Raw genomic sequence first — 144,179 nt, forward strand, 5'->3', positions numbered from 1 at the left:
AAAAAAATACTGAAAAAAAGGATTAAAAAACCAAAGAAAAGAGGAAAAAAATATAAATATAATTAGTTAGACCAGAGTTACAAAGTAATTTTAGTTCTTCCTTTAAGTTAAGGCCAATTGCCAACCCACTAGTGGTCTTTCTTTAAATTTCTCCTTCACTAACACTGGAAAGGTACACGTTCGTCATTTACACTTTCGTTCGCCATTGTTTTTCCTGTGCAAATTGCACAGACACTGCCGCTGAAGGGGTGAACGTTGTCACACCGAAGCAGCGTTTAAACGGAGGGCAAACGCCCAGACAATAGGGGATCTGGTCTGGTCTGGTCCCGGCACTTCGATCTGAAGACGCTCGTTGCAACACGGGCGAAACTGTTGTCAGAAAAACAACCTCCGCGGTGACATCCCGAGAATGGAGTCTTTCATCTGAACGCCACGAAAATCTACGATCCCATATAGAACTATAATTGATTGGAACCAGCTGCCTGGAGGTTTGTTTGAGCCCTTTCCATCCAATTTTAGAAGTTTTAAGTATAAATGTAAAGCAGCCACTGGTTGATAAACTTCATTGTAGTTAAGAATAAATTGAGTAGCTTCAGGCGTGATGTGGTGGAAGTCGAACATAATGAATAACTGATTGAAGCACTTTTCCGCTTGATATTTTTTTTTTATTTTACGACCTGGTTTCGATGCATTAAATCATCATCAGGTCAAGACCTGAGACCTGATGATGATGTAATACATCGAAACCCGGTCGTAAAATAAAAACAAATTTTATCAATTGGAAAAGTACTTCAATCAGTTGTTCTTCATTGTAGTTATTAAAATATTGTTTGTATGTGATTTGGACGGCATTTTGTATGTGATGTGGAAGTGTCATTGCATGTAAGAATATTTTGTCTCTTATCTGTTTTTCTAGTGCGTGTATGTATGTCATTTTCGTTGTAAGAGTTATCTTTGACCAAACTTGACCGTTGCCACCAGGGAAATCGCCTAATTGCAACGTAATTCTAAAATAAATAAAAAAAATAATAATTGTCATTGAATGGAAGATGCAATGATGGAGCCAGGAATGGCAGCCGCGGCCCATATCTGACCCACGGCGCGAGATTGTCGGTTTACCCTTGATTTAATCATCGCAGTCACACAACCCAGCAGTGCCAGTTCTCAGTCGAGACACTTTTAACTCGTAAATATAGAATCGGATGAAAAATAACTGGGTTGCATCGAGGGTGGGAGTGCAATGGGAATGATGATAATCGGAAAATTAATGTCCGTGTGCATGGGAAAATCATATCAAGGCGTAATCGCTGTTACGCAGGGTGCGACTCGGGATCTGTCGGGGCGGAGAAATAATCCGAGGCGTGGAATGAGGAAAAGGCATGTCGATTAAATTACGTGAAAAGTGCTCAAGGGGGAGAATAGAAAAAAGGGGAAGAGAGGGGAAGATGGAAAGAAATCGGCAAATTGCTGAATAGTAACGGCGAAGAAAAACAAGAAAATGACGGACTAGAGAACAAGTTTCACTGAAAACAAACGGGAATGTTGAAAATACAGTCTTCAATAAAATAAGACGAATGGAATGATTTCAATAATTGCAAATTCTTTAGACGAATTTTTTTCTTAATTTTCAAAATAAATTGTTGCATTCGCGTGTTCTGCCGTGTGATTCACCGGCCAAGTAATGGCGTGGCCGAGTCACCGCTGGTGACTCGATGTGGACAGTGATAACTGGTGACTCGCCATGGACTACGGACCAGTGGGTGATGCCGACCCCCCCCCCCTTTCTGCCTGGAGAGGGATGTTGATAACGACGACGGGTGGTTGATGTCATCCCGAAGAAGCCAGTCTGGGACTCGAGATCAGAGAGGAAGGTTGGGCTGGGCCCCTTCTCCTGGTTGGAAGCGCCAAGCCGTGTCACGGGATATTTGTTGTAAACTCTGTCTGCCTAGAATACATTTAATTTGGGTTAAATCGGGACCGCCGTTGTGCGCTTTTTTTTAGTTTTTTCTTCTTCCCCATTTCCATCAACGAACTCCTCTCCCCGCCATAACCCACCAAACCAAAAGCCCCCGTTTACCCTCGAGGCAGCGACTCGACTCGCGGGGTACTTATCTCGTGTCACCAATATCTCCTCGAAGGCGCGGGGATACGACAAAATGTAACAACCTCGTAATAATTCTAGAGCGTCCGAAATAAGTTTCCAAGGAGGACGAATAAGGTATTCGCGACTGCTTCAGATCCTTTTATTCTCTACTGGAGGAAATACGGATCCGTCCCTCTCTCTCACCAAAATGGAGAACAACAATCAACACTAGATGCCAACCAGAAATCAAATTTCCATCTATTTTGAGAGAAAAATCACTTTCAGCCAATTTAATGAATCTCTCATTGCAAGCTATTCGAGCAAATGTCAGCGGAAATCGGGGCACGAAAGGAGAATTCACTCCTCATTCCTTTTCTTGTTTCGCGCCCTAAAAAATTTCGTTTCTAAAATCAAATCAAATTTTTCAACCAAAATTAAATAAAAAACATATAACAATGAGATTTATAAACTCTGGGGCGTTCAGAGAGGCTTTGACGACAGCCTTTACACTGCAAAAAATCTCACGGCCAAATGTATATATAACTGCAGCAAGAAGAAATGCGTCCTAACATGCTGGTTGCCGAAGTGTGGTGGCGCCACGGACGCAGAAAAATAAGTCAATCGTTTATTTAATTGCAAAAGACACGCAAAAGGCAGCATCTCGGATAAATTTAAGAAGATGCTTAAAACATCGTTGTCATTATCATGTGCCCCATTTCCACGGTGACCGGCACGCAATGCACATCACCCATAACTTAGATATGGCCACGTTCATACGTATCTTTTTCCGTTCCCTTGAGTTTGGAAAAAGAAAGACTCCAATATTGCAAGATTGTGAATGAAACGGTATTTCTTCAACGTGAACATTTCTTTGCGAATTATAGACCGAAATCCATTCGACCACCCAATTTCGGAACGACAGACTTCGTACATAAAGTCATTCGAAAATCACTTCAAGTTTAAGGCAACGTTTTAAAACTACGAGGATAGCTTTAAGGTTCTCGAAATCACCAACAGATGCCAGCGCTAGCGCAACGAGTTTCCCACGCAGTAATAGGTATGAGCAAACACGTTACGCGTCAGTGCTCTGAGAAGAAAACTGTGTTGGTACGGACGCCTCTCTCTGTTGTTGCTCCAGGGCAGTGATTCGTGAAGATGGAAAAACTATGAGATTCAAGCAATGATTAAATACTTCGTAAAGAAAGGTATGAGAGCAAAGGAAATTAATGCCGACTTTCGTGACACTCTTGGGGACTCTGCTCCTTCATATTCAATTGTTACTAAGTGGTCAAACGAGTCCAAGTTTCGTGGGCACAGCTTAGATGATGATCCTTATAGTGGTCGGCCAAAAATGTACCCCTACCCCAGGAATTATTGCAAAACTGCAATAAATGGTCATTGAAGATGGCCGAATGAAAGTGCGAGAAATCGCTTAAGTTGCAGGGGTGTCATCTGAACGGACATAATTGCAACACATTTTAACAGCGGAATTGGACATGAGTAAATTATCTGCTGGATAGGTGCCGCGACTCTTGACGCAGGATCACAAATGCATTAGAATGTAAATATCCGAACAATGTTTGACCTGTTTGACCAACAAGATTTTCTGCACCGTTTTGTGACCACAGATGAAACTTTGGTCCACTTCTATACCCCAGAGACAAAACAGCAGTCAAAGCAGTGGAAACATGTTGATTATTAGACCACCAAAGAAAGCAAAGGCAATACGGTCGGCCGGAAAAGTCATGGCTTCAGTTTTCTGGGATGCGAAAGGAACTCAGCTGATGGATTATCTTCCAACTGGTCAAATAATTACTGGACAATACTACGCTAACCTCCTGGACCAACTACTGCAAAATATACATGAAAAAAGGCAAGGTTTGTCAAGGCAAAAAGTCATCTTTCATCAAGACAATGCACGTCCACAAACAAGTGTTGTTGCCATGACAGAATTACGTGAACTAAGATACGAATGATTGCTACCCCCGCCTTATTCCCCTGAATTGGCTCCATTTAGATCTCCATCTCTTCCCCAAGCTCAAACCTGTCCTCGGTAGACTAAAATTCTCTCCAAACGAAGAATTAACAGCCATAGTAGGCGGGTATTTTGCAGGTCTGAAGGAATCTAATTTTCGAGATGGAATCAAGACGTAGGAACATCGCTGGACCAAGTGCATTAGTGTAGAGGGAGACTATATTGAAAAATAAAAAAAAGATTCACTGAGGCAATTCTTTTATTTCTCTTCTATTCCGAGAACTTTTCGAATTACCCTGCCCATAATACATAATGTATAAACGTTTTCACGCGTAGGTTTCCAAGGAATGACATATTTACATGACATAATAGAAAATCAAACTTTATCCATTTTTCTTCTCGTTCCAATAACTCGTGCTCGTAGGTTTCAAGCCGTTGCGATTCCAGACTCATTACGCGCCATAAGCTAATGAAAAGGAGCCTTTGACTGAGGGCGAGTGATGCCGTGCCACAAAAAATCAGATTTCGTGATTCTTCCGTCCTCACCTTTCCGGGGATATCGACCAATTCCTCTTGCCGATTATTCCTTCGAGATCTAACGACGATAATGCATTTCATAAGCCGAGCCCAACTTTAAAAATGGCTTTAAGGGTGTTAATGATTAGCAAGTCGGCGTGCACATTGGAGTGGAAGTACCTTGGACTTTGGCCAACAGAGAAGCTTACCGCATTTCTCAAACCATTCGGAGCACTGGGAGGTAGAAGAAGAGCCGAAGGGAGCAGCATCGACTATCGAGGTTCTTGTAAATGCCAACCGCTACACTGCCGAGTGAGGACTGCCCGCACTTGAATTCTCACGCAAATTGAATGGAAATTGAATCCAAGCCGACTTTTTCGATGATCTGAAACTCGACCTTGCCTCAAAGGGCCTTTGGGAGGGCTTGGATACTCCTATAAAACAAAACCTAGACGAAGAATTGAATGTGAGATGCAAGCAGTGATTTTTCATCGTCGAATTTCCATCACTGCGGCCCCCCCAGAGCGGCGATGACCGTGGGGAGGCGGGGAAGGAGATCAGTAGGAAACGCGAGGGTTGGTTTTATGCGAGGTGAGGAGCGTCATCCGCCTCGGCGTAAATTGCGTGGGTATCATAGTTTAGAAGAGCTGTTTTAGAAATCATTAGTTCAGTTATAATTGTAAGTATTTCTCAATCGATAAATACGATTAACGCGCCGCGATTGACAATGGACATGACCCTTCACGGACAACAACCTGCGCAATAATGCACAATTTACTTTTTGTCGCCGAATATTTAATTTTTTGCGGTAGCTCAGAACGAAGTAAATGCTTCAAAATGCTGAATTTGAACCACTCAGTTTGGCAGCCGAACTCTCCACCCACTAATCTATCACGCCAACTGCAAAGTAAGCAAACTACATACTCGTAATGCGCATATTTTCGGAGTTAATTGCCATTTATAACTTGTTCTTTCGACCAGTGTGATTTCTTAAAATGAAGCATAAAAACGAGCAATTAATCTTAATGAGTAATCATTTGCCGATTTTCTAGTATTGCGAAGGCGGGTTTGCAAATTTATTTTTAATACCAAGTTATCATTTCGCACCCTTCCTCGGAGCCTAGTTAACGTATTCTTCGGAGATGAGACCGTATAAGAGCGTTGGTGCTCGGCAATGGCAGATAACGTATTCCTGGGGGCTGGGGACGTGCGACATAATTTAAACTTGACCATCTGCTAAAAATGGAACATTTTGTTTAAGATAAACCGTTTCGAGGCCAAAATGTGATGACCTCCCCACGTCAGAGACGTCGCTACATTTCTGGCTCCTTCATAAATGTCTAATGAGACCCAAAAGGCCAATCACTGAAGAAAGGGAGTCCCTCGAACGTAGTACATCTCAATCTGAACCTGTAGGTTGACACCCCGTGGATTTGGATAACACCTACATACACACAATGAACACATTAAGTGTCCACTGGAAGCAGAACGGTGACGAATTCCGCGTTTGCGAACCATATTCCGTGAATGTCACGGCAGATCAACGACAGACACGATTCGTGGGATTTGATCATAAAATACAAATCTTCGGTTTTCAAAATCCAAATGAGACAAGAAAAATATAATCTCTTCGCCTGATGTACATATAGAAGTAAATTCGGCATGCATTCGGAAATTTAAATAAGTCAGCCACGCATTCCCAAGTAGTCACGTTTTATTTATTCTACCATAGCAACGAAAACTGTTGCTCAAGTCGAGATGAAGGAAATAAAATTGCAAATAAGCGAGATCACGAAAAAGGAAAAACTGGCGAAAAGAAAATGGCTTAAAAAAATACCAAATCATGACCAAACGAATGTTTGATGAGCCTCGGAAAATTTCTTTAATTTTACCTGTGTCCTAGTGTCACAGCTGAAAAACATGAGCTAATTTGTACTACAAATTACTTTAAGATGCTCGGGTTTCCAACAAAGAATAACTGTTTAAAACGATACAATAAGTAATAATAAATGCCAAACACATCGAGTGCTAAAGAAACCATCCCATTGAAACTATCGCATTAATCACTCTTTCCACGGACGCCATACGTCGTAAGCGAATATAATAAAAGTATTTGGGGCATAAAAGAAGGGTAAGCAAATATAACCAGAAATTTTAGGCCGTATTTTTTTATAGAATAGACTGAACTTGCACTTTCGTATAGAGTTATCGAATTGTCTGAGGCATTTGGAATTAGAACTCGGTTTAGCCGCGAGATTAACAAACAGGGATCTGCCTGATCGAATGTTTGTTCACTCGGCTCGACATCCAAGAGAAAGTGAAGACGAAGAACATTGAACAGCATAGGAATAAGTACAGATTCTTGGGATTGTTTGACTCAAATCTCATGCAAGAACTCGTATCTATGTTAGATTTAAATTAAATTTTACCTTTCTTGGAGAGAGGGAAGACCTTCTGATGCTTAGGGAAGTGCTTTTCCAAGAAGGATAGTAACATCATGATGAAGATACCGCAGAACTTTTGTAACGGAACACCTGTCGCCCGCCGCCCCTCCCCCCCTTCTCTCTGTTCTTCTTATTCTCCCCCCCCCCCCCCGTCGTCAATTGCAATCGGAAAAACTGGGGCACAATCCTGAAGCAGGTGTGATAATCGGAGTACGCGAGACTTTGAAAAGCAGGGTAATGCCCAAAACTACACCCTCCCCATCCATCATTCCTTTTACAAATACTGAGAAAGGTTTAATTCCGCTGGAAGGCGAACGAACAGCTATCGCCAATTGTGAGGTAACAATGTTCTTCGCGGATGTGCTGAGGCCATCATGGCAAACGACGCGAGATGGAACTGAGAGGGGCTTTCAAATAAACCACATAGAAGCAACAGCTGCTGCAAACTGAATAGCGGGCACGATCTCACGGCTGAGGGTTCATTGATTACAACCCGCCGTACCCTTTTAAACGGGCGAGCCTTTACCTGGATACATCCGCACGGTGCTGCCCCCTGGCGGACAACGCGCTCACCGCTTAGGTTGAGAAATCAGAAAGCATTTTAAAAAAGTACATGACAACGAGCGGACCTGATTCAAATGATGACAACGGTTTGATCCGACTACGGAAAAGAAATCCGCGGAGTGACACGGAATACGCCACACGTCTTATTTTGCGCAAACATAGGAGAAAGATTGGCAACCTAATGGTTTACGGCCAAAGGTGCAACCATTCAGCGGTCGTTTCAAGGCGCAAAAAACGGTTTCAAACATTTCCACGGCACATGCATTGAATTGCAAGAGTTGCCTATGATTTTAAGGATGACCATAATGTTTCATGTCAAAAGGTATTCGATAAGTTCAGTAAGGAGACGTCTTGAATTATTAATGTTATTAAGTGAGTTTGATCCAACCCTATGATTATGAACGGGTAAAAAAGGAATGTGCATTGTAATAAGAATGGATCAATTCAAACGAAATGAAAGAAGAACCTCAACGATTTGGGAGAGACGACGACGCATATCAAGGCACGAAACTAAGGCGCGAGAGCCTTAAATTTTTAATCGAAAGTCAGTCATTTATAATGCATGTTATATCGATTAGAAGAAATTGAAAATGATACCTTACGAAAAGTAAACAAATGAAACTAATGATAAATGGAGAAATCAGGAATATGGATGATAAAATAGCCTATGATATAGACAAATATATCGTACTTGTGTAACTTAAGCCGTCATAAGGGACAACTAAAGACATCTCAGGCGCCTGTGCACATTATCAATACCAGAGGCGCCACGAGATGGCGCCTTTTCAAAACTCATACCTCCAGATACCGCGGAATGGTATGACATACCTCGTACACACTACAGCTGTCGAAAATCTGATTTATTAAAAGTTTTTCTCGCAGTATAAAATATTGTTTATAACAGAAAATGCATTTTCTTTTATTTGGCACAAAACATATTACTGTATATTTAATATTATATCGTAACAGTGGGTCAAAATTAGGAATTGTCCAATGACTTAAGAGCGGAAAGTTAAAGCGGGAATTCCAATTAACCGGTACTGTGGGGGAGAAATCATGTTGGCAGCGCATAATATTTCTTTCGGGCATCAAAAAGCCTATCATTTCCTCAATACGCTACAATAAAATCCACCAGGTGTAAGTTTAGGCTACTGTAATAATTGTAAAAATAATATTAATATACTTTCAGTGTCCCACTAGAATGAATGCGAAAGAAAATGTAACAGAACAAAAAACACATGCGTTAATACGTGCCTGGTGTAAGTTCATAATTACAGTTTGAGCAGCGTAAGTTCAAAAATGAGGATATTAGTAATTTTAAAAGAAAGAAATCCGCCGAAGCGGTCTCAACTTGGGGCGTACAAAATTTTTTAATTAATTTCACTACGTACCTACACCTACTCACTGAATGTTTGATTTCACAACTCAAAAAGGCACATTTACATCCAGTAAGTTCTCATCAAGAAAGTACAGCTTTTCCATGTCAAAAGCGGTCTTCATATTTCACTGTAGCCATTAAGAAATAAGCCCCGTTTCGAACTTCAGTCTTCTGCACATGACCTAGAGCGTGGCTGTCACAAGTATTTCATAACATTAACCAAAACAGTAATAGTAAAAGCTAGCAAGCAGTAGTAACAATAAGCTTCAAGGATCCCCAAACCTTTGTTTTCACGATCACGACCAACAAGATTCACAACGCCTCACGTCCGGCCCTCAAGAATGGTGGGAAAAGGAAGTTAGCTCTTCAATGGTAATGAGCCTCTTAAAATTTATGGAAATATATTCCCCCATGCGCGATCAATCTTGACAAATTAATAATGCAACGAAAACCCCGAAACATGATCGCAGCCGTCACTGCACCGTGAACTAATTCTACCTTAGAAAACCTCAGACATTCTAGCTATGAGTGTCCAAAACTCTTTGGAAAACATAAATTTGAATTGAGTTTAGCGTGGGTATCGAACCACTCTTTCCTTTAACCCAGACTGAATGCTCTCTTTGCCGGCAGATTATATGAATCACGCTTACTCCATCGATCGATAATGCCGTAAGGCGTCAAGCCCTACAAGACCAATGCGTGTCGGCGTGAGTGGCAATCAAATTTAAATATTATCAACATTTTAAGAAACAACAGCCATTTCAAAGTTCATAACCATTCATTTATTACAACTACTCTAATCCTTCACTCAATATACAATCATTCATATATTTTTAATGGAATCCAGAGCAATAGTAAAACGCTTGGTCAACAGAAAGACGTTGCACTTGAAAAACAAGAACGTTCGATTTTACCTTCTGACAAATAGGCATTCGGAATAAGGATCTAAACATTTTAATAGAGAAGAAAATAAAGTTTATACTCTCTAAAACACACGAAGGGGAAGATTCCCAATAGTTTACAACATTTGAAAATGGTGGCGATTTCTGCGCAAACTTTTATTCGATAAATGCCTTTAGCTGTAGCATGAACTGTACTAACCTTCACAGTCAATGAGTCACTTATATATCTCTGTTGTCACCTTTTCTGCAGCCATTTGAATATCTCTGAAAGCATAACAATTCAAATGCCACTGTTTACGTTTGCAGGTCACACACACACACCACGGTAGTATTGCACTCTGCTGCCGGGCAGGGAAAATATCGACCACTGACAAAGAAAACGCTTACCGTTAGTCATTTTGATGTAGCAGAAGACTATGTCTATTTTTGCAGGACATTGTCTTTTGGCATCATTGTAGGAATGTTGTAGCATTTATTTAAACCATTTAGAGTAATTTCACATTTAAAAGTTCTCAAATGAAACGTTTCGATGAAAAATGAAGGTCCTAAGTTTTTCTATTGTGGTTTCGTTGGCAAAGCTATAATAGTTGTGTCGTCTTTTAGATGAAATTCAATTCTTTCATCTCTTGTCAATGATAAGAGTACGTGGAAATCAAACGTGTAAGTTTCCGTACACGAACTTCCGTGGCTTCTATCCTTTGTGATTATTCGCGATGACCACCAAGCTTAGTGATGACTCGAACAATCATTATATTCAGCTTTCCAACGTCAAAAATGGTGATATATTTACGCATTCAGTATGCCTGTTAAAAGGACAGATCAATGCCGAAGATCGTCGCTGTACTGGTGGGAAAATTTTATTGCACCAGGCAAAAGATAATCTCAAAGAAGTATTGGTGGCTTCGGAATGGGAGGTGACAGATTGGGGAGAATTTAGGTGTCTCTTCTCATTTAAGAGTGGACCAAACCAAATTAGACTTCTATGGAAATGTCCAACCTGTGGATATGATGCTCAGCTTACAATTCAACTGTACTACGAGGAAAGAAACACTAGTTACAAGGTGTTGCCTCTGTGGATTGTCTGCCAGGATTCTGAAGAAGAGAGCAAGGAAAATATCTTGGTAAAGTAACTGCATATCATATTCTGGTGTTCTCTATCTCATATTATAGTTCAAAGTAAGTAGTACCTGTTATTCTTTCATTTTATCTTTTCAGTTTTATCAAAAGTGTATGATCTACATGACCAATGGATTTCATTAAAACCTAGATAGTTACGAGGAGATGTAATAAGGCTTGTTGTCTAGCTGATTTTTGTGTTTTATACTAATATTTTATACTCTGCATTAGTTTTAACAACCTACATATCGATAAATATAAACATGTATAAAAGATTAATAACTTTCCATACTTCTTATTGATGACAAGAACTCAAATATTCGCAAGATACCAGTAGTTGTGATACTCAACCATAATATGGATCCTTAATTCAATACCAAATTGTCAATGATATTATTTGCAACTTTTGCGTTGTCAAAAACAATCACTATTAATGGATTTCTTACCTTAGGAGGAGAACTTGGAGCGAGTTTATTTAATGGCCCTCCTGGCGCAATGTGTGACTTCAGAATGCCTTTGGGACAAGGGGTTTGGCCGCTCTTCCATTTTCTGTTTGGAGCCAAAAGTTGCTGTATTCAAAAGTCAATTGACCTCCTGTAATGCTCTTAGTATGAACCATGAAGCATTGTGGCAGTACTTGGCACGAGAGTTGATGAGTTCACACTTGGCCAGCCAACAGACCAAATATTTAGCCTTCCTTTCTTGCACTCGGTAAGAGGACGATCATATTATGAATTAACCAAATGATTTGACAGAAATGGATTGGAAGATTAAGGAGAATGTTAGTGTGGAAATCTGTGACACCCACTCCTCTCAAATGTATGCCCTTCATACAGTTTACTCAAAGAAATATTAAGTTCTGCTCATTATACAAAATGAGGCCCTTATAAGTCTCGAAATTCATATCATATGCAAGTCTTATAACCACAAGTTTATTAGCCATATCTGCCTCAAGTGTCAAAAACTAATTTTAAAAATCTGATTGTAATACACTGGTAAATATTTAACAATCCTTATTCCATCTATGACTTCATGGCAAGAATTCAGCCATTTACACATCTAAGTAACCATATATCAAAGGCTGTTACAAGAAGTTTATCATTATAAAGTACATGGAGTCAGTAATACCCAGAATTACATCAACTTGATCTATTGACTTATCATATTACTCGAGACCTGTAGGCAGTGGGTTGAAAGTTTCAATTCTCTTTTGAAATAGGGATTTGATATTTGAATCTTATGAAATGACAGTTTAGGCACTTTTTTCTCAGCCTTTACTTTAGTAGACCATAACTGGCCCACATTTACCTTTGACTATTATCATTTTTCTTATTACAAGTCATTCAACATTTTGTGAACACAATGAGGACTTTTTTTGTGTAAATGAGTAAGTTCACTAATTCCTCCTCATATTATCGAATGTTGTCATCAGGTATTGCACACAGGGAAAAGAATTCCTTCTGAATCTAAGAACAATCATTTTCCTTCATCTTCTGAATTGCCATTCATCAAGTCATTAGGGTGAGAGGTGTGGTAAGCATAAAAATGAAATTTTGTGAAACAGATTTAAAAGAAATTGAACTTCCTTTAGCTATGAGATGCCAGTAGATGATGCTGCCAGTAAGAAGCGAGCGGGTCGAATAAAGGGCCATGTTGCTCTTGGTGCCGGTGGCCTGGCTCTCCTGGGAACGGCATCAATCCACACTTGGCCCCGCTCTCTCCCCGATGTCCTTCCTCATTTCCTTGATTCCACTCCGGTGGATACAAAAAAGTACTTTGATGACAGCTGTCGCAGGTAAGAAACTTTGCCATCAACATTATTATTATTATAATGATCATCATCATTATTATTGCTCATCTGCTAGTTGAGGTAGATTTTGGGTGGGCACAGCCTAAACAATTGTACAGAAATACATTTACTTGTCTCTCCTTGCAAAAAGCACAACCTGATATCGGGTTCTGCAACAAGCCCTTCTCATGTCTCCTTAGAATTACCCCCTGCATTCCACTCTCCCCCCCTCTCACCATACCCAGCACTTCCTCCTTTGTTTGCTTCTCGGTGCATTTCACCTTCTCCATCCTTCTCCACACCCACATTTCAAAAGCCTCCAATCTAAGCACATCATCCGGCTTCAGTAATCATGTTTCTGCACCGTACATAACTACAACACCGTATGTACAAATCAAATTTTAACAAGCCTTTTCTTACCATCCTCACTGAACATCCCTGTCATCAATTCCTTCCTCCTTGTGAAAGTATATTTGTCTAATGCAATTCTTCTCCTTATGTCCCTATTACTTTTACCATTTTGTCCAAAACACTTCTGAATTAGGTAAACTATTCAACCTGCTCTAATTTTTGCCCTCCTATTTTAACGTTTACCTTAACCTTCCTCTTTCTGAGAAACCATATAACCTTTGTTTTATTTATATTGACTATCATTCCATACCTATCGCACTGATCTTCCTATACACTCATCAATTCTTTACCCCTTGGCTGACTTACAAACTAAAGCTTAATCATCAGCAAACGTGACTTTACGAATTCCCCTTGATTTTTATTCCTATCTCCTGTTCTTCCATGCCTCCTTAATCACTTCCTCCGCATACATGTTGAACAGCACCAGTGATAATGAAACACCCTGCGGTATTCCTCTTCCGAACCCTACCCATCCAGACTCACACTGAGGAGTCTGAGACTTGTACAGATTAACCTTCTGCCTCTCCAATCTATTCCTATTTCTTACTATATACTCAATAACCCTCCCCGGACTACAACCTTGACGTGGTGGAAGAGCTTGTGCGTTCCGATGACCCCTAGAGCTGTGCTGGCGGGAGCAATAATAATTGCTCCTGGTAGGGTCACCCATGCCAGATAGGTCGACCGTTAGGAGCCAGACGAAAGGTAGTCCACGCAGCGTCTGTTCCTCAGTGAGGCGGCTGCAATGGCGTCTGACCCCAGAGGGGCGGCCAGTAAGTGATGGTGTCACGTTAAAAACACTATTGAGGAAGGCAACGGGAAACCATCTCAATTATCATTCCCAAGATTTACATGATGGACTATATAGAGATTTTGAGCCCTGGCAACTACGGGGCCCAGCCCAATCAACCGTGTGTCGTGCCCGGCAGCGGGGGAGGCAAGGCTTCCACGGTCGTCATCCCTCGCAACCGTTGCAAGGGAAAACCAGTAGCAGCAGGACAGAAGACACAGGAGAAGAAGACCAAATTAGTTAGAATAGGAACGTGGAATGTTAGGACAATGATGAGGACAGGGAAATTGGAGAATGTTAAGTGAGAGATGGAAAGAATAAACATAGATATTTTAGGTCTATGCGAGGTGAAATGGAAGGATAGCGGGGATTACTGGAGTGATAAGTATAGAATAATATACAGCGGCGGGGACGAGAGCCAACGAGGGGTTGCCATTATATTAAATGAAGAGGTAGGAAGAAGCGTACCCAACATAGAGCAAGTAACGGATAGATTATTACTAGTAGGGATAAAAGCAGAACTGACGAACTTGGTTATTATTCAGGTATACATGCCACCGAGCAATCATAAGGAAGAAGAGGTCGATAGGATATACGATCAGTTAGAGGACATGATCGCGTGTGTTCCCGCAGGGAAACATTTGATAGTGATGGGGGATTGTAATGCGACGGTAGGCGGAGGAAGAGATGGTGATGAGGTGAGGGACTACGGTTTAGGCACGAGGAATGACCGCGGGGAGAAAGCAGTTGAGTTCTGCAGGAGACAGGGGTTAGTCATCACCAACACTTGGTTTAGACACCACAAAAGACGCAGGTATACATGGAAAATGCCAGGTGACTCAGGAAGATATCAGCTAGATTATATCCTTGTTAGACACAGGTTTAGGAACAGTGTGATAAATTCCCACAGCTTCCCGGGAGCGTATGCGGACTCAGACCACAATTTAGTTGTAATGAAATGTAGCGTATGTTTCAAAAAGATGAGGCAGGGGCGGCGAGTTAGAAAATGGAATGTAGAAGCATTAAATGGGTTGAAAAAGAAGGAATACAAACAGGCGGTAGATAAAATCATGGAGGATGGTATAGGGCTTAGTACTATCAAAGAAAAATGGGAAATGATCAAGAAAGGGTTGTCTAAAGCCGCAAAAGACACTATTGGAACTGTTAACGCTAAAAGGATTAGGAAACCATGGATCACAGGTGAGATGATTACGGAGATGGATGAGCGGAGAAAATGGAAGAATGTAAATACAGAATTAGGCAAAATGAAGTACAAAGAATTAAGCAATAAATTGAGGCGGGCAACAAATAAAGCAAAAGAAGCATGGTGGAAGACGGAGTGCGAGGATATGGAAAGTCTGCAGAGGAAGGGTGAAATCGGTGCGCTGTACAGCAGAGTTAAATCTTTATCGGGAAGTAAGAAAGGAAGGTCGATGATAGTAGTTAGAGATGAGGCAGGTAAGAAAATAGTCGATGCAGGAAAGATCCAAGAGAGATGGAAGGAATATATAGAAAAACTGTATAGTAAGGAACTTAGACCAATAAAGTTAGACATAGAAAAGGAACAAGACGTAGAGGAAGATAGCTTAGGTCTAGGCATACTCGACGATGAGATAAGAAGGGCATTAAGGGAAATGAAGCTGAATAAGGCCGTGGGGGTGGTTAATATTTCCGCTGAACTATTAGATTGTTTAGAAAAATTTGGCAGGAAGAGGCTATATGGGCTGATTCGTAGTATCTATGAGGAAGGAATCTGGCTGGAAGACTTTGTGAGATCAGTTTTAGTTCCATTCTGAAAAAGGTAAAGGCTGCATCATATGAGGACTACGGGACAATAAGTTTGATATCCCACGCTGCTAAAGTTGTTCTCAGGACAATAAACAAAAGGATAGAGAGTTGGGCAAATGATCACTTAGGGGATGATCAGTTTGGGTTTAGGAAGGGCAGAGGTACGCCTTATGCCATTGCAGTAATGAGATTTTTAATCTAGAGGAATATAGAACACAGCCAGGATGTATTTGCCTGTTTCGTTGATTTCGAAAAAGCGTTTGATAGAGTGAATTGGGAAAACTAATGAGTATATTGCAAAAAATAGGAATAGATTGGAGGGAATGGAGGCTAATCCGCAACCTGTACATGTCTTAGACTGCTCAGGTGCGGGTGGGAAACAGGGAGTCCGGATGGGCTGTGTTAGGAAGAGGTGTAAGGCAGGGTTGCCCATTATCACCGTTGCTGTTCAACCTGTGTGTAGAGGAAATGATTAAAGAGGCATGGAAAGAACTGGAGGTAGGAATGAAAGTCGGCAGGGAATTTGTAAAATCAGTTAGGTTCGTTGATGACCAAGCTTCTGTTTGTCAGTCATCCAAGGGGTTGCAAGCATTGCTGAGTGAATTGGAAATTCAGTGCGACAGGTTTGGGATGAAAATCAATATTAATAAACAAAGGTTATGGGATATTCTAGAAAGAAAAAGGCTAAGCTAAACATTAAAATAGGATGGCAAAAACTAGAGCTGGTAGAACAGTTTACGTATCTGGGAAGTGTTTTGGAACTATACGGTCAATGTAGTATGCACGTTAGGAGAAGAATTGCGCTAGGCAAGGAGGCTTTCACAAGGAGGAGGGAGTTGATGAGAAGGGACGCTGAGTAAGGATATTAAGAAAAGACTCGTAAAAACTTTGATATGGAACGTAGCTATGTACGGTGCGGAATCGTGGTCATTGAAGCAGGAGGATAGACGTAGATTGGAGGCTTTTGAAACGTGGGTGTGGAGAATAATGGAGAAGGTGAAATGGACAGAGAAGAAAACAAATGAGGAAGTACTTGGTATGGTGGGCAAAGAGAGGGGTTTGCTGGGAGAAGTCCTTTGGAGGCAGGAAAAGTGGATGAAGGGGGTGTTGACCGGCAGCGGGATGTTGAAGACTGTAATTGAGGGGAGAATGTTAGGCAAACGAGGAAAGGGAAGGAACAGGATAGGGTTGCTGGATGGGATGAAGGGAGGAAGAAAGTACTCAGAGATGAAGAGGGACCTGATATAGAGTAGGATGCTGGATTTTGTGCTTTGTTTGGAGTCACAAAATGTTTTATTTAGTAGCTTTGTCCATCCAAAAACCTACCTTAATTGGTAGATTACCTAATAATAATACTCAATAATTCTACCCGATTACCTCTATCAAAGGCCTTTTCAAAATCTATGAAACAGGCAAATATATTGTAAATTTTTTTTATGTTCCTCTCAATTAGTGATCTCATAACTGCAATGGCATCACACGTGCCTCTCCCCTTCCTGAACCCAAACTGAGCATCCCCTAAGTAATCATTTGCCCTACTCTCTATCCTTCTGTTGATAATCCTGAGAACAACTTAGGCTGCATTTATTGTTCTGTAGTCCTCAAATGATGTAGTCTTCACCTTTATTGAAATAGGAACTAACACTGACCTCATGAAGTCTTCTGGCCAGACTTCATTCTCCTAGGTGCTACGAATTAGTCTTTATAGATTCTTCCTCCCACATTTTCCTAAACCTTTTAATGGTTCCCCAGGAATGTTGTCCACCCCCATGGCCTTATTTAATTTCACTTCTCTAAATGCCCCTTTTCTCTCATCATCGATAATGCCTAGACCTAAGCTATCTTCATCTATGTCATGCTCTCTTTCTATGTCTAAACTTGCTGGCCTAATGTTTTTACTTCACATTTCTTCTATATATTACTTTCATACTCGGATATTTTCTGCTGCAACAAGTATTTCACAAGATTTATCTCTAACTGTTAACACAGATATTCCTTTCTTACTTTCTGATAGTTGTTTAACCTTGTTGTATAGTGCATCACTTTCACCCTTCCTCTGCAAACTTCCCATATGCTTGCACTTCCCATACACTGCATCTTTCACCATGCTTGTTTTGCTTTATTTATTGCCTGCCTCAGTTTATTATATAACCCTTTGTACTTCCTTCTGCCTAATTCAGTGTACATTCTTCCATTTCCTTCCTTCATTTATTTGTCTTATCATCTCAACCATGATCCATGGTTTCATCATCCTTTTCCTATTAACAGTTCCTATAGTCTCTTTTTTGGCTTTCGATATCCCTTTATCGATGATTTCCCATTTTACCCTGATAGTAATCAGTCCCTTTCTGACTCATAATTTTCTGTTTCTCCTCCAAGGACAATTTTTATTCTGGCCACAAGCCTTCACTTTATGTGGATTTGTTCATTGTGTAATTCTACCTAATTCCCTCTATCAAATACCTTATCAAAATCCTATTACCTCCTCAATCCAGTTCATTCTTCTACTTTCTAGTTCCTAAACCACCGCTGTGCATTATATTTTTGATGCAGAAGCTACACTTCATAATTAGTTAATTAGTATACATACGACGTCTGTCCAATAAATACGCGAACCGAGGCCATAAAAACTTTATTTTGCAAAATTTAGTCTAGGTCAATTTTGTCCCCTTCATAATGCTCTCCTTATGTTGCTATGCACTTGTTACATCTTCTTTTCCACTGTTTATGGCACCCTTGGAAGTCCTCGGCAGTTAGGATATTTAGTTTCCTCGTTGTTTCTTGTATTGTGTCTTCCACATCTTCCCAGTGGTGTCCCCTCATCACATTTTTGCATTTTGGGAATAGGAGAAAGTCGCAGGGGGCAAGATTTGGCAAATAAGGAGGATGATCAAGGATCAAGGCGATTGAATTTTTTGCCCGAAACTGGCGAACAATCGATGCTGAATGTGCAGGTCCATTGTCATGGCGTGAAGGATCCATCCTTCATGTTTGGTTAAAATAGCGTGCAATGTTGATTTTCCTAAATTCAGGTCATCAGCTATCATTCAGATGGTTTTTTGACGATCGTTAAGGACAAGGAACCGCACACAATCAATGTTGTCATCAACACAAGTGGTTGAAGGTCACCCCGGCCTTGCATCATCGGTGGCATGTTGTCGGCTAACTTTAAAATGCTTGATCCACTTGAAAACGGATGTTTTCTTCTTCGGAGCGTTATCGCTGCGTATAGCTGCCAACATCTGTCATTTTTTGATAACTTTCACCACTGCAGTTCACCAAAAAACTTGATGTTGATTCGTGGCTCCGTGATTTCGCCATTTTCCATTTTGGACCAGCAGTAAAAACAAGGGCAACAGGAACTATAACATGACTGGCTCCATAAGAACGGCTCGATGATCCGCCAAGCACAGACACGGCTCCTCCCCATTGGGTCTCAGCCAACTGGCGTTGCTGGAGGGCGGGGCTATAGTCCGCGCCATGGCCGCCAGATTGCGCCAGTTCGCACATTTATTGTGAAGACTATGTATACAACATACAATACAAATATCTATATATTCCATCCCCTGTTGCACTTAGTACGTGAGAACTCCAATATTCTAGTAAAACAAATACGCATACATTTTTTGCATAAAAGTTCCACATCTATCTATATCGTATCCCCTTTGGCGGCCTCTCTAGCAGTGGGGTAACATCCTCGTCTGCCCACCCAAAGATTCAGGGTTTGACTCCTGTCTGCATGGATTTTCCTCCACCTTGGGCTTTGTGATTGTGTCCTTGTTATATCAATAATTGTCAATAGTCCGATGTAAAGGCCAAGATTTGCTCTCTTTGGACTAATGCTAAATAAAATAAATAAATATTTAGTACGTAATTTATTTTGGGGCTTTTCCATCAATGCAAGTTTGCTCTATTTCTTCTGCAGAGGGACATATGGAGGTTGCTTTGCCACAGCAGTTGGTTCTGTATGCCATGAATTGGGGCACACATTTGATTTGGGTCATACCCAAAATGGAATCATGGGGAGAGGTTTCCACCATATTCAAAAAATATTCATCCTTCCGCAGCACAATGAGGACACCGCTGTCAAAAGGTATCCAAAGATTCCCCTGTAAATTATCCTAACATAGAGGGCCTTGCCATGAAAAGAATTAGCACACTAAGAAAAATTGAGTTGCATTTTAGTAGAGTCTTGTAACAATAAGGAAATTATGACCAATTGACAATTTAAAATCTATTTTCCGCCAAGAAATTCAAGTTAACTCTTGTTTTTTTATTCAAATGTATTTATCAGGAGCTGCAGTGAAAAGCTGGTCCTCAATAACATATCTCTGGAATTTAAAAAACAAAATTCTTCCACTTCATCAACTGCACACCTAAACACTGATATTAACATCTCATGGAGTCAACCAAAGAAGGAATTTTCCTCCTCTTCATTTTCACAAATGAAGAAAATAAAGGAGAAGCAACAATTCTTAGCTGGTCCAAGCAGTAAGAAGCCTTCGAAAAATGAAGAGTTTCCTTTTTGGTCCAATGGCTGTGCCGCAATTTTGGCTTATCACAGGTACATGTAGATATCATAGGTTCCCTCCAATCACACTTCCTTAATTCTATATCAGCTGCATAATACAATATTCTGTTCATTCTCTGTTGAGAGTCATTTCAGAGGCTTGGCTAAATCCTCCCAGGCCTTGTTGTTGGGGATCTAATATTTAATTTCCAAAGGGAATAGATGCCTTATTTTTCAACTGTTTTAAATAACATGTATCATTATTGATAGTAAATTAGTTTGTTGGTATTTTATTTGCGATATAAATTAACTTTCAGCAAATCTAATATTAAAAAATAAGAGAATGAATTGCCATATTTTCCCATCGTTAATGCATGCATTATCTATACAAAAATGTTCTGCGTTCTACTGATGCTCTTGGCCGTCCATAGTAATACAGTTCATTCGCAGAATGATGAATACTTGTATTTGCGATTGTCACTGGTGAATGTGAAAAAGCCAACATCGTTCGAATAATTACAATCTGTTAATGGTACAGTGGAGCCAACATTTCGTGCTGCATGTCAAGAGCTCAATTTGCTCGAAAACGATAATCATTGGGACACGACAATGGCTGAAGCAACTATTTCTGCATCTCCAAATCAGATACGCTTATTATTTGCCATCATCCTTTCGACATGCTTCCCATCCAATCCGCCTGACCTGTGGAACCAATACAAGGATAACATGTCAGAAGACATTATACATCGAATTAAAATAACCAGGTTTTGCTGTTGATTGAAGATATGTGTTACTTCATGTGCGGCAGTTAATTAGTGAAGTTAGGAATGGCAACGCCAGATCATGGATTGAAGGACGCGTTTGATAAAGAATTGGAATGTGAATATGATAGACTTGAATTAGACCAATGAGTTCAAACGAATGTACCCCTGCTGAACCCCCCGCAGAAGGAAGAATATGATACGTTTATGATGGAAATGGTGGCTTATTTTTCCTGAATGCCCGTGGTGAAACTGGGAAGATATTCATAAGAGTATCATTGCTTTTGAGCACTTCGTGCGAGATCGGATATTGCGGTCGTAGTTGCTTCTTCTGGCATACCGCTAGGATGCCGTGCGGCTGATTCAGCATTAAAGTTGCCGTTAAACCTTAAAAATTCTGAGCAAGTGCCATGTAACATTTGAAACTGTCTGCAATGGACAAAGTTTATTAGCATCTGCAATTGTCATATGGGACTAATGCACGATGGTGCACAAACGCTCATTGTAAGCACTTGACCGGACATTGAAAGATCTGCACAATTACTCGAGATGCTTTGGTGGCGCAATGATTTTACTATCTGGCGATTTCCGCCAAATAGTAAAATCATTAGTAGCCGTAATTCAATTTCCAATTCGTGCTGCATTTGCGATGGCTAATAACTAATCACAAGGCCAATTGTTGAATGTTGGTTGTCTAAATCTAGAAAACCCATGTTTTTTTCATGGTCAATTATATGTGCATGTTCTTGTGTTGGTAAACCATCGGCCTTATTTGTTCTTGCACCTGATAACAAAACAAAAAATGTTGTATATCAGAAGGTGCTTGACTAAAGAGAATAAATCCAAAAGTACAATCCGCTCGATTCGCCAACGACTTTTCAATACTTAGATTGAATAAAGAAAATGCTTTTCTGACAAGACATTGTAATACTTATTTTTGTAGTTCATTGAATTTTTTTCCCTTCTACTATTATAACAAGTCAAATATGATTAAAATCAGCAGCACGGCTGTCGTCTTCAGAATGGCGTTCTCGGGGAAGAGTGGAGAGGATGTGCGGGGGAGAGGTGGGGGAAGGGACCAATAGGAAATGAACAAGGGGGTGGGGGGGGGATATGTAGGCAGCCAATTGATGCATTCAGTGGGCTTGGTTCAGCCCGGGCGGTTTGAATGATTGGGCCACCCAGATATGCGCCATCTCGCGGGTTCTCACCTCTATTATACTAGCAGATTTGGGAAGGATTTCAATCACTGAAACGGAGAAGCAGTCGTCAAAAGATTGATTGTGGGAAGCGGTGTGAGTAGGGATGGGATAATTAAGAAAGGTGGGAGATTTGGTGGAATATTGGTGGTTATTCATGCGGAGGGAAAGTGCGGTCGTGCATTCGCCCACGTAGAAGGGAGTTGGGCGAAAGTACTCAGAGCTGAAGAGGGACCTGATGTAGAGTAGGATGTAGTGTTTTGCTAGGGGCTACAAATTATGTAATTAGTAATTACGTCCATCCAAAAACCTACCTTAAACGGTAGATTACCTAATAATAATAATAATAATAATAATATATATATATATATATGTATATGTGGGTCGCGGTAGTCCAGTGGGTAGAGCGCTGGACTGCTGACCAGAGGGTCCTGGGTTCAATTCCCGGGCAAGGCACTCTGAGCACCTGCAGCTCCACCCAAGCTAAAGTGATTTTTCGGGGTACCAGGTCTTCCTGGGGAACCGTAACCGGCACAGGGAAAGGAACTGGCCCCCCTACCTTGATGTGTGAATTTTCACACGCCGTATAGGGCTTAGTGGTGATCTCTATTGAAAGGATTGGTTAGTTTTGGAAATAGATTGGTAATAATTGAAACAAAGGATTTCTTAATCTCGCGTATTGCACACACACATTCCAACAAAGTATATGACATATTTTTCTTTTACAGATGGTTCAATGATTTTCCAGTTCAAACTAACAATCCTGAAATGATTACATTCAACAAACAAATGTAAGTAAACACACAGTGTTCTCATCATGGAGTAAGTTCATTCTTACTCTATTGATTGATTCAGCTTCAGGTTCAAGTGACTGTAATCAAAATACATTACTTCAACTTAACATGTAAAAGGGGGGGAGAATAAGGCCAAAAGTAATGACTACCTATGTACGGCTGCTGTATTAATTTAATAGTCTGCAGCAGTCCATTATTTCTAGTTCTATAGAACTTACATTATTTCTTCCTTAGCCACTGAACCAATACAATGAGTTATAATCCATCATAATTAAATAATTTATTTCAACATGTATTTGCAATTCAATACTTAAGTTTTATAACAACATTAATCATAATTTCATACTCATAGGATTGTGTGGTGGACAGAATCTCAACGCCTCGACAGTAATAATTATGCAAACATAAGTTTGAGTCACTGAAGCCAAAAAATTAAGTTTCGAAGGAAATATTGCTTTTACTTTCTCCAAACAAAGAGCCAGAAAATATATTGCCCAACGAAGATAAGTGTAATTTCAATGGAAATGCATATTTATTAAGATGATCTCATCACATGCTGCCCTTATTAAAATTAGCACATGTTTGTGTGGTGACAAATATTTTGAGAGTATGGTAACATGGAAGGTGTTTATCTGAGCAATTAGTTTTACATTCAATATTTCCACCCACAGTATTTATAGTGATATTTATGACAACTGAACATCTGAAAAAGGGACTTAACTGAGAGGTTTTTTTTTTGCTTGGAATGGATTTTATCACACAAAACTCATGTTTTGTTACTACATTACGTTAAAAAATCTGCCTTGAAATGATTTTTTATTATTAACACACAATAATAAAATCTTTTTCTACGACATATGCACTTAACATTCTTTGCCAAAACTAATTCTGAAATATTTGTACTCCTTAGCACTTTAGTCAAAGATCCATCTCCCTACGTATCAAATTGAGAGATGCTTGTGGATATGTTTCATAGAAAATAAAATTCCAATAAGATTTTCTTTTGGACATTATTGTAAAACTTTTAATTCCCAAATTATGTCAATTAATTTGTTAGCCATTTGTAAAAAAATATGCCACCAACCACTCAGCGCAACAACGGGCGATAACAGGGGAAAAATAAAATATGCCACGGTAAGAATTGAAGAAAGTTAATTGGAAATTCTGTTAGCTCTCACACATTGACCAATAAATTTGAATTTTTTGCAACGAGTCCCATGCTTGAAATTTGGTACAACTTATTTGATTTCAGTTCTTATTTTTACAACTGGAGACCAGAAGAGTTTGAAGTACATGTAAATGGTTATTACAGTATATATGTGAAAAACTACAAGTGCATTTGACACTACATTTGACGTTGAAAGTCAAAGTAAATAAGTTATGATTATCAAGAAAATTTAAAAATTGATATTTATATATTTCTGAGAGTTAATTTATAATATCAAAGAGGAATTGTCACGGAGGGAATAATGTTTGTCAGTAGCCATTAGGAAGAAATGATTTATTCAAATTCTTTATATGAATGAAGCATTAGGAAAATGATATTTATTCATATTCATTTGTCATTGCTCAGTTAATACAACATTTCCATGTCATCTGTAATATTTCAACAGTCAATGGAAGTTATTTTTGGAAATATGATGGCCACCAGCAATATGGAGAAAGCAATGTTTGTTGACCACATCAATTTTTTCCCTTTTTCTCACCACGAGAGTAACATCTTTTACACGTGAATTACAGATGAGGCTTCAACGTAAGTGCTTTCTTTACGAGGACTCGATGAGTTTAGGGTTTAGTTCTTCTGCTATCAAATACTTGAACTGCAAATACCCACAGAAAGAGCAAACTTCCCAAGGGACACATTTCCATCTCAAAGTGAAAACGAATCCTCATTCTGAGAATGAATGCCCAGAAACTTCAGAAGCCGAGGACATCAACCCAAATGTTATGCTTACAAGAATCATACACGCTCAAAAGAAAGACCTTGACAAAAATAATCACTCCAAAAAATTATAATTTGTTTTTGTCTTTTTTTTTAACTTCAAAATCTCCACCGACAATTCTTCTCATGCACACACGCAAAAGCACAGATACCGCACGCATACACCAACACACGCACACGGCATGGACAAATCAATAATTAAAAGGCACTTGGCTACATTATAGTATCACAACTCATGACCTCTTCACTGCAATGCCAACATTCCCAGGGCTGGTTTGTTTCCATTAACCATGGCCTGCTGGCATCCTCCCCAAATGTTCCTCAGTTATTTTTGTGCTTGTCCAAGTTTAATCGATAGGTTCAGTGTCAAAGCAGCATCTAAAATCTTGGTATCTCTACTTAATGTGATGATAACATTTCCCGCATGTTTAAGGAGGTGCATCTCATCAGCAGCCGGATTGAGGGTGGTCCAAATTAGGAATGATTCCAACGGAGGGGCTGTGATGTCTTCGTGGCAGTTCCTGGGACCACGCGGTCGAAGCCAGTTCCTGATTCCATCGGCCTTCTCATTTCCCAAACCAAATTCACAGGCCATCTTGTCAGTGGTGGCAGAGGACTCGGTGGGAAATATTTTAAAAGATAAATTCTAAATGGTGTGAACGTCCATCAGCATTGTGATGTCTTTCATAATGCATTTAATTTTTACATTTCAACAAGAGAAACATTTACAACAAATATATGCTGCCAAAAATACAGAGCACAACAAATTGAATTACCATAAACTGTTAAATTTTAACAATGCACATATATACAACTCCCATCATCTCCGTCTGAACAGTAACTTATGGCATTAGCTGCACCAGGACACAATCATTCATTCAAAAATATTAAATTAGATTTACAAAGCTCAAAAAGTAAACAGTATTTGTCATATGCTTATATTAAATCACATAGGAAGGTACTGTCCAACAGAGTGATTTGAAAAATGCTCACTGGTCAAAAGGAAATGTTTTTCATAACAATAAACGGAATACGATTCTCAGTGGTATTCTGAACATTATTTTTGTTTTTACAACTTAAGCCTTATGCCCACTCAATATGTTGCTTCCAATCATGACTGCAATGACATTTAGGGCAACGTTTTCCCAGCTGCGTTAGCAATAAAAATATTATTTGTTCACAGAGTCATACGTCATGCAAGGACAATATTCAGGGAAAGCTTGATCATGATAGATTATTTTCATGCCATACTCCCATGATAAAGAAAGAGGTTGCACGTCCAAAATAACATTTTCGCAAGGCAAAGTTCATGTGTAATGATACTTAAGCACTTTGGAAGATGGAATTCCACGATACATGAGCACAGACTAGTAACAGATTGACTGGCAATCAACAGAATAACAACAAGCTCACCAACGGGGATATCACACACCAGTCTTTGTCCCTTGAGCCTGACGTGCTTGAAGAATGATGAACTGAATTTTGGTCCTAATACAAGCTTCACGCTCTTCAAAAATCTGTTGCGTTAACATGGCTGCCTTTCGCTGGAAAGAGAGATAAGTGATGAGACTTTATTTTAAAATGCATATTGAAATTCTGAAATTAATTAAAAATGCATACTGAAATGCTATCCCTATTATAATTAACAATATCCCTGATATAAGATATTTTGGCTATACTTTTACACAGGCTGCTGACTGCGTTTTCTGAATGGGGAAATGCATAAGTGGAACTTGCAATGAATCTTTCGCAGACTTTATGTGGTCACCTTGGTATCAGAAATATTTTATTTATTTATTTCACATTGATCCAAAGACAACACTTTTTGGCCTATACATCTGGCTTTTAACAATAATGTAACAACAGACAATTTCAAATACCCAAGCCCTAGATGGAGAAAAACCCACCTAGCCAGAAATCAACCCCGTGACCTCTGGGCCGGCAGGCGAGGACGTTACCATGCCACCACACCAAGGCCGGCAAACTTCAGCTTATGAAAATAACTGGCCAATCTGAAGCCGCATTAGGAGTAATTAATATTTGTGAGGCTAGCTAAGGAGGAATCTATCCAATCAACAGGAAGGCACCTTTGTTTGTCTTCCAATGAGCCCAACTTAGGCATTTTCGTGATAATTATTAAGGCTACACAACCATTTTTGAACTTTTACTTGGACAATGAATGCCAATGGTTACTCAAAAATATTATAAAATTACTACTTATAACCTCACCATTTTCTCTCAAATTTTCAGCATTCCACCAACTAGTTTCTATATGATTGTGGTTTAAATCTGGATACGAACACTGAAGAAACAAAGAGTGCATCTCAATATTTCCATCTGCAATCAAATGTGATATTCCCTCCATTCTCATTCCAAGCTAAAAATGGCCTTCACATGGTTTTCCCAATTCCACCATCTCAAACTCATTCATTCTCCAGCTCAGTTGGATCGGCTAGTTTACACAATTAGCAATATAATTAAAATGGAATATGATATCTGACGTTGGTTCTTAAGTTTCTGAAGCATTTATCAGTAAAATTTCACTCCATTTTTCAGGTCTTCATCAAGTGTGTTGTCATTGTTGACAACAGGTTTGCCGATGTTCCAACCAGTGACACTATTATCAACAATGCCAATGTACTAGGCGAATACCTGAAAAATGGCAAGAAATTCTGAAACAGGCATCACGTTGAAAGTGTAACCCCTAGAAAACTTTAGAATTACAGATGTGTGAATCTGCACCCAGGAGTTATAAAGAGTTAATGTTAATTTTCTTAAAAATATTCCCCATATCATGATGTATTAAGTTTCAAAATCTCAAAAAGAGGCCAATAATTCAGTCAATGTCATCCTGACCTGATTAGCTGCCAAGAGTTGTGAGGAAGTTATTGGTTTTCATTAAGGACAATCATAAATCTCAAGATTAGCAATGTATTCAACATTTCCTACTCCAATTCTTGCATACACTTTTGGCAAGTGATAAAATTTTTGCAGAGAATTCAACATACTATTAATATGTTTTTTAACAAAATACCACAGGAAAATTATGACCGAACGATGACAAAATGACTCAACTTTTGAAAATAAGGACTGATTTCATTGTTGCTAACATTTCAAAAAATGGAATTAAAAATCTCGATACAATTTTGATTATTACGGCACAGGGCGGCCGTGGTAAATGCATTGGTAGTAGGTGCAGCGACATTGCCCACAGCCGTCATGATTTCCACTATGGGAGATTTTTTGACAATTCCTACTCTGGTATTATTATGTAAAGAATACTTTTGGCTTGGGATATCATCCTATAGACCGGACATTACATTTTGGAAATCCATGTACTTTTTTTGCCAATGATGCTGTAGCTGAATCACTCTCAAAATTTTCTCCTTTCCACAATTGCTATCTTGCATTAATCAGCTAAATTTTCTGGATAACTACAGTATCTTACCACTTTGAAATCGAGAACTGGAACTAGAAGCGAACCCCAGAGTACAAAAATAAGTTCTTCTGGATAAAAATAAAAATACATTAATATGCATCTATCACAGATTTAACAGCACACTTCCCAAGAAAAAATTTCCCAGAACCGCCTCAAAAATCGTTTATTAGTCATGATTATTACACAATGATCACTCTGTGTTTACATTCCAAGAAAATTTGAATGAAAAACTATTCCATGAATGCTAGCTGAAAATTTAATTTCAAACTATTCAGAACAATATTGAATTCATAAGTGATAAGTACAAATTAAGTATACAGTGATCTTCATAGTGCAGAGAATTTGAGAGATTCAACGTAAGAGCTTCTCTCAAGCTAAATGAGAAAAAGCTCCTTGCTTTTTCTGGCAATATGCCTTACATTTAACTATGCACATACACCTGTGATGCTTCATGAAATCCAAATAATTTTAATTGAATTAAAAATTTCAACTCAGTATCTAAAAAATAACACACACAGGTGTTGAGGCTGATAGATATCTCTACATTTCTTCAGGGTTCGGACCATAAAAGGTTGGGTTTTGCCAAGAAACAGTTTTCACTCAGCTTATTCAGGTCAACGGTAAATTAAGTTTACATTCCCAATGACTCTTTAAGCCAAAGGTTAAATAAATATAAAGGCGGATCGGGTTGGTGTGGATGCTAACGTACTGGCTTCTCACCCAGAGGGTCCAGGTTCTAATCCTGGAGGCAGAAGATATTTTCCAGTGGTATCCTGATCCCTACTTGAGGTGCTTTGCGGAGAGCACTTTGAGTGAGTACAACGTCCGTTAGAGGGGACAATACATTGTGTGTAACACCCCTAGGTACCTTTCGTCATTAAGAGTAGGCTAATGCTGACTCCGTATCTCTCTCCACCCTTCATCCCTTCCCATCCATCCCCAATGGCGCAAATGACCTCAGCTGTCAGTTGCCTCTCGTAAAAACTACTACTATTTAAATAATACCTTTGACCTGAAGACACTAACTGCAATGCCAAGGAAACTGTTACCACTCCACTAAGTTGCAGAAAATGGGGAGAGAATATTAAAGCTAATATTCCCGATTTCCATCACAAATACACTGCAGTTTGATTTCAGGCATCAGCAGCAATAACTGCCAAAAGATGACCATGAAACAATTAAACGCAGTTACTTTTAAATAGATGACAATTAAACCGCTTATAAAAGCGTAAAATGAAAACATTTACATGCAACAACATGACATTTGGCATGTCGAGTGATTAATATGTTTTATAAATACAGTTTTTAAGAGCTTTTTTAGAACCAAAAAATATATTTTTACAGAGACAAGTTATTTTTCAAGGAACAACAAATATTATTAGGATGTTTTTAAAATGGGAAACTGAATTTTTTATTTGATAGGTTAATTTTTCATAGCAAAATATATTCTATTACAGCTTACATTGTAAGGATTAGAGAGTAGAAAGTATTATTATTCCTACTATAGTAAACGACAAGTATTTTCTAATCAAAAATGGTTTATTGTCATAAATCTGCATTATTCCTTTGCATCTAATAGACTTTCATCAGGTTTCTTTTTCAAATTTTTTACCATTCGAAGTTTCCAATTATACCACATGCATCCCTGGTCATTTCAGTGCATAGTTATTCATACTGTGTCCTCCAAAGAGATTCCCAGTCGCATATATCCATTCGAAGAAACCTTGAAAACAGCATTAAAACTGTCCAAATATGCACCTCCGTAGATTGTTTTAAAAAGTTCCCCATTGTGGAGGATTTAGTGAAGTTATGTGCCATTTCCCACTAGATCTGGGGAGACAAACCAAGAGAATGTGTGCCGCCGATAGCATGCCAGAGAATGAGCACCCTTTTGTGAAGTCACTGACAGGGAAATTTAGAATTTTATACATCTCTGGAATTCACAAAAAATTAAACCCAAGAGAAACAGTAAAAGAAAATGATTTCTAAGTAACCTCATGGCAAATTCTGGCATACATATTCAAGAAACACTCTTTAAAGTTTACCGAATTTGCCCTCATTCACAATTCTGATGGCTGGAACGAGACTGTTTGTGATTTCTACTATAAACTTATATATGTACAGCCAATTAGCGAAACTATGGCTGCCCTTAGTTTACAAATTTTAATTCCGTAGCACAAAGAAATGAGATAGCCAAACGAATTTCCCCACAATTCATACATCTAGGAGGAACACCAATTTTCCTCAGTTCCCTTTTCGAATGATCACTTTAATCTTGAGAAGGTAACGGTGAATGGGGCAATGCAAGGGGAGAGTGGCAGGGGGTGCATCGAGTATGCAATCAATGCGCTCGTGCAATGGGTAGCATTCAGGAGAAATACTCAATCCAACAAAACACTTAAATTATTGCTCCTATGACCCATCTAAATTAAGGAAAAAATGCAGGGGTCTTTAAGTTAGCGTGGACTATTTAAGACTCCACATTTCTATTTATACTGACTCTAGCCCAAGGATTTTTTCCATTTCATTCAACAATATATATTCATTTACCTTTTTAACTGAAACACTTCAGAGGCCTTGCAACTAAAATACTTCAAAGATCTGAAGTCAATAATCACATTGACAATTAAATGAATTTATTTTCTCAAGAAAGCACTCGCTGAAACTGGAATTTGTTTTTAGCAAGATGGCATAAAAACTTGGGCCATTGAAGGTCACTAAGAAATCTGACCAAGCAGCCTCTGTAAAGGGTACGGTACACAAAATGGTTTGCCACTCCCTACGAGATACATTCTATAAGGAACTTGACGGTAAGGAAATATATTCAATGCATATGAAACAGCATTGAAAAATTTTTCCAAATTATAAAATTTCCATTTCATTTGTGTGATAGGGTTTCCTGACTGCCAGGAAATATACACATAACCACATATATTTTATTTCAGATTTATTTGATATTTAACCTATTTCAATGTGATGTAATACACAAATATAATCATGAATATTGATGAATACTCTTCCAAGTCTAAATTGTTAGTAAAAACTAATTAAAAACATTTCAAATCATTAAAAAGAGTTGTAACCTGTGTTTTTGTCTAGTAAAAATTTAAATGATTACCAAGTTTTTTATCTTGGGTGAGAATATAGACTAAGAATATTTCATCTACATAATAACTAATAATCCCAATTATCACAGGCAAAGATGAGACTTTCTCGAAGTGCCTAATATTTATTTTTCTAGAAAATATTGATGACAAATGTAATGGTGGAGGTGACCAACATAAAATTCACCATTCCAGTTCCATCAAATGATCAGTCAAGATACTAAAACAACAAATGCGTTAGATATGAGATAGCGCTTATCTCAACTTCTCAACACCATCCCTCATAACTTACTAGCAGTACATACTCTCCACCCAAACTCATGAAAAAGGTATTTACAACAGAAATTTACAATTAAGTGCGCTGCATCAGGCCTTAAGAGATAACAGGAAGCTTTTCTTTTTTACCTTTTCCCTCTTCTTCTCTACGGAAGCCTCTTTTCTACCTTTCAGCTTGGAAGTAATTTTTTTGTGGTTTGGTTCCTAAAAGTATTCCATATCTTCTATGAATGCTGATGTTTGAGGTTCAACAGTTGTCAGTGGCCACGACATTTCACAACATACTCGCAATGATTTGCACACTTCAACATAAATGTCCTACATCAACAAGAAGTACTTGTTCACGTGGGATCAGCATCATGAATAGTAATGGCAGAATGTAAATTGCTAATATATGAGTACATCTACATAATTCCCGTCGGGCGTTAGGTTACCACCCGTAAAAGAGAATAAAACCACATCCAAAGCCAACAAATTCAAGCAAACCTACATCCACAGTGGCATATACATATGTTCATGCAAAAGCCTTTATAACTTGCAAACAAATAAAGGAGCAGGCTCACTGGTTTGGTTACGTCGAGGGGGAATAAGCGGGAGATGGATCACCAAGGAGTATCTGCTTTAATGGCAAGGGAGTTGTTGAATAAATGTGGGCAAGTGGATTCATGCAAACTTGCAGGATGTAAGTTTTTTGCAATCAAAACTGAAATTTACCAAGAGAAGATTTAATTTCAGAACAGTAGCCCAATTATGAGGCTGTACGAAAGACTCTTCATCTGAACGCTGCGAAAATCTACGATCCCACAAGAGGCTATACTTCCACAAGTATGGACAGTGAACTCACTGGGGAATGCGTACATATTCCATTAACACCACCCACAGAGCATACTCATCTACGCTTATGAACTGCAAAAACATAGCGAGCACAATTATCATTACAATTACAAACTATTCCAAATAATTAGTGATTTCAGGCGCGACTTTGTGGAATCAATTACTTTTAATCTGAAAAACAACAACTTAGTGATTCCACAGTATTTTATTGAGAAATCTTGGGGCTTTGGCATTCAATGTCATCATCAGGTCAAACATTCCACGCCTAACTCATACCTTGTCATATCCAAATACTGCGGAATCACAGAGTCATTGACCTTCATCAAAACATTCCAATTTTGAATCCGAGGGCACTACAAACACTTCCCCATGGGATGATCACCCTTTTGACCACATCTTTTTTTTTCAACAATTCATGTCTTCATCTACATTTATAACTCATAGACGTCATTTCAATTGCAAGTACACACAAACTTAATTATGCCCAGCTGATGAGCACACGGGACAAGAAAAACAATTACTTGTGAATAATTGGGAGTAATATGTATATAAAGTAGTAGGCTGTGAATGTTCTTAATAAATTTTATCCTACATAGTATATGTACGTATGAATATGCTAATTAAAAGTGCACATTCAAATTGTTAATTGTTCAAGTTATTTCCAGAGCCCTAAAATGAGTTGGCCTTCGATTTGTGGATTGCCATGCTGAAAATGGAGGGCACCAACATCAAGTGATTGTGTAAATATTATCCAGCACATACAAGCATCGGCTTATTTAAATCACCGTCACGAAGCATTTTCCTAAGGTACAAAAATGCATCCTACCATTCAATCTTCACAAATTTGCCAAAGAAGAAAATGTTTGAAAACCTACCTCCAAAGCTTCATTTTCTTTTTTCACTTGAAGCAGTAAATCCTCCATTTTGGAAGCTTCATCACCTTTGACAGTGCCTTCCTTTGGATCAACAGGCATCTCACTGGAAGTAGTGCAAATGATATACTTAAAGAGCACACGCTCACATCTAATGGTGAAACTATTTGAATGTCTAAACACGAACCACAATCATAAAAAAACAACCACTCAGTATTCATGAATTTTCTTATACACAAATCCCACACAACATAATTGTTCCATAGTAAATATAACATTGCTATGCGTTCCAAGCAATTAGAGGGTGGCATTCATATATCAACAAAAACAAACCAATGAAATTGTGCACCAATCATAATCATGACTGCTCTGGGCAAACTCAACGGTAATTGTTCATGATTCTAATTTCTGCAATTGATACTTAAAATACCTCATCTAAGGATTAAATAAACCATAACACACAGTAATCAACCGGAAGGTTGGTTTGGTAGGCGATGGTAGAGTCCACCCAGTACTAAGCCCTGTACGGCGTGTGAAATTCACACACCAGGGTGGGGGACCAGTTCCTTTCCCTGGGCCGGCTATGGGTTCCCAGGAAGATCTGGTACCCGAAAAATCACATGTCCAGGGTGGATCTGCAGGTGCCCACAGTGCCTTGCCCGGGAATCGAACCTGGGCCCTCTGGTCAGTAGTTCAACGTTGTACCCCTGGACTACCATGTCCCATAGTCAGAAGATATCACGTACATGATATCAGAATTGAGCACAAATGAGATATCATAGGGTAAGGCATGAACTCCAAAGGTGAACACTGCCTGGGATCACCCAACATATAAGACTAAGTGAAAAATGCCTTGTTCTGGCTGCCCAAATATACGAGGGTAAGGCGAAAAGTTCTCGGTCTGACAATGGAAGACTGCGGTTTTCACTTAAAAAAAGATCTTACTTTTCTCCATAATCTCCCGTGACTTCAACACACACTTAGTCCAGTGTTTCTCCAGCATCAGTATTCTATCCCGGAAGTGAGAGTCTGGAAGGCTGTGAAAATATTGCTAAATGAGGAGAATATGAGGGGGGATTACCAAGCAAATCGTACCCCACATCCCGTAGTTTTCCCATCGCCAATGCACCTTTGCCAGCAGGTGCGTTGTCCAGGTGAAAGATGATTTTTTTCTTCTTCAAGCCAGGCCTCTTCTCGTGAATTTCAGCATCCAGCTCGTCAAGAAGATTGGAGTCATATTCTCCTGTAATTGTTCCGCCTTTGTCAAGGAAATCGATTGACAGGATCCCTTCCACATCCCAAAACACAATAGCCAAGACCTTTCCGGCAGATATGAACGACTTCATTTTCTTTGGCATTGAACCACCGCCTGCCACCCACTGTTTCAACTGCTGTAATGTTTCTGGCGTCTAGTGGTGGACCCATGTCTCATCCATGGTGACCGATTGCTGCACACAATTGTTCAGTTCCCTCTTGAATCAGTCCATATATTGCTGCGGAAATCATTTTCATATTTGCTTTTGATCGGCATTCGGCAAATACACAGCACCCACCTTGCGCTGAGCTTTCGCATTCCTTATTCTTTGTGCAAGATGTTTCGCACCCTTTCCTCCGATGTCTCCCCCACACGGCCTCGGCTATTTCACCCGCCTTCACTCCTTCTTGCGTCCAAAACGATATCGTGCACCTATTCGACGGTTTCCCATGCGCTTGTAGTTTTTGGCCGTCCTTCATGTGGGTCATCATCAAGGGATGTGCGTTCGCGCTTAAATTCAGATGCCCTCTTTTTAATGGTAGACATTGAAGGGGCAAAGTCCCCATGCACTTTGGTCAACTTGGGATGAATTTCCCTAAGGGGTTAATCCATCCAAAACGAAGAATTTCATGACTGCATGAAATTCAAGTTCTTCCATTTCAACGAAAAACACGAAAGATGTCTACTGCGACAATACAAGTGAACCAACTACTGGAGAGAAAAAGTTGAACCTTATCTTATGAACTAATGGCACTTATACACGGGCAGAAATCATAAATATTTGCTGATTGGAACGCCATCTCTGCTGTAGGCTGAGAACTTTTCACCTTGCCCTCGTAAAAGGAAAAACTAGTTTTGAAAACATGAAATGCTTCTTTGAGAGAAAGTGAGGATCTTACGGCATCCACAGCTCAATTATTTCTGCATGAAAAGTTTAAAGAAAGCTAATAATTTATTTATTGTATTTTAAATGAAAAACACCCAATTCCATACATATAATCTGAATACTAACTCAATAAATTTAAATTGAAAATGGCAAATTAAAGTAAATACGTTCAATAGAATCACACACTGTAAGAAGTTGCAATCAAGTGTTGCCATGTCATGAAGTACGAGCAGACTGCATGATGTAAAGGATAGAGAAAGTAGTGGGGGGCAAACGTATGGCATCAAATTATAGTCAGTGATTGCATACATCAGAGTGCTTTCTCTGAACGTTAAATGATGAAAGTTACAAATTGACCCCAAGTAGTTGACAAGTTGCAAGAGCAGTGGATTCCTGTCAAGTTCTCGAGTCTCCATGGAGTTTCCAAAAGTTGAGCAAAGGAAGGTGCCACACTCACCAGAGCAGCTGAGGAGGTGGGTGTGGAGGGGGTGCGGACGACTGCAGTTTCACCACCTTCCGGGAGCGCTGCAAATTGCCCTTTGCGGACAACTTCCGGGCTAGAAACCGCTCCGTTTTGATACGACGAAGCAGTTCATCTCGCAATTTCAACAACTCTTCATGTTCCAGCTTTAAGTACATGATTTCTTCGCTCTGAGAAGCAGCTTTTTCTAACTCTTCTTTTGTAAACTTGCTTAATGGATCTACCGTGGCATGTTTGGACTCTTGAGAACTTTTCACGGCGTGGGAGTCGCTATAATTATGTAAATGGACCTGAAAGAAATACAAGTGACAACATTTTAGCAAGCAGACTTGATAATTATATTTAACCATTAATATCTGTCCCACATGCAAGAAATTTCACAGTGGTCACGCATTATAATCATTTGACCTGAGCCAGAAGTTAGACATCAGACAGATATTAGTAATTCAGGTACCCTGCAAGCCACCGCTAAGGTGTGTGGCATGGGATGAAGACACACCAGACTAATTTTGACCCAAATTCGACCCTACTGGGGTCTGACAATGTTATTCTGCTCCTTTTTCATTCGTGAAAAAAATGACATCTAAAATCTCTCCATTCTAACCGATCTGACCCATATTCCTTGATTTCCATTCAAGTGCATTAGGCTACCAAAGTCCTGACTGGCTAAATCACTTGGCTGGAATTGAGGGAGCCAAGGTTTGAATCCCAGGCTAGACAAAAGATTTTTTCAAGGTTGACATTTCTTCCCTGGTGATGACGGTTGATGGTGGTTGATGGACTCTAGCACTACACCGACTACACTCCCATTACTACCCTGTTTCTTTGGATCTGGTATCAATGCATGAAAACAATTCTCTCTGAAAACAATAAATGCATTCAATATTCATGTTTCCTGCTCTTAAATCACTTTTTTTACCCAAAAATGTTATCAGATGTTATATGTATAATAAGCTCATAAACACACACACACCAAATATCGGTAGCTTCCCAGTCATGCATCTGCATTAGTTTGACCAGCGCAGACAATAGTGCACATTGTGTTGGTTCCAACCTCTTTTTGTAAGCGCAGACAGCAGGGCACTTTAAAATACAATCCAAGCATGTTTTATACGCTTATTGCCTTTTGCTCCTTATGTGACATGTTCTGCAATACATTGCACGTGAAAAGCAATAACACTCACAGTTCTCAATGTTCCAGAAGTTGCATTTTGTTTGAAGCAAAGCAATCAGTCAGGTAATACACAAGGTTTGAGTAAAAAGTATCGGTAACAATTATTTGCTGACTTGTGCGTGAAGTGCTGAATTCAGACTGTTGGTTGTTAAGTGTGCCCATGATCGCAGATCGTATATTGGCAAGGAAGCATGCACACCTCCCCCTACGGACCTTCTGCCTTCCAGGGAGCCAGAGAGTCATGGTTAAGCCGCGATAGCTAAAGTGTGTCGATGCTCAAGGGATGTACTTTGAAGAATTTTGAACCATTGCGGCAATATCTGAAATCTATTTTTCCAAAACTTTTCCTGATATTTTTCACACAAACCATGAACAATTAAATACACATTTAATAACAAGAAGAATGATATGAATTATGAACTATCCAGCAAGGATACATAATTTTGTAATTTCTTATCAAATCAAAACTAATAACCAATTTATTACTAATACTTTGAACTCATATCAAGACAATTTTGAACAGTTCATGCAGGTTTACATGCCACCGAGCAACCATAAGGAAGAAGAGGTTGATAGGATATACGACTAGTTAGAGGACATAATCGCGTGTCGCTTCAGGGAAACATTCGATAGCTATGGGGGATTGTAATGCGACGGTAGGCGAAGGAAGAGATGGTTATGAGGTGGGGGACTACGGTTTAGGCACGAGGAATGACCGCGGGGAGAAAGCAGTTGAGTTCTGCAGGAGACAGGGGTTAGTCTTCACTAACACTTGGTTTTAGACACCACAAAAGGCATAAGTACACGAAGTTTATATAACCTCATATAAAAATAAATTGGAGAATGACTTTTGGAAGTTAACAATTTTTTGGTTGAGTTTTGCCGACTTTTTTTTTGCCTTTTGAGCAGAGCCTTGACATATGTTTTTCCTGTGTGTCCCTTACATTTCTTCCTGAAAAGCAATTCTTTTGGCTGGAATGTGAAGAAATATCTCCAATTAACATAATTCATACCTTAACTGTTTCAGCTTTCAGTTCTTCTTTAATCTTTCCCATGTCATTTGGCATACCGTCCGTCTCTCTGCTCCCAGCACCTTCCTTCATTTCATCTGAAATAAAGAAACTTATACCAGCGACAATTCCATGAAGGAGAGAGAATGTATATGTTAGCAAGCCCTTTGAAACATTGACATGGAAGCGTTCCGATTACCCCTAGGGCTGTGCTGGCTGGGGCAATGATAATTGCTCCTGGTAGGGTGACCCAATCCAGAGAGATTGAAGGTTAGGAGCCAGACGAAAGGTAGTCCACGCAGCGTCTGTTCCTCGGTGAGGCAGCTGCAAAGATGTCCAACCCCAGTGGGGCAGCCAGTAAGTGATGGTGTCACGTTAAAAACACTTTTGAGGAAGGCAACAGGAAACCACCTCAATTATCATTCCCAAGATTTAAATGATGGACTATACAGAGATTTTGAGTCCTGGCCACTACGGGGCTCGGTCCAATCGGCCGTGTGTCGTGCCCGGCAGCAGGGGAGGCAAGGCTTCCGCGGTCGTCATCCCATGAAACCATTGCAAGGGAAAACCGGCAGCAGCAGGACAGAAGATGCACGAGAAGAATACCAAATAAGATAGAATAGGAACTTGGAATGTAAGGAAAATGTTGAGGACAGGAAAATTAGAGAGTATAAGGCGAGAGATGGAGTAAAGAAATATACGAGGGCGGTTCAATAAGTACCTGTGTTACAAATGAAGAAAACATTTTTTTTAATTTTTCAACATAGTCCTCTTTTAGAAAGATACACTTCTCCCGACGTTCTGGCCATTTTTTTAACCACTCCAAAAAATAGGATTTGCCGAACTCTCCAAAATACGCCTGTCTCGGCGATAACTTCCTCGTTTGAGCTAAATTTTTTTCTCGTGAGCCATTTCTTCATGTTAGGGAATAAGATAAAGTCGCAGGGAGTTAGATCGGGTGAATACGGGGGGTGCGGCAGCAATTCATAACGTAGTTCATGCAGTTTGGCGGCGACAACTCCGGATGAATGTGCTGGTGCGTTATTGTAGTGAAACAGCACCTTCTTTTTTGCCAAATGTGGCCGTGTCTCCTTCAATTTTTTGTCAAAGCAGGCCAATAACTCACTGTAGTATTTCCCAGTGATGGTTCTTCCTTTTTCTAAAAAATCCATGAGGATGACGTCATTTGCATCCCAAAAAACCATCGCCAAGACCTTTCCAGCCAATCGGACCATCTTCGCCTTCTTTGGAGCGGATTCACCGGTAGAAATCCATTGTTTAGATTGTTGCTTAGTTTCTGGTGTGTAATAATGAATCCAGGTTCCATCAACAGTGATAACTCAACGCGAAAACACCTTAGGATCTCACTTAAATTGCTGCAAACACTGCTTCGAAGTTGACAGCCGGATAAGCTTGTTGTCCACCGTGAGCAATGGCAGCACCTATCGGGCCGACAATTTTTTCATCGCCAACATATTATGTAAAATATTAATTGCCGTTCCGGTCAACACACCCACGGCCTCTGCTACTTCGCACACTTTCATTCGTCGATCAGCGAGAATCATGGCGTGGAGTTTTTGAATGATTTCCTCGGTAACCACATCTGCCAGGCATCCTTGTCACTCCTCATCAAAAACAGATGTTCGCCCACGTTTAAATTCGTTGAACCAATATCTAACTGTGGTCATAGATGGCGAAGTGTCCCCATAAAAAGCATCCAACTTTGCTTTTATCTCCTCGCATTTCTTCCCATTCCCGAACGATACCGCTCTTTTTCCATCTTAGCAAAAATCACGAAACAAATCTTACTCGAATGGCTGCCAAGTCCAAACTACCTTTAAATCAGTCTGAAATTTTTTTACCGTCATTTGATAGATGGCAGCACACAATGATAACATAAACTTCCCTCAGGAATGCCCTTTGTCAAAAAAACACGGGTACATATTGAACCCCCCTTGTAGATATTTTAGGTCTGTGAGAGGTGAGATGGAGGGATAGTGGGGATTGCTGGAGTGATAGTCATTGAGCAATATATGGCAGAAAGGACGAGAGCCAACGAGGGGTTGCCATAGTATTAAATGAAGAGGTAGGAAGAAGCGCAGCCAGCATAGAGCAAGTAACGAATAGATTATTACTAGTAGAGATAAAAGCAGGACCGACAAACTTGGTCTTAATTCAGGTATGCAATCATAAGAAGGAAGAGGTCGATAGGATATACGATCAATTAGAGGATATAATAGGGTTTGTTACTGCAAGGAAACATTTCACAGTGATGGAGGATTTAAAAGAGACGGTAGGCAAAGGAATAGATGGTGACGAGGTCGGGGACTACGGTTTAGGCACGAGGAATGACTGCGGGGAGAAAGCAATTGAGTTTTTCAGGAGACAGGGGTTACTCATCACCAACACTTGGTTTAGACACCAAAAAAGGCATAGGTAAACATGGAAAATGCGAGGTGACTCAGAAAGGTATCAGTTAAGACTACATTATTATTAGGCACAGAGTTAGGAACAGCATGATCAATTCGCACAGCTCCAAAGAAGCAGATGTAGCTCTGATCACAATTTAGTTGTTATGAAGTATACCATCTGTTTCAAAGCAAAACGGCAAGGGTGGAGGGTTACAAAATGGAATGTTGAAGCATTAAATGAACTGACAAGGAAGGAGTATCAGCACGCTCCAGAGAAAATCATGAATGAGGGAAAAGAGCTGAGTACTTTCGAGGAAAAATGGAAATATATGAAAAACCTAGCAAACCATGGACCACGAATGAGATGATTAGAAAGATGGATGAGAGAAGGAAATGGCAGAATGTAAATATAGAGTTGGGCAGAAGGGAGTACAAAGAGATAAATAATAATTTGAGACAGGCAACAAATAAAGCAAAATAAACATGGCGGAATAAGCAGTGCGAAGATAAAGAAAGTTTGCAAAGGAATGGTGAAATTGGTGCGCTGTACAGCAAAGTTAAATCACTCTTGGGATGGAGAAATGAATTGGGTAAGACACTAGTTAAAGCAGAAAAGATCTAAGAGTATGAGAGGAATATATAGAAGAACTGTACGGTGAAGAACTTGGGCTAGTGCAATTCAAGAATCCTAGTCTAAACGCAATACTGTACAACCATCTTCCCTCTTAATAACTCATAGAGGTCATTATCACTTCAAATTTTTGTTCGACACTTGGTTCCTGTTATTATTTGGTTATTATTGACACTTTTACTAACCATTTTCTATGGATTTATGACATTCTCATACTCCTTATGGTTGAGAGTCTGTAGACTGATTGTTTATCTGGAGAGATACAATGCATTAGCAGAGGGATGACTGACTTCCCCCTTAACGCAACACGTATTAAGTATGGGGGCAGCTCCACATGTGACGTGAAACAAAATGCGCTACATTGTATACAGTATTCTGCATTGTCGGGTTTCACCGCTTCGTTGTTTGATTCAGACTACAGTTTCGCCGAAGTTGCATTCGGCGTCTTCAGGTTGAAGATGAGGGACTCGGAATTTTGCCACCCTTATATAGGTGGTCCTGTCCAGTGGCTGCTTGCTGATTGCTGTTGTCAGAATCAAACAACGACGCAGTGAAACCCGACAATGCAGAATACTTCAAACCACCGCCGCGAAAACCTATGCAGCCATATACATTGTATACATTTATTATTTATTTGTTAATTTTTTAGGAAGTACTTTCAATGCGATATTAAAACTCTGTTGCTTACTACTGACTTTAAACAGTGATATTATCAAATTTGTAATGCAGACAACCATTTTCCACGTCTGATGCACAAAAATGTACTCAACAGTAAGTAATTCTGGCAAATGGGCTTGCGCTCATCAATTGAAATTACACCAGCTCTACCCCCCATAGGCCCATTACATGCAGGCTGATTTTAAGACCACACTTTGGAGTGAAGATAGAGCATCTTATGGGCTGGAAAAAACAGTTTATACCAAAGTCAAGGTTTGGTACTAACATTTATTGGTCCTATGTCCAAATATTTAACCAAAGGGTGCCGCAAAGATCAATTCTAGGTCAACTTTTACTTATATGATCTCCATTCTCATCTACCATCAGAGTAAAGTGACCTTATATGCTGATGATACTTCAACATTACCCTTTGTACATTAATCTATGGAGGTTAATTATTCTCCACATCTGACAGTAACAAGCATCAGCGACTGGTATAATCTCACATAGTGGTGAATATGATCAATATTATGGCAATAGGAACCTTCATGATATGTAAACTTTTTCCAACTACCTCTTTAGATGCCCTAACACTATTATATTATGCCAAAGTCCATTCATATTTGTCTTATGGTGTAATATTTGCATGGGAAACACATGGTAAAACACCCCTAGGGTGTAAAAGTTGGCTTAAACCTCATGGATTGCCAACTATGACAGCCTGCAACATTCTATGTACGGTAATGAATAACTGATTGAAGCACTTTTCCACTTGATAAAATTTTCATTTTATGACCGGGTTTCGATGTATTACATCATCATCAGGTCTAAGCTCAGGTCAGGCCTGATGATGACGTAATACATCGAAACCTGGTCGTAAAATAAAAATTTTATCAAGTGGAAAAGTGCTTCAATCAGTTATGCATTATGTTTGACTTCCACCACATCATGGCTGAAGCTACTCAATTTGTATCTACGGTATTTCAGGAAAACAACTTGTTCCTGAAAAAGCTCCCAAAATCTCGGAGTGTGAGAGGGCCCCTTGATAGCTTAACAATAGCTTAAGATCCAGGTTTGAATCCCACTTAAGGCAAATGATTTTCACACTCACGAAATTGTTGCATTGTAATTGAAGTGTTCTTTCGTGTATTTTTCTTGTTCTATTATTATCTGTGAATCTTCTAGGCCATGTTCTTTTTCACTTGCCTGACCAACAGAACACTATAATAAATAAAGAAAAGTACAAACAGTGTAACTGATAAAACTTGTAGACTTGAGAGAACACATGACACAGTCGTGTTGTCTTTCCATGCTGGTGGCACACAATGGCTATCGTCTCTTTTGACCTTCAAAAGGAAAGCCTTGAACAAGGAAAAGCCGCCTACAGGTGTGTTTGCGCATGTTCATCCGAGGGCTGGATGGATTGACAAAAGAGGGATGGAGTTGTGGGCTTTGTGGTAAGGTGACACAGATTATAATGACACAGTTTTGCAGATTTGTGAGCCGGTCAAAACTTGATCAAATGCCATGAACTGTGAAAGCCATAAAGTCATTCAAGATCTGTGGAATTATTTATGCGCTTGATGTCACAGAAGATGACTTGTTGTACAAAGACTCATTTTCTGAAAAAGAGGCTTCAAGCAATTCTTCATTTAGCTCTGAGGGTCGATGGCTAGCTATAATTATGTTCCTTACATACATTTTTAGAGACATAAATAACTATAAAATTAATACCAAAAATCATCATAGAAATTCAGGTAACATGTAATTTTTTTAATACAAACATGCATAAAAACGTGGTTGCATTTAATTTGCCACTCCATCCTACATCCTTTATATGCCTGAAAATAAGATAATTTACTCAATCATGATATTGCCATCGTTAATTACCTATCTCCTTCCTTTTATTTGCTGAACTTTTTGAGTCAAAGCTATTTCATAAAATAAACCAAATAAATGAGCGTGCATACCTTCAACACGACTTATTTGCATTACAAATCTGGTTTGACTGAAATTTATAATCACTAAATATCCGAAAGTTTTCCTTGATAACAGTTCACAAGATCCATCCCTCCTGAACCCTCTCATCCCCAAAGGGGATACTTTCCTTTTTGATGACCAAGTTGCATCCAAGTAGATAGAAATAAGGATGCTTAGATGATTCTATTTTTTACTCATTGAATCTCTTCAACCTAATGGTTCCCTGATTTTTAAACCAAAACCAAATGCCCTCAATTTACAAACTCTCGGACAGCCACACACAGTCATCATTACAATTGCATCCACCAATGAGAAAGGGCATGCACAAGCAGCGTGAATCACTCACCATCATTCCTCTTTGCCTCCTCCACCCCCGACTTGGCGTCGACTTCATTTTCCTCACTCCACCCCTGGACCCTGCCACCATCCAACTCATCCTTCAACCTCGGTGCATGAACAACTACGTCTGACAGGTGCTGTTTGTCCTGATCCACCTTTGACTGACTATTTGCTTTGACTGCCATGCCAATGCTATTGACGCACTTCTCCGCACCATCTTCCACTCTTGCCTCCCCTTCTTCTCGTTCCTCATCTATTGATTGCTTTGTCTTCTGAAGGTTCAAGTTCATCTTGAAGTCTTCCGTCTCATCTCCTCGAGGAACCCTGGGGCCATCTGCAGTCTTCTCGGTGCCGCTGTCTTCCTCCTCTTGGCTCTTTTGTGTATTGCCGTGAGCTCGTTGCAGTAGCCTCAGTTTCCTCTGTCATAACAAAACCAAGCATATTATTTAAATAGTATTTTCACGGAATCTGCTGTCAAAAGCCACCTACCAAACATTTTGGCATACCATACAAAAATGGAAATTGGATTGATATTTATTGCCCTTCAAATGTTTCTTTGTTTAGAAAATTAAATGCCGAACTCATGTTTACAGTGCTATGGAGGGCGGTGTAACGGTGATCAAGGAATTCACTATCAATTTAACTATGCACTATGTTGAGGGCAGATCCAACTCTTCCTTTGCCTCCGAGACATGCCCACATTCTCAAGAGGCAGTGAAATGAATTCATTGACAAACAAAGCAAACTTTTAACAAGCAGGTAATTCCCTCCCTCGCAGCAGTTTCATTACAGCTCTTGAGGTGAACTCAAACTTATTCTGCTCACGCTGAGATTTTGAAAAGACTAGGTATGCTTTTCAACATGTTGCCATAAACTGGTTGAAATGAATTTTGCAATTTTAGAGCTTGATGAGGAAAGCAGTGGAATTCCAAAGTATTTCACGATGCCCTAGGCTCATTAAGCCATGCACTTAAGGTGAAATAGTTAAAAATTCCACCACTTTCTTTAGCAGGCCCTCAGCATGTTAACTGCTTTTTATGAATTTATCATTTTCATTTGAATTACAGTGACATTTGTCAGAGTCTTGTTGTGCTTGAAATGACATCATTTTCCCACTGAAAAACAAGCAAAGGTGCCAATTACAACTCATCCATCTTCACTAAGAACACTGGATACGCTGGCATGGAATTCTTGAAAACACTATCGAGTAAATTAATGGGAAATAGACGTTTTTTGTTATTTTAGTCTAAACCACCCAGGGCTTGGGTGTATGTAATTATCAAATTGTTATATCAATGTTCAAAGTCCGATGTAAAGGTCAAAAGACTGTTTTCGGACTAATGAAAAATAAATAAACAAAATAAATAAACAAACTACATCAATTCCTTTCCGATCATCCATACTATAGAGAGTTGATGAATTCATGTCCCTTTCTCTACGTTAATGATTTTCTCCATGAATGACTCTCTATGAAAATACTCTTGTTATTGCCGCAGACTGCAGTTTTTTTGGGTTTTTACTCCGTACACTTACTTATATTTTCATTTTTTGAGACACATGATGACTCCGTAATATTCACTCTGTGATGTCTGCAAAGAATATGAGCACACAATGTGACGTATTACATGCTTGCTACAAACACGTCTCACAGGAACCAACAAACATCATAATTAACTATTATTATTATTACATTTCTGTGAGAAATCACCAGATATTTCTTGCAAATTAATGAAGCAAGAACTGTCACCTACTGACCTCTCTTTGAGATCAGAGTGAAAGTTATAATTCCTATTTAATAGATTTCATTTCTTTAATGCTTTTGAAGCTTAGATACACATTAAAATATTATTACCAGGCTTCATTCAAAACTTTCTGAAAATGCAAAGCTAATTCACACCTTACTTCTTCCCATTGATTTTTAGTTTACATTATAGGTTCCCTGAAAACATGCTGGTAATTAAATATGAAGTTGTAGCTCTCAAACAAGATCATATTATTGTTTTCAAAGCCGTATTTTACAATTTTACAGGACAGAGAGACCTTAAAAGAAACTGCGGGAGATAAAACAGCAGTTACTTTTAATGGAGTCACTCCCTAAAAGCAAGCTACAATGCAACAATTTCAGAGGGTAGAAATCATTTTGGAGCGTAAGAGGATGCCTCGGAAGCTCAACTAGATACAGCACTCGCCAGAACATGTAGGGATCCAGATTCGAAACCCTGTCAAGGTAAAGATTGTTACACTCTGAAATTATTGCATTGTAAGAACAGAGAGAATGATATTGTTCGATTACTGTGAAGGACTGTTTTCATTTCTAACCTCAGAGAGATGAACGGCTACCTTCCAACGACAGGGGAAATATGTTTTCTCGAGTCAGCTTGGGGACAGAAAATCAACTGAGTGTCGGAAACCATCTCTACAACATTCCTCATCTGATCTTTGATTCCATACTTTTAGATTATAGCAATGCTCTTTGATTTTTAATGTATATTTGTGATTGTGCATACATTTAATGCATGAATTTGGGTTTGAGCTACATTTAATGCAATTGTTAGTACCATGCTTTGTATCTCAACTGAGCCTGTATGCATTTTACTCCTTTTTTTTGACGTGCCTCATATCACACAATCCACCTGGTGTGTTTGTAATATGATCTTTGAGCAAATAAAATGTATAATTATTATTATAAATGCATGGTTTGGGTACCATGGTGGAAGAGAATCCAATCATAAAGCAGTCAGCAGTTAAGAGACGTAGTCTGACGCACTCATTTTAAAATGAAAATCACCTTGAGGTTTGTCACAAATCGCTGCACTTCCCAAAGCTGCTCCTCCCGCTTCTTTGACACCAGCCCTGCATTCATTTCTTTATGTATCTGCCCCAGAAGGGATTCTTGCTTTGCTAACTCCTCCTCTATCCCTTCCACGGAATCGGGGCACGGAGATCCTGCACTGAGGGGAGGTTTGTACCTGCAAGACGACACATTAATCAGCTTTTCTTAACTAAGTGCATAAGCTACTTGCTTATCCTCTGTGCTGCCACCTTCTAGTGTAAGTTGTCTTAAAAAAAATAAAAGTCGGTCATTCTGAAGCAAATTGGATTCTGGACACATTCACTGTGATTAACATATTTCTGGGCAATCACACTTTTCACCATGATACATTAGTCATAATAAATTCTTACATTTGTCACATGGGCATATCAACCTCAATTTCAAGACACTCGCTTCAAATCTCGCCAACACTTAAATCACTTTAAATATATTTCTAAAAGTGCAAAAAATTTATCTTTGATGTTTTGTCACATCTGATGAACCATTATTCAAACAAATGGTGATTAGACGGATAAATTTAGACTGCATGGCTGACACAAACACACAAGAGCAAACTGCCCACTCACTTTGACAAGTTAACTTCCCCAAAGAGTGTGTGCCGATGATGGAAGAGGGCAGCCAAGGCACGCTGACCAACCATTAGCATGGGACCGACAATCAAGGACACATTCTGAAACCCCATACGGTTGTGCTTCTCCTGAAAAGGCAAAGCAAATTCGCAAACAAATGGTCAAAAACCTAATAACAGTCTCTTAGACAATTTGCACTCTAACAACATGCAAATATGGATATATTATATGCACATCCAAATTATACCGCAGTACAATTACATTTAAGTACAAAGCTACAAACTGGTTTATTTATCAACTTCAATGCACTTTTAATCAAATCAAAAACATAATTTTGGAAGGGGCTCCTCTTACCTAGTGAGTAGGGAAAGAAAACTAAAAATCCCAAGAAATTGGCTTGGATTAAAACTTGCAGGTTATTGTTATCATAAAGGTTAATGTTTACCAATGGAAGCGGGTGGAAAACAAAATTCCCATGAATGACAATTTTCCTTTGATGTTCCTTACCTATCAGTTACTGAGCCAGAGTAGTTGGAATACAAAAAGGCAAATATCAACAACTTATCTAAATTCCAAGAAACTGCAGGAGGTGCCGCAACAGTACCTTCTATCGGAGTCATCCACTAAACATACATTATAATTCAACAAGTTCAGAGGGCAAAAATCATTTGCCTTCACCAGGATTCAAACCCAGATCCCTTGATGTTAAGCCACCGAGACATTCCCTTACACTCCGAAATTTTGAGGGCTTTAAGCGAACAAGATTTCGCGACGATATACCATGTGTACAATGCCACAGGCATTCACAGTTGATAGTCCATGAGGTTAAAGCCAACTTTAAACACGCTAGGAGTTTCACCTTTGACAAATTCCAAGAAACTGTGGGAGATGCCATGACAGTAAATATTAATGAAGTAATCCCCTTAATGTGAGCTAAAAACACTAAAAATTCTTATCTATCTAAAAGGAGAATGTCATTGAATGAAGTTTTTCCATTCACTAAATCATTTTTCAAGCTAAAAGTCAATTTACATTTCATTGTGGTTTTCTCGCACTCAAATACTTTTTCTCTCTTCTACATCACTCGGGGTGTATTTTAGCAATTTTTACATAAACAACTGTTTTCCGAGTGCTTGCAAATTGACTCGTAGCATTGGGATATAAGTCTCGGGCTTTTCCAAGTTTCTTTTACATGGACATTAAATGCTCCTCAGTGGGAGAAACAGAAGTGTTCATTAGATCTAAATTTTCCATTGCAATACTTTTTAAGAATAAGAAAACCTTGGTAGGTTTCCCCAGCTGGCAGAAGGGACTCCAGTACAAATCCAAATTAATCCCCCCATAACCAATTTTCTCCATACCAGTGCACTTACTGGTAGCATGCAAAGGAAAAGGAATAACACCGCAAGCCTCAATATGGGTCGATTTCAAGCTAGCTCTTGAGGGAATTCAGCATGAGCCACGGTCTGATTTCAGCCTTGAAACCAAATTTTGGGTCGATCATGTGATGTTAACTACATATGTATTCTAAGGATGTGAATTAGAAAAACCATAAACACAGTAATCGACCTAAAGGGCGGGTAATGATAGAGTACTATCCCAGTACTAAGCCCTATACAGCAAGTAAAACTCAAACATCGATGGGGTAATAAGGGGAGCCAATGCCTTTCCCAGTGCCGGTTGTGGTTTCCCAGGAATATATGGTACCCGAAAAATCACTCAGCTTGGGTGGAGCTGCAGGTGCCCAGATTGGATTGCTCGAGGATCAAACCCGCGCCCTCCTTCCCATCAGTAGTCCAACGCTATACCCCCAGACCCCAAAGCAACCCCAAATATGAATAGTTAACATAATTTTTCCTTCCAAAGTCCAGTAATCTGCTAGCAAACGAATGTTACTAACCTATAATTTAGTCTTTCACCCAAATGATGTTTTTCAAGCATGCTCCTCTTATTCCCCATCATGGTACAAGCTGCATTGATATATCTCCCATTGCTAACTCAAGGGCATTTTGACAAAGAAATAAAAAGGTATGACAAATCACCTGATCAACTATGTGCTCCATGTGAGTTAGAATCCAAGCCAGGATAGTCTTGTTAGGCGATGGCAGTTGCTCAACTAGATTTTTTAAGTCTGTTAGATTTTGACTACTGGCTGACGAACCACCAACAGCCACCGCGGCCTCTTCCACGGCCTTCGAAACCACAGGCTCCGGCAACTCTCTGAGAGGAAAATAATTACCAAGCACCCAAATATGCATATGAATAAGTTTATACATTTCAAGCAAAAACAATTCAATTACATCCTGGTTACAACATAGTCACGTCATCTTCAATCTCATGCCTACTCTTATCCCTTAAAATGGCATTTTCACATCTTATATCAGGGCCACAAGTTTTCAGTGAAAATGGATTGTCATTAGTATTGGTAAGTTGAACAAGAAACAGCCAGATCTGCCAATTTTAAATTTCAATGTGCCGGATAAGTATTGATAGATAGTAAATATACCAAGAATTATAAAAATTGAGTTCTAAGAAGTTATTTTCATGTTACCTGAAAAACTGTTTGAGCAGACTAGTGACGACAGATATTTCATGGCCAGACAGCGACACTTCCTCCCTCTGATTATACAATTTCCTCAACTGCTGGACCTTTGACCTCATTCCCAGGCTGCGATGGATCCCTTCCACTTTAAGCCCTTCAAAAGGAAACATTAAATGGCATTTGCATCAAAATTATCGAACTATGTCCTTCTTCATTTACTCCATTACCACTTTTAGATATTAAAATAACGGAAAGCGGAGGGTGTGTGTCGCCGGAGAGGACATGTTAATGGTATTCATGTTAAGCAGTACTTAAAAATTGTGGAGTGTCCTGGAAAAACTTTTTTTTTATCAGGATCCACGAAAACCTACCTCATAACTGTAGATTAAACATAATTATAATCAAGCATTAAAACAGAGATTTCTATAATATTGTGACACACAACTCTCCGCTAAAAGTTTACAGTCCAACTTTTTACAAAAGGTTTGATTTCTTAGTTAAAGGATTCATTTCTTTTACTAGTTCCTTTGCATTAATATGAGAATCCTCTCACCAATATCCATACTTTGCATGCATGCACCCTCTTCAATTCCGTACGAGTACACGACACCTTAATCAAAGTATAGAATAGCTATTATATATCATACATGTATCAAAGAGGAAAATGAGACTTGAACTTAGTACAAGGTGTGATCAAAAAAAGACAAGACTGATTTTATAACTTGTTTATTCCGACGGATACAGCTTAATCGAACTTTTTGCCCTCAAAGTACATGCCTTGGCTGAAGACACACCTTTGCCAACATTTCTTCCAGCCCTCGAACCCTGCCTGGTAGACCGCCTTAGGGATCTTCTTCAGGTCCGCCGTAAAATTAGTTTTAATGTCCGCAATAGAGTTGAATTGGTGCCCTTTCAAGTTTGATTATAACTTTGGAAACAAAAAAAAGCCTGATGGAGCCACATCTGGAGTCCCGCATCCACAGCAGGGTGGCTGCGGGATCACAGAAGTTCCGCTTCTGGTGAAAAACTCTGTCACGATCAGCGCCCTGTGAGCCGAGACAGTTATCGTGGTGGAAAAGCCATGCATTGTTTCTCCACATCTCCAGCCTCTTTCGGCTCACTGCGACCCTCAGTCTCTTCATAACCATTAAGTAGAACTCTTTGTTGACGGTTTGACCTTGAGGGACGTATTTGTAATGAATCAGCCCTTGCCAATCGAAGTAACACACCAGCATGACCTTCACATTGGACCAGGGCATGCGAGCTTTCTTTGATCGCGGAGAATGAGGAACTTCCCACTGAGAAGACTGGGTCTTGTCTCAACATCATAACCGTAAGCCCAGATTTCATCACGGTTACCATGGTTTTAAGAAACTCTGGGTTGGCATTGGCTCGATCCAGGAGTTCCTGACAAATTTCCACAGGTTTTTGTCTCTGATTATCAGTCAGCCCCCGCGGGACGAATTATGATGTGACGCGCATCATGTCCAAAATGTCCGTCAAAATTGTCTGACGGGATCCAAAACTAATGTTCACTTCCTCGGCTATCTCCCCAACACTTAAACGGCAATTTGCCCACGCCACGTAGTTCACAAAAATTTGACATGGTTGGGGTCTGTCGAAGTTGAAGGCCGCCCCGTTCACAAATCTTCATCTGTCGAGGTTCTGCCTGATTTACAATGACTCTACCACCCAAAACACTTTTCTTCTTTGTTCTCGAAGCTATTGAAGTTGATGAAGTTATGAGTCTTCGACTCATGCCTTCATTAATAAAGGCTGGCTGAATCATTCCAAATGTCTCAGTTGCACTTTTGCCAAGATTGAAACAACATTTCACGCACACACCCTCTAGCTCCTTCATTGCTGCCATTGCACGCAACGACAAACAGGTTAAGACACGTGCCGATGCTGCTGCGTAACGACTCCACGTAAACAAACGCAACGACTCTCGTTTTAGTCGTCAGATGTGTCGCTCTTTGGCGCCATGTGTCTCGTTTCCATCCGTTGAACGATTTGCGCAGAATAAAATCAGTCCGGTCTTTTTTGGATCACACCTCGTACATATTAGTTCATTATTTATAAGTTACAAAAGTTTTCAGCAATATTTCAGGGCTTATACTGGCATATAATCAGCATTCAATGCCTGATTCACCAAACAAAATAATAATAATCTTTATTCATCAAAGAGAGGCACTTGCAACGATAGATGTCATCAAAAGAAAAACGTATAAATACATTAAATTCATTACCATGTTGAAGAGATGCCCATGTATTACAATGTCACTCTTGAGAAGTCCAGTTCAAAATATTCACTTAAAGAGTACAAGGGGTTTGAAATCAACCAATCCTCAATTACAGTTTTTGAACCTATGACAGCTAGTCAGCCTTGCAGTCTGGGGAAGTTTGTTGTGGAATTTTAAGGCGAGGTTACCCAATTGGTTGATGCTTCTGGACAATCTGCATTGGGTAATGTCTAACAAATTTCTTGACCTTGTATTAAGGCTGTGTGTATTGCCTCTTAATGCATAGTTATTTAAATTATCTTTCACATGAATCAAGCACTGTTAAATGTATATGTTTAAGACCGTCATCACTCTCAGCCTGACAAAGAGTGGATGAGAGTGTTCATGAAGGCCAGAGCTGGTTATGATCCCAACTGCTTCCTTTTGCAACATAAGCAGAGCTTTGGTGTGCCTTGCGTGTGTCCCCAAACCCTTCGGCTCTCATAACTTAAGGGACTTTGGAAAAAGGCTAAATAGGCAAGTCTCAAATGTTCCTCAGGAACACAGCTTTTAATTCTCCTGATTAGGAAGAGATTCTTGGAAAGCTTTTTGGAGATTGCTGTAACATGACTTCTCCACGAAAGTTCAGAATCAATAAAAGACCCAAGGAGCTTGACAGAACTTTTTTCCCATTTAAGAAATAGTTTATTAGCAGAGAACCATTCACTAGGCTGTTATTTGCACATCTTTCAGTTCTTAATGTGTCTGTTTAGGATTTTCACATTTACTTATAAAAGTAGTGTCATCAGCATACAAGATGCAATCAGCAGGTACGTTGCTTGGCAAGTAATTGATCATCAGCAGAAATAACAAGAGGACCAAATATAGCCCCCTAGGGCACACCATTTTTCCTTAACTTAAGCTGACCCCAGAGCTGAGCTAAGCCATAGGTAAATTAGATAGATTCCTTTGCAAAGGAGTACCTCATTCAAGCTTCCAGCAACTGCAACCTACCATGTTCCTCGAGATAGTCAATACAATCTCTCACAACAACGGGAAGCTGAACTCCATCATGGCATCCACCTCTTTCAATAGCAACATTAAGATTCACACCAAAAACTGGAGCTAACTCTGAGAAAAGAAATAAAGAGAATATTCAGTGAAGATATTAGTTTACTATTTTCATCTCATTCAATGGAATCACTAAAAAAATTCATGCGTCAAATTTCCTCTGTGTTAATAAAAAGAGCCAATGAGAGCTAGAACTTAATGCTACCAATATATTCATTCTCTCAAGATAATTATCCATAATCCTCAAAACAGAGTAAAATATAAGACACTCAACTGCACAAAAGTTACAAAAATACATAATAAGACATTTAGTAAGCCAAAATGTATTGATGACATTGTATTATGGATTATTTTACTCAAGACTTTGTACGGCATGGTATCAAGGGGCCTACCCTATCACCTTCTCAGTGTATTGAAGATGCAGAAAAAGATGGTGAGAGTGATGTGTAATTGTTATGCCCACTGTCGACCTCTTTTCAAAAAATTAAAATTGTCATCCTTCTCTCTTAAATAGAGTAACAACCATTTAAAGACCTTGGCGTTTTAATTGACCAGAAACTAAATTACTCCGACCACATACAGACTTTAAAAAATAAAGCAATGTCCCTACTAGGCCTTCTTTACCGCTTCACAGAAATTAAAGATTCAATTGCACTCCATTCGTACTTCTCAATAATTGTCCTTCCCATCATATCATACTGCTCCCCCATTTGGTCCACCTCATCCCCAACTAATCTTAAATCCCTCGATTGTATCTCTCATTTCTTTGCCAAAATAGTCAAACACTGAGTCCCACATTACCACAATATGTCCTCAAATGCTGTTCTGTCTTCCCTATCCATTTCTAGTCCCCAAAGCTGCAGACTTAAAGCTGATTTAAAACTCCTCTACAAGACCCTAAACTCGGCTGTTGATTGCCCTGAACTGCTATCTTTCTTCAACTTCAGGATACCAACGGGTCAATCGGGTCAGAGTCAGAATCTGCAGGTGCCTATGCGGTCGTGTCCCACTACCATGGAGTCGTGAGGAAAAAACTGCACACTTCTTGCAGCATTTTCACAGCCGAGCTGTCAGCCATAAGGACGGCCCTAGGAGAAATAAAAGAAAGCAATGGCTCTTTCCTCATCTGCACAGACTCGTTGAGCACCCTAAAATCTTTATCGGTCTTTGCACCTGTGCACCCGATAGTCCAGGAGATCCATTATACCCTGTTGTCCCTTCAGAGAAAGGGGAACAGGGTCTCCTTTATATGGACTCCTGGCCACGTCGGCATAAGAGGTAACGAAAAAGCTGACCAGGCAGCGAAGGATGCCCTTTGAAAACCCGAGACCGACTCCAACTTGGTTCCAATGGAGGACGTAAAGGCTGCCTTGCGGAACTCGGTCCTGCATCAGTGGAAGGAGGCTTGGCAGTCTCTGCAAAATAATAAACTCAGGGCAATAAAACCGGTCGTTTCACCATGGTCCTCTTCCATCCGGAACATTCGGAGGGAAGAGGTCATGATTACGCGCCTGAGAATAGGGCACTCTGCCCTCACTCATTCGTACCCCTTTGCGGAGGTAAAAGAACAGCCCCGCTGCAATGAGTGCCTCCAACCCCTGACGATAAAACATATCCTGACAGAATGTAGAACATACCATCTACATCTACATCTACATAATACCCCGCAAGCCGCCGCAAGGGCGTGTGGCGGGGGGTGTTAGGTCACCAACCGTAAAAACGAAAAATACCACATGCAAAAAACAACACGGAAAATTACACCCCAGCAGCGCACACACTCATGCAAAACTCCCTCCATCCAATACTCATGCAAACACATACACCGCAAAACAACAAAAAACTGCACCCCAGGATACAGCACGAAAGCCATCCTAAAACACGCAAGCCAGGACACAACAAGCAAGAATTTGAAACATCACTACCACATGAAAATGCACCACAAAACACTCAACCCCCCAAAGAGACAGTAAAAGGAAGGGAATTCGACCCAACGTTGCAGGTAGCAGGAATTTCCCCCCGCCGGGAGGGAAGAGGGACTGAAAGGGAAACTCAAAAACAGATGAACAGAACACGAATGATATCATGCGGAAAGAATGGGTTATTATAACAAAACACATAAGGTTAGTGGAGGAGCATGCATTTAAATACAACTAATTATTTTTTAGACACTGAGGGTGGCAAGTGGAATTTTTACTATCTATAATCCTACAGTTGCTATCCCGTATTGTTCGTGGGAAGAAGGAGTCCTTGAGTCGGCTAGTCCTGGCATCTATTTCCCGAATTTTATATGCATGATCCAAGCGACCAATGTACGAGGGTCATCCGGAAAGTAGTACCCGTTCGTGCCGCATGAAGTGCTGACGACGCGAGTAGCCGCTGGACGAGGTCAGATAGCTTCAGTGGCTTGTCTGCCTTCTCTGAGCCAAGTTGCGTGACGCTAGCATTGCCTGTGTTGTTTCTGTGATTGTTTACAATGTTTAAAAAAATTGAGAACGCCGCCAGTTGTGAAGTGAGGGCAGTGATTAAATTCCTCAATGCAAGAAACGTTCGCCCATGTGATATTCATCGCCAATTAAAGGAGGTGTATGGAGACAATGTAATGGACGAGTCGTCTGTTCGGCGGTGGTGTCGCAACTTCAACATGGGGAGGGGGAACACACACGACGATGAGCGTTCGGGGAGACCGTCTGTCATTACAGACCAACTGGTGAGCTCAGTTGACGAATTCGTGAGGAACGATCGGCGCGTCACAATTGATGACATCTGTGAGCATTTTCCCAATGTTTCTCGAACAATTGTTCATGAAATTGTTAAACACCATCTGCATTATGCAAAAATTTGTGCAAGATGGGTCCCTCGCGTATCTCAATGAGCTGGCGGCGAAGGACTATGCAGCAGGAATACAGAAACTTGTCACACGTTATGACAAATGCCTTAATTTGCTTGGAGATTATGTTGAGAAGTAGTTTAAAGTATCCTCTTTCAAATAAAATTTTTTATGTTTGTTAATATTTACTTTTGTCTTTTTATTTCACGAACGGGTACTACTTTCCGGATGACCCTCGTATGTAGGAGTACGAATAATCTGCGAGACCTCGGTGCTGAAACATGCGGATCTGAATTTATTTAATAATTTCAGTCTTGCATTGAATCGTCTCTCTTCTAATGATTCCCACCCCAAATCCATGAGCATTTCGGTAACGCTTTGCGTTTTATCGTAGGAATTTTTTACAAAACGGGCTGCCCGGCGTTGAACCTTCTCAATTTCCCGAATGAGACCTTTTTCACTCGGGTCCCACACGCTGCATGCGTATTCTAAATGAGGCCTTAAAAGAGCGTGGTAACAACGTTCCTTGACCTTTGAGTCACTTTTGCCGACAATGCGTCTAATGAATCCCAATTTTTTATTTGCTTGACCGCAGACTTTACGTATGTGAGTCCCCCAAGTTAAGTCTTTAGTGAATGTGACACCTAGGTATTTTACCGTATCAACTACTGCTAGGTCACCTCCAGCTAATTTGTAAGCAAATCCCGTTGATCTTTTAAAGAAATTTACCACTGAACATTTATTATAATTTAGAGTCAATCCCCAGTTAGAACACCATTTAGTAATGCAATCTAAATCCTGCGCTAGAATAAAACGATCCTCATCCCCAGATATCTCCCGATAAAAAGGACCATAGGACCAGAGACATGTTTAATATAAGGGGAGACTTAAGTTATATTTTAGGGGATGACTCTGGGTTCATAAATCGAGTCTTAAATTTTTTAAGGGCAATTGGTTTAATGAGGCAGATATAGTTTTTGATCTCATAATTTTAATGCCCTTTGATTTTAACAATTATTTATTTATTTATTTATATATTTAATCGTATTTATTTATTCCTAATTAAAAAGGAATATTAGTTTTAATTTTAATGAGTGGTGCAAAATGACCTTAGATGTCGACGCACCCTAAAACTCTCAAAACTACAACTACTTCAGGATACCAACCCGATCCACCCGCACCCACTCCCTACTCCATATCTGCTCCTATTCCTAGAATATCTCTCACCAAGCGCTCACCTTTACTATTTCGCCTCTCCTCCCTTCTAAATTCACTCCCTCACACTTTCGACCCTTATCATGCAACAACTTCACCACCCAAGCTTTATCCCACCTTTCAGTGAATTAAAATTTTCCCCGGTCCATGCTTGGTTCTCATTGTTATTGTCTTTTGTCCTCTTTCATGTTTTTTATATGTTTCACTGTAAAATGGCGCTACTGCTGTATGTGAACAATGTTTTAAAATAAAATAAATAAAAATTAATAAAACAATAGCATCCACCAGTATAATACCACACAACGCAAGAACTTACACGTAAAGTCAACCAATTTACCCTTGGCTTCAAACGGTTCAATGTCTATACGTGTAAAATTATATAGTAACCTTCCAGTAAGTATTAAAAAAGAAGAGTGTACACCAGTCTTTATGAAAAAGGACAGAGAATGCCTAATTGACAAGTGCCGAGGAACACTTGAGGCCAAATTAACAATATTTACTGTTTTTGTAAATTTTGTGCTTGACATGTGCTCTACACTTGCCAGTATTATTACAGAGCACTTTCTTCCTTGGATGAATAAAATATTGTTATTATAAATAACGGTTTTCAGCGTCCTGTTGCAGAGGAGTAATTATCCTCATGGCTTTATTTTTGCGGGATGAAGAAAGATATCTGGAGCCTAACCCCAGATTTCCAGGCCATAACTAAGATGGCTGTTAAAGAAAGCATGAAAGTAAATGGACCTTTCCTTGAGTGGACAACTGTTAAGACTTTGGCCAAAATGTGATGCTTGCATTACCTGGTTCAACTGCAAGGGAGTCAGCCGAGACCATGAGAGAATTATCCATTTTCCACAGATGCAGGTATTTATACCTCTACTAAAATGCCACTCTCTTTTATCATGAAAGGCAGAGAATATGAAATACATTAAACGTGACACAATAAGTAACCGTGGCATCACATGAGCACGTCAATAATAGAAAAAAAGCAGCTCCTTTGCATACACTTAATCAAACACACCACCATCAACTTGAAAAGAGTCGCCACTTTCCCCAGCCACTGCCATCACGAGGGTATCCCAGCAGGAAGTGGGAAGATAGCCCTCTCGAGAGCATCTCCTGCTTTTGCTGATAACAAAATACATGCCCATTCTAATTTTACCCACAACATACAGAATATCATCAATCCATTTCCAAAAATTACGTATATTACGCCCTCCCTAGCTTTACCCACGAACCTCATTCTTTGCTAAGTCTTTTCCTGTTTTACCATTTTCTTCCCACACTGTAATTTACTATGAGTATGCGTGTATGCCAGGTGCATATTGACTTATACAAGCATATGTATGCATATATATGTTTGGATATGCATATCTGTTCGTAATGTATGTCTGTCTGTCTATATGTATTTAAGTGTATGCTTGCGTATAGGTATTGAGTATGCATGTAAATATAAATTTTATGGCCATTTTAATGTGTGCATGATGATGATGGGTTAGATGAGAGAAGGGACCATTCGGTCTCAATATTGCCCAAATGAAGACCTCTATCTGACAAACATATTTAAGACAAATAAAAATATGATATGCCTTAAATTTGATTTATATTACAGCACTTAAATGTGTTTTCATGCATAATCAGCAGAGGAAATAAATCGAGAAAAAATTACAAATGGATGCATAGACAGCAATATTCACTCCATGTAGAAAATTTATTGAGCATAAATGTTCACCCATCAGATAAAATAACATCATTATTCATTTCCTAAACATACAATAGGAGGCAACAATAGAGGCAAAAGGCATTGAATGAAACGGAATTAGGATCGATGGGGAAGAGATAAACATGCTACGCTTCGTCGATGATATTACAATGATAGCAGAAAACCAGGAGGATCTTCAAAGGCCACTAAACATATTGGATCAAGTCCTACAAAGATACAACATGAACATAAACAAGATGAAGACTAAAATCCTTGTATATGGAAGAGATAAGTGAAATACATGAGTCACACTGAAAGGACGAAAATTAGAGCAAGTGAATTCCTTCAGCTATCTCGAAAGTACCGTCACATGGGACGGAAGAAGTACTGCAGACATCAAGCGAAGAATAGCTCAAGCTAAGAGAGCATTCACAATGAAAACACAACTGCTGTGTTTCAAGAAGATAGAACTACAGACGAGGAAACAATCCATGAAAACATTCGTATGGAGTGTGGCACTCTATGGATCAGAAGCATGGACCATCGGAAAAGTAGACCAGAAAAGACTAGAATCCTTCGAAACCTGGTGCTGGAGGAGGATGCTCAAGATCAAATGGACGGATAAAATAAGAAATGAAGAAGTATGTAAACAGAAGAATAGACGAAGAACGGACCTTATGGAGCACCATAGAGAAAAGAAGAAACAGATGGATTGGCACCACACCCTGAGGCACCATGGATTAATGAAGAACATAATAGAGGGAAAAATAGAACATAATAGAGATGAAACAATGGTTTTCAACAGAATCTGCTAAGTTCTTCAATGATGGCCTTGGTCAAGATACGCTGAACCAAGATGCTCAGGGCCACGGAAGCAAATTTGTCCAAAGAATGGTGTTTTAATTTCATTTATTGGAATTCAAAAGTTCCAAATGAGCAAGAGCATGTGATCCCAACAAAGAATCCCCTGAAGGAAGCATTAATCATCCTCGTAGGCCTCTCTCTCTTCCACAAAAGACGTTTGATGGAACATTCTTCAATTTTTCTCACAGTACAAAGTATCAGAAAATGGCAGGTGATGAATATCACTGGTTGGTTGCTGCACACACGAAACATTAATTGATGACAGGGACATTGAGTTACGATGTGAAGAAGAGGCTGGTGAAAAATTATATGGAGTGTAACTATGCACAACATGGAAGCATGGTCATTGAATCAGAATGATAGGCGTAGTTGGAAGCTTTTGAAATGTGAGTGTAGAGAAGGATTGAGAAGGTGAATGTGGACGGAGAGGAAAACAAATGAGGAAGTGCTGGGCATGGTGACAGGGGAGAGGGAATTGTTGAGAGAAATCAAAAAGGTGCAGAGAAAATGGATGAGGGGCATAGAGATCGGCAGTTAGGATGTTGAAAACTTTGATAGAGGGGAGGATATTAGGCAAACGAGGTAGGAGCAGGAATAGGGGAGAGGCATATTGGATGGAATGAAGAGAGGAAGGAAGTATACGGAGATGAAGAGTGACCAGTTGTAGAGTAGAATGTTGGGTTGTATTTTGTTAGGAGAAACAAAATATTTAATTGCTAGTTGTGTCCATCCAAAACCTAATTTAACTGGTGCATTACCTATAGTAATAATGTGTGTGTAACCTTTGGTACCTTTAATCCAGATGATGTTACGGCATAGCAAAATTAGTTGACAGTAAAAATTCTATCCTGTGGAAATGCAAAGTCATTCGATTCTTCCTCATGCATTTCAATGGGATTCCACTTCAAGTATCAGCCTCCGCCATCTCTCAAACTCTCTATGACGTTCTGAATTGGGAATACCAAATAATGAGGGAAACAACTGGATGAACGTGAGAAGAGCTGTCTGCGTTTGATACGATTTCTAATCCAAGGAGGGACCAGCCTGCTCTTTATTCCCAAAAACAGTCTATTTGCACTCAACTTGGTGGAGGAAATAAATGAGTGAATGCGAGAACAACTGCACTCAAATAGAAAACTTTGTCATAGTAATCCAAGAAAGGGCCATTCACTGCCCATTGGGCTAAAAGCAGCCACTGGACTGGTGAAATCCAAGGTAATAGATTGGTGGGAGAAAGCCCAATCCATCCACATTTTCACTCAGGCTACGGCGTGGACCTATTATTTACAATATGTAAGATGGGACATAGGATTGATGGGAGACAAATAATAATAATAATTAGCTGCTGAGGCTTGCAGTCATGATACAAAAAAAAACAAATGTTTCTGAAGTATGGGAACACTACTGGTAATTGGGACATTTAGGAGAAAAATGGGCAAACAGTGATAGAGTGAACATCAAAACATGTGTCCCTGCATGATTTTAGTCATTTGTTTACTCATACCTTCAAGGACAATACCGGCAATGTTACCAGTTTGCAAAATCTTTGTTTCAGAATCACACTGGCAATTTTGACCACTCAATTAACAACTTGATATAATTGAACATACTTTTGGGTATAATTCTTATAACTTTCCTTGCCCTAAACTTATGGCTGCTAAACAAATATCCACCGTCTAAGCACAATTTTACAACAAATAGTCTTCCTCACCAGATATATCCACTGCTTCTTCGACTATGTGCTTAGATTTCTTCTTTTCCTTATTCTTTAGTTTAGCCTTCCCATCCTTCTCCTTGGTTTCCTTTGGCTCCTTTTCTTTATTCTCTTTCTCCTTGTGTTTGTCCCTCTGCTTGTCCTTCTTGCTTGGGAATTTGAAGGACTTGGTCTTCTTTGACTTGGATGGGCTCCTGGAAAATGGAATGGTGGCAAAGAGCTGAAAAATGAGACAAATATTTACAAGTACAACCATGCATTTCCCGAGCAGGGCCCACGCAGAGAATCTGATGGAGGAGATGAAGAGCAAGAATATTATTCAACAATAAAATAATACAGCTGAGATGCACCTAAATGAACCTGGAATTTTCTGGAAAATGTTCATCGCTGTTAGTTCAAGCGTTCATCTGCATGTAAATGTAAACCTTTGCAAAATTTTCTCTCTCCGGCATAACTTGATGGAATTTATACAGCATATTAAAACGAAATTATTGACATTGCAGGTCCCTCATGATGATGCTCAATACCAAACCTGGGTTGTGTTCTAAATAAAGTGTGTGCATTTACAGAGTCAATAATTTCATTTCTATTACACTTTCACGCTTTGAATTACCACTCGAATGATCCCTCTTCAAATAATGATGAATCAACCATTCAATCAATTCTATAAACAACTAGATTGGGTCGAAATTACGTACAGGACAGTATCTTGCTTACCCCTTAGGCGCTCAAGGTGCCGATAAATTGGTTAGAGATTCAGACTAGTTTAAAATTGTTATCTAATGCAAATTAAGTATTTATCTCAAATGAACTGATCCTGATATATTTGTTTGCTTATTCTTTCAAAATGGGAGTGGTTTTTATTGATTGTATTTTACATTAACAAAAGTAAATCTTTCTCCGGCCATGGGACGCAGCTAATCAGCTGTGAAATGCCATCAAAAATTTTTAATAATCTTCACGTCTGTAGGTTTTGCCACATAGATGACGCTAACTCTCTTTCATTTTTCTTCCTTTGTTTTATATGAACTGCCTTCCAAGCTCTTCAAACACCACGCTATAATTCGTAGCTTCATACTTCACGTGTGACCAAATGCTAGCCAGAATTCTCTGGTTTTTTCTTAGTGTTGCCTACCTCCGTCGATGAAATGCTTACGGCTCAACTTCATCAGTGAACTTCTGAGCATTATTGTCTGACTTTGATTTTGTCGGGGATGATAATTTTGCTTTGTCACTTAACCTTTTTTTACCAACTACTTCATCGTCACAAGCATTATTCTTTGCACTCGAGACAATTTTCCCTCAGTAGGCAGCACACACGCCTAAGTACGGCAAATTGCAACCCCATTATTCTAAAAGTACTAGAAGCCAGACAACTAGCCGAAGAATAATCCCCATGGCCAGAGTGGTCACAATATATAATAATAATATGTGTTGATCACAATAATATGTTGGTTATTTCTTTGAGAGAGACTTTACTCGTTGAAAAAATGAAGGCCTTTATTAATACGAGGTCAGAAAAGTCAGAACTTTTAAAAGGCAAAAGAAATTTGGCACCTTCCTCATGAATGTAGTTTAGTTCTTGTAATTAATTTAATTTATCAAGTTATGGGATACAGATATTTGAAATGTAGAGGTAAGGACATATTTCTCTGTTTGGAGCTTTGTTTCATGACTAAGAACATCGCGCTTGCATCCATGCCTCATTTGGGTGCTTATTCAATCATATTTAGGCATATAAACATTATGGAAAATAATCTTCAAATGTAATGTCATGTTCCGACAATGGAAGAAGCATTAAGTGATGTCTATGTAAAAATACAGCTGTCTGCATGAATCCAGCTGGGTAATCATAGTTCGTTTGCCAGATCTTTGCAATGAAGTCACCGTTTCACTACCATAAAAACCATAAACACAGTAATCAACCCGAAGGTCGGTTTAGTAGGTGATGGCAGAGTTCACCCAGTACTAAGCCCTATACGGTGTGTGAAATTCACACATCAGGGTAGGGGGGCCAGTTCCTTTCCCTGTGTCAGTTATGGTTTCCCAGGAAGACCTGGTACCCGAAAAAATCACTTTAGCTTGGGTGGAGCTGCAGGTGCCCAGAGTGCCTTGCCCGGGAATCGAACCCGGAACCCTCCGGTCAGCAGTCCCACCCTCTAACCGCTAGAATACCGCGACCCACCGTTTCACTACATAAGCCCTCAATGTAATAAAACCAACAAAAATGAATAAGTGCCGAAAAGACTTTAAAAGACTTAAGAGGTAATACAAGACTTTCTAGGATAAATATAAAATTGATATTAAGCTAAACTTAAAATATGAAACATTTTGCATTAAATGTCTGTATCTGTATAAATATAAATGAACTACACACGACAAAAAACATATCTTAAAACAATTACTGACAAGGATTAATCGCCGAAGAATTACCCTAGGGTAAAATATATAAATAAGATAAAAAGTTTAGAAATATTGAAATGCAATACTATCCGACCTAATAATGAAAGCAAAATATAAAAAACAGATAATATATTAAGAGTTAAATATAGTCTGATAAGAGAAAAAGGATACAAAACTAATACTAAAAATCTTTACTAATTAAAAGAAAGAAATGAAAATCTTTAACAAAAGACTGTCGCGTGAATTATGAAGGGAATCCGGGATTAAGCAAAAACCATCATGCAGTTTCGCAATAGCACACAAATGATTGCACAAGCTATCTCAAGTATCAAAATATTTACATTTGGACATCATCTGTTCATACCTTATTCTTAACTACATACATAGATGGTAGTGCTAGAGCATAGGGTGTCCAAACTGAACCACCTTAGACTTTATTAGCCGCCTATCATTTAGGAATCCTCCTCAAAGCAACCTCCTCCCTAACGAGTCGGGGCGCAGCTTTTACACATGATGACAACCTCTTCCAGCTGCCGCCTGACGGAAGTTGTCGAAAGCGAGACTCCCTGGGTTCCAGGATAAGGCTTGCTGTTTAGCGCATGCCATGTTGTTTATTATTATTTATTATTAAAAATACACATGTGCTAATAGACATTGTCAGGTGGCACACAAGTCCCAAATAATTGCAAAAGATAGTACATAAAACCAGACTTCAAAACACAAAATCTCTATGACAAAACAAGTGAATCCCCATCCCATTTACAGCCATTAATCAGCAAGAAAAAAAAGATAAATTAAAAATAAAATTAAGCTATTACATATAATACATTACACCACACATCAATCAAATTATTACATATATGCCTTACATCTATTCTTAAAAGTATACACTCTATTAGGAAAGGGCTCGAATATTTTTGCAGGTAAGGTGTTCCACTCAACAATTGTTCTGTTTAGAAAAGAAAATTTTTTTTTATTTGTTCTCTGTGCCCGGCATTTTACCTTAAATTTGTGATCATTTCTGCCTATAAAATTTGGGTTCCCCGCCTCTTTCCTAAGATCTGCCCAAGCTTTCTCCCCCTTCAGAATTCGGAACATTCCACAAAGTCTGCTTACTTTCCTTCTAGTTTCTAGAGGTTCCCAGCCCAGCGTTTCTAGCATTTCAGCCACACTCTCCACCCTCCTATGCTCCTTGTAACTCCACCTGGCAACTGATACGCTCTTTAGCTGAAGTTTCAATTCTTGGGCCAATACAGATTGAAATTGTAAATAAATGCCATTTAGTCAGTTCATCTTTTGCATGCTATCCGCATTTCCAGCATTCCCTGGAACCCACATGAATGACATTTTGGCATTCCAACCTTCTAAGCCAGAGAAAGTTGACTAAATCTCCTGGACCATGAGGGTTAAAGAAGGAACAACTCAAAAAATGGATTGCAATGCAGTACATGAATAAGCAGGGAGGAAAAGCACCTCGATAAGTAGCAGTGGATTTTGAATGAGATGAATTTGATCACAAAATAGCTCAATGGTGAAAATGAAAAAGGCTGATGCAGTTTTACTTTAATAGTGCCATGATAAGAGGAAGTTATGGTGCAAAAAGTTCCACCTGCCAATTGAGAACAATCGGTGTGAAATCCTATAACATTGGTGAAGTTGGTGAGACCTGGATGGAGGAATTATAATGTTGGACACCTGGAGTGCCCTCCAGTTCTAATTTGCAGCAATGTTAAATCCACTTCCACCAGGAAATCATTAATACAAATTCCAATTTCTTTCATAGGAATTAGGCATCATGGAAATAAATCTGAAAACGGAGGTTGAAAAACGGTAGCAAAACATGGGTGAGAAGTCATCGATAAAATTTTGCTGTATATTTTACACGTGAGAACATTCCTTTGAATCCAACGATAGAGCACTGAATTCCGAGAGCTAACTCAAGACGGAGCTGATCCTGACTGCCCCTCATTGGCTGAACACCAACCCAAGGAATGTAATAGACTCAATGACTGGCACAAAATTTCCACCAAAATGTATGAAGGATACTTTCTACATAATCCTATCATGGGCATCAGTTTTGTTTTCTTTTGTTTGAGAACCAAAACCCAGCGTTGTTTGACCATTCCACCAAATCTATGTAGTCATGTGAGCTTGCCTCATTGTAGCACCTAATCTGGAGGTCATCCATAAAAAGGGTGCCCACCACTGGCGCTCAAATACAATGCACTGTGTTATCCATTGCAAAATGCATGACCCCTAATACGTGCCCCGAGGTACTCCATTCTCTTGGATATATCGCTTGGACAGGCTATTACCCCAAATCATCTCTATTTTTATGTACCAGTTTCGCCAAGTTGATGGAGGTGTAAAAAGAGGCCCTGAAATTGTCCTTTGGGATTGCATCCTGACCCTATGCTGTATGATGTGTGATTAATGGAGAGGATTTTACACAATTTTCCAGTTGCCACGGTCAGTTCTGCATTGGTGGCCCACCATGCCCTTTTCTTCTGCGGTGCAGTGCTGATTGGGTCCTTGCTGCAGCCATCCATCACAGCAATGCATTTAATTGCTTTCAGTTCAAGGTAAAAATTAGATTTGGGTATAGGGGTGTTGATAAGTCTGTTTATCATTGAGTGGAAACTGATTAGTTTATAGTGAGCAGGTCGCAAGAATTTGAGGAAATCACCTGATCTGGGAATGAAGGTTTCCTGCATATATCGAACACACATATTCCCTCACGAAAAGCAATGGAGAGGTTGAGATAATTTCTTAAGTCTCCCCTCTGCGATGAAATTCATGGAAATATGGATCGAGTTTAAATATTGAAAGAAATTTTCCAATTTTCTATTGCTATGAAACCAACAGCATAAAACAGCTGTTTAATGGGAAGCCAAGAACAGTTTAAGATATTAAAATTAAACAATAGAGCATAACATTATGCCAAATAAATTAATTGGTGAAATGTTAGAAGGAAGACAAACAAAAGCAAATGAAAATGCCACATAAAGGCAAGAAAACAAGAATGTATTACCTATATTGACGGAATTCAAAGTTGCTTGCATCTTCGCAGTTCCAAACTGTTTATCAAAATGGTGTGATTAATAACAACACCCGAGTTGCTGCAAATGAACCGATTAGTTTCAAATCCAGAATTGATTACAGCATCAAGGGTTTCAAAAAGGAATAATTTCATGATAATTTTGCGAAGGTCCAGGTTTTTTACAGAACATACGTCAGACCATTGCATATGCCATGCTCACCAATTCTCACTCGAAATGAAAACAATTTCTAATCTTTCGCACCATGGACCAAAAACAATGATAAAAACATCATCGGCCGAATGCAATCTTTGCATTAGAGCATCGAAAGAAACAAATCATTTCAATAATTATTTCACATTGCATAGTTAAAATTTCCTCGACATACTTTAAATAGATAAAATGATCCCTCCTAATGTATTAATGGATATTTGATAAACATTAGAATGAAAATGGGTAAATCTGAGCAACATTTGAAGGCATCTCGTGAAAACAGCACCTCTGTGACTAGCGGACTTCTCAAGTTACAAGTGGACTTGGGTCATGGTGCAGAGATATATTGCTTTGGTAACATTAATGGATTTCTTTGTATTATTGCACCATAAAATTTTCATTTACCCCTAAACCCTGAAGAACAACCATGAAATTTTAATTTATGAAACATTTTTCCATCGGAAAATCACTGAGAATTAGATTATTCAATGGCTCAGTCTCTAAGGACCAGAGCAAGTTATAAATAAAATGCCTTGCAAGGAGAAGCAACATGGCAGAACAACATGCCCTGCTAAACTGCCATTGATGATTTCCAGAATGTGGATATAATTTTGAGCCCTGAAGGATGAATGTCTACAGAAATATACTGTGTATTGCAATACTAGCATAGATGTACAAACAACACGTATAATATTTCCTCCAACAAACTCAAAAACCTGAAACAGAAAACTAAGAGACTCACTTTAAACATAAGCTAGTTTAATGCAGTAGTTAGAAGCAATGGACATGAGACTCACTTGAGTTCTGCATCTGTTATCTCCTCCTCTGGAGAGCTTTCACCTTCCAACGCTGCATATCCACGATCTTTCTTGGACTCCTTCTTTTCCTTGCTACGCTTCCCAATGAGGATTTCTTTTTTGGAGGGTTTATCCTTGCCTTCCACGTCACTAACTGTAATGAAAGAAAAGAATTAATAAGTGGAGTCCTTCATTAAAAAAATAACATTCTTCTGGGTAATCACCTAGCTTAGAAGGTGGATATGTGTTTCAAATGTAATTAACTTATTATAAGTAATCTATCGGTGAAGGTAGGTTTCGGATGGGCACAAAATATTGAATAAAACTCTTTGTGTCTCCTAAAATTACACAACTCAACATTCTACTCTATATCAGGTCCCTCTTCATCTCTAAGCACTTCCTTCCTCCCTTCATCCCGTCCAACATCCCTATCCTGTTCCTGCCCTTTCCTCGTTCGCCTAACATTCTCCCCTCAATTACAGTCTTCAACATCCCACTGCCGATCAATACGCCTTTCATCTTTATTTCCTGCCTTCCCTTTTTCCAAGATGCAATAAATTTTTTCTTGTCAAATTTTAATCACCATGGTAACCACACCAGAGGATTGAACAGCCTCCATTACAACTGAACATGTTTACAAGGAAAGCTGATTTACTCCGTAAATGAACACATGATCCAACAGTTTTAGTTAAATTTATGTAACCTATTGTTGCTTCATCACCTTGAATTATTAATCGTGCCATCTTTGACATGGAAGATCTTTTGCTCAGATAAAATGAAATTGTACTGGTGACTTTCTCAGAAGTTTCTTCAATAATTTAGGATATTATTTTATTTTTATTGGATCCATCTTTCAGGACCAGAAGATCTTTCTTAACGATTTTTTTCTAAGACTGAAGTCTAGAGCATTTGTCTCTTCTGTGAACGCCATATTCAACAGATTTTTCATTCCAAACCGGGTTCTTCACCGGAAACATTGAGAAATCGGACACCTACTTTATTTTCAACTAGAATAGGCACATTGCACCCATGTTATTTAATGTTAAGGGAGCTACATTGAGAGTGTATTTTACCATCTGATTCCAATGGATTATAGCATTCACCTAATTCAACAGCACATAAATGAACGGGGGTGTTCGACTGTCCCACTTCGGGTGGCCAGATTCAGGAATACAGTTTTTACAATCCATTGCATATAAGGCCTGGGAATGACTTGAGCCATTATTTTGGAGAAAAGTACATCTTGTATTTCATCAAATATAGTGATTCCTGTCACTACATCAAAATGCCTATACTTCCAGAGATTTCAATAAAGGATTTGAAAAATATTTTCCGGTTTGGGAATATTTTTGCTAACACGGAAATACTAAGTTATAATCCTGACACAGTCAGTCCATATTTACCACAAGATTTTAGATTTTTAACGAATTTGTCAAATTTCTCTGTCTACTTAAAATTTCTCAATAGATAGATGCATAAATGTCTTTATTCGGGCGAAATTGAGTTCATTAGGTCCCTTCTTCCTAAGTAGTCGTATTAATACCGCTTTTAATCGATGAAATTATCATTTTTGCACTTCCTTCTAAATTTTGATTAACAATATACAGAATGATATGAATTGATCAATGCACTTCCAATCTGTACGCTAGCCTAACATCCTTTCCATTGCAGCCACTCCATTTTCTTTAAAATTCCAAGACCCTTGTAATCAACACCAGATAAGAATCAAAATTCACTTCGTGGCAGAACCACCTTAAGAATAGGACTGAAGGCTGTCATAAACAAGTTAAAAAATTAAGGTATAGTGGGACACGCTGATGCCAAAAAATCTTTCACTTGCCCTCGTTTTATCAATGAATGTTCCTGATTTTCCAGTTGTTTCAGAAATAATGTCTGATTCTTCTTGCCTCACGAGTTTTTATACATATATACAGCTTACAGCAATCTTTCTACTTAACCCAAAAATCTTCAGCTTAAAAATCCACCTAGCATATCATTGCTACTCATCCAATTTACGACTACAATTGTGATACAAATTTACTCCTCGTTGCAAATGGAATATACGAGCCCAATTGGCTAAACCTACTTTTCAATCTCAGAGCTTTTGGTAAAAATGAGTTGTTTAATTTTTAATACATTAAATCCCCAATCTCCTCTTTCCTCAACATTTCCTTTTAAATATGAAATATTCCTTCGGCTTTATCCTGTCTTTAACACGCAGTATAGAATTCATTTCTTTATATGAATCCATTGTAATACGCTTGAGCTGTATGAAGTAATAAAAAAGGTCTGGTGTAAACAGTAATGTTGGTTGCACGATAAATTGTTCTTAAAATCAGGAACCATGGACAACTCTATAGAGGATGAATATTTCATTCGACCTCTGATACAGTATGGGTATGATTTACTGGCGCTGAGTCCGCGAAGTTCATCCTATTACTTACAATCACTCTCATTGCTTTTCTTCCCGGATTCAGAGGCATAAAGTCCAGGAAAATCCTTTTCAACATCTGGACTTTCGAACTCCATGGGCCTAGATTTAACATGAAAATAACAAATTTTAAGCATGGAGGAATACATTCGGCATTTTCCATACGAATACTAAGAGAGAAATATGCGTTATTTCTACTTTGAAATGGTAAATTTTTGTTGGTTAACACCTCTGCAAAAGATGGATTTATGTGAATAAACGACTGAGCCATCGCCGACAATAAACAGGACATCAAATGAAAAGATTAGTTCGTAACTTACAATTTTAGCTGACGCCTAGAGCAACTGGCAACACTATCTGGTGAAGCAGTATTCCGTTATTGTAAACCACCAGACTTTTTGGTAGACCATACTATTAACCTGACTGAAAAATTCATCGAAGTCAAAACCGTCATCTGTGTTTTGGCGAATCTAACATTCGCTTCTCGCATGTTTTGTGTCTGTACATGTCAGAGGGTCTAGAGTTGAGAATGGCGCTTCGGTATATGTTGATGCATCGCGTGCTTAGCTTTCCCTGCAGGGGGCGCATAAGTATAAAACGATCTATAGGATATTTCTGTAATGATATGTCCAAGGTGTTGGAATGTCATCATATTACGGAATAATATGAAATCACATTGTCATTTTATCACTCTTGCATCGCATTTTTTTTGATGGGTTACAAATGTCCAAGTTGTTTTGAAGAATTTTGGTGTTCTTTATTTTGCGAATTCTAAAATATAATAGATATAAGGATAAGTAACAAAATGAATAATGTGTTTAGAATCATTTGTGTTACCCGTGTTGTGAGAACACCGAGATGAAATATGAAGCTTTAATAAAATTCCAGCTTAGACGGAAGGACATTTAAAGTTAAATGGGGAGAAGAAATAAGCGACAGTACAACTGCCAAAGCTGGTGTCCCACAAGAATCCATATTAGGCCCACTGCTATTTAACATATACACAGCCGACTTCCCAATACATAGAAATGACTGCCGAAGTATAACTACCCTCTACGCTGACGATGCCGCAATCCTAGTAAAAGGGAAAAATATCAACTCAGTCAAAGAAAGAGCACGAGACGCATTGGACGAGATAACATCATGGTACAGAAAATGGAAATTGCAGATACACACAAAAAAAACCGAAGCAATACTCTTCGCCCACCCAAAATCACCTAATATATCTTGCGAATTTATCAGGATTGGACAACAACCTATGGAATGGAGTAAAAGCATCAAATATTTAGGAGTGGACATAGATGACAGACTGAACTTCAAAATACATTCTAAACAGATACGAGATAAGGCGGCCGCTTTAAGGTCGCAATTGGCACCGATTCTCAGACAAAACGCCATCCCTCGAGACATAAAAATACTAATATACTCGACAGTAATAAGACCAGTATTGACCTACGCAGCACCTGCGTGGACGGGACTAGTCAGTAGCTCCCTAATGGATAATTTAAATAGTACAGAAAGGAAGACGCTGAGGCTGGCTTTTGGTCGCCCCCTGGGAAGAAAACGAGATGGTATACCAAAAATCAAACATAGAAAAACTTTCAGAATTCTTAATGACAAAGTGTAACATATACTTTGATAAATTAAAAGAAAACACTAATGGGGCTATGACATACACCAAACAAAATAAAATAGGCCCCTATGACAAAAATAAAAGACCAAATAATGTTACACTCCTAAAAAATACGAAAAAAATAATTAAATAAATAAAAAGAAGGCAATGCGACGACGCTGGTGGTGCTCCAAGAAGATATAGGAACTAAATATTGTGACACAGCATAAGCCCAACTAGGCGACCTCTGAAAAATGAAGTCGCTTGATAAAACGGCAAGGCATGTCGTCGTCGACTTTTAGAAATGTTTTAATTTTGGACCAACTTTGAATGAGTACACATCATTCTCACGGTAGGAGAAATTGTGACTATATCATAGTCAATATGAATATTAACATTTATAAAACGACTTAAATTCATAACTGAGGTAAAAAGGGACAGGTAACATAACTTTGTATTAATGTGCACTGTATAATATGTAAACAAACGATTTATCATTCCTCGCCAAATATTTGTGTGGTGATCGGCATTTACTTTGGAACAGCGCGATGGGCGTTACTATTGGGAACTGTCAACTGTACATCGAGGGCAGCACAAGATCTTTTCCTTTAACTCTTATCACCCCTTGCTTTACGTCTTTATTCAGCCTTCACTTGGTTCCGAATAACAAAACCATAACATATGGCGACCTGTTTCGATTTCAAAGGTGGTTTGTCAAGAGAAAATTATTTTGACTCGGTCGAAAAAGTTAAGATATATTGTTGATAAGACTGTTCTATCAACCGAATCCTCTGCTATTTTTTACTTCGACTTCTATAATTTAATTTGATTGTCTTTAAGATGAACGCAGCTGATTGTTTTCTTTTCGTTTCTGTTGAAGTGTTGTCACCATTATAAACCTTTGGTGTATAATGGTTATGGTCATATGTTGTCGCCCACGTAGTGTATTAAGGATCATTAGGGTTTTTGGGCATAAAGCACTGGTACGTGAGTGACCTTCCTGGTGTTGTGCAATTTGGGTCATAGTTGTAAAAATTTTTATTAACTATCTGCAGAGTAATGAGCCTCCAAACAGAGGCATTAACCCCTTGTACTTCAAAGCTAACGCAAGGTGTCACTGCGTGAAAATGAAGTTGGACTCAACTGAGTTTAAGTCAATATTTACTCCTGAATTGGAAGATTTAGCTAAGATTTTCAGCAAATATGGATATGAAATTCGAATCGCAGGTGGTGCTGTCAGGTGATATTTCACTTTAAGAAATATATGACGCACTATAAAGTGTTTGACTGTATAATACATGGCACTTTATCATCACTTTCAGGGATTTACTCGGTGGAAAAGTACCTAATGATCTTGACTTTGCTACTACAGCCACGCCACAGGAAATGAAAGCCATGTTTGCTGCTGAAAATGTTAGATTAATTAATATGAATGGAGAAAAACATGGCACCATCACCCCAAGGATCAACAATAAAGAAAACTTTGAGGTAAATGCTGTGTGTTCGGAAATAAACTTAATAGGTATTTTTGGTATAGTTATCGGTCAATAAAAAAGCAGAATCGGTTCTTAATAAAAAACGATAGCGTTTTTGCATCATATTCAGAGAATCATGTGGGAGGCTGAAATTTTTTTCGTGTACCTATACGGGCTGTAAAATGGAGTTCTCAGTTCAAATTGTAATGGTACTAATATGCTTTTTATCATTTAAATGATAATTGATCGACGTCAATGGAGAGAGACAACAATAGTTCCAATAACCTAACTTTGCGGCGTCACAGATACAAAAAAATACACTTATGAAACATATGATACAGATTACAAGGATTTATCTGATATAGGTTGCCAAAACAGTAAGGTAGAGATATCTGCCCGGAATTGACAGTAGCACTGCTAGCGAATGCCTGAGGATGTGACATGGGTGTCCCGAGAAGTAGATTCACAATTGTAGATATAACATGACAGCATTCTTCCCAGTATTGATAGATAAGTATTCTAAGTCAATGTAATGTTAGCAAAGAAAATACTACTGCATCAGTATTTTGGTAGTTACAGCAACCGTCTACTGGACGCAGGGATGTTATGTTGAGAACTCCCGGGCAAGGACAGAGTACTGTAAACAGACCTAACTTAAAAAAATAAGCTTCATATATTTGTGATGTTTTCATTCCCAGAATTGTGGATGGATTTTCCATTTCCCTAGCTAAGAATTCCTTTTTCCTCTTTGCCGTCATCCATGATTTTCTCTACAGCCTGCTGATACTTCTTTCTTGTCAATTCATTTGATGCTTCTACATTCCATTACCTAAACCGCCTCCCCTACTGTATCTTGTTGGATCAGATGCTCCACCTCCTTATTAATAAATAATCCTCTGAATCTACATTCACTCCCAGGAAACTTGCAAATTAATTATGCTGTTCCTAAATCTATGCCTGGCCATAATATGAGGTATAATATAAATATAATATGAAATTGTATATCCTATCGACTTTTTCCTCCATATGATTTCTCAGTGGCATGTATACCTGAACAATGACAAAGTTTGTTGGTTCTGCTTTTACTTCTACAAATAGTATTCTTACCGTTGCTTGCTCTATGTTGACTATGCTTCTTACTACCTTTGTATTCAATATTATGGCAACCCCTAGCTGGTGTAAAGATTCCTGTGGACGCAATATCATGTTGGACAGCATTGAAGGGCCAAACATCAGTCATAGAATTTTAAGTTCACCTTCATTTAAATATCGTTAATACGTATGGAATAGATCACTAACTTTCTTTCTCTCTCTCCTAATGCATTCAGAAAACGGGTAACGAGGTCCGTCCCGAAAGAAGTATGACTTATTTTTTCCCAGATGGACGGACGGATGGTTTCTCTGGCTGGGTTCGTGGGAAGGGGGTCTCGGGAAAAGTTGGAGGCCGCTGGCATTCAGCTCCCAACCTTTGTGGAGTTAGGATCGTTTGTTTGCAAAACCTCTGTAACATGGCCTCGTTATGCTCCGTCAAAAATCTGTTATTGGGACAGCGCCATGCCATCGAATTTTGCATGAAACTGGGGAAAACCAGGAGAGAGACTCGAGAGGCTGCCCAAGGCGGATTCTTATGGTGGTAATACCATTGGTAGAAGGGGTGTTTTTTAGTGGCACAATTTTTTGTGCGATGGTGGAGATGTTTAAGATGCTGAACGTTCTGGATGCCCTTTGTGGCAAAATAGTGATGAAAATCTTGCGAGGGTGAAGACTTGGTTGGGCAGGAATCGCAGATTAAGTGTTGGTATAGTTTCCGATGAACTTGGCATACCTGAAAGTGGTGTGCATCAACTTGTGAGCGGACACATGGGCATGAGAAAGGTTGTGTGGGGGCAGAAAGGGCGTGTGGGGGGAGTTAGGTGCTCTCTGACGAACAAGAGGGAACTTGCACATGGATCTTCCGAGAGCTTCTCGACCATCTGAAGAAGAGTGAGGATCCTAATATTTTTAAACAATGTCCCACCAGACTTCTTCCTCTTCCCCGCCTCAAATCCATGTTGAGAGGACGTCACCACCTAGGATCAGTGGAAGCGTCACAACAGGCCAGGAGCTTGGTAGCATTCCAGGCAGTGCTTCCCAGAAGGCATACGGGGTGTGGAAAACCCTTTGGCAGCGCACAAGGGTGTTACTCTGAAGAATTTTCGAGTTGTGAATGTATCATCAATTCTGGCAATAGATATATTTTCTTTAATCGACTCAGTCCTACTACTTTTGGGACAGACCTTGTATGCCTGTCTGATTTGGAACAAGTTCTGTATCTGGTCTCGCTCAATCTCAAATTCCCGGTCCTGCAGCAAAGATCTTTTTCTAGGCAAGCTTTGCACAATTAGGAAGGTAGTTTGTGAGGCAACCCACTGACAATCAAAGCATTCCCTCTAATTTTTCTCACTCTTTACCGCATGGATCACTGCTTTATTTTGCAACATTCCAATATTGTCTTATTGTCAGATCAATAATTTTCACCTAATCTCTGCGAGCATTAGAATCTACTGTGCAATATTTGCCACTGACATATTCTGTAACCCAATGGAGGCAGTAAATGAAACCTCCAGATTACTGCCACTGACCTGAAGTGCATCCTGATAAACTGGAAATGACTGAAACAAGGCTTTAAACTGAAATGGTGACCTCTATCCTTTCCGCCATGATTTACTTTTCTCCTTGCTCAAGGTTAAGAAAAACATCTTTCATCACGTTCTGAATAGTCCTTCCAAGAAATTGCAGATGCCGTGACAGTAACTTTTAACCGAGTCATCCGCTAAATGTGCATTCCAATGCAACAATTTCCGTGTGTAAAAATCATTCACCTCGACTTGGATTGGAACCCGAATCCCTAAATGTCCTGCCGAGTGCTTTAGCCAGTTTAGCTCCTGAGACACCCTCTTAAGGTATTTTGTCACAACATGTGGTTCCTGTTGAGCCCAATTTAAATTTGTTATTTTAATCGATTTTTAATTAAAATAAGGGACAAAAATGATTTACAGCATTAACTCACGGTTGCTCACCATAAGAGTATTTTCATAAAATTTGTTGGTTTTTACGGTTGGCTTTTAAAATGGTAGCAATGTTCAAGATATGCATCTTAGTTTAACTTGACTTTAATGGTCCTCAAAGTTTTTGAAGCATATTTTTTATGATTCAGACTCTAACATGGATCTCATTGTTGATTCAAGTCAAAGTTTTATTATGTAAGTAATATCTAGTGACATTATATTCCGCAGAAATCATGAATTCATGATGAATTACAGTTGCTTTATCTATCATCCTTCACTTTTGGAGATAAAAAGTTTTTGCCTTTGTCCATTTTTGGGTGTACATTTATTGAAAGTATTTAAGTTTAAAATCATCCATAACTCATTCTTTTTAAAATGGAAACTGCATAAAATTCCTGTAAGTTTGTCAGTTTCTTTTGATTAAGTCATTAAGGGAAAAGGCCTTGCACACTTTCTTGCTCGTGTCATTCCCAGCAAAGCGTTTTGATTCGTTACAGGTCACCACTTTGCGGATTGATGAAGTCACGGATGGGAGGCATGCGCAAGTGAAATTCACCACCGACTGGAAATTGGATGCAAACCGAAGGGATTTGACTATCAATTCCATGTTCTTGGGTAATTCTTCTCCTCTCACACGAAGCACCTTTAATCTTTTTCATTGGACTTAATGGTTTCAAATTGCCATGATGCTTTATTCTTAATCCGTAATCCTCTGTAGAATCAAGCTGAATCTCTGGGTGAATGGAGCTCAATTGATGTCTCAGAGGCATTCACGTGATAATGTAAATTATTATTTATTCCAAATTCAGGTGTGTGCATGGTTCCTATGACATGTCCACTGATGAATTTAAACAGTGCGTTTGACTTTAAGATGAATGCTATCTTCAAATGTAGTGTAAAGCTGACGAAATACTTTGTAGATTGCCCAGCATACTTGCATGCCTGGTTTGTTTCAAAAGTATTTGGAAATTTTTCTGAAAAATAGATGTATTTCAGATGTAAAAATGAAATGAAATTATTGACTTTGTAATTCCATACACTTTATTTGAAAACACGACCCAGGTTTTGAAATTGAACATCATCATCAGTTGGTCCTCCAGTATTTTAAATAAAGTGTTTGGAATTACAAATTCAATAATTTCTTTTCAATATGTAATGCAAATTCCATAAAGTTACGCCGGAGATAACAAATGTATTTCAGATAGTTTTAGAATGGCTCAAAATTCTTCAAAGTACATTCCTTGAGCATCGACACTATTACCAGCGGTATTTCCACAACTCCAAGGCACCCTGGTAGGCAGAAGGTCCTTAAGGGTACGCGTGCAAGCTTCTTTTAGGGCACTTACAGGGTCCCATGGTGGTGTCCTTTGAGGGAGGATTTCACTTTTGGGAATAGGAATAGTAGTCTGGTGGTGCCGAGTCGGGACTGTCAAGAAAGTCAGGGTTTTCTTCAACGCATTGCTGAACATCTTTGCAAGCAGACACTCTTGACTTGGCTTCTGAAATGTGGGTTTGGAGAAAAACAGGGAAGGTCAAATGGACCGAAAGGAAAACAAATGATAAAGTGCTAGTTATGGTGAAATGGGAGGAGAGTGGTTTGCTGGGAGAAATCTTATGGAGGCAGGAAAAATGGATGAAGGGTGTATTGACCGGCAAGGGGATGTTGAAGACTGTAATAGAGGTGAGAATGTTAGGCAAAAGAGGAAAGGGCAGGAATAGGATAGGGATGTTGGACGGGGTGAATGGAGGAAGGAAGTATACAGAGATGAAGAGGGGCATGTTGTTCCGTTGGATATCAGGTTGTTTCATTCCGAAAGGCGGGGAAATGTTCAATGGTGCACTCTGTGTCCAACTATAACTAAACTATAGCTAAATTGGTCAACTACCAAAGAATGATTTCTTGTACATATTTATCATATGGTACCACCTAATAAAACAATATATTTTGAATTGCAGGTTTAGATGGAACTGTTTATGATTACTTTCATGGATATGAAGATCTCATGAAGAAGCGGATTACCTTTGTTGGTGATGCAAGAACACGAATACAAGAAGATTACCTAAGAATTTTGAGGTACTTCAGGTGAGGTCTGATATCTTAGATGTGTGTATGTATGTATTATATCATTTGTTATCTTAACGGTCGAAATACATGTAATAGAATCAGTCCGAAAGGTAAAAATGCAGCAGAGTGATGCTTTATGTTAAATACTGTATGTGTGTGGGTCATTTTGTAAGTCCTAAGAAAAAGATTGGGAAGCAATTATTTTGGGTGGATGCTCATAATTTTTTAACATAATCTTCTCTCAGTTTCACTTTTCCCAGTGTTTCTCCAACACTTTTGAGCTGTCCAAAATCTAGTGTTTCAGAAGGTCCCTAAAATAGGCAATTCTTTGTTGGCAATGACCTCCTTGTTCAGTGTGAATTGTTTTCTGCTTTGCAGTTTTTTCAGTTTGGTATTAAAACTTATTGGTCCCGGAATCTGGTGAATACGATGGATGTTTACTGTTCGAACTTTAATTCCATAATTTTTGCCATCGAAATTGTGCCAATGTTTGCACCCATGCATCGTCTCAATGGAAGAGAATTATTTCTTTCCCAAATGAGGACAAACGTCTCTCTTGATTTCTTCACTCGACCGGTGCAATAATGATGAGTAATGCTCTCCATCCAATGTGTTTCCTTTGTGCAAGCAATCGACGTTCTGAGATAATTCTGCGTGCTTCCCAAAAAAACTGTGGTCATCTCCCTGTCATCCAATTTCACTGTCTTAGCCTTCTTTAGAGCCGGATTGTCTTTAGAAACCCTCTGTTTTAACTGTTCCCTTGTCTCTTGAGTGTAGTGGTGTATCCATGTTTTGTCCTCGGTTGTGAACCAAGCCAGAAACTAGTCAGGATTATGACAGAAAAAGCGCCAAACCAGCCCCCAAATCGACTGCTGGATTGCATTCATTCTCCACTGGGAGCAAACTCAGCTCCCATCTCGCAGATATTGATTCCACAACCATTTTTTCAAGCACAGCTCTTTGTGATACGCTTGCCTGGGGCCTCAACTATTTCACGAACTTTGATTGGTCGATCAATCAAAACTATATCGTAGATTTTGTCAATTATTTCAGAGGAAGTCACTTCCACTGGATGTTCTAAAGGATGTTCATCTCTAGTTGGTGTATGACCACGTTTAAACTCATTCACCCAATTGTAAACAATCGAAAACACAGGAGCAGATGTGCCATGAATTTCATCCAACTCTGCTTTGATCTATTTCAGTAGATCTATTTCTCTGCAGCACGAAACTCATTTCTTCCATTTTCCTTTACAAAGTTTGTTGTTTCAATCAACTGTGAAAAGAAAACCACTTGATGGATATAGCTGAAACCTTAACCGCAGTATAGTGAGAGATGAGAGACCATCTCTTGGATTTTTTAAGTAGTATTTTACAACCCATGTTGATTCAATTCAAGAATAAACATATGGTACACTTGTTAATGTATTCGACCCCTCACATAAGCATTCCTTAAAGTTAGGGATGGCATTTTTCCCCCAATGACTTGTGATCCCTTCTTCGGCATAGGCTTTTCCCATAGTTGCGGTCGGCTCTCATCCAAACTTTTCTTAGTGTGGCATCTTCTCACGCCACTCTCTCACCCTCATGTTCTTCAATACACAATCTTCCCACCTTCTCTTGGAACCACCCTTTGAGGGCCAACCTCAGTTCTTCTTTTGGTATGCAATTATGATCCTGCCTGCTGAAGTCTATGAATAATGAATACAAATCTTTCTTTCCTTGCATCCATTATACTTATATTTGGCTTAAAGTGAAATTGATTTTCAGTTACTCTGGTCCCTCTCATTACACTTCTTTCTGTTACCTTCTCCCAGAGTTTTGTCGAATGTGACATTAATTTAGTTTTCCTATAATTGCTGCAATTTTATCTTTTTTTTTTGCCTGAAAATAGAAGTTGCTTTTCCTCCAATTGTTTCGTACTGATCCTTTTCTCACCATCTCCTTAAACAATTGTGTCGCCCATTCCTATCTCTTGTTCTCCCTTGTGGGTCCATAGGTGTCCTATCAAAGTCAATGGCGTTCCTTCTTTTCATCTGCATTATTGCTTCTAAGAGTCCTTTAGCTGAACATTCCCATTAATTATCCATGTATTTGATCCTATTTCAAGAGTAGGTTCTTCAGGGTTTTCATCGTTGATGGGTTCTTCAAAATATTCTTTCCATCTGTTTTTCATGTCATTATCTTTAACTGAAACTCTTTTATCCAGTTTTTGATGCATTTAATGTGGGAAATGCCTCTCGTCCATTGCTCTCAGGTCTTCTCTATTCTTTAGTTCCCTTTTTCTCCACCCTTTGTGTCCAGGTGTTCAAACGGAGCTCTAAATGCTTTACCCTTTTCTTTTCGCTAGCTATTTTGTTTCTTTTTGTGTTCTATGCAGTTAGTTATCATCTTGATTTGCTTGCCCTTTCTTGAAAGCATCCTTTTTCCTTTTTAATGACCCCTCGTAACTCTGGTGGGGATAGGGATGCAGTGCGCTGGCTAACCTACTAACTTCCCATCAAAAGGGCCCGGGTTTGAATCCTGGTGCCAGCAGATATTTGTCAGTGGTATCACGATCCCTAACTACGAGAAGTGCTTTGTGGGGAGCACTTTGAGTGAGCCCACCATCCGTCGGATGGGACGTTAGGGTATATGGTCCCTAGGCACCTTTTGTTAAAAGAGTAAGCTAATACCGACGCTGGGTTTCTCTCTCCACCCTTCCATCTTTCCCATCCATCCCTGATGGCGCAAATGACCTCAGCTGTCACTCGCCTCCCCTACAACTGCTACAACTTGTAATTCCTTTCAACTTGCTGCTGCCTTTTAAAGTGCCCAACCAATTGCATTCATAGTCCCTTGGAAATTTTGAAAGGGAGTAAATTGAAAAGATTCAATAGATTTTTGTAAGTTCCTATGGCTGAGGGAGGCAGGGTAATGGGTTAGGGGCTGACTTCCAAGGATGCTGTGGTTAGTAGGACAAATTATTTCTTTGTTAGTTTAAATATCTTGGCCAGTTATTCAAAGGAAATGATGATGGATTAATCAGAGCAAACCTTTAGTCCTAAGAATGAAAATACGAGTTAAGGTTGATATATTTGGAGAATTGAATATTCTATAAAAGATTCCAATTTCAATTTTTGCTCGTTCCCTCTCACATAGAGTTGGAATATTTTGAGCTCCTAAATACTATTGATAATTTTACCACAGTATTTCACCGACAAAATGGAAAATTATAACCAACTCCCTTTTCTCAATCTTCTTTTAATTGGGAATAATGACAGACGCACCCATGGCGTGTACCGTAAACTTACACACACAGACCACTGCATTCACCGTGATTCCTTGGTTTCCAACAGTGACGAACTCACTTCTTTTCATACACTAGTCTACAGACTAGTTAATGTCCCGCTTAATAAAAGGAATTATTTGAAAGAGTTGAAGAATATTAAATGCATTGCGATACAAAACAGCTTTAATTGGTCTATAATAGATAATATATTGAAAAAAACACAACTTTAAGAGACTCATTGAGGATTCCACCAGCGACCCCCCCTTGCACTCCATTAAACTTCCTGACCGTCCTAATTTGACCCAAGGTCTGAATAAGATATTTGGTACAGTTAATTAAAAAAATTTTTCCCATAACAATAATAAACTTAAACATTTGTTGGGGAACACAAAATACAAGATGGACACAGTAAATAAATCAGGAATTTACCAAATATTATGTTCCTCGTGTGATGTGTCCTCAGTGGGATAAATTCATAGTATCAGTAAGACGAGATTCAAGGCCCGTTTTAAATCTAACTGACCGTATAAACGCAGCATTGCTCAACACTTGCTCAACACAGGACATGAAACCTCTGAAAACAATCATCATTTCATCCATCAAACAACAGATTATTTACTTGATGCCAATGGAAGTCTCTTCATCCACAAAAAAAATGAACGTTATGAATAGCAACAACGGACTGATTCCTTACTCATCACTTTTCTCTATTTTAAAATAAGTATTTTCAAATTCTGTATTGTTTTAATGTTTCCCTCTGAAATCACCTCACTTCCTTCCTCCACCCCCCCCCCCTCCCCTAGGCAACTGCAATGCCTCCCCCCTCACGGTCATTGGTTCCTTTACTTTTACTTTGACCGCCCCCTCAAATTTCCCCTCTTAAATTCACCTCATTTTCCCCCTGTCCTCCCCCATTTAATGTTATTGGTTTCTATAATTTTAGCCTTTGCATCTACTCCCCTCTTTAGTTTACGGTATATATTGAAAGTTTGCCTGCTTCCTGATTCACTGACAACCTTCTGTTGTGTTGTGCCTGACCATTTTCCTTCAGATCGCTGAGTAGGGCCACCATGTGGCTGAAATGGGTGAATCCGACCCACACCCTCGTCTTTCCCCGTTTGCTCTGCTCTCTTCACGTTGCTCTATTCGAGTAATATTTGCCCAGTAGTGAGGCCCTTTTTAAATGTGTGAGTGAGTGTTTTCCTGAGTGCTCGTGAGTCTGTCAGTGCTGTGTTGGTCCCTGGTGTGGAATTTATTTCCGCAAATAGTCACGGATAGGGCGTATGTGTTCATGAATCCTGGTATCCTTAGCGGAGTCCCTTTAACCCTGTGAAGGATCCCATTTGGGTAGAGTGTGTGTGTGTCTATAGTTGGTCGCTGGCCTGGAAGTAACATTCCCACCAACCTCTCCACGGAAGGGTCTTCCGGTTGAGAGGTTGTGGTTGGTCACTGTCCTGGAATTCCTTTTCTTGCAAACCATCATAAAAGGAATTTGTCTTCATTGTGGGATGAGTGGTGAATGCTAACCTACTCCGGCTATAGGAGTTTTCATTTTATTTCCTAAAGGTTTTATGGGCGCATTGCCTCTGGGCCCTGCAATCACGAAGAGGAGATTTTGTCGGCTATTAAAGAAAACTTGGAAGGTTTAAACAGGATTTCTGGTGAAAGAATTTGGTCGGAGTTGAAGAAGATACTGACGGGCAACTATGCTGCTGAAATAATGTGCACAATGCTGGACATTGGAATATCTCCATACATAGGTATTTGCAGTAGTTATACTTTATCATTAACCAGTTCCATCGCAGCAAAATTTATTATATAGACAGACATTAAACAGACATTTTTTGCCACCGAAAATGCTATGTAATGATGTAATGGGGTGAAGGTATCCATGAGGAAAAGAGGAGTGGCATTGTTTCTTTGAAAGCATATCCGTGTTTAATCCCCCTGCTACGCACCCTAATGGTGGCGAGCAGTACAAATTCCGAGGTATGTTCAAAAAGTATCGTGGCTTTGTATTTTCTCAAAAATTATTTCTTCATTTATGAATATCCATTTTTTCCCCTTTCCAAGTAATCCCCATTAGACATTTTACACTTGGTCCAACGTTTTCCCAATCCTCGTAGCACTTCAACAAATCATTTTTTGTCATCTTGTTCAGCTCCTCCTTCGATGCGGCCTTTATCTCGGCAATTGTAGCGTAGCCTACGTTGCTTCGGTCTAAGGTAGCTTCTTCATATGCCACGGTTAACATTCGGAATGCTTCCGCGCACTTAATTTCGTTTTTCACACAAAATTTAATACAGATTCTTCTATCCATTTTGTGGGACGGGCAAAAATCGAAGACAAGCCAAAATATGTCCAAGCGAAACAGCTATCAACAATTAACTGAACATTCAAAGTGCCCGAACTTTTTGGCATAAATGAGAGACATAAGTACCAACCTAATGCCACAAAAAAAATCAAATACGAGGTCTGACCAAAAAGTATTGCGAATCTTGAATATTCCAGGGGGTAATGTATATTCATCGCATATATGAGAGAGGAATTAGTCCGGAAAACTGTAAGAGATCAGTGTTAGTTCTTATTCCAAAAAAGGTATTTGCCAAGTCATGTGTGGACTATAGAACAATATGTGTGAGTTTAATTTTGGCTGCATCTAAAGTGGTCCTCAGGATCATCAACAGAAGGATGAAGAGAAGGGCAAAATGATTATTAAGGGGATGATCAGTTTGGGTTTAGGAAGGGGAGAGGTACGCGTGATGCCATTGCAGTAATGAGGTCACTAATAGAGAGGATACTATCAGGATGCTATTATCTGTTTTGTAGATTTCGAAAAAGCATTTGATAGAGTGAACTGGAAAAAACTACTGAGTATGTTGCAGAAATTAGGAATAGATAGGAGGCTAATCCGCAACCTGTACATGTCTCAGACTGCTCAGGTGTGATTGGGGAATAGGTAGTCCGGATGGGCAGTGTTAGGAAGAGGTGTAAGGCAGGGCTGCCCATTATCACCGTTGCTACTCAATCTGTAATTAGAGGAAATGATCAAAGAGGTATTGGAAGAACTGGAGGTAGGAATGAAAGTCGGAGGGGAATTTGTAATATCAGTTAGGTTTGCTGATGACCAAGCTTTAGTTGGTCAGTGAGCCAAGGGGTTGCAAGCATTGCTGAGTGAATTGGAAATTCAGTGCGACAGGTATGGGATGAGAATCAATATTAATAAAACAAAGGTTATGCAATTTTCTAGAAAGAAAAAGGTTAAGCTAAACATTACAATAGGAGGGCAAAAACTAGAGCAGGTAGAACAGTTTACGTATCTTGAAAGTGTTTTGGACCAACGCGGTCAAAGTAGTAAGGACGGACGCAAGGAGAAGAATTGCGCTAGGCAAAGAGGCTTTCACAAGGAGGAGGGAGTTGATGACAGGGAAGTTGAGTAAGCAAGTTAAGAAAAGACTCGTAAAAACTTTGATATGGAGCGTAGCTACGTACTGCGCGGAAACGTGGTCATTGAAGTAGGAGGATAGACGTAGACTGGAGGCTTTTGAAATGTGGGTGTGGAGAAGAATGGAGAAGGTGAAGTGGACTGAAAGGAAAACAAATGAGGAAGGGTATGGTGGGGGAGGAGAGGGGTTTGTTGGGAGAAATCCTAAGGAGTCAGGAGAAATGGATGCAAAGAATTTTGAAGTGGGATGTTGAAGGATGCAATAGAGGGGAGAATGTTAGGCAAATGAGGAAAGGGCAGGAATAAAATAGGGATGTTGGATGTAAAGAAGGGAGGAAGTATACAGCAATGAAGAGGGGCTTGTAATAGAATAGGTTGTTGTGTTTTGTTAGGAGACACAAAAATGGATGCCCAGGACATCCATCAACAGCACGGTGTGATGAAAATTTGCAAAAAGTGAGACACATTCTCTATTCTGATTGAGCCCCAAATGTCAGGATGTTAGCAGAAGAGAGCAATATTCAGAAAACCACAGTGCATTGCATTCTTACAAAATATTTAGCCAAGAGAATGGTGTTCCAAGACAGTCCCCAAGGTGCTGTTTGATGACTTCTTGCATGGCAATCTTGCCTTGGACCTCTGAGCATGTGACCGGAATTTTTTAAAATAGGTGGTAACTGGCAACGAGACATGGGTCTTTGAGTTCAACCCAAACCCCCTTTGAGTACCATTCATTTTGCACCACTGAATCATGTCAAAGAGGCCGTGAGGAGGTGCCTGAACGAGCGTCCTGCTGATGTCTTCCAGGAAGCATACCACAACTGGCGGAGGCACTGGAATTGGCATGTCAATACTTAAGGGATCTCGTATAACAAATTTTAGCAACTTGAACTTTGGTCTACCATACATTTTTCTCCAGGTTTATTCTACTTGTTTTTGGGAAACTGCATGGTTACTTGTTGGTACGTAGAGCTGAGTAATGACTAAGTTCTATTGACTCAATAAATAAAGTACTCTATAGATTACTACCTTCCCAGAAGAGTGTTAGAAATGTGGGCCGGCAAATGAAGGAAGAAGAAGTTTTATTTTTGATGAGGTGGACATTTCATGCCAGCATAATATCAAAGCCACAAAATTTACAAGGTATGTTCATAAAGTAAGGGCCGTTCGGTCTCAGGGAAAAGTATACTCATATGAAACACATTTTATTGGCACTTTTAGTCAGCTACCAACCTACTTCACTTCTCTACATAATCACCGTTCACTTCTAAGTCCGCTATTGTACCGCTGCACCAGCTTCTTCAACCCCTCAGATCATAGAAGCTCGCCGCCTGAGAGTTGAACAGATTGACATTAACGCCATTCTTGAGTTCCTCTTCGGTTTCGAAACGTTGTCCACCGAGCCACTGTTTCATGTGCAAGAAGAGGAAGTAGTCGCTAGGTTCAAGGACAGGTCTGTACGATGGGTGGTCAAGGAGTTCTCAATGAAAATCTTGAATTTTCTTATTGGCTTTGGCAGCAGTGTTTCGGTACCCACCTTGCACACAATTTGTGGTATCCAAGGCCTTCCTTGACAATATTGTAGACAGTAGTGAGTCCAAGTTGAGGAAATTGTTCAGCCAGGCCATTAATCGTCAATTGACAATAACATCGCAGTTTTTGCACCACTTGCGAAACAATTTCATCGGTCAGAATACTGGGCCTGCCACTTCGCTCTTCGTCATGGACATCTGTTCGTCCATTTTTAAAATCACGGCACCATTGTCCAACCTTTCCTTCGCTCATAACTGTAGGTCCATAAACTAAGCATAACTCCCGATGAATTTCAGCAGCCGACAATCCTTTTGCATACAAGAATCGTATGACAGAACAACGCACTTCACAGTTGGTGGGATCAACGATTGTCACGGACATTGTTGTTTGAATGCACGGACAAGGAAACGACTTTTAAAACAAAACAAATGCTGCTATAGATCCTCAATGAATCAGTAGATGGCACTGCAGGGGTAAAACTGTGTTCGAAAGCGCCAATATTTAAATATAAGCTAACAGTCCATACCTTATAAATGTGCCTCGTAATTGCCTTTACTTCGCTCTGCATAATTAATGTGCTGTCCAATGTCAAAGAGACTAATTGTAATGTGTCATATGTTCTGTGTATGTTTTTATAGGACTCCCCAATGAACCCAACAAGACGGAGTTAATGGAGCTGTGGGGCAGATCAAGAAATTATAAACTGCAAGCTATGACTTTGGTGGCTTCTCTTCTGTTATCAGAAGAAGAGGTAATGGTTTCCATTGCTTAACCTATTTAAGTTGGTCGCTGATTGCCAACCCTCACTTTGTAAAAATTACTGTTCTAATGGTGAATGCAAAACGATCTATAATTCTACAAAAAATCGTTTTAATTTGTTTCATAAGTGTTGTGCTTTATATCGTTTTGGGAAACCACAATTTTTTAAGGAATTCTTACTATTATGCATGATGAGAATGCGTTTATTCCTGTGAGTCAAAGTCATTGAGGAGTTTAAAGTTAATATTAATCAGCTCCCATAAATTATTATTTTATGTAAATGGAAAATGAAAATACAGGATTTAATTTTTCTTTGCAGTTGTACAGATTCCATTCACGTATCAAATTGTCATCCTATGAGCGCGATCTGGGACTCTTCATTGTTAATTATCGTGATCTCAAAGAACAATCAAATCCTCTCAGGTAATTGCATATTTTTTTTCAATGCCATGCTCTTTCCTTTCTTAAAATGTTTATCTTGAATGGATTTTTCAGGCAATACCAAACAATGCTTGTTGTCACCAAGTTCAAGCAGAATGATGTGAGAGAATGGATAAAGGAGCTCCTCAAGTATAAAGGGAATATACCCACCCTGGAAGAATTTGACCAGTGGAAATTGCCCAAATTTCCTATTGGGGGGAATATGCTCATAGAGAAGGGAGCCCCAGGTTTGTGAAGCGGCCCAGGTGACCTTTCACCCTGTGTTAGCACTTATGATAATGGCCTCATTGATCTGATCGATTGTCCAATTTACAGGTGGGAAAAAATTGGGCCCAATCGTCAGCAAACTAAAAGAATATTGGATTGAAAGTGATTTCCAAAGCACCAAAGAAGAATTATTGGAGCAACTTCCACAGGTTATCAATGAACTGGAAATGAATTTGAATACACTTTCAGAGAAAGAGAAGCAATAAATTAATTATTCTGTTAATAGTGTTCAGTTTGTCTTTTATATGCAAGGTATCAGGCCTGTGTGGTAAGAAACATCCTCTTCTGAATGGGCTGCTCTCAGAAGTGAAAAGTATGCTTTGGGTGTTATTGTTGAGTCAGCATTGAGATTGTTAGTAATTTTATGCTTGTGTTCTGTGATAAGGTTTTCTAAATGCTAATTAATCTATCAGAACTGGGCAAGCCACAGCATTGACCTGTCCGTAGTTCAGAACAGTTGAGCATGTCAAGGTATAAGGTAACCAACTGTTAACTCTGATCAGTTGACCATCAACAATATTTATAACTGAAATAGATTTCTACCTCCATTGTCTCGTCAAGTGTCAGATAGCCCAGGTTTAATTTGCACATTCAACCTTACTGCGATTCTTTTGATTGCTGAAGTGTATCCATTTTTAAAATCCGATTGGAATGCAAAGAAACACTGAATTTTATATTTGTGGAAAGAAATACCCACAGTTATTTGAAATGACAATAAATATTCAGACGGTAAATACAAATTTCAACTCAATGCAATGTCAGTCTGAAGAGCAATGATTACCATAATTATTTCTAAGTGAAAGCAATAAATTCCATCTTTTTGAACTTTGCAGTTTGGGCCATTCCAATTGATTGGATCAGGCAGGAATCAGACACAACGGCAGTTACTGCCTCCATCTCAAAGAATTGTTTGCTTTGCTTGTGAAGTGGGCACGCACTTCACACACATCTTTGCCACACATGTCCGCTGACTTCTGGTTCAGGTTTTTGGTGGTTGAGTGCAACATTCATCCTGGGATTTGATCATTGTTCCCCATGGTTTTTTTTAGAGAAGACAATGTAGTTGTTGGTGGAATTACTCGATTTCTGTTAACTTTTTCATCTGACGTTTTTGCCACCATGATGTTTGGAGCTTGGATAATTGATTTTTGTGAGCTTCAGGCAAGAGGGAAGGAGAGAGAGAGCGGGGAAGGGGCGAGTGGGTCTCAAGTAGGGAAGGTGGAAGCATGTGCTCCGGAGGGAACGATATTCCTTAGAAACTTCAATTTCTGCCTCATTACAGCGACCCAGTGCACTGACGTCCTGTTTACATTCTGCCTCCCTTCTTCCGATATTTCATTCGACTCATTGAGAATGGTATGGTATAGTAATGGTAAGAACACGTTCATAAGAACAGAGACAAAAACTCAATTGCAATTTTCCACTTGATAAATATTTATTTGCGACTAGTTTTGATGTACTGCATCATTTTCAAGTGACTGACTTGAAAGTGATACAGTACATTGAGATCAGTGAAAAGTAAATCTATATTGGCCCTTATAGTGCTGGCCTCTTTTCCCTGGTATGGGTGAAAGGGCTGTCTGTTTTGATGAATTTGTAGGCTTGCACTTAGAAATTTGAACAAAGCCTAATATGAATGTTTTAAGCTAATTCTTTTTGTATGCCCTGTAAATAGAGTCAGGTGTGATTAAAAAGTTCAATGATGTTGTTATTTTGTCGACACACTCCAAAAGAAGTATAAATTGAATATGTATTTTTTTTTTAAACTTAAAATTTTACTTTTGTTAAAATTTTACTAAGTGTTAAAGTTTGTTGCTTTAATGAACAATGAAAATGGCACAATGTGATGGATATTGCTGAAACTTTAACAGCAGTTCGTTGAGAGATAAGGCTTACAAAAAATAAACTTTTTTCAAAAATAATCAGTACCATCTGGGGATTTTCAAAGGAATAATTGAAAAACCCACATAACAGCTAGCATTTTACTTTGCCCCACTGTTTAAGATTGGGGGAATTAAATTGACCTTTCATTTCTAGGAAATATTTACAGTAGCAAGAGACTTATTAAAAAGGAGAAAAACAGGGATGCTGGAAATCCTTAAAAATAGAAAATATGAAATTTGGTCAATAATTACTTGCCTATATAACTGTATGATCAAAAAATATATTTATTGAAATAATGAATTCTGCAGACATGTGCAATTTGAAAATGAAATTTTGTCCTGAACATGTCTGTCTACGGCTGAATTCACTTCATGATTGGAGTCTCACCATCTATAAATATGATGTGAACATTCCTGTCACTTTTCAAATCTGTAAATGTTTTCACAGTTAAACCACATCTTTTTCTACAAACTGATGAATGACAAAAAGTGCCCGAGGTAAAACTGTCACCAAATGTTACTTCATCTATATGAACGCTACCATTTTTATTTGCAAACGACATGTTGGGAGTCGATCTTATTATGGAGAACTATCACTTTTACCCAGAGCAACATTCATAAAACACTGGCTAAATTTTAAGATCATTTCTTTAAATATTGCTTCATTGCAATAATACTCTGATGTACTTTGGGGCTACCTGACATTTATATTTGATGTTATATAGCCTCAGTATTTTTGTAATGGCTCATTAAATTCTTCAAAACCCTTACACCAATAGTCTCCATGGATGATCTGCTCTGATTGGGTTGAATTATTTCAACAATTTAACCGTCCAAATGAACATTGCTCAAGTTTCTTTAACATTTTTTAATGTTCTTAAAATTTTGAAAACATAATTTATTATTTTTAACATTTCTTAACATTTTGGCATTTTGCATTAAGTTAGAATATTTAAAGTAACTGTTTTATTATTCAAAATTCAACAAATCCACAAACATTATGATGCAAAATACTGAGTATATGCCAAAATGAGCACAAAATACTGATGTGAGCTACGGCCGCCACCCCGCAACCTGATCAATGAGACTTCAGAGGGGTGCTGGAAGTGGTTTGCCCTCCAGGCCACACAAAATGTTCCTTGCAGCCAGCACGGCCATGTCCTGCCTTGTTTTCACTGTAGCACTCCCCAAGTGTGGAATAAGAACTGAAGCAGAGAGAAAACACAAATGTTATATAATTTCGTCACTCTGTCATAGCAAAATCATGCATGTACCCACTGAACTATTTACCTGCTTCTGGGTGGTAAATTTAGAAAGTCGAGAGTTCATTCTCATAAATCCTTGCATAAATTAATTAAATGCTACAGCACATCAAACAAAGAAGCCTTTTGGAAAAACAGACATTTCAATTAGAATCATATTTAAAGTCCTAATAGTCAATGTAACAATTTCAGAGTTTATTGTTACAAATTGTTGCATTGTAATGCACATTTATCAGATGACTCCGTTAAAAGCTACTGTCACAGCATCTCCTGTAGTTTCTTGGACTTAATTTTCAATTGGAAATACAAATTTTCAATACTAACTTACCAGATTACTATTGTAAACTGTGCTGAATAGACTCGAGGTTTTTGGATATACTTCATGTTTTTGCCAAATTCATCACCTTCATTGCCCTCATTGTTCTTGCCCAAGCTTATTTTAAGAGGGTGGTCGTCTGAAGAGTGAGGAGGCATTAGCAAGCATCAAAGAAACTATCGTTTCAGCTAGAGTTTTAACTCATCAGGATACCCCACTTTGCCTGTGATTTTAGATTGCAGTGCTTCCCCGTATGGTCTTGGTGAGTACAAATTGGAGAATAGACAGAAAAGGTCATTCGCTTTCAACTTAAGATTACCTAATGGGGCAGAAAGTAATTACTCATATATCGATTTGAATGCCATGGCAATCATATTTGCTATTCAAAAGTATATGCACGGTTTTCAGAAGAAATTTCATTTTGAGGACAGACCACAACAAACTGCTGGTTTACATTTATGGTGGAAAATGATCATCCCTCAAACAGCAGCCATCAGACTTCTCTGTGTTGTGGGCAATAATACTACAAGGTTAAGATTTAAAATCAAGGCAAGACAGGAGATATACCATATTTTCCCATTGATAATGTGCAACCTGAACTTTGTAGTTATCATGAATTTGTATTGATACCACACAGCACCCAGGCCTTCATAGCTCTCTTGAACGTGTATAGATGCTGCGCATCTGTGTGCATTTGCATATATATATATATATATAAAATGGGCTGACACAATACAACAAAAAAAGAAAAGAATAGCAACATTTAAAAGAACAATCACACGGTAAATTGTTCAAGCTTTCGGCCCTCTCAGAGGCCTTCAAGTGAGACTCTCTTGAAGAAGTCAGTCTCACTTGAAGAAGGCCTCTGAGAGGGCCGGAGGCTCGAACAATTTACCGTGTGAGTGTTCTTTTAAATGTGTCTATTCTTTTCTATTTGTGTTATATTGTGTCAGCCCATTATTGTGCCGCTCGTGTCAGTTTTTCCTCACAATCGTTATATATATATATACATATATATATATATATATATATATATATATACACCTGTATATATACAGGTATATTAATATACACACATACATACGCATACATACAAACACATACACATGTATATATACAATTATATTTTTATATATATACTCATTCACATAGAAATAGATATAAGGAAAAGGGATAGGAACACATGCAAAGGACGAACACAGTAGAATCAGGGCACTTGGTTGCTTAAAGCATTACAGATCTCAGTGTATATTACGTTTCCTGGATAGCTGAAGTGGTTAGACCATCCGCCCCGCAAGTGGAAAGATCTGGTGCTCAAATCCCGGTCTAGGAAATATTTTTACACTCGTGATTTGCCTGATTTTGCCTTCCCCACCTCTACTGTGTTTGTCCTTTATATGTGTTCCTATCCCTTTTACTTTTTTCTATTTCTATGTGAATGAGTATTTGTTTGCCAGTTGGCGGGATTTCATGTTTGAATGTATATGTGTATATATATATATATATATATATATATATATATATATAGAGAGAGATAAGTATATATATATATACTTATATATACATATATATATACATATATATATATATATACATATATATACATCCCTCCCCGGACTACAACCTTGACGTGGTGGAAGGGCTTGTGCATTCTGATGACCCCTAGAGCTGTGCTGGTGGGAGTAATAATAATTGCTCCTGGTAGGGTCACTGATGCCAGATAGGTTAAAGGTTAGGAGCCAGACAAAAGGTAGCCCACAAAGTGTCTGTTCCTCAGTGAGGCGACTGCAATGGCATCTGACCCCAGTGGGGCAGCCAGTAAGTGATGGTGTCACATTCAAAACACTATTGAGGAAGTCAACGGGAAAAAATCTCAATTATCATTCCCAAGATGTAAATGTTGGATAACACAGAGAATATGAGTCCTGGCAACTATGGCGAACAGCCCAATTGGCCATGTGTCATGCCAGGCAGCGGTCATCATCCCACGAAACCCTTGCAAGGGAAAACTGGCAGCAGCAGGACAGAAGATGCAGGAGAAGAAGACCAAATTAGTTAGAATAGGAAAGTAGGATGAGGGCAGGGAAATTGGAGAATATTAAGCGAAAAATGGAAAGGGGAAAAATAGATATTTTAGGTCTACACAAGGTGAGATGGAAAGATAGCGGGGATTACTGGAGTGATAATTATAAAATAATATACAGCAGTGGGGACGAGAGCCAATGAGGGGTTGCCATACTATTGAAGAGGCAGGAAATACCATAGTCAACATAGAACAGGTAACGGATAGATTATTACTAATAGAGATAAAAGCGGAACCGATGAACTTGATTATTATTCAGGTATACATGCCACCGAGCAACCATACAGAGGAAAAGGTCAATAGGATATACGATCAATTAAGTTTAGAAGTAGATTATAGATTAGATATAGTTTAGATATAGATTAAATTAGGAAGAAGCGTAGTCAAAATAGAAAAGGTAACGGATAGATCATTAACAATAGAGATAAAAGCAGAACCGACGACCTTGGTTATTATTCAGGTATACATGCCACCGAGCAACCATGCGAAAGAAGAGGTCGATAGGATATACGATCAATTAGAGGACATAATTGCATGTGTTCCTGCAGGGAAACATTTGATAGTGATGGGGGATTGGAATGCGATGGTAGGCGAAGGAATGACTGTGGGCAGAAAGCAGTTGAGTTCTGCAGGAGAGAGGGGTTAGTCATCACCAACACTTGGTTTAGACACCACAAAAGATGCAGGTATACATGGAAAATGCCAGGTGACTCAGAAAGATATCAGCTAGATTATATTCTAGTTAGACACAGGTTTAGGAACAGTGTGATAAATCCACACAGCTTCCCGGGAGCGGATGCGGACTATGACCACAATTTAGTTGTCATGAAATGTAGCCTCCATTTGAAAGAGATAAGGCAGTTGCGGCGGGTTAAAAAATGGAATGTAGAAGCATTAAATGGATTAAAAAGGAAGAACTATCAACAGGCTGTAGAGGATATTATGGAGGATGGTAAAGGGCTAAGTACTATTGAAGAAAAATGGGAAAGTATCAAGAAAGGATTATCTAAAGCCGCATGAAAATTTGCAGAGGAAGGGTGAAATTGGTGTGCTGTACAGCAAAGTTAAATCTTTATCGGGAAGTAAGAAAGGAAGATCTATGCTAACAGTTAAAGATAAGGCTGGTAAGATAATAGTTGACACAAGAAATATCAAAGAGAGAAGGAAGGAATATATAGAAAAACTGTATAGTAAAGAACTTAGACCAATAAGTTAGACATAGAGAAGGAACATGATGTGGAGAAAGATAGCTTAGGTCCAAGCATACTGGACGAGGAGATAGAAAGGGCATTAAGGGGGATGAAGCTAAATAAGGACTTGGGAGTGGATAACATTCCTGCAGAACTACTCAAATGTTTAGGCAAATAAGGGAGGAAGCGGCTATATGGGCTGATTCGTAGTATCTATAAGGAAGGAACCTGGTCGGAAGACTTTGTGAGATCAGTTCTAGTTCCTATTCCAAAAAGGTTGGAAAAGAATGATTACTTAGGGAATGACCAGTTTCGGTTTAGGAAGGGGAGAGGTACGTCTGATGCCATTGCAGTAATGAGATTATTAATCAAGAGGAATATAGAATACAACCAGGAGGTATTTGCCTGTTTCATAGATTTTGAAAAGTGTTTGATAGAGTGATTTGGGAAAAACTAATGAGTATAGAGCAGAAAATAGGAATAGATTGGAGGGAAAGGAGGCTAATCCGCAACCTGTACATGTCTCAGACTGCTCAAGTACGAGTGGGGAACAGGGAGTCCGGATGGGCAGTGTTAGGAAGAGGTGTAAGGTTGGGTTGCCCATTATCACCGTTGCTGTTCAACCTGTATGCAGAGGAAATGATCAAAGAGGCATGGGAAGAACTAGAGGTAGGAATGAAAGTGGGCGGGGAATTCGTAAAATCAGTTAGGTTTGCTGATGACCAAGCTTTAGTTTGTCAGTCAGCCAAGAGGTTGCAAGCATTGCTGAGTGAATTGGAAATTCAGTGCAACAGGTATGGGATGAGAATCAACATTAATAAAACAAGGGTTATGCGATTTTCTAGAAAGAAAAAGGTTAAGCTAAACATTACAATAGGAGGGCAAAAAACTAGAGCAGGTAGAACAGTTTACGTATCTTGAAAGTGTTTTGGACCAACGCGGTCAAAGTAGTAAGGACGGACGCAAGGAGAAGAATTGCGCTTGGCAAAGAGGCTTTCACAAGGAGGAGGGAGTTGATGACAGGGAAGTTGAGTAAGCAAGTTAAGAAAAGACTCGTAAAAACTTTGATACGGAGCGTAGCTACGTACTGCGCGGAAACGTGGTCATTGAAGTAGGAGGATAGACGTAGACTGGAGGGCTTTTGAAATGTGGGTGTGGAGAAGAATGGAGAAGGTGAAACGGACAGAGAAGAAAACAAATGAGGTATTGTGGGCGAAAAGAGGGGTTTGTTGGGAGAAATCCTATGGAGGCAGGAAAAGTGGATGAATGGAGTATTGACCGACAGTGGGATGTTGAAGACTGTAAGAGGGGAGAATGTTAGGTAAATGAGGAAAGGGCAGGAACAGGATAGGGATGTTGGACGGGATAAAGGGAGGAAGGAAGTACTCAGAGATGAAGAGGGACCTGATGTAGAGTAGGTTGCTGGATTGTGTTTTGTTAAGAGTCACAAAATATTCCTTTAGTAGCTGTGTCCATCGAAAAACCTACCTTAACTGGTAGATCACCTAATAATAATAATATTATGTATATATATAATTATATATAAATATAATATTTGATATGCATTATTTAATATTATAATTATACATATATATAATATATATATATATATATAATATATATATATATATATATAATATGTGTAAAAATACATCTATATGCATACACTAATAGATGGGAACAACCACTGTATATGGAATCATCATTGCCTGTGGCTATATCTACCATAAGTATACAGAAGACATTGGAAGCAACATAAGGATAAAAAATAAACAATATTTACAAGCTAACAAAATATGCCGCCTTATTGCTTTTTTGCTATGATTTGTAGGTGAAAACGGGAGATAGGTTTTTGTGCCTTTTGATTTGCTAAATAAATTAACTTTTAGCAAATCAAGTATAAAAAATAAGAGAATGAATGAAATCGAATTTTCTTGTATTGTCTGCTTTACTTTGCTTTGTTATTATTGGCAATCAGCTGTTCTGTACACCCTCCAAGTTCTATGAAAGTGCCGCTTACGTGGTGATTGTTTCAAACCTGAATTCAGTTTATCCTTAGTAATTTACAATTTTCTCAAGAAAATTACCCATGGAGAAGAAAACATATACAGCGATGTTTAAGCTAGAAGTCATCAATTTTGCAAAAGAATTAGGAAATTGCCAGGCTACCAGGATTTATCCATTAATTAATCTTTTAAGTCAAAGTTAAGGTCTAGTTGGGAAAAGTGGATGATGTCTGGTATGGAAGACTACACAGAATCGGGAAGGATTAGAAGAGTGTCTTGTGAAGAAATAAACCAGTGGATCCTGGAAATATGGCTGGGTGTCAGAGTGACTTGTGTGCAAAATGGATTTGAAACATTTTTAGGTAATATTTCAACGCCACTGCTAGAAGATGAGGAAGAGTTAACTCAGTTATGTACCTGAAGAGATAATAAATGCACTTAATTCATTTAATTGTGATTCAGCTGATGAATTTCTTGGATTTGAGTGATCTACCTATCCTCACATATATTTATACCTGAGTGTATATAATACGACATACTCTACATATAAGTTAAGTACTAAGCAGTAGAATAAAGAAGTAATATGTATTAGAATAAATGAAGCATAGAAATTATGTTTCTTCTTTTCTCATGGCTTTATGAGATGAAATAACTGTAACAGTAGCAGATCTGTATAAAATAGAACGCAATTATAAAGGCATACTTCCAGACTATTTTGTTTTTGCAAAAATCTTCTATAAGTTATTGTGTACATAGGCGTGTAATTGTTTGGATTTTTTCAATTTTCATAACATAATGCGCATCGTCATTTTTTCGATCATCTGAACACTTTTGCATAGATAACAAGCATGTTATACGGTATTTGCTGAATGGATTTCAATATTCTATTTCGCCATGCAATAGGAAGGGTAAGAGATTTTTAGTATAAGGAGTTGGCGAAAGGGAATTTCAACGTGTAACTGTAAGGGGAGCTTTACAAGAATTTGAGGTAATATATGTTGGCTAAGGCTTTATTTGGTTGTCCAGTTAAAGTTAGTGATGCTTTAAACCATTTATGCTGAGCAAAAATGAACGTATGGAGCCAGGTAGTTTAATTGTGGGAAATAGAAATGTAGTATTAGAAAAACCAAGGATACTTTGAGGGAACTGCATGCCAGTCACCAGGGTGCTGTTAAGATGAAGTATATTCCAATGGAAACCAGGTCAAGTGAGGGCAATCAACGGCACAACCAGTCCAACCCCTTGCCCTCATGCCTCTGAGAATATGAGGGTAAGCAATCCTTAGCCATCTTGAAAAAGGAATGGAAGCGTGAGAGGTTAAGAGTGTGTTAGTGATATTTTTCTGTGTCCTATCCTCAAGTCGGCATGCACATAAAGAAATAGTTTTGGCGTGATGGAAGGGCTCGTGCCCCTAGAGCTCTGCTGTTGAGAGCAATGATATCTGTGCTCCTGGCAGGGTTACCCATAGGTCAACAGGTAAGGGTGAAAGAGGAAAGGTAGTCCCAGTGAGGTGGCTGCAAAGCTGTCTGACCCCAGTGGGGCGGCTATAGAGTGATGGTGTCATGTTAAAAACACTATTGAGAAAAGCAATGGGAAACCACCTCAATTATTATTCCCAAGATTAATATGATGAACACTACAGAGAATATCAGTCCTGGAACTATGGGACTCTGCTTTTTGCTCTGCCCAGCAGTGGGAGAGGCAAAGCTTCTGCGGTTGTCATCTCACCAAATCCTTGCAAAGCAAAAGATAAAGCAGCAGCATAAGAGACACAACAGAAAAAGACCGAATTGATAAGAATAGGAACTTGGAATGTTCAGACAATGTTGAGGACAGGAAAATTAGACAATATATAGCCAAAATCAGATAAAATACCACTGTATTCAAATAATACTAGTCCCATGGACCTCAATGTGCACAACTTATTGTGTCCTTACTGATTAAATTTTGAGCACACTGGCCACAGGGCAGGCAAGGGTTCTGAACCAAAAATAAATCACCCGCTTCGTCAGGGTGTTCCATCACTTGCTCCCTTACCACAGTCATTGGAGTCCCCCCTCATCGGATGAAGGGGCTCGGCAGTGAAGGGGAATGAGTGGGGAGGAAACGACAGGGGGTGAGGGGCGGGATGGAAAAATGAAATATAGATATTTTAGGTTCATGCGAGGTGAGATGGAAGGATAGCGGGGATTACTGGAGTGTAGAGTGGAAGGGAAAGTGCTAGTGAAGGGTACGAATCATAGGGAGGAGAAGTCAATAGGGCATACTATCAGTCAGAGGAAACAATTTTAGGTGATCCTGGAAAAAAATATTTGATAGCGTTTGGGGATGGTAGGATTACGACGGTAAGCAAAGGAGGAGATGGTAGTGATGTGGGGGACAGCACATCAAGAGAAAGGAATCACCCTGGGGAGGAAGCAATAAATAGTCCTGCGGGGCCAAGCATAACAAACATCTGGTTTAAATACCACAAAAAGAATAGGTATGCATGGCAAATGCCCTTGGTTTGCAAGACAGAGTTGGGGGAATAGGAATCAAGTAAGGCCCATCAAATAAATGGGGGTAGACAACATTATGGTGGTGAGTAAAGTTATTTGATTTGAAAATAGGGTAGCAGTTGCACCTGTGTAATATATGTTGGGTATAAGTGCAAAAACTTCCTTGGTATTTGTTTTTAATGAAATCCATTCATATAATTCTCTGACTTTTACAGTTTTCCCAAAAAATTCCTTTTCTTCAAATATCTGTCATAAAATACATCTGTACATTCTTTTATATGCTATTCCTTCCTACCTGGTTCACTTTTTATCACACATCAAGTATCAGGAGCATAAAATCACCTTTACTTAAATGATGGAAAAAAGATATGTTCCCGTTAGAATGCTGCCAGACTTTGGCATACCTATCTTGAAAGTTATTCTCTAGGCTATCGACAGAAATTACAAATAAATATGGAGCAAGTATTCATAGCAGACTTAAAACTGTTTCCAAAGGTAGTATTTTTTAACTCACATTTCAACTGAGATAAAAATAACATCCAAATAAATGCTTGTGAAATGAATTTATAATTTTTATGAAAAATAATGATATGTACAAAATATTTACACTCTATTATAATTGTAGTTATCTAGTTCAATTACAATCATGAAATACAATTAATCATTCTTCCTTAAAAATGCCGTTTTTCATTAAGTATTTAAATATTCATTATTCACAATGGAGGAAAATTATTTTAAATTCATGTAGAAATAATATTTTTTTATCTTTTTAAACCATCAGATGTCACTGTATGCAGAAATTTCTAGAATTTATCTCAGTTTTTTCAAGACACTGCCATTCTAGATCATTTAATCATTCTGATCCATGATAGAGTTCAAATGATTCCCTTCTGATTTCCAAAGTCATGCAGTTATGAAAAGTGAACTTTTAATTAGCAAGTATACATTATTGACTACACAATACTAACACGCAACGCAATCAGCATGTAATCAAATCATCAAATTATTTTAATTAATTGTAAACTTTAAAAACTTTTGACAAAATAGGAAAATAATGTTGCTTATCTTAAAATAAATTGGAATGGAATGAAAAAATTGGTAAATGAGAAGACAAAACTTCTTCTGCAACAAAACTGTTAATACTGTAATGGAACACTACTCACAGCAGTTTTTTAGACTGGCTAGGGGATGATTGGTGGGCAAAGGTTCAGGGGTCATGACGTCCAAGCCAGCTGCCTGTATCTTTCCATCCTGAAGGGCTCTCACCAGTGCTTCTTGATCAATCAAACCTGTCCAAAAATTAGTAGCAGAAGGATTGAAAAAGTTCAAACAATTGCACCATAAAAATTTATCAAAACTGTGTATCATAATAAAAATAGCTCTTGGTCATTCCTCATACAATTGACCTTGTCAAGGAGGAATGCTATAAAAAAATTAAAAGTACATTACACATCAAAAGATAAGGTCAGTAGTGGTATAAGAAAAATATTCTTCAACTGAGTTCAACGAAAGTATATGCCCTGAGGGTACAACCATTTTGAACTTGGCAAAAATAGCAAGACATTAATATTTTGCAGAACTTGGAGACATGGGAGCTCCAACTCAGTTTTGAATCAAGGTAAAACCATAACCAGTTTGGCAGGTCTACCTTCATTAGATGAAAATTACAGACTGCAAATTAATTGCTCAGTTTTACTTGGATTTAACAAAAAACCATTAACTTTCAGCCATTTTCAATATCCAATGTTAAAGGGTTTTTGGTGAAATCAGGTGGCATTATGGCTGGTGGATCAAATCACAAAAGATGGATCAGTGGCATACAAAATGGACTTGTTGTGAGGAAGGTCATCAATCAGAATTAAAAATTAGAAACTCCCCAAAACTAAGCCCCATGAGACGGAAGGAGGCAATCAGCCGGCCATCTGATTCCACAATCTGTCATGCTCGGTAGGATATGAATAACTTATTTTTTTATTCACCATAAGCTGGTTCAGTATGGTTTTGTTGTCAAACAAAAAAATGTGCAAAAATTTTGCTAGCATACATAATATGGAAAAAATGGTTATTTACATTAACCACGGATATTTATAAAATAACATTTTACACTTTTCTTTACATGATGCACAAAATCCATCCACATTGAACAAAGGTTTAATAAGCAAGTATGCTTAACAATTACGTTTGACATTATTTGAAGGTGATGCTTTCAAATCTGGAAGAAGCAGGTTAAAAAATTTGGCTCGTTTGTGGTATGGTCCCTCACCACTCAACTTCGACAATCTTGCCTCAATGTGCATGTCAAGTCTTGTATGTGTAGTGTCCTGATGATGAATATTTAAGTTTAGCTAACAAACTGCATTTTTTCCTTAAAAAATAAGATTAGGTTGTAATAGAGGAAACAAGAAAAAACAAAGAGAAACTTGGTAGTATTTTATATTTTAATATATTCAATATTAGATTCTCAGACATTGATTAAGGCTAAGTAAAATACATCATGAACTGTGCATACACATTCAATTGTTCATCTCATTTGGAAGTGGCATTATCCTCCTCAAAGAGCTGTGTATACGTATATATAATGCGAATTACCATTGTTTTCTTTTATTGTTTTAAATCCCCTTCAGAAGCCAAATAAAGAAACGACCTCTACATGAGAATCCTTGTCCTCTGGGGATCCTAATCCAGGAGGTTCTGATATTCATACCTCATAGAATGAAAATAAACCACTCATCAGTGAAGGACAATTTACTTCAGTCATGTAAATGTATCCATTTACCAATAACACCAGGCATATATTACATACAGATTCAGATTACACCAAGCACACATTACGTACAGATTCAGATTATACCAGGCACACATTACATACAGATTCCTTCCCAGAAACTTTCACTCTCAGTTAAACCCTATGAGAAGGACCTAAATAATGCTGACACTGTAAAAAATTCTTGGGTTTTCAGATTGAATCATCCCAAAAATTGGCCTTGTATATTGACGACTAAAAATCTAAACTTAATATAACTCTTTTCCAGCTGAGATAATTGTTTTTTAGTACTGGCTTAGATATCCTAAAATGTCTGTACCATTCAAATTATCAATCTCAATTATCATATGGGATTATATTCTGGGGTGGGTGGTTCAAGCCATCGCCAAAAGATTTTTAAAGTGCAGAAATAAGGGCTATTTTAAACTCACCTTCCAGACAATCCAGCCGGCCTCATTTTCATGAGCAGTAAATTATTCCAATGGCTGTTCTTAAATTATACAAAATGGTCTTACTTGTTAAGAATAACATGTGTTTATAGGAACAAAATCTAAATATCTATCGTCATGATATATGTACTAAACTTGACATGCACATTGAGGCAAGATTGTCTAATTTTTTTGTTCTATGAGGAAACCATACTAAACAGGCTTATGGTGAATAAAGAAGCAAATTGTGTTATACTCACAATTCTCAAGAATAAAATTCAAGTGAACAAGGAAACAGTATAAATGGGTTTTGTTGTACTACACTTATTAGTATAACCAGGCTTTGTATTTCCACTTCATCTTTGGCCTTCTAAGCCCATAGTTTTGATGACATATATGGATAGCTGTCAGGAACATCCACTTTCAAAACTGAAACTTTTGGGCTTCCTGTTTTCAGAATGCTTTCAATAACCGGTTAATAATTAATTTCACCATTTCTGAACCCAATGTTTATTTCCCTGAAATGAGGCTAAAATTGAATTCCATAAACTTATGGTTTCCCATAGATGTATAACAGACCCTTTCCTAAATCAGGCAGTGCTCATATATGGCTTACAAAATATTTGCAGGGATGCAGAGCAATTGATTTACATGTCACCTTTTTAAGAACCCAACTATTGTTACAAATGTACGTTATTTAGATTTTTACCTCCTCGAGCAACGTTGACAAGGACTGCTGTTTTCTTCATCTTAGCAAATGCTTCATCATTGAACATCCCCTTGGTTTCAGGTGACAGAGGGCAAGAGACAACTACAAAGTCGCTTTCTTGAAGCAGCTCTTCCAGAGAGACAAACTCTGCACCAATAGCTTCACCTAAAAATAATCATGTAGGTGGAGGCTTCAGTAATTCATATTTACTATTCTGCGCACTTCTACAATAGGTAACTACTCCTTTTTCACAACAGTCATTTTATATTTCACAATGCGTACCTATCCTATGAGTTCCTAGCAATATAATTCTACCCGTGAGTTTTGCCGACAACCTTTTTTGAGAAGAATAGAGGACTAGGCCGTGCATATACATATTCAAGGCAGGCAACCATTTTTTGCCATGTGTATGTACTATGTACGTTTTGAATAAATGAGACATCTTGAAAACATTTTTAATGAACTGAACAGCATTTCAAAGATCCATGAGATGGTTCTTAAATATTTTTGTTTAAAATACAGAATTTGCTGTTCTACTTTGAAATAAACTCACTCATTTAGGCTTCACTTCATGCGAATTTTTTATATTCACATTAAAGGACAAATACAATATCTCTGAGGAAAATTACATGTATATAGTACTGTAACTATATTTTAATACAAGGGATCTATTCTTTAAATGATCATATTTATCATCAATGTGTTTTTAGACCACTAAATTCTGGAAAAATGTTTTCGTGGAGCAATGTTAAAAGCTTTTTAATGGGTAGCTTCATATTTTACATAAAAAGCGGGTACCAGGTTTTTCTCGCGACAATGCCTTTTAAGCCCATTCTTCTTGATTGGGCATTGGAAAATTATTGCTCTCCCAAGACTGAAAATGATAAAGCATATGTGCGTGCATCATACAAGACTGTGCTTACTGAACACTACAGCCATCATTTAAAGTAGCAAGATTTACCTCATAATTATTACTCTATTGTCGGATGTAACAAAGTATACATCAAAAGGGGTGGTTTGTTGAGACTAGTGGAAGTGGACCGGTAGATAGGCAGATGCAATGTTTACACTCTTTCATAATGGGTATGGTGGTGGGGACTTAACAAAAAGAGCAGCATAGAAAAAAGGGCTTGATGACATGTGCAAGGAAGTAAAGACATATTTCCATGCATAGGAAATTAGTATTCTTTGCTATGGAGCATTGGCCTGGTTGGATCTGATACCTGGTCTTTGAGTCAAGAGGATTTGCAGAGATTGGAGGATTTTGTGTTGTGGGTAGAGTGGAGAATGGAGGAGTAGATAAGTGGGAGAGAGGAATAATAAGAACAGAGTATAAAATACAATGGGAGGAGAGATGAAGTTGCTGGGTGAACTCCAAATTAGGCGTATGGAAAGGGTGGAGGGAGTGCTGAAAAGATTAGGGTTCCTTAATAGCAAGGAGATGCAATAGGATATTGGGGTGTGGAGGAGAGAGGAGAATGACCTTTTTATGAGGCATGGTGGCAAGAAGAAATAGACAAGGAAGTATGGAAATGTAGGGCGCAATGCATAAAACATAATAGTGGCAATAGACATCCAATTAGAAGGTAGTACACCATGCTGGAAATGATTGAAGTGGTGACTTTAGTCCATTCCTAACCTTTTTGGGGAAATAAAATTGTTATTTGGCCTTAATTACCATTTAAGGTAGGTTTTGGATGGACGCTGACTGAATATGCCCACATATCTTAGTCTTGCGGGACATAGTATACACCCAACATGAAAATAGAGCCTTCTTCAATTCTACACACATCCTATCTCCATTCATTCCGTCCAAAATGCCTATCCTATTTCTCCACCTACTTCACTTGCCTAACGCATCCTCTATCCCTCTTTCAGCATCCCACTGCCAATCAACATGCCTTGCATTCACCTTTGCTGCCCCCTTTGGATTTCTCCCAACAACCCTCTCTCTCCTCTCCTACCATGACTGCTACTTCATTTGTTTTTCTTTCCATTTTCCAACCTCCACAGCCACATCCCATTAGACTCCAATTTTTGCCTACCATCCTGCTCCAATGACTAGTTCCGTGCCATACAAAACCATGCTCCATATCAAAGCTTTCACTATAATTTTCTTAACATCCTTTATCAATGTCCCAGTCATCAAATCCTTCCCCCTTGTGAAAGCTTTGCGTGACTTTTCTCCTTATATCCCTACTACTCTGGCCACCTCGGTCCAAAACACTCCCGAAATATGTAAACTCTTCCTCATGCTCTAGTTTTTCTGCTTCTATTTTAATGTTTAACTCAGCCTTTCTCTTTATGGAAAACCTCATCACTTTTGTTTTGCTTAAACTGGGAACTTGGCAGTCAAGCGGGTAGAGCTGGGTTGGTAGCTGGAGGGTCCAGGTTTGATTTCCAGGCACACCTCTCAGAGCACCTTCAGGTACACCAAAGCTGTCTGATGTTTCAGACCATAGGTCTTCCTGGGAAATCATAGATGGCAAAGGTAAAGGAACTGACTCACCTATCCTGATGTATTAGTGAATTGCATGAGCTGTTGGGCTTAGTACAAGATGCAACTCTATCCTGATGTATTAAAACAATCCAAGGCTGATAACTACGGTGTGGTGGTTTTTGTTTAAATTGATTCTCCTCCCATTGTTTTCACTCTGATTTTCTAATAAACTCAGTAATGATTTAGTGCCTCTTGGTTAACTGGCTGATTAAAGTTTGATGATCCACAACTTAATTGATTTGATGAATTCTCCGCCAAGTTTCATTCCACTCTCCAGTTCTTCCAATGCCTCTTTCCTTCATGTATATATTGAAAATTGCAGGTGAAATTTGACACTCTTGTGTCACTCCTATCATAACACCACCGATTCTGACTCTCCATCAGCCATACATACCTGAGCAGTCTGAGACATATACAGGTTACCGATAAGTCACCCATCCCTCCAATCCCCTCCTAACTTTATAATTCATCAAAAACCATGAATATAGTAATCAACTTGAAGGTCCTTTTGATAAGTGAGGATTGAGCTCATCCAGCACTAAGTCTGACAGTGTGTGAAATTCGCACATCAACGGGGTAATAATGGGGGCCAGTTCCTTTCCCTGAGCCGGTTCTGTGGGTTGCTTATTCCGCTGCACCATATTCATAAAACACAGTAATCAACTCGAATGTTGGTTTGGTAGGTGATGGAAGAGTTCACCCAGTATTGAGTCTGACGGCGTGTGAAATTCAAACATAAGGGTAATAATGAGAGCCAGTTCCTTTCCTTGTTCCAGTCATGGTTTCCCAGGAAGATAACCAGAAAATCAAACAGCTTGGGTGAAGCAGGCTGAGAGTGCCCAGAGGGACTTGCCCGGCATATATATGTATGTATAAAACCATAAACACAGTAATCAACCCTCAGGTCAGTTTGGAAGGTCCCCAACGTAATCACTTGCCTTCCTCTCATTGATGACCATGAGAACCACTCAAGTGTCAAACTCATTGTTCTGTAATCCTCAAATAAGGTGTCCTATCCCTTTTTTGGAATGGAAAGTAATTCTGAACTGTCAAAATTTTCCAGCCACTTTTTCACTCCATGAATGCAAAGAATCTCTTGCTTTTCCGACAACTTTTTTCTTAGCCATTAAGTAGGTCTATTGGAATGCTATCTTGCCCATGGTCAAACTTGAATACATTTCCATTAGTGCCTTAATGCTTAATACCCTATTACCAGGAGTAATTATCATCGCTTCCAGCAGCACAGCTCTAGGGGTCTTCAGAACACACAAGACCTTCCACCACATAAAAGTTTTCGTTCATGGGAAAGGAAAAATATGATATCCTTTTCAAATTGTTCATGATTGATGTTGGAGAGTTTGGCAGTTTAAAGCCAAGTATTAAAAAACAAACTTGCTCATAATTTTTTCTGAAAAAATATTTTTACCTCACTTGCATTTATTAGTTATGTATTTAGCTATTGGCACTCACCATTCTGTATTTATAATTCTCTTAGCCTAAGTTAATTAGAAGTTCACAACATGCCATTTACCCTCCTTTTTGGGTGAGTGTCCGCAGTAAATGATTCTTCCGACTTCAAATGGTTGGACACGACGAGCAACTGCTTGTCCAATGCCACCTAGCCCAACAATCCCAACGGTGGATCCCCGCAGTTCCATACCCAGCATCCATTGGGCAGCCCCAGTATTCCAGGAACCCCTTATTCATTGGTAGAAAGAGAGAAGCCAAAAAGGAGGATGGAGTGATTGTTAAAATGGTTGCAATACCTAGCTGTAGCAAATTATTACAAAGCATTATTATCTGAGGCATTATTTCAAAAGTTGTCAAAATTATCTGAATATGTAAGCAATCTAGGGCATTGGGAAAAGTTATGAAATGGAGTAAAAATTCAAGTGTTAAAGAATATTTACAACAGAGCCATTTTTTTAAATCCCAAGTTCTTTTGGGAATTCACTTTTAGAAGTATCCGCTGATAATTTAAAATGGACAAGTTGTTCTACTCCTTTTCATGAATTTGGAAGATAATCTGTGTTGGGCAACTCAAAATGATACAACAAGAAAGTGAGGTGCCAAATATGTACTGAAATTGCCATGTTGTGATCAAGATAAAATTTTATTGTTGGCTTTTGGAATGGTTGAGTTTGAAGTTACTTTGATGGTTTTCTTCCAAAGAAGCATCCTGATATTGTTATAGTAAGTTGTAATTAACATTTTAGTATAATTAATTAAGTTGTAAGTAACATGGTAGATCTAAAATAATATGCACAGTACATAATTGCTGTTTAGTTATTATGGGTGGTACCCAACGCACAGATCATTGCCCTAAAATTTCAATGCAATGTAGATAAACCAGTAATAGTGAGGGCTACACATAGCAAAGAATAGTAATTCTACATTAGTATAGATTCCACATCTGTATAAACATGAAAATTATAAAGTTACTGTATTTTTATTTTATGGCCAAGAACACTAATTTCCAACCATCTCAGGATGCCTATTTCTTATTTCGGGGCAAATGTGCTTTTTGTGGTCTTGTTTGTTTACTGTGAAACAGCATTTCACTCAATCCATATCACTTTCTTAGCTTGCAAAGGGACTCCCATTGAACTTCTGAACATCATGTAATTTGCACATTTTAATAGATGCTGTCAGCAGAGATAAGCGACTGGTAAAGCTATGCAATACCAGGGGGTCATGTCTGCCACTTTTCTCTTCGGGATAATAAAGAACACATTTTCTCCTGAAGATTTCTCCCTACGCAAGTCTAAGCTAATCAATAATGAAATGTACCGTATAGTCATGGAAAAAATATGCAGGGTAAAGAGGACTCAACTTCATACAACCTTTTTCTCAATACTGAAAAGGACTTGGATTTCTCCACCACCATTGTAGATAGATAGATAAACGCCTTAATTCATAGTGGGTCATCATGCCATAAGAGATGGTGTTCACTTAAATATAGTCTCATCTCTACAATGGCTGCAAAATTTGGGGACCTGAGGCAAGTTCTGCTCAAGCTTACTATTGAATCAAAACGCACCGAGAAGAAGCTGAAGTTGCTGAATAGGCATCCTGGCTTTGACTTCAAGAGTAATTCTGAATATGGGCAGCTGCAACTTTTACAATTATATTATTTTTTCCACTTCTCTCTTCCAACAGCATTTTCTCTTCAGTGAGGCAGAATCTCTTCTCTATCTCGACTGAAAATGTTTGACCAGGTTTTTGTAACCTGCTCCTCTTCTCCCTGTCCTTCAAATTTATAGGTTTTTGATTATTTGCTGATTTTTGATTTGCTGATTACATCCTAAACCCATTCCAAGATGTGATCTGTAACCTTAAGGCATTGACATGACATGCTCATGGCACTCAACTGGTACACATACCTGGATCAACTTACAAAACATTTAATACATAATATTACGTCATGGCAGTGAATGATCTGCAAAGTCATATTCATGTAGGATACATTAGGTCGTTCAAAAAGTCCTTCGGGAAATGAATAGGCTTTTTTTCAATTTTTCAACATAGTGTGACTCCTTTTAGCTACTTACACTTTTCCCAGCTTTTTTCCAAATTTTGAAAGCCGTCCAAAAAGTAGGATTTCAGATGGCCCTAAAAATAGGCATCTGTTGGCAAGGCAATGACCTTCTTGTTCAACGTGAATCTTTTTCTGTTGAGCTATTTTTACAAGTTTGGAAATGAAAAGAGGTTACTCGGGGCCAAATGTGGTCAACTTGGTGTGGATGCTGTGACAAGTCAAACCTCAATTCCATAATTTTTGCCATCAAAACTGCATGTGTACACCCATATTTTGTCTCAATGGAAGAGAATTGTTTTTCTTTGCCAAATCTGGAATTTTTTCCTGATTTCTTCGCTCAACTAGTGCAATAATGATGGACACTACTCCCCATTTTTTCCCATCTTGAACCATGTTCATCATTTGTAGATGCATGGATATGCAAAAACTTATTCACCCAATTGTACATAAAGAGTCGCAAACACGGGAGCCGATGTGCCATGAACTTCATCCAACTCAGCTTTGACCTCTTTTAGTGTTAAGCCTTTTGAAAGAGGTGTTTAATCAATGCACAAAACTCATTTTCTTCTATTTTTCTAAATGAACAAATTCAGCATCATCTTTGTGAATGAAAATGTTAAAAGACAATTGCAACATAAATAAAAGATTCATTCGACCATGAAAATCAAACTACAAGATGGATGTAGCTGAAACTCAAACAGCAGTCTCGTGAGAAATGAGGCTCACTAAATGCAAACCTTTCCCGATACTAGATTTCTAAGGGGTTATTGAACAACTCATGTATATTATTATTAACAGTTCCCAGGTTGTTGAGATTATACCTATAATATCACATGTCCGCTTTATGAGATGATTTCTGAAAATTCAAATGACTCTGATGTTAAATGATCGTTAAATCAACATTTGTAAGAGCAAAAATGTTACACCCGTCCATTTTAAGGATCAATAGCTCTCATTATATTGAGCTTCCACAGTAGTTTCCATGATCCTGACAACGTGGAGGGGATTTAATCAAGTGCTTGCTGCTTTTTTTCATTAATCTCTTTAAACAGTTTAAAGTATTTTTTGCATTTCTCCCTGAGCACCATTTGAAATACAACCTTTTATATTTGATTCATCTTTAGAAAAATCATAATTCTAGCTTTGTTATTTCCAGGAGTACACATTTCACATGAGTTAATAATATGTTAGAGATATTTTTTTTTGTCTAGGAGAATGATTGATTTACGTACGACATGAGTGCCAATTGGCCTTCATGAAATCTCCGAGCAGCAGCAATCATGAGCCCAAGCGCAACTTCTGCCACAGCACTGGTGAGTACATTAGGTGTGTTCCCAACGAGTATGCCACGGTTCTTTAGTTCAGCAATGTCTATGTGGTCATATCCAGCTGACATGGTTCCAACAACTTTCAAGTTTTCCCCTGAAGAAGGAAAATAATGGTAATTTTGATATGCACTCATTTGTCATTAAGTCTGTTTTCAGAGAGGAATCCTTGGAAGTGGGTAACCATATCTTATGCAGGTTTATTCTTCAAGTGAATATTACAAGCTGAATTAAATAAAATAACAGAAAAAAATGTGCATCAAATTTTCACTTACAGGGGTCCATATACTGCTTGTATAATTGAAAATGCTTAAATAAGTAAAATTAAACAATGTGTGTGTTTACATGCACACACACACACACACACATATTAAACAAAATCTTCACACTGAAAGAGAAAATAATAATGGGGAAAATTAAAGGAAAAATTAAAAATAACCAAAATGCTTGGCATCAAAACTTATTTAAAAAACCACAAAATTCATTTTCATCATAGTGAATGAAAATGTGTCAAGACAATTGCAACATAAACAGAAGGAAATGAGATGCCCAGAGGATATATTTAATAAAATTATATTTCAGATCATCAAGGCTCAATCAAAAAAATTATGAAATGCTTGCCAGTAACCTTTCTGTTCTGGGCTACATAATACAAATTTCACTGTAGCATATGAATGCTTAGTAACTAATTACTGCCCATAAAAAAGGGCATCTCATGAAACAAATCAATCTATTCATTTTTAGGAAATCTATGTTCCTTTTGAATATACCATTTAGGTCTTACCAGCTTCATCCAGAATTTCTTTATCTAGTTTCAAATGTGTGCACCAAAATAAGGCATCAACACCTTTTATTTTTCTTAGAATATCTGCCCTCGAAGGATATGGTTGCTCTGAACATATGATCAACTCGCACCTGAAATGAAATGGCAAATCCAACATTATTTTGTTTTGGGACTCACCTGATAGAATGCATAACTAACCAATAGTATCGGTCAAATGTGTGGTAAAATGGAGAGTTAATACTGGGACAGGAATACAATATCTTCATTCGTGTATGCCATTACATTTTGGAGTGATTGCAATCATTCTAGTGCAACTGCTGATCAACTCCTTCAAAACTTTATAATTTGTTGGTGTTCCTTTTCTATGGAAAGAATTCTCTCAATTAGAAATCAACAAAATTGTTTTAACAAATTAAAAACTCAAATATTGATAGGACATACTTGGCTTTTCTAGAAGCTTAATTAAGTCTGGTATACACTAAACGACATATATCCTTTCCATCAATTCATGCCTACTCTTTGGTCTTTCCCCCAAATCCCATTAGTAGGTATTCTAAAGTGTTCCCTGTATGTGTGTGGAAGTACAAATATGAGCAATGGCTTATATTTTTTCTTAATTTTCTGAAGTCTTTGACACCATAGAATGCCTTCAAATTCTTAATCACTGTATGTTATCAAGACATATGAAGAGAAATAATGCTAGTCACTCATCCCATGCAATCTGAATTCTGCTTTGTTTGTGTTTATGATACAATTTTTGACTAAATGTTACAGAATTATGGTTTCTAAGCTGTTGAATAAAAATTTATGGCATCATATTTGTTTGAAAATAAACAGCTGGTCTATGATAATTATTCAGAATTTTCAAAGGATTAGCAAGGGGTGCTACAGCTGTGTAAACTTAAAGATCTATACTTGGTCTCCTCCTTTTTTTACCAATGATTAATGTTCTTCCAGTCCTGCCGACTATGTTTTATAAGCTAATGCCACAACATTCCTGTGAAGTAGCACGAATCACAGTGAGACTATGAGTATGATAGGCACCTTGCACACCCTAGGACACATTAATGAATAGTGAACAACAGATTCTTCCTGAATTGAATTAAAACAGAGTCTCTTATTAATGATTCCCTTGAATCTGTGACACAAGGAAATGATGTCAAACTTCTCTGTTTTTAATTGATCCTAAACTAAACACGTAAAGTGACCACACATTTGCTATTGGGAAAAAAATTGCCTGAGCCTTGGATTGACTCAGAAAAGACAGATGGTGTGCAACTAATGACCCAGAGTACTCTGATTGGTCATTCCTTGGCAGTTAGGTGGAATTACCCTAATCCACATCAAAGCCATTCTCATGGTGGAAATTATTTGGATTTTCCATTATTTCTACCGTTTCCCTTGTGAGTCTCAGGATATTGCATTTTCCCTAGCCAGCCAGCACTTTTGTTTGGTCAAACTCAGCAGTGGTTCCATTCACGCATGTTTGGTGATTGCTGAGAGTCAAAACTGTTTCTTTTTTTTGTGGCCCTTTGGTGCTCCTCAATTCTGCATTAGATGGACCTTCCTTCCTGTTTGGCAGGCATAGGATTCTCCACATGTGTACTTGAGCTCATATATGTACTCCTTCATATTGGAGTCCAGTCCAGGGATGACCTCACTGATTTTTCTCCTACCACCAAGAAACAGCCAATCAGAGCACAATGGGCCAGTCAGCGTCTCCTATATATAGCAGCCAAATTGCAACAAAGATCAGTTCGACCTGAAGATGCCTCCAGGACTGGGGGTGAAACTTTTGTCCAGCAAGCAAACCAACAATGCGATAGTCATTCCTGCATGAAACCTTCATCAGATAGACCTCGTGGAGGCTTTAAGATTAACAGCTCCTTTGAGAGCCCATACATTTCTAAGTTTCGGTAGAAACTTAGAAATGCATGGGCTGGCAAACATCGGTTCATTGGCATGCTTCTTGAGCAAGATCTTCCACTCTGGTCTTTTTATTTTGAGCTTGAGAATGTCTGCCTTCAGCAAAGAGGTTGAACTGTAACTTATGACTTTGACAGAGATGAGGTCCACGTCTAAATAGTGCCATTTACTGCCCTTCTTACCACCTAGGATAAGAATGACTCCTTCTGCCAGCACCCTGGTGAACAAGATGCAGCATGGGGAGTTTGATATTGAGCACTTGGCATACTGCACCCAGAACTACTGTGTCATGAAGATGCTGTAGACTTACGAGTCCTCCACTATCTACATTTGGAGGGAGGTAAATCGTGACAATAAAAGGCAGAGTCAAGGTTTCCTTAATGGAGTTCCGTAACTGATGGTGCAAAGTAGTGTCAGAAACTGAGAAAATGTTCATTCTAGAATCTTGCTTTTGCCAGGCAGCTCAGAACTTCAGATGCATCTGAGAGCATCTGCATTTGTTAAAATAAAAAACGGATGGTAGCAATTTTACACCATACAAGATTTATTGTATGGCAGGGTTTCAATGTATTTCATCATCTTCAGGTAATTTATTATGCTCAAATTCCAACAAATCATGCCTCAAACTACTCAATCTGTGCATTCGCCATGTCGGAAATTGCATCCTTCACTGCTGCTTTCATCTTTAGCATATGATACTGGGGAACACTTAGATATTCATACGTTTCCCATGATTAAGGTGATGGATGATTGAACATTTATATATATACATGATTGATTTGTCATTTGAATCCCTACCAATCCAATCCACCACATTACATTTTCTAAGTTATAACTGTAGCCGTGATGAGGTATCCTCAATTGGGTAGAAGCCTCGGGTAACATTATTTTGGCCCAAATAAGTTTATGGAATAATAAATAACTGGTGGAGAATGGTTGTTCATTTTGGTCAGCACAAAGCCATGAGGTAAAGAAATGGAAACACTCCACAGGAAACAGCAGGAGGAATCTGCAAAGTGTCCCCTAATTACTTGAGATACAAGAATTGCTATAAATGGGCAATTCGTGTCAAGGCACTATGTTTTAGAGTGAGTTGTTGGGAGGCACTTGTGGATGGGTTGAAGGAGAAGCTGATTTGGTGGAAAAATGAAGGCATTCAAAACTGAACAATAATGCAGAGGGTATTCTAATTCTGTGTGTGTGTGAGATTCATTTGCATTTGAAATTCGTGCTTGCGAAAGGGCAAAGAAGATTTGGGGGTTTTGGTGGACATTTGCACAGAGAATAGGCTGTTGCATAAGAATTCATTTTGGAGGGAGTTGGTAAAGTGAGAAAGATGGAAGATGTAACTGGGCAGCAGTATATCAGACAGATGCAGTACCTGCATCGGAAGTTGGTGAATTATGGTCTGGAAACAACAGACATTCCCTTGACTGCCTTCTACTTGATGAGTATTCCAGTGGAGAAGTATGAGGGCCTAATATGTAGCTTAGAATAGAAGATCAAGCAGTAATAAAAATCTTTACCCATCAAAGAGCAGCACTTGACACTGTAGATGTCATCAAAAGAAAAAAACATATAAAAACATACATTCATTACCGTGGTGAATAGATACACATGTATTATTATTTCACTCTTGAAAAGTCCAGTTCAAACTATTCACTTAAAGAATACAAGGGGTTTGAAATCAACCAATCCTCAATAACGGTTTTGAACCTATTGCAGTTAGTCAGCCTTGCAGTATGAGGAAGTTTGTTGTAGAATTTTAAGGCAGGGTTATCCGACTGGTTGAAGGTTTTGGTAAATCTGCATTGGGTAATGTATAACACATTTCTTGACTTTGTATTATGGCTGTGTGTATTGCCTCTTAATGCATAGTTATTTACATTATCTTTTACATGAATTGAGCACTGAAAATGTAAGGAGGAATTACCATGCAAACAGGAATATTGTTCCCTGAGGAGAAGAGATTAAGGTCTACCGTGGAACAGAGATACATTCAAGCTTGGAAGGCATTGGAGAGGTATGGGTTCGGCTGAAAAAAGCATGGCAAAGAAGAGTTTCTGGTGCTATACTTATAGGAGCAAGGGTCGTACTTCCCCAAATGGACTGAGAGGAAATTGTCTGGGCAAGCCCATGACGTGTTCTGAGCGTTAGGTGAGGAATGCCATAGCATTGGCAGTCACCCGGGAGTACAAAGCATTGTGCTAGCATAGGACCACAGACAATCAAACCAGAGTGTGCAACTGTGGGATTCAGGAAAATTGGATCACATGACATATTTGAGGGTTTTGAGGGCCCATTGATGGGGAAGTGACTGTGGGGGATGGTGCACCTCTGCAAATCACAAGAAAAGAGACAATTCTGTCGCACATTTCTCAAGAATGTGGTGGCTGGGATAATGATTTCAGGGAAGTGCCACATGCACCAAGTTTGGAAGATAATCTACTTTCTCAGGTAATACTACATGAAAATGTTCCAAAGGTAGAAGCATATAGCCATGCCACATGGGAAAACTTAATGTCACACTTTGTGAGAAAGAACATATTGTACAAGAACTTCGACTTCACTGCACGTAAGTGTCATGTTTTCTTTACCACATTGAATGAAAGCTGAGATTAGAAAGCATTCAATTTTTCTTGGAAGCAACTGCAATCAGAGGCAAGTGGTAGAGAGAGAAAGAGCTAGATAAAGAGAAGAGCCTTCCCTTGCGCTAGTTAACCGAAGCAAATGAAGTTATTTCATGAACTGAGGTAACATGAAATATTATATGTGATATTAACCACTTATTCAGCCAAATAAGATAAAAATAATTATAAAAATAAGATTTGGGCAGTGCCAGAGTTATAAAACTGATGGTATACCGTAGAGAGATGCCTCAAACATCACAAAATGTGCATTAAAAAGCACAGCAATGCAAAAAAGTTAAACATTATGAAAAAATTGAAGGCTGACTGATTGACTGAGAAAATGGAAACTATAATAAAGCTAACTAAAATGAAAGTTATTCAAAGTAATTGAAACAAAAAATATATGGAAGACATTTGTAGAGAGTACATACAATATAAACAAACAATGGAAATAAAATAAGTTACTTCTTTTTATGAGAGCGAAGTTGATGGTGAATAAACAGCTGTTCCATCCACGCTATCAGTGTCGATATAAATTACATGACTTATTTTGTTATTTAACATGGAGAGAGCACCCAATAAGTCTTCCTGCCATCAAAATCAGGGCCTCTTCCAATTTTCTTTTTTTAATTTCTCTGATGAATACATTTTTCTCTTTCTAGGAGATTGTTCCTCATCTAATCCATCAATTATTCATGACACTGCAACCAACAATTGGCTATCAAGTGCAACCATTTCAAATCTCACACCACAACAGCACAGAACATTTACAACAGCACAGATCCCCACAGAATAACATTCAACTGTTATTGGTCCATGTGAAAGGACCACACTATTTGTTTGACATTAAGTTGCTTGCAAATTGGCCATGAGAATTTCTATCAAGGAAAGTTTTAAATGAAGTTTGATCATGTGAAACAGCCTTTATTCAGGAGAAATCAAGGTTTTGGAAGATGATAAACTTACCTTGAAGACCCAAATGATAGGTCGCCTTCATTATTTGACCACAAAAAGATGAATGACCATAGAAAAACTCAATCTAAGTTCCGAGGGCAACAAAAGGCATCCCAAGTTACTTTCTCAACATGGCATGATTGACTGTGGTACCCATGTGAATCAACAATGGCGAAGGTGTCGTACCTAAAGATAGAAGGGGATGTGGCATGTGTAGCCAGGGAAAAATGAAGAGAATGAAATCCCCCGTAAATAAAGAAGGCAAGAAGGAACACTTGAGCATGTTCATTCAGGTGTTTCAGGGCTAATCATGCCAGCAACATATGGAGGTAACAAATATCTCTGCATGTTCACCAATGAATAACCAACCCCATTTTGCATTGACATCCCAACCCAGAGGACGCCAGATGTTTTTCAACTTTTCATGAGGGAGTACTACAGGGTGGAATTGGAAAGGGCGCCGTACATATGCGATTTTTCAGAAAGAAAAATGCTAATCTAAACATTAAAATAAGAGGGCAAAAACTAGAGCAGTTAGAGCAGTTTACATATCTCGGAAGTGTTTTGGACCAACACGGTCAAAGTAGTAGGGACGTAAGGAGAAGAATTGCGCTAGACAAAGAGGCTTTCACAAGGAGGAGGGAGATGATGACAGGGACGTTGAGTAAGTATATTAAGAAAAGACTCGTAAAAACTTTGATATGGAGCGTAGCTATGTACGGTGCGGAAACGTGGTCATTGAAGCAGGAGGATATGGGTAGATTGGAGGCTTTTGAAATGAGGGTGTGGAGAAGAATGGAGAAGGTGAAATGGACAGAGAAGAAAACAAATGAGGAAGTACTTGGTATGGAAGGCGAAGAGAGGGGTTTGTAGGGAGAAATCCTATGGAGGCAGGAAAAGTGGATGGAGGCAGTATTGACCAGCAGTGGGATTTTGAAGAATGTACTAGAGGGGAGAATGTTAGGCAAACAAGGAAAGGGAAGGAGCAGGATAGGGATGCTGGACGGGATGAAGGGAGGAAGAAAGTAATCAGAGATTAAGAGAAACTTCATGTAAAGTAGGTTGCTGGATTGTGTTTTGTTAGGAGTCACAAGATATTTATTTGGTAGTTCTGTCCATCCAAAAACCTACCTTAACCGGTAGATTACCTTATAATAATAATAATTATATATATATATATAATCATTATTATATATAATTATATATTATATATATATTATCATTATTTATATATATATATATATATATATATATATATATATATATATATATATAAATAAAAGGAGGTAGCAGAAGGTGATTGTTTACCTTCATATAGTGAAGAATTAGCTCAACAAAATTTACATTGCAACCTCAACTGTCTGACTGATATCATTGAGCCTATGATTTAAGCCCCTTCTGTACCTGACCTTGGCAAAGATCCTAAAATTTTCGGCAAAAAACCACGAACAAATTTATAAAGTTAACGATCAGTTCGATCGGTGATGGTTGAGTTCACTCAATATTTTAGCCCAACAGCATGTGAATTTCACACAAGGAGGGGCACATACTGCAATACCAGATACCTTGGTGCAGTCTATGACTTCAGAGGAAGTTCTGGTGCCCAAAAAATCAAAATCTCATATTTATCACAAGTGATAGCCTGCACATATTTTGTATATTGTAAGAATTTCCAGACCAGACATATTACATGCCGCAAACCAATTGACCCAGTATTATGAGAGCCTAACAGTGGGGCATGCGAGCATGTAAAACATGCATTCTGATATCAGAAGGAGATGAGGGATTATACTCCTTAATTCTAATTATTCCAAAACTAGAAGACCTCCTGCGGTTTAAGTCAATGCTGATTGTGCGAATGACCAGGCTGATTCCATATCCATTTCTTGAATTTGTGGAGAATTTTGCTGGAGCAGCAATGAGTTTGAGGAGCAAGAAGCAGGGGTGTGTGCCAACCTCTATCACACATGGTAAATATATCGCAATGTATGAGGCTGTCTAAGAGTTAGTGCAGCTGAAGTCATTTCTCACTGAAAATAATCAGAATGAAAATTCTCCTATGCCTTATGCCATTAATGCAGAAATCTATATGCTACTTTTATCGCATCAACTAGCTCCATATCTGAAAGGAGTAAGCACAAAAATGTTTAGTTTCATTACCTCCAGGAGCTAATGGAGGTTGGTGAGGTTCATTTCAAATTTGTGCCTTCTCCAGAAAACAAATTTTCTCAATATAAAGTTTTTGTGTTTCCTCTACATTAACAGAATATAATTTCGTAAAGGCATTGCTTTGGTTCCAATTTCCTGACCTTTTAATGCATTAATTAGAAATACTGAAAATTGCATCATCACTGGGTTGCAATGATCATTTCGAAAAGTACCTTTACTCACCAATTACAAAATTTACATTAACTTAGAGGACAATAATCTGGGTGATGAAATTTAGAGTTAATGCTTGTTGGAAATGAAAATGTGAGTTCGTGGTTTGAGCTCGCGATAGCGGCCTCATCAATTTACTCGGATGATGTCAGCTCATTAAGTTTAATATGAATTTGAAGGGCTATTTCTTATCATTCTTGAAATAACTCTGCTGCAACACACTTTGGTTAAATGATATCAATCGCTTGAATTCTTTACCCAGACAACGTTAAGTATTGGAAACGTATTCATTCCGCGCATTATTCAACCCCTTTCATTAATATACCAGGACGTTCATGCAACGATCTCATTAAGTTAATACAACAGGTATAACTCACTTTTATAATGAATTGTGATAAAGACATGGCAAATATTATCTGCCATGGTAAAGAGTTTGAAATGAAAATAAGGTCTCATTTGGATGCCCTTCGTGAGGAACGACTTTAACAGCCCTTCAATGCTCCAGAAAAAGTAAACCGATATTTCTCAACAGTCGATTTATTGCCCATGTCGTTAACGAGTTGGCATTGCGAAATAATGCAACTGCACTCTCGTCATAGCTTTCACGATATTTATTTATTATTTTAAAGAATTTTTTTAATACATCGTTCGCATTATGATGATAATTATAAATCTATTTCATATTACCCAGATGAAACCGAAAACAGATATCCTGAAGTTGCTGCGACAGAATCTTTCATCGGAATCGTCTACGACCGTACAACAACCGGATCCCGGTCAAGGCGAATAATTTGTACATATTATACACTTTTATTATTTCCAATTACCATCTTTTGTGGAGAACAACGACCCTTGTACCAAGATCATTAGTACGAATTTAGTGCTCCAGCAACGGGCTTAGTACTGAAGGAGTAGCCGTTTAGTACATATGTTTGTACGTTTGTTAGTAGATTTCAACGCTGCAAAATTGTTTTAGAAGGTACAAAATTACCGTGGTTCTCTCAGGATACGAATCGATTAAGTGTCCATGCCTTAAAGCAATAATGTTCAACTAAATAATATGCTGCATGTTTGAATAGTACCAATGCGTCTAAATATATCCTAAAGTGAATTATATTTAACTAGTTTTAATGCAGCAAAAGGAGATACATGGAAGTATAAAACGAAAAATAGAATTATGAAACATTTCCTTCGGCTGTTACGTAGATGTCATAAAACTGAACTGCCGCAAAACCAGTTAACGAGATGAACAATCAGTACTGGCATTATAGTTTACCATTCAATAAACAGAATACCAGATCAGCATCAAGCACTATATTCATGATAGGAAGTAAGAGTAATCAGCGAATTCAGCATCATGTTACAACTTTACGCATCGAAAATTGTCCTCGCGTCCACACATTACAAGATTGTTTACCTTTGCAGACATTATTACGCTAGTTGATCTCCGAATAATTCTTTACTGAGATAACCTACCTTTCAAACTTTTTACGGAAGTGCTACTTGGTTATTTTTGCCAAGACATCGAAGTGTTTTAGTAAGTAAAATTTGGTATTTAATTGAAGAAGAATCAGCGATTCAATTCTTTATTTTAAGATAACAATTTGTGGCAATAATTTTACTTTTACGTGCGCATACTGTTAAGCAATTTGTACAGAATCATAACTCGCGACTAGAGTTGGCAACGAGGCACACTCACACACACTGTCATTTGAAGTGAGCGAATAAATTGGGTTGAGAGATCATGACATCATTCCCAACTTACGTAAACAATTGTACAAACGTTTTTATTTGGTTCTCAGGTTTTTAAGGAGATAAGAAATGTCACGAAAATTAATTATGAAGAAAATAGTTCTAATTTAAAGTTTTCTTTAGGGTTTCTCGGCGTTTTCAAGGGGAAAATGAAATGTATGCAGTACAATTAGGCGGTATACTTGGGAATTGAAATGCTAACAGATGAAATTCTACTTACTTCTCTTTCAGTAGATTCAAACCCATTTCGGGTATTTCAGCATTACTAACGAGAACTATAGGCCTTCGCATTTTGAGAAGTGGCGCTTTCCGTATTGAAGAATGACACACAGCAATGAATAGTCGCGGCGACGTCGGCTGCCGTAGTGGATGTCTTTCAATACCGTTGTTCGGTTATCTTATCAGGCTTTTCAGCATGCAAATTGTGAGAAATAGAACTGTAGTGTATCAAGGTTTTATTGCCTCCACAGGTGTTCGAATGGTATCTCGAAGCAAGAGTGCAAAATGGAAATGGCCATTAAGCCGGAAATTACGAATGGAGTAAAGAATATTTGAAATGCAAAAATGTGAATGTGTATTTACAATATGCATCGCATAGTAAAAATTAGTTTATTTCTTCTGGGCTATTTTACTAGCAATGTATGATTTTCATTAGGAACTTGATATACCATATAGCAGTATCACGTAATATAATAATTATTATATAAATAATTTTGCCCTAGTGATGTGACGTTAATGTGCCGCCACGCGAAAAAAAGACTTCACTTGAGTTGGGCTTGGGATATGGTTGTTTGCTTGAATGAATAACCAAACTGTGGGGTGACTACTACAGCCTTGCTTCTACTGTGGAAGTATGTCTTGCCATAATCTATGAATATAAAATTCGATTTACCCTGTGAACTGAGTAAACTGTCCTTCCTGTCTTCTTTCCAGAAATATAAGGTACATGGCCCAACAATCTCTTTTGGTCTTGTGTTAATTAGGAGAAGCCTGTGCAATGATCACTCTAGTGTTGTGTGATGCAAAGTGTAGTCTGCTGTGGCTGGCTATTCCCCTCCCTTCCTTCTCCAAGTTGTGGAATAATAAATAAATTCAAAAGTATATCTCTTGAAATGGAAATTACGCCACTCATAAAACATGCTTAATTGAACAGTGGCTCCATATAACCCTTGTAAGAAAGCTATGAAGAATGTTATCAGTGATGAAGATGTGTGAGCCTGGAGTAAATAGGATAGAATAAACTTTGTTAAGAGAAGGTGACCTGAACTTTGGTTAGGCTGGTAAGGTTGGAGCACACCCAATAGCATGTTAAATTCAAACAGAGTATAAAAGGGAGGCAGTTCTGTTTTTTGTGGTTTCCCAAGAAGATCTGAAATACCGGGCATGGGTAAAGCCAAGTGCCCAGAGGCATTGCCTGGGATTGACACTTGGCCATCCAGTCAGAAGACGACCTGCTGGACTCCCATTTGCTTAAAATATAATAGGTACTAGGATATTATTGTCATAAATATAATTCTGGACATCTGTTTCCACAAAATTGCATGAAACATTTCTGGCAAAATGGACACAAGCTGTAGTAGCTTTAGGGCAGGCGACCGACAGCTAAGTTCCTTTGCGCCATTAGGGATGGATAGTCAAGGAAGAGAAATCCGCCATCAGCGTGAGCCTGCTCTTGTCAAAAGGCACCAAGGGGTCTACAGTTTAATATTCCATCTGACGGATGTTGTACTCGCACAAAATTCTTTCCACAAAGCACCTCAAGTAGGGATCAGAATACCACCGAAAAATATCTGGTGGAAAATATCCTCTTCATAGGAAGCTTGTAGTTTAACCACTGCACCATCCCGCTCCCCTTAATAGGCAAAGTTAATGATTTATTCGTAACAAGTAGTCCAGATGATGCTACAGTGTAACAAAACTAGTCGACAACAAAAACTCTTTCCTGTGGAAATGGGAAGTCCTTTTTGATTTTTCCTTCGTGATTCACAAGTAACAATGTTGTTATAAATTTAGCTCTCACTGTGGCATGGTTTAATTAATGCACTTATGTTACCTGTATTCTTATTCAATCGTGCATGAATAAATAAGCCTCAAGGTATTTTTCTTATAAGGTCAATAAGGAAAGCATAGGTCCAGGCATGCTTGGTAAGTAGACAGAGAAGGTATTCAGGGAAATGAAGAGGAGCAATTCTGTGGGTATAGGTAATATCCCTGTGGAATTACTCAAGTGTTTAAGGAAACGTGAAAGCAAATGTTTTTGCAGTCTGTTTGAGTTGTTTTAGTTCCCATCGCAAAAAGTGGGAAAGACTGGAGGTATAAGTTTGATTTTGTATCCTGCCGCAAGGGAGTGCTTGGGATCATGTACAAAAGGGTTGAAGGGTGGGCAAGTGGCAGGGGATGATCAGTTGAAATTTTGAAAGGGTAAGGATGCACACGATACCATAGATGTCATGATGATTTCAATGGTATAAATGAATATATGATACATTATTTTTAAGTATTTTACCTCTTTATAGGCATCTTTTTGATGGCCCCTTGGGGCCATTTACTTTCAAGTATGGCAAGAAATTCATCTTACTTTGCTCTACATTATTTCTCTCTTTGATTTTTCTTCATCCTGCTTTCATGCTGTCTATTCTCTGCTCCTTTGTCTTCCCCACTTGCCCAGTGTTCTCTCTCACATCATGGTCTTCAACTTATCCAATCCATCAATACTTTTCCTTCCCACTTTCTCTGCCTCTTTTCGATTTCCCTGGTGAATTTCTCTCCTTGCCCACCCTATTCTAAGCCTCAGCATTTGTCTTCCTGTCTGTCCAACTTTTTTTCTCCCCTACATCCACATTTCAACAGCCTCGAACCTATGCTCAAAGGCCAGGAATAAAGCAGTATGCCCAATATTAAAGTCTTTACTAAGCTTTTCTTCACATCTTCATTCAATGTATACATAATCAATTCTCTCTCCTCTTCTTACAAGGTTCTCTTTCACCAGCAAAATTCTTCTCCTTGTATCCCCACTATGCTGCCACTTTCCTTCTAAATTATTGCCCAAAGAACTGCTCCACCTGCTCTAATTAACCTCCTAATTTGTTTAGCCTGAATTTCCTATTTCTTGAGATTCTCATTACTTTTCTTTTTCTGTGGTTGATCCTCATCCTATACCTTTTACATTGTTCTGGTGAAGTACTCAATAATAACTGCACTCCCTTGGCTATCAGCTGTTTGACTTGCTTGCTTGGTCATCTTTAAACCTAACAGACCTCATCATCTTGTCGCCAACTTTTATTCCCAGCTCCGGCCCTTCCCATGCTACTCTTAACATTCCCTCAGCATCTGTGTAGAAAAGAAGTGGTGATGACAGGCAACCCTTTCTTACTCCCCTGGCAATCATTGCCCATTCTCCCTCTGCCACCCTCCTTATTTGTGTCATCCATCTGATTCATGGGTAAGTTTCGCATTAGTTGCCTCTTCCTCCTATCTGCTTCAAAGTTCAGCAATATCTCCATTCCAATTTCCCAATAAGGACGGTTGAAAGTTTTCTCAAAATCTATTCTCTGAGGGACAAATGGCCAGATGGAAAATTCCTTTTCCACTTCACAGCTGTGCCACATGCCGAGCTATCATTTCCACGAAGAGCCATCATTTCATTGGATTTGCCAGCTACCGTACGTAACCTTTCGAATGAAGGAGCTTAATTACACTTTGAGCCTCCATCATTAATAGCTGTACATTATTACATTATCTACATAAGGACAAACTAATATGCAAAATAAATTTTATCCTGATATCTTGGTTATATCTCTGTAATAATTACTTCAAAATGATACCCCCGCAGAGAACATTCTTTTGGATAGAGCGTTGGACTGCTGACCAGAGGGCCGCGGGTTCGATTCCCGGGCACGGCGCTCTGGGAACCTGCAGCTCCACCCAAGCTAAAGTGATTTTTCGGGTACCAGGTCTTCCTGGGATACCATAACCGGCACAGTGTATTAAGGAACTGGCCCCCCTACCCTGATGTGTGGATTTCACACGCCCTATAGGGCTTAGCACTGGGTGATCTCTACCATCACCTGCTAAACCGACCTTCGGGTTGATTACTGTGTTTATGGCTTTCATTTACACCCTTATATCAGTTGCTGACACTAAAACGCAAAACGAAACTTATCAGGCATTCCTCCAAAGGCGAAACGGTCTCAGAACAAGAATCTGTGATCTCTGAGGTCAGGTGCACCACATGTCGCACAAAATACATTGGACCGACAACACGCAATGCGAAGAATACTAGGTTCATGAAACACTTTGCTGAGCATGAAAACGGTCGTTTTGACCAATTGGACGTCGGTATACACATTTGCGAAACTTGCCATCAAATTAAAAACACACAAACTTCAAAATTAACTCGACCGTGAACTTATAATGCAAATGGAACGAAAAGGTATATCTCGATGACTACATACGTTCATATCCGCAACAGATTTCCTAAAGAGGCACTCTGCCTGTAATAACCTCGATGGCCCCGAAAAATAAGGCCGCATTTCCAGAATATCAATTGCCTCGACGCACGTTGCCACACGTAACTACGGCACCGTTTACATTTTATGATTGTCCCGCGTAAACAAATTGGAAGACTATCATTTGAAAGAAACCGTATATGTGAGAAACCTCATGTGGATGAAACATTTTTGTGGGAAATGTGCAAGATGGGGAGAGTAAAGAAGAGATGAAGGCCAGAGGTCAAAGGTGACCTTCCATGACGGACATCAATGCAACAGGGAGTCTTGGAGACTGATCAATGGATGCATCCAAAACATATTCACAAAAGATATTGGAAGCCAATGTATAAATTTCTAAACTTACTCATAATATGCCGGTTAAGGGAGGTTTTTGGATGGACATAATTACTAATTAAATAATTTGTGACCCCTAGCAAAACACAACATCCTACTCTATTATCAGGTCCCTCTTCAGCTCTGAGTACTTTCTTCCTCCCTTTATCCCGCCCAACATCCCTTTCCTCGTGTGCCCAACATTCTCCCCTCAATTACAGTCTTTAACATCCCACTGCCGGTCAATACCCCCTTCATCCACCTTTCCTGCCTCCATGGGATTTATCCCACCAAACCCCTCCCTTCGCCCACAATACCAAGTACTTCCTCATTTGTTTTCTTCTCTGTCCATTTCACCTTCTCCATTCTTCTCCACACCCACATTTCAAAAGCCTCCAGTCTATGTCTATCCTCCTGCTTCATGACCAAGTTTACCCGCCGTACAATTATATATATATATATGCAAATTTAAGTAATTTTATGAATGTATCACTTATATTCATTCCTACCTAAAGTTTACACACACACACTCACACCCACACACACTCACACACACACACACACACACACATATATATATATATATATATATATATATATATATATATATATATATATATATATATATATATATGCTTTCGTAGACGTAACACGGAAGTGCCGAATAGTACAATACAAAGTAACACACAATATAGAAACAAAAAAAGAAGAAATATTTCCCTCAGTAATAACAAATTCCTTACCTCTGTTCACACCAAACCAATAAGCAGCAATACCTTCATTACAGCTGTTGTCACCCCTCCCATACCAAGCGCTCCCTCCCTTACTCCCTCTCTATCCGCGGTCACCGCATTTGCAACCATCCCGAATCCCTTAGGAAATACCTTAACAACCTTCACCACTCCCTCCTCCAACGAGGATACCCTGATTCTCTCCTCCATAAAAAAATACTTAAACATTCCTACACCCCCAAGCCTGCCTCAACCATAGACTCCCAGCCTCTCTCAATCTGTACTACCTACTTCCCAGGCATTCAGTCCCTCAAATTCATCCTCAAAGACCTGTTCCCCATCCTCAAAAATTACAACACTTCCTCCAACCTTCTCCCCAATTGCCCCTCTGTCACCTTCAAACGTCCCGCCAACCTAGCAGATATCCTCAAATCCACCAGGCCACTCTCAAAATCCCCTCACACCCCCAGAGCCATACTCACTCCATGTCATCGAGCAAGATGCAAAACCTGCCCTATTTTCACCACTCCATCCCACCATTTAACTCTCTCCCGCCCTTCCCCTATTCCTCTTGCACTTCCAAGAATGTTGTCTATCTTCTCACTTGTAAACTCTGCCCTTCCTTTTACATAGGCCAATGTTCCACACCACTTAACATTAGGATTAATAACCACCGCGCCTCGTGCAATCCCTCCTCCCCGTCCGCGGGTCTCCCCATCCCTAAACATGCTTCCCATCATAATACCCCTTTCAACCAGTGCTATAATGTTTCCGTCCTAGCGTCCCTTCCCACATCCGATAACCCTATAGAATTAAAAACACTTGAAATGTCATTCATTTACATCTGTATGACCTATCAGCATCCGGGCCTCAATGTCGTTCACTGATGGGAGTGGCCTGAAATTGTTACTTTGTGGAAGCGATGCATATCGGGGGGTGGACACTGTGTTTTTCCAAATGGGTTTTGGTGTACGTGGCCTTTGTTTTGGCTTGCGAGGTCTTGATCAATACTTTGTAGGTGGAAGCATGGGTCTCGTATGTTACAATAGTTGCGGTGAGCATGTTGTTCCATTTTCCGATTTTGTGTCAATTCCACCCCCTCCCTCTCCCTTTCCTCTCCCCGACCATTCCTCTCACCCGTCCTTCACCTCCCGTTCACCCCTTCCCCTGGCCCCCTTCCCTTTCTCTCGCACCCCTCACCTCAACAATTCTAGCAGTCATTACTTCTATATCTTCAGAGGAAGACGGATTGTTTCCGTCGAAATATCTAGATATAACGTGTGAGTGTTCTTCTTTTTTTGTGTGTTACTTTGTATTATATATATATATATATATATATATATATATATATATATATATATATATACATACATAAACTTGAGATATGAATGAATATAAGTGACACATTCATAAAATCACTTAAATTTGCGAATGCCCAAGATTTCGTTTCTAAGTTAGCCAAAGGGTGGCAAGAATTCGAAGTTCAGTTCGATCGATATGGGATCAAAATAAGTACAAATAAAACAAAGGTTTTGTGGTTTTCCAGAATGAGAAAGATTAAGCTAAACGTTCAAGTAGGAGGGCAGAAACTAGAGCTCTCTATCAGGCTTCAACATTACATTGCTTCCATCTCCTGCATATGCTTTTCCTGTTTTCATGCAATTTTTCCAATAACGCTCTTGCTTCTTCTTTTGGGTATGATTTCTGCCCTTCTCATTGAAGCCACTTTCCAGCTCATCCCATAGGGTCCATTCCTTGCAATTGGGACAACAATTCCTTGCGAAGGAAATGCACTCCGGTTTTTGCTTGTAACTTGTTTCTTCGGTGAATCATATTTAAAAGAAATGAATTTAAAACTTATGATTTCAGGGTGTCGATGCCTCAATGCTGGGTCATTGCTTTCGGAGGAGAATCGCCTCAATGAGTGAGCTGAGAGGGAGGGCTATGATTGCCAGGAGCCTGGATCCTGTATTCAAAGAAATGTGCAGGTAATACACTTAATCCTAAGGGTAACCACTTTCCATTCCCCCAACACGCTTCTGATTCCATCGCACTCCTGCTCTCCATTCTCACAGTCTTCCCTCTGCCCGCTTGTCCCATGGTCTTTCTTAAAAGGGCGTTCTCTCTATTGTGCAAACGACGAAGTTCTAGATTAAGGAAGAAATTAAAATATATTCAATTAGACGCGTTTAGAGAGGATGTATTTTTTATTGGATTAAAAAAATGGGTATTTTTCACACGATTATATGTGTGAAAAAACACCAAGTTTATATTTTCAGTGATTATGAATTTTAACAAAGTAGAGTCATCTCAAAGCATCAATTTCAAGATATGTTTTTCAAGTTATCAGTTTAAACTCTCTCGAAGAAAGGTGAACACCTTCAGTTTCGGCATATTCATGCACGTGTTGACATGCATGCATAAAGCACTCTTACGTACGTGCAAAATGCAATAGATGGTGTGTTGGACAATAAATCATCAAAATGTTGGCCTCCAAGTCGACACATAATGTATCAAAATAGATAAATATAATATGTTATTGTATGTAATTCCTAAAATGGGCCTCGATAGCCCGAGTGGGTTGAGTTTTGGAATGGTGACAGGAGTTCGAACCCGGGCAATGGGTCCCCTTGGCTTTTGAAGCTCTGTGCTCCGGGGACCAGGTTTCCTGGGAAACCATAGTTCACGGGTTGGGAAGGGGGAAACTAGGCCCCCTTATATATTACCCCAATGTGTTAACTGTCGGTTTGACTAATGTCCTTTTTTAAAATTAAACATAGTGTTTGCGTGTGCTTGCGTATCATGCGAGGGAAAGAATTCTATAATCTGTCGGAGACGTTTTCTCCCGGTGACCGCCTCTGCCGATGAAATTTGAAGCTGTAACAGTTTCCTTGGTTACACAAGAAAATCTGGTGTCGTATACATTTCCTAAAGCCTATGTCTTTCATCGTGAATCAAGAGGTTCGCAACCAAATTACTCCAGCAGAGTCCTCTCTCCCCTTCTCGCAGCAATTTTGAAAACACCAGGTGGATGTTCACTAAACCTTATCTAAAATCCTGATTTAAAATTATCTCCCACGAGTCCCAAATATTCACCGCGTATTCCAAATGTTGGTGTCACGTCAAAAACACGGTGTAGTTATGCAAGGCGTGGAGACATGGTCACTGAAGCAATATGATAGGAGGCTTTTGAATTGTGGGTTTGGAGAAGGCAAAGTGGACAGAAGAAGGGAAACAAATGAGGAAGTGACAGAGGAGGAGAAATATGGGGAAAGGGGAGGAGAGGGGATTTATGAGAGAAATCCTATGGAGGCAGGAAAAATGGATACAATGAATTCGCACCCCTAGAGTAATTACTCAATCTAAAATGGTCCCTGCAATGGGGCTCCACGCCAAACTCCCACGCTCTCTAATGTTGCACAATGCCTAAATATACACCAACAGCCCCCTCGTTTGAAAAAGTCAACAGTTTCCGGAGAATTTTAGAGATATTATTTTCATCATCTGTATTTCAATCCTAGGATTGGTTGACTGCAGCACATATCTTTCCATTCTTCTATATTTGAATGCAAGGCAAGGCTGTATGTTCTAGGGAGAGTAATGCGGTAGTTTCCTTATTCCCTCCGCATCGCAGTAATGCGACCGATGCCGTGAAAACTTCACTCGCCCGCAGCTGCTGCGCCACCGGTGCCTAATGGTGAAACTGCTCCCTTCCGCCATGGAGTTCAGGGGTAGCTTTTTAGTTGGGAGTCTATTTTTCCCGTTGCCTCGAAATACCATTTTGTATTTTTTATGTTAGTGTGTTGTTGTCTCGTTCCGAAATAACATTAACAAATATTTTCTAAGCTGAAAAGCTTTCGCCGGTCACGGGGATCGAGCCAGCGACCTTGGGCTCAACAGACAGCCACGCTACCTCCGGCCTACCTCCGTACCCTAGATATTATTAGGCATCATAAAAGATGAAAAACACTAAGATGATTGCCGCTCCAGTCACCTTACGACAGCCGTTGCTAGGAATGATGGGGATGGCGTTAGGAGTGGGATTACATATAAGTGCTTGGGGTCATCGCGGTGCGTGATTTCGGACGGAGGTGATGTTGCTTTGTAGGCCCATAATGTGATGGTACAGGTGCGGTCGGGAATTTCGAGAATCTTTAAGGGCAATTGTTTTTAAATGCATTTGGTTTCACATATATTTTCCTATTTAAAGTAAACAAGGTAAATGGTATTACAATGGTAAAGGTATTACAAGGTAAATGGAAACAATAGGGAATATAAATTCTCAGAAAATGTCATCTATAAGAAAGCTTCCAAAACTCTTCATTGGGTGATGATAAACCTCAATTGTTGATTGGAACACCTTACCTGCAAAAATATTCGAGCCCTTTCCTAACAGAGTGTATACTTTTAAGAATAGATGTAAGGTATATATGTAATAATTTGATTGATGCGTGGTGCATTGTATTATAATAATAAAAATAATGATTTGGTCATTATAAGGGTGAATCACTGGAGTGTTGGCTACCGGGTCATTTGCCTATTTGTAACGAAATGCAATCTAGTATAATAATAATTGAAAACGTGGAAGCTTTTGAGAAAAGTCCTTCCTCTTGAGTGGGATGCTCGAAGGTTAAGACTATTTTCCGTTAAAACATATTCACAAGTCATCGTGGATTCAAATTTTCTCCGAATTTCAGGCGATTATGAATTTAAAAAATGCTGTCGTTTATTCTCATGTGGCATGAGGTTCAAATAAATGATGCGGCATATTTACTCTCCTTCTTCGATATCTTTAGGATGGTGAAGGAAAAATAAAATGTATATTTCTTTGAATAGTCTTTAATCAACTCATTAATGCCCTAATTTTCGGAGAATTTCGAATTTATTGCCATATTTAAAATGTCATCATATGATTGTGGTGATAAACAGTTTCCTTCCTAGCCTCGTTCGATGCCGAGAGCGCCATCGGTAAACATTGCGATGAAGTACCACAAACATATGAGTATCGTTTGGAATGAAGACGGGACAGAACGAAGATTTCAATCCGCCTATCAGGAGGTGGCATTACAAATAGTAAGCATCATCGCTTTATCAACAAGCGCTGTTGAGAATCGTGACGCAAGAAGGCCTCTCCGGTCGTCTATGCTATTTTCCCTCAGTAATGCCGCGGGAAAGGTCGTCGTCGGCAGATAAGCCGCCTCGGATGTCCCCTCGAGGCCATTAATACCCCGCTGAGGTCGAGAGAGACACCAGGGTGAGTCGGACGGGATTACGTGGCGGCATTCAATAATTTCTCTGATCAACGCAGCTCCTCCGAAAAATATTTAACGTGGCAGATAAAACAGAAGCTGCGAAAATCCCCCTTTCTAAGATTTGTGTGTTTGAGTGGAAAGAAGCCTACTTCTTGTAAAAATCAATTAGAGCATTTCGTTTGTATGCAATGAATGTGCGGAACCGTATCTTAAGTGCGTATTCTTTGCCTTATCCAAATATAAAACATTTCAACAGTCTTTCAGCAACACAAAATCATCAGACCGTTCTAATATTTCTAACACAGATACTGAAAAATTATTGCGGCCAGTAAAAATCTTGTTTCTTTTTACACTAGGCAATTGAATTATATTTTTAAGATTATGTTCTCTTCCACGGAAGATCCCAGCATGGTGCATTATAGTCCTTGCATAAGGATACTCTGTTAAAGACGAATTTCAGGGAAGTCACGCCCACCAAAAAAACCAAAGCCTAAAATAACAGAGATACAGTTACGGGCGAAATTTCCAGGGTGCTCGGGGTAATCCGATAGAGAACGCCATACAAGGTTGGCATAAAGAGTATCGGTAACGTTTTTAAGTGCGGGATGATTGCAGATCGTATATTGGCATTGATAAGACAGAGACAGGGCACACACCTTTATGGCACTGAAATTTTGGCGATGCGATGGAAGATCTGCGTTTAAATCGACCTCTCGAAGGTCTTTGGACGGACGACCAAAAGAGCAGAGTCGAGAGTGTCTGCTTGCAAAGACCTCCTGCAGCGGCATCGTGACGATTCCCCAACCCCCTTATAGTCCCGACTTGGCATCAGCAGACTACTATATCCTATTACCAAAAGTGAAATCCTCTCTTCCACAAAGGACACCACCATGGGACCACTTTAAGTGCCGTCAAAGATGCTTGCCCGCCTACCCTTAAGGACCTTCCGCCTATCAGGGAGCCTCCAAGTCATGGATACGCTGCTGGCAGAAGTGTGTCGATGCTCAAGGGAAGAAGTACTTCGAAGAATATTGAAGCGTTTGTAGCGATATCTGAAATGCTAAATCTAGTTTCTCGATACTTTCCATACAAACCATGTAAACCATCTGCCCCACGTGACTGAACTCGTACCCAGTTAGATGGACTGACTACATTGCCCATGGCTGTTTTATTCTGAATGTATATTCTCGAAAGAAGAAATAAATTATTACGAAATAATTATATGCCATGGGTATGGAGTGTAGAATGTCACAATGACCGTGAAGCAACGAATGGTATAAATTGGCCGAATTAGTTGGGGAGGGGAATGATGTGGAACAATAAAGGGATGTCGGGACACACGCAACAGTCGCACGCACTCTGGTTGAAGAGCCGACCCTCAGTGGACCCTGGCGGCAGCTTCCACCCACTCCTTTGGTGTGCTCGAGGGCGACCACCGATGGAATAATAACTGGTGGCCGTGGGTCACTGGCGAAGGGGTTTTCCTTGCATGTGTGCGAGTGACTGGCTCACGAGTCAGACTGATGGACCGACTGTCGGCAAATCTCCCTCCTGCCCTTCGCTCACTTCTTTTCGTTTTCCTGCTAGCGTCTGCACAGCCGCCGTACGAGTCCCTCCCTCCTTGTCGTTCCACTCAAAAAAGTGCGTAGGGATACCGAAATGGAATGCGTAGGCTCGATTAGGCCTCACCCTCACTTACAATCTCTACTGCGTGAATCACTATACGGAGAATACGTACGTGGAAAATCTAACAAAAAATTATGATTTATTAGAAGAGTACTTGGTAAATATGATGAACAAGTCAAAGAGAAATTCAATCAGGCCGTCAATTAGGTCTCATTTAGAATATGCTGCAAGTATATGGGATCCTTGCGAAGTTAGATTGATTGCCGAATCGGATTGTACGTGCAGCGTAGAGGAGCTAGCTTTTTAAAACATCGTTATCTTAAACTTAGTAGCGTATGCAAAATATTAGAGTAGCCAGGCTGGGAATCATTTAATGGAGCCAAGGTTAAATTACAGATTGCATTAATTGGAATAATGACTCTTTAATAGTGATATTGAACATTTATTATTATCTCCATCGTACTACGGTTGGAGAGATTATATTAGTAAAATTAGAGAGATTAAGTGTAGTTAAGATAGATTTGAGATTCCGCTTTTCCCACGAACGCTAAGGGATCAGAATAACCTTGTCCGACCGCGCTAGCTAGGAAAAGTATTTTGGTTCTAAATTAGTCTTGCGTGTAGTCACCCCCTGCCACACACCCTAGCGGTGGCTTGCAGGGTACTATGTAAATGTACAAAAAATGAATATAGTTAGAGGCACGATAAAAAAATTCAATAATGTAGTTATCTCGTCTACTGATTAAGACAAATATATAAATAAAAGAAAATTTACTTTCGAAGCAGAAAATTTGCCAGACATATTAATGATTTAATAATGAGAGCGTAATACTAATTACTTAGCTCACACAAACAGTTTAATGCTTTAGACATTATTTTTTACATAGTTACACTCCACCGACAGGGATATCCCCCCCAAACACGAAATCCTCCCGAGAATCAGCCACTACTTCTCCCCTATCCATATCTTCAAACAGGGAGGTCTAGGAAGAAGATATTCTTTGTTTTTTTGACAAATTAAGTCCAACAGAATGAATAATTGAGTGTTCATTGTCACTGTTAGTCTTTCCTACGCAACATCGAAAGGGCTACTGCGGAGAATCCCATGACAGAGCGAAGATAAAATGTCTCATTTCCATTGAAATGAATTATCACGTGTCATCGAAAATGTTTAAGACAAGAGGGGCAGAGTGTGGATTGTGCTCACTACAGAGATGACCTTAAAATAATACAAAGGTGACATAATAAAGGTCATTCTTCGTCTGACTCTTGGAGTGAAAGGACGTGCCTCACTGAGCTCCGGACCTGTTCCGCTGCTACCTGCAGAACCCCTTGCGACGCATCTAGAATAGCCGCCTAGTCCTAGATATATATTAAGAGTAGTGATAAGTAGTACATATTTATATATATTTTAATAACCTCATTTTATTTCGTTCATTTAACATTAAGTGTTTAGCTTTATCGTTAGTTATACTATTACAAAGTTGATTGTTTCGCCGAATGTAGCTTTTTTGCCGAGATAGTTTATCGTTTGCTCCAGTAATTGTATTGTAGTTCTTATCTTAGATAACTATTTTAACTTATATCTACTTTAGAATTTATACCGTTTGAGTCTCTTAAATTATTACATTAGCAATTTTCCTTACGTAGTAACGTCTTCGCGTTTTGTTGTTATAGTAACATCGTTGTTCTAGTTGCCTTTGCCCTTGCATATTATTTTTAGCGTATTTTTGTGGTGTTGATATTATTCAACTACCTTAACTTCGTGAATCAAATTTTTATTTCTTATGTAGGAGGGAATTTGCATTAAATTTAAGATAAATTATAAGTTTAGTGTTCAGAGTTGCCTGTGATTTGCATGTGTATTTAGCTCGTACTCGTCTATCTACCTGGTTTTGGTGTGTTTGAGCGTTGCATTAATTATCCTTGCTAGTTGCTAAGTATATTTCTAGAGGTACATACTATTATTATCTATTATGATATATAAATATAGTTTTGTGTCTTCTCTGTGTTTGAGTGCCGCTTCTTTTTATACATATATATACTAGCTCTTAGTAGATGTAAGTGTATTCCTCGCGGATTATACATATAGTTTTACCGCTGTCATTTCTCTTCGTATTTAAACTATTTAGCTTTAAAGCTCACGCGAAACCAGTAGTAGCACGCTTGCACTTCTCCTACTCTCCCTAAATTCCTTAGCTTCCCCTCTCCATTGAACACTCCCCTCGCCCTTAACCAAGGTCACCTTCCCCGCGTCAACAGCCTTTCCCTTGGGTCACCCACCAGCTACTTAACCCCCCGCTGCGAGGGTACTCGACCCTCACTCGACCACTTATTTGCAATAAGCCTATACTTTCGCACACATCGAACTTACCCACCTACTTGAGCTACTTGTACCTCGCGAGCGCCTTTTCCACACCACTCGAGTTATTACAGTGTAAAACCTAGGCGTTAAAACATATATTACCTTTTAAAAGTAATCGAGAATAGGATGGCTACCCGAAGGTCCTCCGTCCATGACTCGAAAGTAGCGGCGGAGAGCGAGCTCTTAAGGGCCCGCGTCGCCGAGCTAGGGAGAATAGTGGCGGAGCTCTGCTCCAGCCTGACAAGGTGTGTGGCCGCCTCGGGCGCGGGGGCTTGCCCCGTTGCCTCCCGGACCGCAAGCAGCACCAGTTTGGTGTCCCGGGTGCGTCCGGGTGCAAATGCTAATAAGTCGGTCTTGAAGGCGACGGTGGCCGGCCCTTCTCGCCCGGTGGCGACCCTTTCCCCTCGGCCAGAGGAGTGGAAGGTGGCGACCAAGAGGCGCGGAGCAGCGGCGAGGTCGATTCCGGGAGAGGGGGTGGTGGAGGCCGCCCCCATCCCTGTCGGCAACGGCTTCGCGGCGCTGTCCGAGGACGGCGTCGAGACGCCTGTTTGCGCGGCCGAGAGCGCACCCCGATCCTCGACGCCTTCCATCCCTAGGGGTAGTCGCGCTTGGAGGGGGGGAATCTTATTGCTAGGGAGTTCCAACGTCCGGCTGTTGGTGGCCCCATTGCGGGAAAGGTCGGATAGGACGTGACAAACCTGAGGGTTACCTCCTACTGTATGCCTGGGGGGTTAATTCCTAACGCCACGGCTGCAGTGGGGGCGGCGGTCCAAGGCACGAACTGCTCCATGCTGCGGTTGGTACCCCATGTCGGCACCAACGATGCTTCCAGGTACGGATCCGAAAAGATTTTGGGTGCCTTTAGGGATCTAAAATCCGAAGTGGTTCGTGTGCGGGAGGCATCTGGTGTGGACTTATTGGTGTCCATTCGCAGCATTGTCCCGCGGACTGACTGCGGTGCTTACGTATGGAGTCGTATTGAGTCTCTAAACGGAAGGCTGTGGAAATTCTGTCGGGACATGGGGGCCGAGTTTGTGGACTTGAGACCGGTGCTCGGTTCTTGTCGCGCTCCCTTGAACCGCTCTGTGGTCCACTACACCCCTGAGGCGTCGGTTCGGGTGGCTCATAGGATCTTCGAGCACTGTTGATATTTTTTAGGCAAATGAGTAGGTTAGGTAGTGGAGTAAATTTAATTTTAAAGATAAATTTCCCTGATAACGATATTATAAATTGTAGGTCAATTAGTGGGTCTCACAATACTAGGTTACCTAAAGAAATTTCTCGAGTTACGTACAGTGCTAATGAGACAAAAGAAAGAATCACTTATCAGAATATGAACCGATCGTGTATTAAGACACATAAACTTATAAATAAATACAGACTTATAAATAGCATCACCAAAAGCAGACCGCAACGAACACTAAGAAGGTTCTAGACGAAGAAATAATTTCCCTAGTAGTAGTTAACTGCCGAAGTTTAAAAAATAAGATACCGGAATTTCACCACCTCATTCATAGCACAGAATCAGATATCATTATAGGAACTGAACGTTGGTTAACAGATGATATCGCAGACAGCGATATATTTCCCAAGTCCTTTACAGTTTATAGAAACGACAGACAGAATACAGCCGGAGGAGGAGTGTTTATCGCGGTTAAAAACTCTACCATCAGTAGAGCTGAGTTATTTCCTGATAACTGTATAGAAAGTGTCTGGTGCCCAGTAAAAATACCCAGTGCGAAAAGAATATATGTGTGGGCGTATTATAGACAACCCCATGCTTGCGTTAACTCAATACTAGATCTAGAAAGGCAAATAAAAAGCTTTACATCCCACAACAATGAGCATAGTTTAATAATCGGTGGCGATGCTCCCACAGTAGATTGGGATTCGTACAGTTTTATAAATGGAGGTAAAGACAAGGATTTATGCGAGTCCCTCATTTTGACGTTCACCTCAAATTCCCTACATCAATTAGTAACTTTGTTAGTAAATTAGTAACTGGAATAATTTTCTTGCGATAACACGTTCAGCAATACAGAGATTCATACCTAGTAAATATATAAGAGAGAATAAGGAACCCCGTTGGTACAACTCTGAAGTTCGGAAATCACTAAGACGGCAAAGGGCGTGCCATGCCAGAATGAAAAACGCGGTTAAAGATTCCTCCCCTGATGAAATCAACGAAACCATACAGAATTACAAAGCATTTAGGTCCACTGCCAAGAAGGCCTTCCGGAAGGCGCTAGCGGAATTCAAAAGGAAAAAATTAGGTGAACATTTAAACGATAATCCAAAGATGTTTTGGTCCTACGTCAGGGATGTGCCGGGAAAAAAGTCCACCGTAAACTCATTGAACAACGAAAAAGGGGATAAAGTAACAAGTAGTTTAGACAAAGCCAACATATTAAACTCATTCTTCCACAGTGTTTTCAACAAATGCTCCCCGAATACACCAGAGAACCTCCCGAAAGCATTTCTACAACTAATGCATGCAATCGACTTTTCCACCCGCGGAATAGAGCTACTCCTTAAAAATATCGACCCCAACAAATCTCCGGGACCTGATGAGATACCGGCTCGCGTGTATAAAGAACTATCGTCTGAAATTGCTCCTTATCTTAATATAATATTTAAGAAATCATTAGCAGAAGAAAGCGTGCCAAGCGGCTGGAAGATAGCTTCTGTGACACCCATATTTAAAAATGGAGACCGGGAGGACCCCAGTAATTATAGGCCAATATCGCTCACCTCCATCTCCTGTAAGATTCTTGAGCACATCATTGTTAGTTCAATAATGAGTTACCTCGATAGCCAAGATTTATTGATTAATAACCAACACGGGTTCCGTAAAGGTAGATCCTGCGAAACTCAACTCGCACTATTTGTTCATGATATAATGCATTCCGGTGAAAGTAATATTCCAGTTGATGCAATATTTCTAGATCCCTCATTGCAAGTTACTCGCTAAGTTGGAAAGTTATGGAATACACGGGAGTGTTATATGCTGGATAAGACAATTTTTAAAAATCGTGTTCAAACAGTCGTTCTGGACGGTGCATCATCCAATACTGTTAAGGTCACGTCGGGTGTACCACAGGGAAGTGTCATAGGCCCACTCTTGTTTCTTATTTACATAAATGACCTCAGCACCGTGGTTAATAGCAGGCTCCGTCTTTTTGCTGACGATGCGGTGATTTATGGGGACATTCGAAGTCAAGATGACCGAGTCACGTTAGCTAACGACCTAAATGCAATCCAGACTTGGTGCGATACATGGCAATTGGAATTAAATTTGAAGAAATGCGTAGTAATACATTTTTGGGAAAAGAGTAACACCCCCCCATTTAGTTACAAAGTGAAGCAAACAGAAATCGCGAGGGTAGATTCCTTTAAATACTTGGGTGTAACAATTACTCACGATCTGTCCTGGGGAAAGCACATACGGGAAATATGCGGTCGCGCTAATAAAAAATTGGGATTTGTAAAAAGAGTGCTGGGTAAATGTGACGAAAAAGTGAAGGAACGATGTTTTATTGCCCTAGTCAGGCCCCACCTAGAGTATGCTGCCAGTATATGGGATCCGCAAGAGATAAATTTAATTTCGGAATTGGAACGAGTTCAGCGGAGGGAGGCTAGATTTGTCAAAAATTGCTATGACCAACGCAGTAGCGTAACTACTTTGCTAGAAAATTTAGGCTGGGATTCCCTTACACAGCGGCGTTTACAATATAGATTAAACTTATTAAAAACATTTAAAGATGGGTCCTTTTCCGATGACATCAAGAACATAATACGAACCCCAACGTATTACGGGCGGAGGGATCACGAATGTAAGATTAGAGAGATTGACTGCAGGAAAGACAGATTTAAATGGTCATTTTTTCCGAGAACAATAAGAGACCAGAATTCATTTAATCGAAATCGCCCAGGATCCGGCTCGACATAATAAGTATTAACCTACAAGGTAGCGACTGCACAGGGTTATACGCTTATATTTATATATTTTATATATATATATATATATATATATATTTTATATATATATATATATATATATTTTTTTTTTGCAGGTTCCCCTTACCTTTCCCCATCCATTTGAAAAACCCTAACCCCCTCATCCCTTACCCTTTCCTCCTGGTGCTGCACCCCCTGCCACACACTTTTTTGGTGGCTTGCAGGGTATTGATGTAGATGTAGATAATCATAGTATAACAAAAATGAGACGTGGGATCGGTCCACTGGCTCGGGAAGAGCATGATCAAAACGCAGTTTCCCCGGAGCGAATGAAGATTCAGATCATGATGCTGTATCAATGAAGTGTAACGCCCTATTCAAGAGAATAAATCAGGGAAGAGGGCTTAGGAAATGGAATGCAGATGAAGTAACCGGGACGATTAGAATGGAGGACAAGCTGGCAGGAGGAAGAATTTCGAGTGAGGAAAGGGAGAGGGGTAAAATAAAAGACCATTCTGAATACTTTCTTATCTCCATCCATTCCGTCTAAAATGCCAATCATTCCCTGCTAATTACTTCCCTAACTTTCTCCCTTCCATTGCAGACTCCAGCGAGGACGGTGTTTACATGTCTTGTGTAAATGGTGTCGGGGGGTGTTTCGGTAAAATAGATTTAGTATTTCATATGTTACTCGTACAATGCCTGAACATTCTTCAATCAGTACATCCCTTCTTGAGCGTCAACGCACATTTATACCCTTGTGGCTTTTCCACAACTCGAAGGATCCCGGTAGGCGGAAGGTCCTTAAGGGTACAAGCGCGCAAGCTTCTTTGACGGCTTGACTTTGGGTCCGTCCAAGTCCGTCCGGCCAATTCTCTTCCCCCACCCCCAACTCACTCTCCCATCTCTCTCCCCCCCCTCCCCAATAACACTCTTCGGAGCAACAATCCATAAAACTGGTAACGGATAGAATATTACTAGTTGAGATAAAAGCAGAAGAACCGTCGAAATTGGTTATTATTCAGGTATGCCTGCCACCGAGCAACCATACGGAGGAAGAGCTCGATAGGATATACGATCAATTAGGGGACATAATCGCGTGTGTTCCGGCGGGGAAACATTTGATAGAGATGGGGGATTGGAATGCGACAGTGAGCGAAGGAAGAGATGGTGATGAGGTGGGGGACTACGGTTTAGGCACGAGGAATGACGGCGGGGAGAAAGCAGTTGAGTTCTGCAGGAGACAGGGGTTAGTCATCACCAACACTTGGTTTAGACACCAAAAAAGACGCAGGTATACATGGAAAATGCCAGGTGACTGAGAAAGATATCAGCTAGATTATATTCTGGTTAGACATAGGTTTAGGAACAGTGTGATAAATTCGCACAGCTTCCCAGGAGCAGATGCGGACTCTGACCACAATTTAGTTGTTATGAAATGTAGCGTCCGTTTCAAAAAGATAAGGCAGGGGTGGCGGGTTAGAAAATGGAATCCAGAAGCATTTAATGGATTAAAAAGGAAGGACTACCAACAGTCGGTAGAGCAAATCATGGAAGATGGTAAAGAGCTAAGTACTATCGAAGAAAAACTGGAAAGTAACAAGAAAGGGTTATCGAAATCTGCGAAAGAAACTATTGGAACCCTTAACGCGAAAAGGACTAGGAAACCATGGATTGTGGATGAGATGATTACAAAGATTGATGAGTGGAGAAAATGGAAGAATATAAATACAGAGTTCGGCAAAATGAAGTAGAAAGAATTAAATAATAAAATGAAGTTGTTTGTATTTAGTTGTTATGAAATGTAGCGTCCGTTTCAAAAAGATGAGGCAGGGGTGACGGGTTAGCAAATGGAATGTAGAAGCGTTAAATGGATTGACAAGAAAGGAGTACCAACCGGCTGTAGAGAAAACCATTAAGGACGGTAAAGAGCTGAGTACTTTCGAAGAAAAATGGGATTGTATGAAGAAATGGTTATCGAAAGCCCCAAAAGACACTATAGGAACCGTTAACAGGAAAAGGATCAAGAAACTATGTAATGGAAACCATGGGGGATGGGGAGATTAATGGACCAGGAAACCATAAGGGATCACGGATGAGATGATTGCAAAGATGGCTGAGAGAAGAACATGGAAGAATGTAAACACAGAGTTAGCCAAATGAAGTACAAAGAGTTAAATAATAAAATGAAGCGGGTAACAAATAAAGCAAAGGAAGCATGGTGTAAAACGCAGTGCGAGGATATGGAAAGTTTGCAGAGGAAGGGTGAAATGGGTGCGCTGTCCAGCAAAGTAAAATCTTTATCGGGAAGTAAGAAGGGAAGATCTATGCTAACAGTTAGAGATAAGGCGAGTAAGATAATAGTTGACACAGGAAAGATCCAAGAGAGATGGAAGAAATATAAAGGACTGTATGGTAAAGAACTTAGACCAACAAAGTTAGACATAGAAAAGGAATATGATGTTGAGGAAGATTGCTTAGGTCTAGGCATACTCGAAGATGAGATACAAAGGCCTTTAAGGGAGATGAAACTAAATAAGGCCGTGGGGGTGGATAACATATCTGCGGGACTACTGAAATGTTTAGGAAAATGTGGGAGGAAGAGGCTATATTGGCTGATTCGTAGTATCTATGAGGAAGGAATCTGGCCGGAAGACTTAGTGAGATCAGTTTTAGTTCCTATTCCGAAAAAGGTAAAGGCTACATCATGTGAGGACTGCAGGAACGGGGAGTCCGGATGGGCAGTGTTAGGAAGAGGTGTATGGCAGGGTCGCCCATTGTAACCGTTTGTGTTCAACCTGTATGCAGAGGAAATAATTAAAGTGGCAAGGGAAGAACTGGAGGTAGGAATGAAAGTCGGCGGGGAATGCGTAAAATCAGGTTCGCTGATGACCAAGCTTTAGTTTGTCAGTCAGCCAAGGTGTTGCAAGCATTGCTTAGTGAATTTGAAATTCAGTGCGATAGGTATGGGATGGGAATCAATATTAATAAAACAAAGGTTATGCGATTTTCTAGAAAGAAAAAGGCTAAGTTTAACATTAAAATATGAGGGCAAAAACTAGAGCAGGTAGAACAGTTAACGAATCTCGGAAGTGTTTTGGACCAGCACGCTCAAAGTAGTAGAGACGTATGGAGAAGAATTGCGCTAGGCAAAGAGGCTTTCTCAAGGAGGAGGGAGTTGATGACAGGGACGTTGAGTAAGGATGTTAAGAAAAGACTCTTAAAAACTTTGATATGGAACGTAGCTATGTTCGGTGCGGAAACGTAGTCATTGAAGCAGGATAATAGATGTCGATTGGAGGCTTTTCAAATGTGGGTGTGGGGAAGAATGAAAAAGGTTAAATGGACAGAGAAGAGAACAAATGAAGAAGTACTTGGTATGGTGAGCGAAGAGAGGGGTTTGTAGAGAGAAATCCTATGGAGGCAGGAAAAGTGTATGAAGGGCGTATTGATCGGCAGTGGGATGTTGAAGACGGTAATGGAGGGGAGAATGTTAGGCAAACGAGGAAAGGGAAGGAACAGGATAGGGATGTTGGACGGGATGAAGGGAGGAAGAAAGTACTCAGAGCTGAAGAGGGACTTGTTTTAAAGTAGGTTGCTGGATTGTGTTTTGTTTTGTTAGGAGTCACAAAACATTTATTTGGTAGTTGTGTCCATCCAAAAAAACCAACCTTAACCGGTATATTACCTTATTTTATATATATATACATATATATATATATATATATATATATAATGCAATACCATATATATATATATGGTATTGCAGGTGTGTGGTTTGAAAGTATTCTGTAGAAACTTGAAAGATTATGCAAATGCCTGTGGCCTTCCA

The 144,179-nt window shown here is 39.2% G+C and overlaps 4 protein-coding genes across 5 annotated transcripts; 2 read left to right on the plus strand and 2 right to left on the minus strand.

Moving 5' to 3' along the window:
• Positions 1-10,279: 10,279 nt before the first annotated feature.
• On the plus strand, positions 10,280-25,618 carry LOC139699018 (uncharacterized). Its single transcript, XM_071598016.1, has 7 exons — positions 10,280-10,983; positions 11,430-11,689; positions 12,570-12,773; positions 19,682-19,849; positions 20,051-20,320; positions 22,955-23,017; positions 25,396-25,618. The coding sequence occupies exons 1-7, from the start codon at positions 10,576-10,578 to the stop codon at positions 25,610-25,612; spliced, it is 1,590 nt and encodes a 529-aa protein (XP_071454117.1). The 5' UTR covers positions 10,280-10,575; the 3' UTR covers positions 25,613-25,618.
• Positions 25,619-25,675: 57 nt separating this feature from the next.
• Positions 25,676-71,213, minus strand: Rlip (Ral interacting protein). The gene is made up of 14 exons (XM_071598014.1): positions 71,073-71,213; positions 70,766-70,854; positions 68,322-68,475; positions 61,868-62,064; positions 53,492-53,608; positions 50,265-50,409; positions 49,756-49,933; positions 47,711-47,841; positions 47,100-47,280; positions 44,319-44,730; positions 38,297-38,391; positions 36,086-36,399; positions 33,491-33,593; positions 25,676-26,506 (listed from the first exon to the last, which is right to left on the minus strand). The coding sequence occupies exons 2-14, from the start codon at positions 70,848-70,850 to the stop codon at positions 26,387-26,389; spliced, it is 2,232 nt and encodes a 743-aa protein (XP_071454115.1). The 5' UTR covers positions 70,851-70,854; positions 71,073-71,213; the 3' UTR covers positions 25,676-26,386.
• Positions 71,214-73,055: 1,842 nt separating this feature from the next.
• LOC139698904 (CCA tRNA nucleotidyltransferase 1, mitochondrial) lies at positions 73,056-88,889 on the plus strand. The gene is made up of 10 exons (XM_071597856.1): positions 73,056-73,347; positions 73,420-73,604; positions 73,687-73,852; positions 77,384-77,501; positions 78,843-78,969; positions 83,788-83,981; positions 87,838-87,950; positions 88,278-88,381; positions 88,454-88,626; positions 88,715-88,889. The coding sequence occupies exons 1-10, from the start codon at positions 73,276-73,278 to the stop codon at positions 88,870-88,872; spliced, it is 1,410 nt and encodes a 469-aa protein (XP_071453957.1). The 5' UTR covers positions 73,056-73,275; the 3' UTR covers positions 88,873-88,889.
• A 2,519-nt stretch (positions 88,890-91,408) lies between these two features.
• Positions 91,409-121,991, minus strand: LOC139698716 (glyoxylate reductase/hydroxypyruvate reductase-like). 2 transcript variants are annotated; one of them, XM_071597603.1, is made up of 7 exons: positions 121,814-121,991; positions 111,953-112,083; positions 111,076-111,265; positions 107,837-108,003; positions 103,806-103,970; positions 101,068-101,193; positions 91,412-91,754 (listed from the first exon to the last, which is right to left on the minus strand). In XM_071597603.1, exons 1-7 carry the CDS (start codon positions 121,882-121,884, stop codon positions 91,639-91,641), a joined length of 966 nt encoding a protein of 321 aa, XP_071453704.1. In that variant the 5' UTR covers positions 121,885-121,991; the 3' UTR covers positions 91,412-91,638. The 2 variants fall into 2 exon arrangements, with proteins under 2 accessions (XP_071453705.1, XP_071453704.1); XM_071597604.1 differs by lacking the exons at positions 111,953-112,083; positions 121,814-121,991 and adding an exon at positions 111,444-111,557 and having other exon boundaries at positions 91,409-91,754.
• Positions 121,992-144,179: the final 22,188 nt, after the last annotated feature.

Source organism: Hetaerina americana, unplaced genomic scaffold (genome assembly GCF_022747635.1).
Source record: "Hetaerina americana unplaced genomic scaffold, ioHetAmer1.1.p SCAF_9, whole genome shotgun sequence".
NCBI lineage: Eukaryota > Metazoa > Arthropoda > Insecta > Odonata > Calopterygidae > Hetaerina > Hetaerina americana.

Excerpts from the sequence above, each read along its gene's own strand:
- LOC139699018 (XM_071598016.1), top strand. The coding sequence starts at position 10,576 with ATGACCACCAAGCTTAGTGATGACTCGAACAATCATTATATTCAGCTT. Across the intron at positions 10,984-11,429 it reads AGAGCAAGGAAAATATCTTG|GAGGAGAACTTGGAGCGAGT; the intron begins GTAAAGTAACTG and ends TTCTTACCTTAG. Across the intron at positions 12,774-19,681 it reads TTTGATGACAGCTGTCGCAG|AGGGACATATGGAGGTTGCT; the intron begins GTAAGAAACTTT and ends TTTCTTCTGCAG.
- Rlip (XM_071598014.1), bottom strand. The coding sequence starts at position 70,850 with ATGGAGTTCGAAAGTCCAGATGTTGAAAAGGATTTTCCTGGACTTTAT. Across the intron at positions 47,281-47,710 it reads GGGGAAGTTAACTTGTCAAA|GTACAAACCTCCCCTCAGTG; the intron begins GTGAGTGGGCAG and ends GTCGTCTTGCAG. Across the intron at positions 26,507-33,490 it reads AAGAAAATGAAGCTTTGGAG|CGAAAGGCAGCCATGTTAAC; the intron begins GTAGGTTTTCAA and ends CTCTCTTTCCAG.
- LOC139698904 (XM_071597856.1), top strand. The coding sequence starts at position 73,276 with ATGGTTATGGTCATATGTTGTCGCCCACGTAGTGTATTAAGGATCATT. Across the intron at positions 87,951-88,277 it reads TTCTGTTATCAGAAGAAGAG|TTGTACAGATTCCATTCACG; the intron begins GTAATGGTTTCC and ends TTTTCTTTGCAG. Across the intron at positions 88,382-88,453 it reads GAACAATCAAATCCTCTCAG|GCAATACCAAACAATGCTTG; the intron begins GTAATTGCATAT and ends TGGATTTTTCAG.
- LOC139698716 (XM_071597603.1), bottom strand. The coding sequence starts at position 121,884 with ATGCGAAGGCCTATAGTTCTCGTTAGTAATGCTGAAATACCCGAAATG. Across the intron at positions 111,266-111,952 it reads AGAAATTCTGGATGAAGCTG|GGGAAAACTTGAAAGTTGTT; the intron begins GTAAGACCTAAA and ends TTCCTTCTTCAG. Across the intron at positions 103,971-107,836 it reads ACACTCACCCAAAAAGGAGG|GTGAAGCTATTGGTGCAGAG; the intron begins GTAAATGGCATG and ends GATTATTTTTAG.